Source organism: Nicotiana sylvestris, chromosome 6, assembly GCF_000393655.2.
Source record: "Nicotiana sylvestris chromosome 6, ASM39365v2, whole genome shotgun sequence".
In the NCBI taxonomy this organism is placed as follows: domain Eukaryota; kingdom Viridiplantae; phylum Streptophyta; class Magnoliopsida; order Solanales; family Solanaceae; genus Nicotiana; species Nicotiana sylvestris.
In genome coordinates this window covers 23,258,668-23,402,846 of record NC_091062.1, presented here as the reverse complement: position 1 = coordinate 23,402,846, position 144,179 = coordinate 23,258,668, and the positions used below count along the sequence as shown (strand labels likewise).

Genomic DNA, 144,179 nt, shown 5'->3' with positions numbered 1-144,179 from the left:
CTTGAGAAATAAGCTATCGAGTTTAACTTTTATAAACTGACTGAGTAAATAATATACATAATCAGGTCGTTGAGAAGGTGATTCCAGATAGTGTAAATAAAATTGTAACCTGTAATGCAGAGGAAAACTCCACCAAGGGAAAGCCATCCTTGTGTACCGTTTCTTTTGAAGTAGTCGATAATGTATTTGGGATTAAGGGCACGTAAGACGCTCACGTAAGACCGATGCTCCTTATGAATAAAAATCAAACGCTTATGGCTGGAGCAAATGTATATCCCACTTTATCTGTACCAAAACGTTGAACACAAAAGAGGGCTACCAGTATTGCGATTGAAACACCCACAATAGCCTCTGCAACAAATCTTTATCCATGAGTTGTCTTAATCAGTAAAATCGAAACAAAACAATTGGAGAGAGAAAAGTAGTACTCCCTCCGGTTTCATTTTAGATCAGGTACCAAATTTAAGAATGCTAAAATACTTTTGAATAGTCTTAAATGAAAGGTGTATATAACATACAAATAATTCCCTTTTGAAACTTGTGGTATAAGAGTAGTAATTATTTACCAAATATATAAATATGGTATTCCTTTTGAAACGGATAAATAAAAAAGATGTACATAAATTGCAAGAGTTTTTAGCGTCCTGTTACACTACAATTTTTTTGTGTATTTGTGACAGACAAATTAATACGTCATGAAATCTACTTTACAACAGGCTGTCACAAAAACGGGCGTAGCAAATATTTTTAACTGATTATCACCTTGGCCTAGAGGCTTTATTCCACTTGCGGCAGAGAGAACTGCATGAGAAAGCACCACATTAAACAAAAATAGTGTCGATCATATAACTTGAAATGTAACAAATTAATCAATCAGTACGGAGTATATATGTAATTAATATTTAATTAGAGATCTGAGATGCAAGGAGTGAGAACTCCATCCCCCAATGACCATAGAAGTTCCAAGGATGGCGACGAAGACAAGAAATATTTTTGCAAATTTACTCTTTTCCAAATTATGCCTGATCTTCTGAGCTCGTCTAAATTGATTAGATGGTATCTCTAGATTGTAATGTGAAAGCTCACTACCCTCTGGCTCCTGATTCGAGAAAAGACTCACTTTTGCATATCGACATATTAAGGAATACAACGCAAATACTCCGCCTGCATTCAGTATCCGGTCAAATAGTGTCAAATAAATTGAGTCGAACAAGAGTACGTAGTAAATGTATAGTAGCGATGGACATATTATAACTTACCATCGCCATTGTCGTTGGCCCATAAGGCAATGAAGACATACTTAGTCATAGGTACGAGGATTATGGTATATATGATGAGGGACAACACCCCGACAACGTCATCCTTGTGTCCGATTTTATCGGTAAAAGTACTTGCAAAAACGTAGAGAGGGGAAGTCCCTATGTCTCCGTAGATAACTCCTACTGACTGAACTGCTAAACTCAGTATTGTCTTCCAATCAGCCTGTGCAGTTGCAAATATGCATTGTAAATTAAATTAGGTGGACAACTTATTACAACAAGTTAAATTACACAAATAGTGTAAAACTTCATTATGTCTGTTAGTATATATAAGTTAAATTCATACTTTAGAGGCAGTGGTGGATCCAGAATTTTAAAGTGATGGGTGCTCGCCGATAAAAAATCCGAAAGAACAAGAAAAAAAAGTTTAGTTATGAGTGCTCACTCTATATTTATCTAACTATTTTTATAATTGCTTATGCAAATTTACTAAATCCGGTTAAAAGTAATGAGTGCTCAAGCACCCATAAGTATCTATGTACATCCGCCACTGCTTAGAGGAATGTCTTGATGGAGCGAAAGAAACTTTTCCAGCTTCCAAGTTCAGAGAGTCTACACGGTATAACTTTTTGTTTTCCATTCACTAGGCCAACTCCTCTTTTTTTGCTTTTCCAATCCCCTCCTTTGCTCTTTATAGAGTCCCTCAAAACTCACTATTATAACTTTTATTAGTGGTCATTTGCTAGAGTGTATAAGAATAATACTGAATAGGGTATATTAATAATGTTGGAATTAGTTATTCTGTGATCGGGGGGGGGGGGGAGTATAAATTACGGATTCGGGCGAACCCAGTAGCTTTTGCTTAGACCCTATATTTGTATTAGGAAATCTATTAAATATGTCTAAATATTCAATTGTGAACCCAGTTGTTGGGAATAAACCCCCTGCCAAAATAATATTCACGGTAATAAAAGCGGAATAATAATGTAGCACCGAGATACGGTAATTAACAAGAATAAAAGAGTAACAATGACACCAAGATTTTTACGTGGAAAACCCTTCTGAATAAGGGAAAAACCACGACCCCGAGAGGAGCAACTGATATCACTATAGTAAGGAATTTACACTTTGTAGGCCCGAGTAAAAATACTACAAAGACCACTACAATACTCAAAAGAAATAACCCTCTTTTGATATTTCACCTCACTACAATATCGCTCACACTCTCTATTTTCTTCACAGACTATTTTTTTATACCCTGTCTGTGAAACCTCACTCTTTCTTTCTAGCTCTCAGATATATTTTCCTCTGAGATTGTGATGAAAGAATGAGAGCCGAAGCTCTCATTTTATAGGCAAAATATGCCTACCAACCTTGACCTTTCAACTTCTGCAGCCTGTCATTTTTGACAGAAAAATGAGAAACGTGGGCTGCCTGCTTCTGCCAACTTTGAAAATGAAGAAGAAAGGAAGAAAACAACTTCCTTAAAATGTGGGCTGGACCCCACAGATCTCCCCCTCCAGTCCCATTCACCCGAAGGAGGTAACTTCGCAGTTTCTAGTTTGAGTGTATGCGGACAAGTTCTTTGCATAGCTCAAACTTATCTCTTGGTACAACTTTGGTCAGCATATCGGAAGGATTCTCACTTGTATGAATATTTTTGACCTGTAAAGATTCGTTCTCCACCTGCTCACGAATCCAATGATATCTCACATCTATGTGTTTGGTCCTTGCATGGTACATAGAGTTCTTGCTAAGGTCTATTGCACTTTGACTGTCACAATAGACGACATACTCCTTCTGATGCAATCCAAGCTCTTGAAGGAATCGCTTGAGCCATATCATCTCCTTGCCAGTTTCTGTAGCGGCAATGTACTCTGCTTCAGTTGTTGAAAGTGCAACGCACTTCTGCAACTTAGACTGCCATGATATAGCTCCCCCTGAAAATGTAAATAAATATCCAGTAGTAGATTTTCTGTTGTCAATGTCACCTGCCATATCAGCATCTGTATAGCCCTTCAAGATTGGATCAGATCCTCCAAAGCACAAACAATCTCCCGTGGTACCTCTCAGGTACCTGAGTATCCACTTGACTGCTTCCCAATGTTCCTTTCCAGGATTTTCAAGAAACCTGCTGACAACACCAACTGCGTGAGCAATATCAGGTCTAGTACATACCATTGCATACATCAAGCTTCCGACTGCTGAAGAATAAGGAACTTTAGCCATGTTCCCTTTCTCCTCCACTGTTGTAGGACACATCTTCTTACTCAACTTTAGATGACCAGCAAGAGGTGTGCTGACTGGCTTAGCATTCTTCATGTTGAAGCGTTCTAGTACACGTTCAATGTACTTCTCCTGAGATAGCCACAACTTTCTACTTGTTCTCTCTCGAACTATCTTCATCCCTAGAATTTGTTGTGCTGGGCCCAAGTCCTTCATATCAAATGACTTGGACAGATCTCCTTTCAACTTTGCTATCAACCCCTTGTCTTTTCCTACAATTAACATGTCATCCACATACAACAACAATATAATAAAGTTATTCTCAGAAAATCTTTTGAAGTATACACATGGATCAGAATAGGTCTTTAGGTATGTTTGACTTTTCATGAATGAGTCAAACTTCATGTACCACTGCCTTGGTGCCTGCTTCAATCCATAAAGACTCTTATTCAATTTGCACACCATGTGTTTCTTTCCAGCTACTTCAAATCCTTCTGGCTGCTCCATATAAATCTCCTCTTCCAAATCTCCATGAAGAAATGCAGTTTTCACATCCAACTGCTCCACTTCAAGATCTAGGCTAGCTGCTAAGCTCAAAATTGTTCGAATAGAAGTCATTTTGACAACAGGTGAGAAAATTTCGTCAAAATCAATACCTTTCTTTTGTTCGAAGCCTTTAACCACCAATCGAGCTTTGTATCTGACCAGCTTGCCATTTCCATCTTTCTTGAGTTTAAAGACCCATTTGCATTTGAGTGGTCTTTTACCCTTTGGAAGTTCAACCAGCTTGTATGTGCCATTTTTCTGTAGAGATTCCATCTCTTCTTGCATAGCTTTCATCCACTGGTTCTTTTCTGGATGGGACAACACCTCCTTAAGACTTTCTGGCTCCCCCTCATCACTGATGAGGACATACTCTGTGGAAGGGTACCTGCATGACTCTACCCTTGGCCTCTCTGATCTCCTCAGAGGTTGAGGTTGTTCTTCTCCCTGAGTGGGGTGCTCCACTTCCTCGACACCTTCATCAAGTTGCTCCCCCTGCTCAATAACCTCACCAGGTTGCTCCCCCTGCTCGGCAACCTCGTCGGTCGTACTTTCTGCACTTGTGGGATTGTTAGAAGTAGAAGGAATAGTAACAAAGTTAGGAATTATACCATTCTTCGCCTTTTCTGACATATCAGCAGCAGTTCCAACTTCACTTTCTCGGAAGACTACATCTCTGCTTCTGATGACCTTCTTCTTTACAGGATCCCACAGTCTGTACCCGAACTCTTCATCTCCATATCCGATAAATATGCAGGGAACAGATTTATCATCCAGCTTTGTTCTCTGCTCTTTTGGTACATGTGCAAAAGCTCTGCAACCGAACACCTTCAGATGCGAGTAGGACACCTCCTTGTTGGTCCAAACTCTCTCTGGGATTTCAAACGCCAACGGAACTGATGGACTCCTATTGATCAGGTAACAGGCTGTCTGAACTGCTTCACCCCAGAATGACTTAGGCAGTTTAGCCATTCTGAGCATGCTTCTCACCTTCTCCACAATGGTGCGGTTCATCCTCTCGGCTACGCCATTGTGCTGTGGGGTTCCAGGAACTGTCTTTTCATGTCTGATCCCATGACTTGAACAATACTCTTCAAATTCCCTTGAAGTGTACTCACCTCCATTGTCACTTCGGAGACGCTTTAGCTTTCGACCCGTCTCCCTTTCTACTAGAGCATGAAACTTCTGGAAAACTTGAAACACCTGATCTTTGGTTTTCAAAATATAAACCCATAATTTTCGTGAAGCATCATCAATAAAAGTAACAAAATATTTGTTACCGCCCATTGATTCAATTTCCATTGGGCCGCAAACATCAGAATATACTAAATCAAGTATATTCAATTTTCTTTCAGACGATGTCTGAAATGAGACTCTATGCTGCTTACCAAATAAACAGTAGTCACAAGGTTTTACCGTTGTACCTTTGGCATAAGAAATGAGTGATTTCTTGGCAAGAATCTGCAATCCCTTCTCGCTCATATGACCCATTCTTTTGTGCCACAAATCTACAGAAATCTCATCTTGTGCCGCGTTCAATTCACCTTGGCATATTTCTGCATTTGTCCTGTACAACGTGCCACGAGCAACTCCCTTTGCAATCACCAATGATCCCTTAGTGAGTCTCCACTTTTGATTTGCAAAATAACTCTCGTATCCATCTCGGTCTAAAGCAATTCCCGAGATCAAGTTCATCCGCAAATCAGGTACATGCCGCACATCCTTTAGAACCAATGTGCATCCGACATTTGTCTTGATACAAATGTCACCAATCCCCGCAATCTTTGAGTAACTTGTGTTACCCATTTTCACTGTGCCGAAATCACCTGCTACATATCTGCAAAAAAGATCTCTTACCGGTGTGGCATGGTGAGATGCCGCTGTGTCAACCACCCATTCCGACTCTGGACCTGACAGGTGCATGCATTCCTCTTCCTCATTTATAAAGAGGACAACATTATCATTATTTTGCACCATGGCGGCTGTGTTGTCGTCATTCTTCTGGCCACTGGTTTCACCTTTGCCCTTCCTTGGATTTGGGCAATCTCTTTTGAAGTGACCTGGTTGATTACAGTTGTAGCAATTTCTGACTCTTGATTTGGATCGGTTCTTTGACTTCCCACGAGCTCCGGATCTACCATAGTTGTTCGAACTCCTTTGATAACTCCTGCCTCTACCTTCTGTGATGAGAGCCTGTCCTTGATTTTCAGGCTTCTTTCTCATCTTCTCATTGAGTAGAAGAGCCGATGTGACATCTTTCAACTCAATAGTAGTCTTACCGTGCAGGATGGTTGTTGCCAAATTATCGTACGAAGATGGCAACGAGTTCAATAGCAAGATGGCTTTATCTTCTTCCTCGATTTTCACTCCGAGGTTGGCAAGCTGTGTGATTAGTCCGTTAAACACATTTAAATGTGACAAAAAATTCGTACCTTCACTCATGTGTAGGGCGTATAACTGCTTCTTCAGGTACAATTTATTTGTCAGCGTTTTGGACATGTATAGGCTTTCCAACCTTGTCCAAATTCCACGTGCAGTGTCTTCATCAATGATGTTATTTACCACATCATCTGATAAGTGCAACCTGATTGCACTAGCAGCTCTTTCATCCAAGTCAGCCCAATCCTCAGCTTTCATGGTATCAGGCTTTTTGGAATCAACATCTAGAACCTTGTGTAATCCTTGTTGGATGAGCAGATCTCTCATCCTTCTTTGCCATGTTGAGAAACCGTTATCTCCGTTGAATTTTGCTACCTCGTACTTTACTCCAGATATTTTTTTTTTTCACCAAGTATAGTACTACCGACAGTAAATAGTATTTCAGTGAACGAGCAGAACTTGTGCTCTGATACCAGATGTTGGGAATAAACCCTCTGCCAAAATAATATTCACGGTAATAAAAGCGGAATAATAATGTAGCACCGAAATACGGTAATTAACAAGAATACAAGAGTAACAATGACACCAAGATTTTTACGTGGAAAACCCTTCTGAATAAGGGAAAAACCACGACCCCGAGAGGAGCAACTGATATCACTATAGTAAGGAATTTACACTTTGTAGGCCCGAGTAAAAATACTACAAAGACCACTACAATACTCAAAAGAAATAACCCTCTTTTGATATTTCACCTCACTACAATATCGCTCACACTCTCTATTTTCTTCACAGACTATTTTTTTATACCCTGTCTGTGAAACCTCACTCTTTCTTTCTAGCTCTCAGATATATTTTCCTCTGAGATTGTGATGAAAGAATGAGAGACGAAGCTCTCATTTTATAGGCAAAATATGCCTACCAACCTTGACCTTTCAACTTCTGCAGCCTGTCATTTTTGACAGAAAAATGAGAAACGTGGGCTACCTGCTTCTGCCAACTTTGAAAATGAAGAAGAAAGGAAGAAAATAACTTCCTTAAAATGTGGGCTGGACCCCACACCAGTAACTATAACAAGCTATGGGTTCGACGACATGTTTAGAATACATAAACTTCAAATAGCTCCGCTTCTAGCTGTGATTATTTCTCATCGACTAGTTGTTTTGGTATATTAAAAATAATATGAATTGCATAATCTTTTTAAAATTATTTGTTTACAAAGTACCCTCCAAAGATGTTGTAAAGGATTTGGGAAAAGATTTTATCTTTATACATACTTATCCATTTACTAAAGATCATGGTATTGCTAATGCCATATGGTTTGTTATGTATAGGACGAGATAGAGTGTATAACCAATACACATATTAACTATACATAGGGTGAAAAACTACTACCAAACAAGGGATTAATAATATCAAAGCTAATATATGTATTATTTTTTCTAATATATCCTATCAAACGACTCCTTAATTATAAATGCAGCTATTAAAATGCTCTATGCGTATTATTTTCTATCATGATTGTAGAAGCAATTTTTTTCTTAACTTTTGGAATTACAGTATACTTATGTGGTGATAAAAGAAGAAAAAATAGATTCAAAATCAGAAAAAAAATCTTCCATAAAACATTAAATAGTAAAATAGTAAATTATCCAGAAATTTCCTCCACTCGCAACAAAGCAAGATTTGGTGTGTGATTTTTTACAACGTTAAATAGTAAAATTTCTAGCATTAGGACAAGGCAAATATATAATTACGTACTAATAATCCTCCAATAAAGGTGCCGGTTGTTAATCTACGACCCAAATAATTGATCAAAATGAGAATGTTTGGCTTGATTTAGCAATAGGTACATGCCTCTTTGTCTTTTCATACAGAGTTAGTTGACAAAAATCTATATATATATATATATAATTGAGAGGTCTAGGGCCAGTTACGTGGCATGTCTTGACGCGCGGGGATTGTCTTTTTCTTTTCTCTCAATTTTTTAGTACTTCCTACTATTTTTCCATTATTAGTCTCTCTAAACGTCAGCGGTAAAATTATTTAGAAAACCCAAAACGTTTCCACTTATAATCATTTCCAACAGTTTCTAAAATACCCTTTTCCTGATTCGACTGTCTCTTCTCTTCCACGGGAAAAAACCAACCACTGGAAATCTATCAAACTAATGAAAAAATTGTATCGCATGTCGTGATCTGAATGGAAATCCAATAGTTGTCATTCAAGTTGGTAGCTTAAGCGACAAAAAGGGCCGGTAAATCTTTTTCCTTTTTTAAAAAATATCAAAAACTGAAAGTGGATATTTCAGATTTTACGGATCTAAAATTTTTGCTTTAAATTTGATGTTCTTCATTTTTTGCTCTCTTGATTTTCTGTTTATTGGGAAAATAATTTTTGATTGTGATTTCAGTATATGTTAGTCACAAATAAATCAAGTTTTTCATCACTTGCATTCACTTTGTTGGTGCTGCAATCACAAAAGAGAAAAGAAACTTTTTTTTTTCAAAGTAAAAGATCAACCACTATTATCATTACTTGGTAATGCCTTCCTTCTCCTCTTTTCCTTCTAAGTTAATTTTTGTATCAACATCTACTTTTATTTAATTATTGTGTCTACTAACCGAATTTGTATCACTTATACACTAACATAAACTTGCGACTAATAGTAGCTATCTTAATAATACATATTTTATCGTTCACACCCCATGTTTATATCAACTTAGGGAATATCTAATATGTTTCTTTACGTAATTTGTTAGCGCTTAATTATATTCGATCAATATGAATTTTTAGATTGAAAGTAGACAAACACATATTAATTTTGCTGATTCTTTTGCCGATCTTATTTTATTTGATTTTGTTATAAATGACCAATCGTGTTGGTTTTCGCCAAAGTTTAACATCAGAAGCAACAAGGTAGACTGGTGGTACTGATGGTGGCTCTACCCCTACTTCTTCCATTGAGGTTTGTCCTTTGAGTAATTTCATAAAAGTTGATGTTTCTGTATTTTTTACTTTTTCTTGAATTTATTGGTTGATACTTTTTGGTTGGATTGTATAAGGGTCATGTTTCATATAGGATACCCATAAGAAATAAGCCTTTTGGGGTGTTTTATCTTTTTCGCGCACCTAATTTTGATAATGATGATTGAGAAGCTTGAAACTTTACTGTAAGTGTAGTAAATTTGATAAATTATTTCTTACAGTTGATATGTCATTTGTATATACAAATTTTAGACCCAAACGGAGATACATAATGTGCTACTCCAATGAGATATAATCTCTATTTATTTTTCATCTTTTAAAGTCTTTCCAGGATCTATTTAACTTTATTCTTAAATTTTTGACTGTGTTCTACTTTTTGGATATATTGATTTATTATTTAAAAAGAAAAAACTAATTTGATATGTCTCTTCTAAGTAGTTTTCCAATTTAAATAAGTAGCCTATAGCCATGTTCCTTTCCCCATTTAAACTCACTACTTCATAACTTAATTACTTTCATATTCATCCGTTTGATTGCCTATTATTTTGATTAGCTTTTAATGTGTTCCATTGTTGTTCAAGTCTACTGCTTGACTTTCATAGGTTTTATGTTAGTTTCCTCGAACATACTTTTAGACATTTTTGTTGTTTATATAGCTCTTTGCTCTGTTCGTAGCCCGTGAGAAAAGTTATTACTATCTCCACTTCATGTATAAGTTCAAGGGATCATTTGATTGATGACCGGTCTAATGAGTTGGAGTTCAGACTTATATTGCTTCCATGTAATGAGTGTTGAACCCAAAAGTTTAAAGGATTTCAAGGGGAAAAAACCTCGAGTATGATACCTTATAGCTTCATGAATTCCTTGCTCTTTTATTTTTGTTCAATATCTTACCGTACTTGATAATTAATGTAATCAAGTACAATAGGTAAACCTTTAATATTTTGACTAGGTTTTCCTTAAATTAGATTTGTTGATCGAGAACTCCTTCCTCTTACCTTCTCCATGTCTTATTAATCTTGGAGTTTAATGTTCTATGCTCAGTTTAAAGTATAGAAAATCTCTTGATTTTTGCTTGATATTTCGTAACATGGAGCATAATTATATTGTAGCCTTACAAGGGTGATATTACTGCAACTTAGTAACGAAATAAGTATTATTTTTATGCAGGGCTATAACTGAACAAAAATAATATCCCTCCAAAGCAATAAACTATGAGACATTGGCAAATTGGGAAACAATCATGCAGTAACAATTGCGGAGACCATAAACAGTTTACAAAATGTCTGATAAGAAACGTCGGAGTCTTGTAACTTTTGTTGAAAGAAAATGCATATATTACCATTGAAACAAACTCTAAGTTTTCAAGTTAGTATTAAAGTGAGGAAGGTATCGCAAGAATAGTTATAATCATCTCATAATCCAAGCAAATATGTATCATTCTTTTTTTATCGGTGACTGTATATTATTCTTCAGTTAACATTCCCAGAAAGAATATATAATTTTCATGATTTCCATTTACACTAAACATTAAACTCATATGGCAAAAGATGAATTTTTGCTGCTCTTATGTTCATTTTAAATGTATTTCTCCTCCAATTGTCACTTTTATTACAAAGATATTGAAAGATCAAACCATTTAGCAGACCGTCTAAAGCACTAAGATATCATTTACGCTACACTTGATTCTTCAGTGTGTACTTCCTAATATGATATAATAGTGACTCCGTTAATTCTTAATGTCAAAATATTAGTTGTCGTTTCAAATGGATGTTCAATTGGTTCAACGAAGATGCCTTTATCATTCTGCTAAAGACTTTATGTCTTCCATCTCCCCTGTTAAAACTAAATGATATATTTTGTTAATTTAAAAAGGTTTATTATAATTGCGCGAAGCGCGAGCAAATTATCTAGTATATACATAATAGAGGGCCCTAACCCCAGTGAGGTGGCACTCCCAATAACCAGCAATTCAATTTTCTAGCCTCGGGTTTTTTACCGGGAGTTTCACACAAAAAAAAATACTTCGCATATTCTTTCGTCTCCGCTTCTTCACATCAAACAAACCACATCTAAACTTTCAACTGCGCTTCCACTTTCCCTTCCTCCAGCGCCGCTTCTTTAAATTCCCAATTACGTTGCCCCTACTCCAATTTACCCAACCTTCTTTGCATTTACAATTCCCTTTCCCCTATTCAAATACCCCCACGCCTCTTAATTACTGACATTCAAAAACATATGCTTTACTCAACTACATCTCCCTTCATTGCGTTACTTCTGATTTGCAAACGTTATATCTATTCCGCTAAAAAAATTGCTTCACTCTCCGCCAATGAAGACATCTAAAGAACACCGTCCCCCCCCCCCCCCCCCACACACACACACAGTTTCAGAGAAAAGTCGTATTCGCTCCATAATTCCCGGTCTGTAATCCTTTTATACATATTTTGCTCTTACTAACTTCTATGGAACCTAATCTAATTTTATAGGCCTGGGCAAACATAACACAAACAAACGATTCAGGTACACTCAGAAACTTCTTCGCACTTATGTTTTGTGACGACCCAAAAGGTCATCACTTATTTTAAAATAAAATTCTACTTTCTGAGGCCTTAAAAACCTCTCTTACATCACCTCGATTTACGTGCGCAGTCCGGACGAGTAGCCGGAAAGCTTAAATGTGAAAATCTGTGAAAAATGATAAGTTTTGACTATAAATGAATTAACTTGACTTCAGTCAACGTTTTGGGTAAACAGACCCGGACCCGCAAGTAGGAAAATATGGGACTTGGGCGTATGCCCGGAATCGAATTCCGAGGTCCCAAGCCCGAGAAATGAATTTTTAAAGAAAATTATTTTCTGAAATTTGTTTAAAGGAATTTGAAATGAATTTGATTAGAACATATTGGTATCGGGATCGTATTTTAGTTATGGTGCCCGGTACATGTCTTATATATGATTTAAGATGATCTTGTGAAATTTGGTGAGAAACGGAGTCCGTTTGACGTGATTCGGACCTTAAATGGAAAAAAAAAGGATGTGTAAGAGTTTTGAGATGTTTCATTGATTTTGAGGTTTAATTCGATGTTCTTGATGATATTTTGGTGATTTTATTACACGAATAAGTTCGTAGGATGTTTTTGAGGTTGTGTGTATATTTGGTTTGGAGCCCCGAGGGCTCGGATGAATTTTGGATAGGCCACGGAGTGCATTTGGAACTTGGAAAATTGCAGAAAATTTTGCTGGTATGCCCAGGCCTGGCTCGCAAATGCGAAGGCTAGATCGCAAATGCGAAACCATCCCAGGCCAGCTCCCTCTCGCAAATGCAAGATCCTCTTCGCAATTGTGAAGTTTCCCTTTGGGCCAATGGTCGCAAATGCGACATGCCTTTCGCAAATGCGAAGATCCCATTTTCCTGAAGGGTTCGCAAATGTGAACCCTGTTTCGTATTTCCCAAGCCAGCAGAGGTCGGGGTTCGCAATTCCCATATCAGAGTCCTGCAACTTTTATACTTACAACAACAACAACAACAACCCAGTATAATCCCACTTAGTGGGGTCTGGGGAGGGTAGTATGTACGCAGACCTTACCCCTACCCTAGGGTAGAGAGACTGTTTCCAAATAGACCCCCGGCATCCTTCCCTCCAAGAACTTCCCACCTTGCTCTTGGGGAGACTCGAACTTTTATACTTAGACGATTTTAAACCCATTTTTCATATTCTCTCAAAACATAAACACACTTAGGCGATTTTTCAAGGATTTCTTCTTCTCCAAATCAATTGTAAGTCATTTTTAACTAACTTCCTTCAATTCTTAACATCTTTTAACATGATTTCAACTTCAAATCAATGATTTTCATGGGGGACATTGGGTGTTTTGGGTAGAACCTAGGTTTTTCGAAAAATTGGGAATTGAACCTCGATTTGAGGTCCGATTTCAAAACAAATTATATATTTGGGTTCGTGGGGGAATGGGTAATCGGGTTTTGGTTCGAACTTTGGGTTTTGACCATGTGGGCTTGGGGGTAATTTTTGACTTTTTGGGTAAAACTTTGGAAAACTCATTTTCATGCATTGGGGTTGATTCATTTAGCGTTTATTGATGTAATTAAGTAATTTGTGACTAGATACGAGCGAATTGATGGTGTAATCAAGGGGTAAAGCTAAATTGAATCGTGGATTGTGTTCGTGGCATCGAGGTACGTGTTTGGTCTAACCTTAGCTTGAGGATTAGGAGTTGTGTCCTATTTGCTATTTGCTTCTTGTTGAGTACGACGTATAGGCATGGTGACGAGTATCTATACATTGGTGTCAAGCATGACCGTGAGTCTAATATTGTGATTTTCATGACTTTGTTGTATTATTCATGCCTTGGTGAAGATTTCTATTTGTTGTGTAAAGTTGTGGAAAGAATTGTGACCTATGAACATTGAGGAGCGTTGGCTCCAGTTGTATAACGAATTATGAAAGTATAAGTGATAATTGAACCTCTAGAGCGTTGGCTCGAGTTGTGTAGTGAATTGTGAAGTAAAAGTGAGAAAGAGGAAAGATCATTATGTCGCCCCCTTGCCAGGCTATTGTTTAGTTGTGGTTCCCTGGCATTGTGTTCTTAGTGGATATTACGGATGCTTAGGTTGATGATTCTTTGTGTCGGGTAAGGATTAAGGTTATTCTCGTGGAACAAGTTTGATGATAGCTGAGGTAGTTAGATGTTGGAACTAGTTGAGTTATAGTTGAGGTAGTTAGATATTGGAACTAGTTGAGTTATAGTTGAGGTAGTTAGATGTTGGAACAAGTTTGGTTATAGCTGAGGTAGTTAGATGTTGTAATAAGTTTGATCATAGCTGAGGTAGTTAGATGTTGTAACAAGTTTAGTTATAGTTGTTTCTCCGTTGTCGGGACGTATTTACTTATGCAGTCGAATCCATTGCCGGGATAGTGTAGACCTTATTGATTCCTTGTTGAGACCCTTGTTATAATTGTAAATATTATATATGGATCGGGTTGCACACCGCAACAATATTATATATGGATCGGGTTGGACGTCGCAGCAATATTATATATGGATTGGGTTGCACGCCGAAACAATATTATATATGGATCGGGTTGCACGTCGCAACAATATTATATATGGATCGGGTTGCACGCCACAACAATATTGTATGTGGATCGAGTTGCAAGCCGCAACAATATTATATGTGGATCGGGTTGCACGTCGCAACAAAGATATGATAAAATGGGAGCGGGTGGTACGCCTACCACGAGATATGATGAAATGGGAGCGGGTGGTACGCCTACCACGAGATATAATGAAATGGAAGCGGGTGATATGCCTACCACGAGATACAGGAAATGGGATCGGGTTGCACGCCTACAACAAGATGTGAAAAGAAAGTGAAATTTGCCTTTGTTTTCCTTAATCTTGTTAGAGGTTGGATTTTGATTCCTTTATAGTTATCTTGATATTCTATTTTTACCTGTTATTTCCCGAAGCATGTTTCCCCCTCCCATCTTTACTTGTTTATTCCTACTTTACTTTCCGCTGTATATTATATAACTGCGCAAGTTTATTTGGTGGTCTGGTCCTAGCCTCGTCACTACTTCGTCGAGGTTAGGCTAGACACTTACCAGCACATGGGGTCGGTTGTGCTGATACTATACTCTGCACTCTTTTGTGCAGACCCCAGTGTTGTGGACTTCGGACCGCAGTGAGATTGCTGATTTTTGTTCATCAGGCGACCCGAGGAAGCCCTGCAGGCGTCCATAGGCCTTGGCGTCTCCTTCCATCTACTTTCCTGTTCCTTACATGTATTTCCAGAGACAATGTTGTATTTAATTCTTTCAGACCTTTATTTGTAGTATTCTTAGATCGTCTGTGAAACTGTGACACTCGTTCTAGGTAGTCGAGACTCAAACAGTTGTATTAGATATTCATGTTCAGGTAACTTATTGTTTTTCTTCCCCTAATGTTAAATTTCGCTGCTTAAATGTTATTACTTCGCAATTGTTAATGAATATAAAACGGGTGAAAAGGTAAATTGTGCAATTAATTGGCTTGCCTAGCTCGTATTAGTAGGCGCCATCACGACTCCCGAAGGTGGAAAATCCGGGTCGTGACATATTTTCACTCCAAATAAGAACTTATAACGTCATTATTCTTTCATACTACAATGTTTTCCCAAAAAACAATGATTGGTTATGATGGAGTTCTTCTACTTATGTTTGGACTTCGTACTGGCAGTGTGACTATATTTGTAGGGCAGCCATGGTTTATAGAGTTCGAACTTTATAATTTAATGAGGGCGTAAGATTGAGTTTGATTATTAATGAGGTTACTTGACTATGGTCGCAAATCTTTCTAATTCTGTTAATCTGAAAAACAAATAATAGTGGTTAAGATATCATTGTCGTTTAACAAATTCACAGTGCTTGCACTTTGTAATGTACTTTTTAATATATACAATTTTCTCTTTGACAAAAAAAATACACACTACTTGCTCATGTTTAGTTTAAAGTACATTATTTTTCCAACTTAAAATGTAATAACCAATCTCCAAACATGTATACAAAAAAAAAAGTTATCTCTACTCTGTCAGTTTCTCAAAATTTTCAATTTGCTATATATCTTAGCTCTCAAAGTCGCAAAAGTTATATCTGATGTATTTCTACCTTCCTTTTTCGATGCAAGCAATAACGAACACCCAACACTTAACACAACTTTTGCTATCTTAGTGGTTGCTGCGAGGATCTACTTGCTCTCCATGTGTCATGCAACTGACTTAATTTGGAGATAAGTCGTTTAAGGAACCAAGCAAATCACCGCATATTACTAAACCAAACAAACATTGGAGTTGACTGCTAGGACTCCTACTGCTGTCGCCTTCAAATAGCAATTCTTTCTCATTCACTTATTCGTTTCTATACAATATTAATACATATATTTAGTAAAATTTTCTTCTAGTAAGCTTGCATCCGCCCCTACTGATTCATGCATAAAATAATATGGAACCTGCAATTATTTCACGCTCATCAACCAGAAGAATTCTTATATCTATGGACAAAATCTATATCTAAAAATGTTGTTTATATATAATTTAGTGTTATTAATTTTAAACTCTATTAGATTCTTATTATAGCCTTGGATTTTTGTATTGCATATTAGTTCAACTTCCTGTTACTTCTCTTCCTTCAAAACTCACTCATTCGAAAACAATATCTATAAAATTTGTTTATAAAAAAGTTTGGTGATATGATGTTTAGACTATATTAGATGTTTACCTTCACCATATAAATTACTATTGGATAGTCTTTCAACTTCCTCCTCACTTAGTAATTTCTACTCTCCACTTTTAAAACTTCCCACGTAACTACCCGAGTTGTTGGAACATTGTAAGTTCAAACTACATTCTGCTCATTTTGGATCTACATTTGAGTGTTTATTGCTGATCATGTTGTTAATTACTTGACTTAATTACCTTATGCCTAAAGAGGCTATCTTTCTCCATAATACGTCGATGGTGGACATTTAACTGAAAATCAGGTGTTTAGACCTTTGGATTCTTATTGCTAGAAATAGCCTACACAAACCATAATCTGCAATTTTTGGTGTAAAATTCTGATCAACAAGTATATTGTTGCCATTAGTATCTCTGCGTGCAATGTGGGGATTCACTTTTTCATGTAGATATGAAAGTTCCTTTGCTATTCTTTTTGAAATTTCTCTCCTAAATGCCCATGTAAATTTATAGTATCATCTTACTATGTAGATGACATCCCTGCCTTTTCTATTTCATTTAATCTTCTATGTTACTGTAACCTTGGACTGAGGAGAGGATGATATGAAACTCTAAAATTCTATCCAGTTCCCATTAATTTAAATTTCTTTTGAATGTGATACTCCAAGAATTACCTTTCCCGTTGCATGCAACTGTCACATAAATATCCTTTCCAACTTAATAAAGCCTACTGGAAAGTTATTCCCTGAGAGGTTAATGCCCCAGCCCCAGCCAATTGTCCTACCAGAAAGAGACCTTTCTAAAATTTTATTTTGTACAGGCCTCTTTATTGTCTCACAACTTTGTCATCCCAGAATTTTGTGGACCCAAATATGCAAGATATATATGAGATAAAAAGAGGTCTCACACAATTAATGATAGTTGTGCAAAGAAAAAAATTGTAGAATCGAGAATGAAGTTTTCATTCTGTACATGCCAGATCATGATTTCAACGCCAAGGTTCATTTTTTAATGAGCCCTAAGTCTCGCATGAAGAATTCTTGTTGCGGCTTTTTCATCTTTAAGATCGACATCTGCATTCCATTAGAGGTGTCAGGTATCCTCTGTTTTTGCTAGGCCATTTGATTTACAAATTTTTGCGTCAAATGGAAGAAGGCATAATACATAAACCACACAAACTGAAGGAGTCCTTTTATTCTTGCTTCATCACCTTTCCAAATCCAAAGACCAAAATGATCCAAAACAATGCTATTATTACATAATAAAAATGGAGAGAGCTAATTACCTACCTCGTGTTGAACACGTTTTGCTGTAAAAAGAAATTTCTATTCGTATACCTTTTTCCCCTTACTCAAGGAATTAAAACTGAATATCTATTGCAAACTCACATGAGGTGCATAGAAATACCTGTAACTTCAAAGAAATAGAAGGAGAATTCTTTCTGGAAAGATACCGAAGGAATAAAATATTAGAGAAAATGACAATTTGACTTAAGGAATTATTGCATGATCCATTTTATTAATTTCTTATCTTTCTTTCTCTTTTTCTTTCTTTTTTGTATTGCATTTGTTCGAAGCTTCTTTTTTCTCTTGCATTTGTTCATTGTTGTAATATTCCTATAACGTAGGGATCATGTCTTTTCAAAGTGTCGCCCGTTACTTTTATTTAGTGTTGCAACAGCTAGACTATTTTTGGAAGGAATAGATGTTACTATTAATAATAAGACATCACAACAATTGTACCTGAATATAAGGTGCAGTTTACATTTTATTACAGAAAGAAAAAAAAAAGGCCCGACAAAAAGATATTTGTACAGCAATGTTGGTACAGCATTACTCTTATATCCAATCATAAGAAGGAAACTAATTAATCCTAATAATCTTAAACTAAAAAACGAAAAGGAGTACTCATTTTATGTTTCTATTGCATGCAGTTGGGATTTCTGTGGATATTCTGTATATTTCATGTGCCCAACTAACGTATCAAGGATTTAGGGGTATTCATGGTACGATATAGTTTTGAAGTTTCGGTTCAGTGATTTTTTTAAAATATTGTATCAATTACTTAATTTGATATTTTTAATTTCGGCTCGATTTCTGCTCTATCGGTAATTACGATTTATTTGACTCCAACTTAGATACAATGGAGATTTTTGATTTCGACAATAGTGGGGACTCTTTCAAAGTCTTCATACTGTTAAACGAACTGAGAAGGTCACATACAAATTAATTAGCTCCGAAGTTCAATGGTTGTTTAAAAAGACAAACATATCCCAAAGGTACGATAATGAGTAATATGTAATTGAATTAATTCAAAATTTTATTTTAGTGGAGTAAAGAAGTTTTAGTTTAAAGAATTTTAGGATTTTAAACCTTTAAGTATTTGTTTAGACACACCTAACATTTCGCTTGCAGTTTTTTGTTTTTGTTTTTGGGGCAGCTTTTTACTGCAACCTGATATTAATGTAGCACTATTCAAATCTATAGAAGTTTAAACACTCGCTAAATATAGAATTAATATTTTTTTCCTTATATTATATTGCTAGTACGAATTTAAACTCTTGTGATTAATTTTGAGTTACTTCTCTATTTATAAATAATTGGATATACAATTAGGAAAATATTAATAATTTTAATATTATTAATTATTAAAAGTAGGTATAATTAAATACTAGTTAAAAAAACAAAAAAAAACAAAAAAGAAGGGATCGGAGCACGTGCCTTAGCCCATAAAGGGTTGTGGAATGCAAGACTTCGGCACGCAGCAATCGCAAGGCATGCAGGAACGGAAATTTTTTAGGTGAGTTGATATAACCCTTTTCTAAAGTGGTTTAACTCACAAAAGCACACGTACAAGGTGTTTGATGAATTACTTAAAAGAGTTTATATTTACTTAATTGGAGCGAGTGAGTACCTATTAACTTAGAATTGTTCTAGCAAAAGTTTAGATGATTTATTATGATATATGTGCATAAATTTTCAGATTTTTGTGTTATTCTTATATGTTATTTTCATGTTGAAATTTATGAAGAAGCAAGAATCTTTAGAAACACTTTTTACATGTTTATTTCATTCTTATGTCATGCTTTACATTTAAGGATGCCAGCATGAGCATGTACATGATGTTCTATAAAGAAAAGATTTAGACTTGAAAAGTCAAAAGAAGAAGTTTTAGAAAGAAAAGATTTTTGGGAGTATCCTTTATTCTGAGAAGGGGTCATCGTCCAGGACGAGGGTCATGACCAAGGCGTTGACTTCCTGAAATTACTTGTGCTAAAGTAGGGAGCGCACAAGCCGAGGGTCTCGTTACTGAGAATTTACTTAGTCATGCTAAGGTATGATACATGAGCGCTGAGAACATGAAGCGAGTGGCACCTCGTGGATTGGGCCTATTCGATCAGGTTGGGATCGAACCCGTGCCGATCACACGGTGACTGAGACAGAATTAAGTCAGGATAGTTGGAACTCTTAAAGTATAAAGTGAAGTATTTTTTTTAAGAAAGAAAAAGAAAAGAATTTCTTTTAGAATATTCATAAACTGCTATTATGCAATTATTTTAGAATTATTCTTATAGGCTTTATATTTTACATGCATTTAGAACCTTTGCTCGTAATGTATATATTATTAAAGTTTCGCCCCCTGTTGTTGAGACTCAATGAGTACAATGGATGGTATTGATGTTCTCTTTTGGGAACCTACGTTGGTCTGCGGTACAACGTAGGAACCGATTTTGCAGGCAAGCAAGCTACGTGTTAGGACTTCCTTCTCTTCCAGTACTATTGGTGAGCTCTGCTTTTGTTCGTGGAGTATTCCTTAGAGTCATCTTTATTTAGTTATTTCTTTGTTTACTTAGATAATTGGCCAGGAAATCTCATCTCTTGAGCAATGCGTCAGTTTATCAGTAGAGGCTTTAGTTGGGTTAAGATTAAGATGTTTTAGATAATAACTTAGCAGTAATTCAATAGTTACTACAAATAAAGTTTTGGAGTTGATTTATTTAAATATTTAAATTAATCAAAAGTATTTGATTAGAGTATTGCCTTGTTGCATATAAAGTTTGGAGTTATAATAGATTTGATAAGAAGAAATGGTTCGCTCGGTCATGTTTAGTGATCGAGTGCCGGTCCCGGCTTGTTCAGAAAATGGGTCGTGACAAACTTGGTATCAGAGCCTCAGGTTTGTGGAGTCCTAGGGGTCTATGAAGCCGTGTTAGTAGAGTCTTGTTTATGGGTATGAATCACGCCATACTTATAAACAGGAGGCTACAAGCATTTAGGAAAAGTCTTATTTTTTTCATACTTTAGATCGTGCAGTAGAGCCTACCTCTAAGAAATTATCTAATGTATTCTTTTCTCCAAAACTCGCAGAAATGGCTCGTACTCGCAACTCTGACACCGACACTCAGGATACTGCTCAAGAAACTATTGTTACTATTGTGGCTAAAGGCGAAACTAAAAAGGCTCCAACTCAGACAAGCAGAGGGACAAGCACGAGGAATGCTCATTCTATGGAACATCAACTATGTAAACGTCCACAACTTCACAAGAAGAGATCAAGCCATACATGTAATGATTGAGGTAATCCCAACTCGAAAAACTTGGTTGTTTAGTTCCATTTATGCTAGTACATGCACTACTAATAGAAATATTCTCTGGAAAAATCTAAAAAATATTCATACTAATTATAAAGGGTCATGGATGGTGGGAGGGGATTTCAATGATATGCTAATGGAACAAGATAAATTTGGTGGCATACCTGTTAATCCTAAAAGATTGTCCCTCCTATGAAAATATATTAGTGATTGTAAACTCATTGATATTTATGGGATGTAAGTTCACATGGTCAAACTATAGAAAGACATCTAAGGGTCTGATCATGGAACGCCTAGATCGTGTGTTCGTCAATGAAAATTGGCTTGATATCTTTCCAAATGCTTTTGTTACTCACCTACCAAAAACGTACTCCGACCATAATCCTCTACTACTTACCCTATCTATTAATAATATCAATTTAGGTCCTAAGCCTTTTCGGCTAGAATCATTTTGGTGCAATCATCCTGAGTTTGTTAACATAGTTTATTCTAGTTGGAAAAATAATAATATCATCACTGCAACTAGTCAATTTCAAGATCAAGTTATAAAATGGAAAGATATCACATTTGGGACATTTTTAGGAAGAAAAAAAAAATCCTATGCTAGATTAAGTGGCCTACAAGTTTCTAATCATTATCACACTAGCCACTTCCTTAAAAATCTTGAAGACGACCTTCAAAAAGAATATAATGATATATTAAAAATGGAAGAAGATTATTGAAAAATTAGATCTAAAATTGTTTGGATTAACAACGAAGATGCAAACACAAAACTTTTTCATATAAGTGCCTCCAATCGCAAAAGAAAAAAATTAAATTGTCTTATTTAAAGATGATAAAGGTAATTATTTTGACAACCACAAAGACATTATAGATCATACTGCCAACTTTTTAAAAAATCTTTTCACAACCTCTGAGACTTCTATAAATTGGAAGCTTATCAAGAATAACCCTACGAGCTACTCTACTCTTAATCTCTCATCATTAGACAAGCCTTTATCAAATGTAGAGATCACAAATGCCCTCTATTTCTTTAAATCCTTTAAGGCCCCTGGCCCGGATGGCCTACATCATTTCTCCTTCCAGAAATATTGGCATATAGTAGGCACCTGAGTCACCTCTTTTTACCACAAAGTTTTCAAGGAGTGCTCTATTTCCTCTCCCACAAACAACACCTATATCTGTCTTATTCCAAAAATTCCTAATGCCAATAATCTTAAGAATTTTAGACCAATAAGTCTTTGCAACACCATTTACAAAAGCATCATGAAAATTATCGCCAATAGAATTAAACCTTTCCTAGCAACCATCATTAGTCCTTATCAAGCCAGTTTTACAAAACAATTGTAGGGCCAACGATAATGCTATTATCATTCAGGAACTTATCACTTCTATTAATAGGAAAAAAGCAAAATTGGCAATATGCTTATTAAAATTGATTTTGAAAAAGCCTTTGATAGACTTGAATGGTCATTCATATACCAAACACTTCATCACCTCAAATTTCCTCCAAAAATTACAAAATTAATCATATCATGCATCACCACTAGCCAAATATCCATCCTAGTAAATGGCCACAAAACTAGTTATTTCAGGCTTAGTAAGGGTATTCGTCAAGGAGATCCCATCTCCCCCTATATTTGTATCCTTTGCATGGAGATGTTATCCCGTTATGTAAACCATTTAGTGGATATTAATCTCCGGGATCCTATAAAAGTAACTCCAAATCAATTCTCATATCTTTTTTTTGCGGATAACCTAACTCTAATGGGCAAGGTTACCAAGAAGAACTGCCAATACTATCCTTAGTTGTATAAATACCTTCTGTGAGCTATCCGGCCAACAATTTAACCACTTGAAATCTAGAATTTACTTTGTAATGACCCGACTGGTCGTTTTGCCTTTTAGAACCCCCTACCTTTAAATAAAACTTCTCACGCTTGCTTTAACTAATTTATGACTTGCGGGGATGGTTGGTTCGAAATTTGGAAGAGTTTGGAGTGAAATATGCTCATTTGATTCCTTAGGATTTTCTTAAAAGGCTAAGTTTGACTTTGGTCAATATTTTGAGCAAACAGAACCGGATTCATGATTTGACGGTCCCGGAGGGTCCGTAGGAAAATATTGAACCTGGGCGTATTCCCTAAATCAAATTCTGAGGTCTCTAGCCCGGGTAATGAATTTTTATTAGAAATTGTTAATTTGAAGTTTTAAGGATTTAAAGAAACTAATTAATGATTGATCCCATGGGTATCGGGCTCGTATGTTGGTTCCGGAGCCCGGTACAGGTCTGATATAATATTTAAGACTTGCCCACAAAATTTGGTGTCAATCTGAGTAGTTTAAGTGGGTTTCGGCTCGTTAGATGAAAATTAAGAACTTGAAGTTCATAAGTTTGATTCATTTGGTTTTCGGGGGTGATTCTTAGATTTAGCATTATTTCGGGCGTTCCGAAGGTTCGAGTAGGTCCGTCTCGTGGTTTCAGACTTGTCGATATGTTCGAGCGGGGCCTGGGAGCCCCGAGCGTCAAACAGACGAGGCATAAGTGAAGTTGGAAATGTTGAGAAGTACTGAAGCATCTGCTTCTGTCATAACCGCACCTGCGGTTGGTCGACCGCAGGTGCGAGACCACAGGAGTGGTCCGCCTATCGCAGATGCGGCCATGGTAGGAGAGGTCCAAACCCGCATAAGCGGCTCCACAGAAGCGGTCACAGCCTGCTTGGCTGGTTCCGCAGATGCGCTCAATTGCTCGCAGAAGCAGGACCGCAGATGCGGAAATCGCTGAAGTAGTGAGCTTCATTTAATACGGGCTCTAAGTCATTTTTGACACTTTTCACTCCTCCATTGGCGATTTTGGGAGCTTTTGAGAGAAGACTTCTACCTAGCATCTTGAGGTAAGCTTATCCCACATGTTCCTAGTTTAATACTTGTGTCTTAGGTAGATTAAACACTAGGATTAAGGTAAAATCATAGTGTTAGAGCAAAACCTAGGGTTTTGACAAAAATTAGATTTAACCACGAAATTTGTTACGGAATAAATTAGAAATCATATATTATTGATCCTTAGGTTATAGAGAACAACTTCCTTCGAAAAATTTCGGAATCCGGGCATGTGGGCCCGGGGTTGGATTTTAGAAAACTTGTGGTAAGGGTTAGGAAATTGCTTAAATAGCTGGAATACGATCTTGTGAGCTTATATTGATTAGTTCCTACCCCATTTAACTAGTTTTTGATCGCTCGGCTCTCAATGAGGGTTTGGACTCGTTCTTGGTATTGGAAGTGCACTTTGGAGCGAGGTGAGTCTCTTATCTAACCTCGTAAGAGGGAATTGTCCCCTAGGTGTAATAATTGAATAATTTGCCACTAAATGCGGGGGATACGTACGCATTTGGTGATGAGAGTCCATGCGTAGCTACTATTATGCTTAAGTCCGGGTAGTTTAGGACCCTAAAGCATGTTTTATGTGATGTTCTTGTGACCCTATGATAAATCTGAGATTTGCCTAAATCATGTTGAATATGATAAACGGATTTAATAAGTGGAACACTACTTTCTTGCCCTTTTTAAAGAGAAGTTAATAAATTGTGAGTACTTGCTCTTCTGATGTCTATTATTGTCTACCTGTTGTTGTGATTAAATACAATTGACCGCGTCGCATATATGATTTGTGAGCGGGGTAATAGATGCATCTATTGTTCGCGTCGTTCGACCCTCCGGCAGTGCACACTTTATTTTTATGTTGGATCGGGCCGTACGACCTCGGCACTACTTGCGCATGCTTATTGATTGGTATTTTGCTTTGGACGGAACTTGATTATATGCCTTGAAATGTAAATGGCTAACTGTGATATCACCTAGGAAAGAACTTGTTGCTTCATGCTATATATTGTTAAATATAGTGCCATCCATGCGTAGTATATCACTTACCATGTTATTTGACCCTAGTAACTGTCATGTCGACCTCTCGTCTCTACTTCTTCGAGATTAGACAGGATACTTACTGGGTACATATTGTTTATGTACCCATACTACACTTCTGTACTTAATTGTACAGGATCTGAGGTAGGTACATCTGGCTATCAGACTGGTGTGTGCCCCTGATTCATAGATCGAGACTTCCACGGTAAGCTGCTCCCTTCCTGTGCCATTCAGTAGTTTGATGGAGTCTTCCTTTACTTTTGTTGTCTATTCTATCTCGGACAGTAGGATAGTTTTATTCTTTTGTACATTTTACTAGTTGTCCACTACTTGTGACACCAGGTCTTGGCACACACATTAGTAGACTATTATTTTGGGGTTGTATAATTATTTTTGGCACATTACTGATCATTTCTGGTTTTAACTTTAACTTAAGGAAATGCTACACTTATTTTTTTTGGTGAAAGTAAAAATGAGAACTTAATTATGTTTCCGAACTGGCTTGCCTGGCAATGGTGTTGGGCGCCATCACGATCTATTATGGAAATGGGTCGTGACAATATAGTATCAGAGCACTAGGTTCACGTAGGTCTCATAAGTCATGGGCAAACCTAATAGAGTCTTGCGGATCGGTACGGAGATGTCTGTATTTATTTTTGAGAGGCTATAGGGTGTTAGGAAAACTACTCTTTATTCATTTCCTATCGTGCAGTGGTTGGTATACTAAATTTCCCTTTTTTATCCTCTAACAAATGGTGAGGACACGCACGGCTGATGTTCCAGACCCGGGAGGAGCTGCTCCCCCTGTTGCTAGAGGCCGAGGCAGAGGCTAGGGGAAGGCACTGGCCCGAGGTAGAGGACGAAGGCATCCCAGAGTTATCCCAGTAGTACCACCAGCAGATCCCGTGGGAGATCATATCATCAAGGAGCAGGGCGAGGTGCCCGCAGTTGAGCCTACCCCAGCGGACTTTATGATAGCACCGGGATTCCAGGAGGTCATGGGTCGTATGCTACGATTCATGGATACCATGACTCAGGCTGGTTTATTTCCAGCAGATCCAGCTACATCACAGGAAGGAGGGGGAGTATAGACCCCTACTGCTCTGGCTCATGGTCATACAGCTGCAGTGTATCAGACTCCGAGTGCACTACCCGCGGAAGGGGCTCATCCAGTTGCTGTAGTGATACCCGAGCCCAGACCAGCTGCAGATGGTGACTCGTAGAAGTTGTTAGATAAATGGACTAGACTTCACCCTCATGTCTTCGGGGGTGAGCATCATGAGGATGCTCAAGACTTCATTGATAGGTGCAAGGACAGACTGCACAACATGAGGACATTGGAGTTGCATGGGGTTGACTTCACTACTTTTCAGCTATAGGGTAGGGCCCACAGATGGTGGCAGTTTTATGTTCTGGGTAGACCCGCAGGTTCTCCTCCTATCACTTAGAGTCAGTTCACGCAGTTGTTTCTGGATAGGTATATTCCACCCAATAAGAAGGAAGATCTGCGGTATCAGTTTGAGCAGCTTGAGCAGGGTTAGATGTCTATGACCGATTATGAGGCGAGGTTTTCTCAGCTATCCCGCCATTCATTGATGATAATTCCTACTTACGCAAAGTGGGTACGGAGGTTTGCTGCAGGGTTGCATTCAGGCATTAGGGCCAATATGGCTCGAGAAGTGGACATGGGGACTTCTTATGAGCTAGTGGTGGAGATTGCTTGGAGGATTAAGGGCTACCATCTGCGAGGTAGAGAGCAGGCGCAGCAGGACAAGAGGGCCTGATTCTTCAGAGAGTTCAGAGGCACCCCGGCTAGGGGTAGAGGCCAGTTTGGTAGGGGTCAGCCTAGCAGGCCCCCACATCCAGCACCACTACCTGCTTAGGGTGCTCCAGTGCGCCCCTATTTTGGTGCCATACCAAAGAGTTCTTATCGCCCGCCAGCTATTCAGGGTTCCTCCAGTGGGCATTCAGGTCCCCAGGGTTCTTATGATTCCTATTTCAGTGTTATGCTAGAGAGTTCATACCGTCCTCTAGCCAGGCTTCCGGACAGCAGGCTATGGTGCCCAGAGTTTTCTATGAGTGTGGAGACCTAAGCCACCTGAAGAGGACTTTCCCCAGGCTTCGGGGTAAGGCGATACAACAGGGTCAGCAGCCTATGATTTCAGCACCGATTACCAGCCACCCAGGGGCGCGGGGCAGAGTGGTAGAGGTCGTCCTAGAGGTAGAGGCCAAATAGGGAGAGGTCAGTCAGCTACTGCTCAGTCAGGTGGAGGCCAGCCAGCCGGTGCTCCAGCCATATTCTATGCCCTTCCAGCTAGGCAATGTATTGGCCTCAGATGTCGTCATCACAAGTATTATTTTCATTTGCGGTAGAGATGCTTCAGTGTTATTTGATCCAGGGTCTACCTATTCGTATGTGTCATCTCTATTTTCTTATTTTCTGGTTATTTCTCCTGAGCCCTTGGGAACTCCTGTTCATGTGTCCACTCCTATAGGCAATTCTGTGGTTGTGGATCGGATCTACCGATCCTGTGTAGTCACATTCTGTGGTTTCAAGACTAGAGCAGATCTTCTATTGCTTGATATGATCGATTTTGAGGTTATCCTGGGCATGGATTAGTTATCTCCATATCACGCCATCCTAGATTGCCATGCCAAGACTGTTACTTTAGTGATGCCAGGGTTGGAGTGGAAGGGCTTCGCAGTTGATACATCTAGTCGGGTTATCTCATACCTGAAGTCTTAGGAAATGGTCGAGAAGGGGTGTTTTGGCTTATCTAGCTTATGTTCAGGACACCACCGTAGAGTCTCTGATGATTGATTCTGTTACGCCCCGCAATATTATGTCGATATTATGTTCAGCAATATTATATTACGACAATGTTATGCTCTGCAGTAATATATTACGATGATGTTACCCTCTGCAGTAATATATTACGATGATGTTGCGTCTTGCAGTATTAGGTTTCGATAGTGTTGTACCCAACAGTATTACATTACGGTGATGTTACGCTTCGCAGTAATAAGTTACAACGATATTGCACCCAGCAATAATGTACGTTGAATTTGCCATAAGGTAATTGACATCAGTCCAAGGAAAAGATTATTTGGGGATTATAAGGATTATAAGTGATAAGTAAATTCGTGAAGGTAAGAGGGTAAGTAATATCGAAGAAAATGAATTTTGTCGAAGTTTGGCATGTTAGGGTAAAATACGGCCCGAGCTAAAATACCCGGTATTTATGGACTAGTGTCATACAAGGTACTACATGGCCATGATAGTAAGGTGTATAAGGTATGTGAAAAGTGAGTAATATTTTAAGTAATTTGTGGTAATTTTTAAAGTATACGGGTAATAGATTAATTACCGGATAACGAAATATTACCCGGTTAACTAATAAGTGGATAAGATTAAATCCCTCTCCAACAAAACATGGCAGAAGGCCACTATTTGAGAAATTGACTCATATTGATTTATGAGTAGGTGGCATTATTATCCTTCTCACTTATCAGAAAAGCCAATGTCTTGGCACATATTCCTGAATATCAAGTGATGCTCTCATTAAGGTCTTCTGTTTATACTGAATTCAATATGCTATTTTGTTTGAAAATTGTAAAATGAAAGCACGTTTCTCTTCAAGATGAAGATAATAGCTGATTTTTCTAACTGTGGAAGTGAAATTTTACTATAGAAATTGTGGACAGGAAGGGCATAGGAGTAATTACTGTTCCGAAATTCGTGACAACACTTCATACTGTATTAGCAACGTAAGTTCTTTGTTTAGTAGAGGAGTTCGTACAAAATTATACTGTATAATAACAATGGAATTTTGTGGTTCTAAATGAGTACGATGCAATATTTTCCAAGAATATTATACGGAGTTTTCCCTACTCCAGGTATGTTAAGGCTATCCCTTCTTTCTTTTGGCATGATCCTCACGATACGAACGAAACATGCAAATGCACAAATTCCATGAATGACTTTATTCATAGAAGTATTAGAGACATCTATGTTCTGGAATTTCCACGTGTCATAATATTTTATCATCTATTCATGGGTCTCAGAAAAAAATATGAAAGTTGAAAAGAGTTTACTTTATGATATTACTCAAAGGCAAAATGATCTTATAAAGCTCCAAAAGATTTTATTAACGTACTTTTCATGCATTGCATTTATGTGCATTGACTCATGACCAGATGGCGTTATATACGCGTATATATGTAAATATATGTATATGGGATATGGAAAAAGGTTACGGCGTTATATATGCACCACCACCTGATCAGTTGGTATATGATGATGATGTTGTCTATGGTGACTAAAATATAATTCAAATGGCGTTATATACGCGTATATATGTATGTATTCAAACGGTGTTATATACGCGTATATATGTATGTATATATATGTATATGGGATATGGAAAAGGTTATGGCGTTATATACGCACCACTACCTGATCAGCTGGTATACGATGATGATTTTGCCCACAGTGGCCGATATGACATGATGGGATGCCCTCAGAGGCTGATGATGTTATGAAGCATGTACCTATGCACGGCATGACATTCATATGCATATGCATGATGCTAAAAGTAATTTATGATTTACAAGGTTATTCAGACTTACAGGTTGAGTCATGTACTCTATATTTCTTCCATGTCTCTTATGGATTTATTTATGTGCCTTACATACTCGGTACATTATTCGTACTGACGTCCCTTTTACCTGGGGACACTGCATTTCATGCCCGCGGGTCCTGATAGACAGGTCGAGAGCCCTCCAAGTAGGCTATCAGCTCAGTGGAAGATGTTGGTGCGCTCCATTTGCTTCGGAGTTGCTCGTTTGCTTAGTATGATTAAGACGTGTATTGTTTGGTATAGGGGGACTTTATCCCGACCTTTATGATATTTATGTACTCTTAGAGGCTTGTAGACATAAGTCGTGTACTTGAAAGATTGTACGGCCTTGTCGGCCTATGTTCTGGGTTTATAAATGATTATATTGGCCTATTAGGCCCGTATATCATGTGTATATGATGATGTAACAAGAAAGATACGTTATGTTGGTACTCAGTTGAGTAAGGTACCGGGTGCCCGTCACGGCCCATCGGTTTGGGTCGTGACAAAAGTGGTATCAGAGCAGTTCTGTCCGAGGAAGTCTACAAGTCGTGTCTAGTAGAGTCTTGTTTATGGGTGTGTCATGCACCACACTTATAAGCAGGAGGCTACATGGCATTTAAGACTGTCACTCTTTTTTCTTACTCTAGATCGTGTGGTAGAGCTCACTTATAAGAATTCATGTCCCAAACTTCTATTTTTATTCATAATAAGACAATGCCTACGTTCAGAAAGATTATCGATAAGAGATATAGCTGTGGAAGTGTTGAATTAGAGGAACTCGATTTTGTATCATGCTTATGATAAGTAAATATGAGATCTTCAGCAGATCATGTGCGTACTGAAAGGTGTAAGCATCTTGATAAGAAGCCTTAAGGCAAGAATGCCTATCCACCTTTATGATGAAAGAAAATGAGATATTAAGAAGATAAATACAAGTTTCAACGAGCAAAAGAAGCAAGATAAAGAATAGTACGAGGCGTCCAGTTAACAAAGGATAACAGTGTTTATAATTCAGGTAGAGGCACATAAGCTTTTTGAGTTATATTCAATAGTAACAGAGGTATATACAATTGGTCGCACCCATTACAGATATGCCCTATGGGGGCTAATACAAGTAGTATAAGAAGATATGATGGATGAATTGTTTGTGACAGTTGACATTTCCAAATGATATTGCAAATGTTCCAATAGATCTCCTTGTGAGACACCCAGATGGTACACTTTAAAATAGTGCAGCCATAAATAAGTACTACAAAGACATGCACTATAAGCCTTGAAGGGATACATATTACCTTAGTGTATCTCGCGTCTCTAGTAAAGCGAGAACGTTAAGCAACTTGAAGAGCCATTGGAGGGAGCAAAGGGAAGCTAAAAGTAAAAGAATGTTTTGTTCGAGTTTTCAAAATAAAGTGATCGGCATAAATGTTAGCGAGAAATAAGAAAAGAGTTAATGAATCATTATGAGTAAGATGTGGTACATGGATGACAACGGTAGATCAAAAGATGACAATGTTACAAAATCTATAGTTAAGTGAAGGAAGAGACGAGGGGTGACAAGTCATAGGACAACAAAAGAGTATAGGCCATACAGTCATGTCCTCATTTCGAGAAATAAGTCCACAACTCTAGCGCGATTACCAAGAGGAAAAGTTAGATCCCAGAGTAACAAGAAATCAGTATGGGCTAGTGAATAAGATAAACTAAATATGAAATAGGGACTGAGAGATTTGGTAATAGTCAGCATCATGAGAATTTCAGATCACATTCCGGCAATAATAGGACGGACAACAGAAGAAGGTTCATGAGAAATTCAGAGAATGGTCATTCAGGAAGAAGCTTCCCTAAAGCAAGCAATGTTAACAAAGTTAAGCTTAAGGGACCGTATGTACCAGTTACATTAAGTGTCACCCTCGCGAGTAAGAGGATTTGTCATCCTTGGTAAAGAAGGATTGCCGCAAGGCGAGTAAGTATCATTAATATTGAGAAACGACGCCAAAGATGATTAGGTAAAATAACTATAGGTAGATCCTCGTGGCTTCAGCTCTTAGTACACCCCTAAGGGGGGGAATATTGAGTGACATGGCATTAAGTCAAAATTAAGTGGTTCTAGTTACTATGGAATGATAAAGGAAGAATGCGATAAATGAAAGAGGAATGAGACGACACTTATCCAAATCTTACAGATACGCTATGATTCAAGAATATTGTGCAAGCACAACGTCAAGGAGAGGAAGTAAAGGTCCCAGCCCGAGCTGTTATTAATAAATAAGGAGCCAATGCGAGACGTAAGTTAAAACAAAGTAAATAACCCAAGAAATATTATGAGGAATATTGATATGAGAATTGGCCAACGAGTAGTTAGTAATTAGTTAGGAAGATCTCAATTATGGCTAAACAGGGGGTTACAGACGAGTCATCAGATCGTGTAAGATAAACATAGTATAATACTTGAGGTATATTCAAATAAGAGTCGGGGTAGTTAAAGGTACCGCATGAGTGTAGGGATAAAAGAAAGTGCCACTGGGAAGGCAGTCAAAATATCAGTTCAAAAGCAACCATACAAGTACAAGGGCATGGAAGTAAGCAACTACAGATGATTATAGGCAAGTAAGGACATCAAAAAGGTCCGTAATAAGCTCACAACTTTACGAGAGTCAAGGGTTCTCCCTAATTACTACAACGAAGGACTAGCTGAGGAAATAAGAAAGAAGGCTTCAACATAAGCACAACGACCTAAAGAGGAAATGGCCATGTAAGAACAATCTCGCAACAATATTGTAAGCATTCCAAAGGAGAGTAGCACCTACCGTGACTAATGAACGGGAAGTAAGAATTAAAAGTAATATTCGAGATCATATGAGTTGTATGAAAATTCTGGCAAGTGTGGGCACTAAGATAAGCTAAGTATGGACGCAACGAGGAGGGAGAAAGACCAGGAAAAGTAATAGCTTACGTTGTGTCACACCTCCTTTTTCCTACACCCCCGTAAGGGGTATTAAGGGAGTTTTTTCCAATTTAAGTGATAATTGAAATGGGATTATTTATTTATTAAAAATTCAGAGTCGCCACTTGGGATAATTTATGGTGTCCTAAGTCACCGGTTCAAATCCCGAATCGAGGAAAAGATTGACTATATATTACAGTCCGCGAACACAGAAATCCGGGTAAGGAATTCTATTAACCCGGGAGAAGGTGTTAGGCATTCCCGAGTTTCGTGGTTCTAGCACGGTCGCTCTGTTATTATTGGCTTAATTATCTGATTTTAAAACACTTTTAAACCTATGTGCATTTTTTAACTTTAAAACCGCTTTTAATTATTTTAAGGAAGATTTCAACGTCATCTAAAACACGTCTTTGGACCACGCCACATGAAATGCACCTGCAGTTCGAGACACATTTTATTTAACGTTGTTAAGATTTGGATTTAGGTCACATGAAATGCACACCCGAGTTTAGGAAAGTAAATTATTAAAATGACACGCCTAAAGCAGCTATGTGTTTGCAACTTCGCGAGGGCCATGGAAATTGGCTAAACGGCATACCTCGATTTCTAAGGATTTTAAAGAATATTAATTAAAAGAGGGACATGCAATTGTCATTTTTATTTGGCACGACGCACCTCAAGTTCATTTTAGAGAGTCTAATTAATTATGGAAGAGAAGCAACCCTAGGAGTTCAGAATATCCACTATGCTAAAAGCCCGAACTAAATTTGCTATCAACAAACAAGCAAGCAAGGAAACTGGGCCAACGAAATCAAGCAGGCCCAAATGATGCCAAATAAGCAATTTTGATTCTGGGCAAGTCTTTTCAGATTCAGGCCCAATATGAGCCCAAAAACTCGTGAGCATGAGAATGACGAGCAAAGACTCGACCTCGAATCCCTGAAGCACCCAAATTGCGTCCGAAAAGCCATGAAGGAAACAAATTTTAACAAGGGCAAACTGCTGAGTCATGAAATTCTTTAAACACAAAATTGATGTTCAACTTTGACAACTAAACGATATGCAACTTCAAATCTCAAAACCTCACGTTAACTCTAAGTACTGACATGGGTGTAAACCTCAGCAAATCCTGTGAAATTGCCACGAAACAGCCATATGATTCCAACTTGTTAAAAGAAATATGTGAAGAACTGTACTAGGCTGAGACATTCTCAGAACAAAAAAAACAGATTTGACTTTCATTTGAAACCCCTCATTGAAAACAAATCATCACATGAACAAAAGGGAAAGGTTGAACAACAAGCTTCTGAAGTTACTAAACTATGCTTCAAACCATAAGAAAGCAGGTTTTAAAGACCAAATGGAAGGCAAAACATGGATCAATTGTGTTGTACCCAAAAATCTGAATTAATACATTTGAACCATGACCATGAAAGGCACATCCACAGACAAACAGTTTCAACCAATCAGCTAAGAGCTACAGTCCTCAATCAATACACATTAAAAGGTCTAAACAGTTTTGAATCACTACATTCGAGCAAGCTCAAATCCAAACCTTAAAATGAAATAGAACATTAATGACATGGATGACTATATATGGTGAACTAAACTGAAGAACACATGAAAAAATTGTAATGAACTCTAGCATCATTTGACAAAGAAAAACGTAGCAATTATCATTTCTCTTCAAGCTTGGCTACATGACTTTCATCTTTGCATTTCACATGCTACTCAGGGGGTCAGTACATACCTGAATATAGCAAAAATAGAATCAGAAACTAAAGTGGAGATCCAGAAGTAAACAATAGCAGCAATAAACAGCAAGAGCAATAACTCAGCAGGAGAAATAGCAGCAGAAACCAGCTCAGCCCAGCAATAAAACAATGTTTTCCAAATAGTAAACCCAAACCAGCTTTAAAATATCCAGAATTCAACCCATTTTTAGCCCAGAATGCAAAACTATCAAAGGTTAAGTGATTTCAACTGACTATTAGGATTAGAATAACCAAAACCCAAGCAAAAGTTTCAGTAGTTTCTCATAAAATCCTAGAATTATAAGTTATTTCATAATTTCTTCAAGGCAACAGTCGTTTTTTATTTTTCTGGATTTTTTGTCTCTTCAAATCTCTTCAAAATCTTACTTGAATAGCAAGTCTTGGTGCCTTTATAGGCAAGGCATTAGGGCAGCCTCAAAGAATTCAAATTTTGCAATTAAACCCTTTTTACATTTTCATTTTTACTCAGAAATCCCTAGCCTAACTGTCAGATTTCATGTAAGTCCCCACCCCAGCTTCCAAGAAGCTTCCTAATTCAGTTATTCAAAGATTCCCCTAATCAATTACCCAGAATACTGTGAGCACGTGATTTTTGCTTCACGGAAATTACTCCAAAAGAAATCGAGAAATAAAGCAAGTTGCCTTCGGGTACAATTTTGAGAATTTGCGTGACATTTTGGTAATTATTTTGTCCGTAAATGTTTACCTTGTTGTAGTTAATTGAAAAATACAAAAATACATGTTGCATGCATATTAAGAATTTAATTATGCATTTAGGAATTAATTAAACCATCATTTGGCTCTAAAAGGAAAATCACAAAAATATGTATTTTATTCTATTTGTTGACATTGTGTGATTTTATTTTAAGGTTTTAATTTGTGTGTTAATTGTTGTAAGTGTTAATTAATATTTGTGTAGTTTTATTTTTGATTTTACAATTTAATTAGGAATTGTGTTTAAATTAGAAATTAAAGAAGGAAAAGAAAAAGAGTTCAAAAAATGAAGGAATTCAGATGTGGGCTTAAAATTGAGACCAAAAACCAGGCCCAAATCAACTCATTTGACCCAGTCCGGTTAACTGGTCTCTCAGACGAAGGAAACGACGACGTATTGGCACTTTCCATCTGGACCGTTGATCAAACAGATCTAACGGTCCAGTTCAGTTCTTTCATTAAACCAAACGACGCCGTATGGTTGTATTTGATCGGGACCGTTCATTGCTTTTGATCTAACGGCTCCCAGGCTTTCCCTCATGACCCGAACCACTCCCGTTTGAGACCGACTCAATCCCCACTCAATCAAAACGGCACCGTTCCCTTAAGTGAAGAGTTCCTGGCCATCAATCTCACCTGATCCAAAGGCCAGGATCCATCCCTCCCCTTCGTATATAAGACCCCATCTCTCACCCCACGCTCCCATAGCCAAACGCCCCCCCCCTTCCTCACTTCATCTCTCTCGTTTCAGAGACGGAACCTAGGTCAAACCCTAGCTGCCATAGCTCCCCTTCGCCTGAAACCCAGCGGCAACTACGCTGCCGGCCACCTCCTTAACACCATAGATCCACCTTAACACCCTGGTTACGAATCCACTACTCCCTTGGCTCGAATCAATCTCCATCTTCTCGAATCTTCATTTGAAGATTCGAGCCAAAACCCCATCTATGCCAAACCACCCCAAATTCATACCAGTTACTCCCCTGACCTCACTCGTAACCAAACCAAGCTTGGTTTGGTTCGAATCTAACCAGAAACCTTCAAGCCCCAAATCGACTGTATGAACCCTAGAAATCCAGAACCTTGGGGTCTGTCCAATTAAACGAAGGGTTGGGGTCTAATAGACCTTAATCAAGGTGTTCTCAGTTGAGAACACTTTGATTAAAGTCCGTTTGACCTCAAAGAGGTCGAGTCCGGTTCGAGACTGGGTCATTTTTGTTCTTAAGATTCAGAGGTATTTTTCATTTCCTTCCTTATGTTCATGTGTTCTATTTGTATCTCTTTGCATATTTTAGTAGTTTGTGTGATTTTTCTACTTTTCTTTTAATTAATTCTGTTCATCTTCAGTAGACCTTTTATTTGGTCCAATTCTATCATTGCTTCTGTTTGCTGTAATTGTTATATGTTATAATTTGTGTAATCGATTGAATAAGTGACGTCGATTAGTCCGGTAGGCCTGAATATTAATATAACATGATAGTAGTGTAATGTTGGTTTTGATTTCATGGTTCATGCTAGTCTGTTTCCCCTCCTACTTCGTTTCTGTCCTAAATGTTGTGTTGAAACGAGCCTGTTGGTATAGTTGAACTTAGTACTGAGCCTGTGGGTATATTCAGTTCGTCACATTGTTTTTGCTTGATCATTTGAAATGTTCTGAATTGCTTGGTCAATCGACCTGCTTCATCACAGCTGCTATTTTGGTTGTCACCTAAACCTGCTATGTCATGCCCTGTCAATCGATAGCCTTAGCCTTTATTTTGTTGTTGTTTGATTCAAGTTTAAGCAATTGATGAATCGAATCCTACTGTCTAGGGTCTGAAATGAATCTGACAACTGATTTGAATTTAGTATTGGGGATAATGTCAACTAGATAGTAGTGAGTCATAAGGCTGCATTCAGACCTTAGGAGCATTGGCTATAGCTGCAATTTCAGGGATTTTAGGAGGGTAATTTGGGAATTGAAAACAGGGAAGATGGGTGGTTTGAGTGTTCTGTCCACTAAGTATTAAAATACCATTAAACTAATGAATAAATTAATATGGTAATGGGGAACAAAAGGGAATGGGGGCTGAAAATAAGGAAAAGTTTTCCTTAGTGGGATTTTAAAGTGGAAATTTTTTAGATTATTAGTGGAAGAATGGGGGTAAGGCAGTAAGTTGGAAAGGGAGGGCAGGCCTGTATAAGAGGGCAGAATCAGGTCTGTAGAAAAAAACATTCAGAGAGAGAGGAGAGGATTCTGAAAAGAAAAAAACATTGGAAAAGGCTAGGTCATTCTAAGGGAACATTCTGAGAGGGAGAGAGATAGAAAAGATATAGAGATAGAGTTCAAGAGAGTTAAAAAGAGGATTCGGAAAAAAAAAGAAGGGAAAAACATTCAGGAAAATATTGGAAAGGATACAAAATATTACTGTTCCATTAAAATTTCTGAAATTCTTAAGGCTTTTCATTTCTGAAATAATTCCTGAATAATCAGATGTTAAAAATGATTTGAATTTGTTGATTTTCAAGTGTTTGGTTCAAGTGTTGGCTGCATTTTGATGAACTGATCATCATTTGATCTTTCTACTGGTTTGAATTTGGCTCAAAAATTGGTTTTCCTTGATGTATTTCTGCTGATGGGTCTTGCTGTTGCTACTGCTGAATCTTACCCCTTTTTACTCTCATTTTCAGGTATCTTTCTGGCCTTTGAATTGAACTTGTATCCAAATGAAGTGTTGTTGAAATGAAAATATATTTGAAGCTGATTTCCATGTCTCTTTTATTGTTTTAATACCTAATAGCTATATTTTGAATCATGTGTTAATTAGGTTAAGCCCACCATGTGTGTGTTTTAATTCCCTGTGAGAGAACAATTTGTGATGATTGTGAAAAGGTTTTGTAACAGAGGTTAAGTTAATGCTTGGAGTCATAGATCTGGTTCAGTGTTGTTAAAAACTATATACAGATTTTCTTTTCAGTTTTGATGGCTGTTTTGATTCACTAAAATGTTATGTATGGACTTGTAGGTATTTTCTTAGCTTTGTTTGTAAGCATGTCTATTTCTTATTTGAAACTAGTTGGGATTGATGGCAAACGCAAGGGTTAGACGACTATTCAATTTGGTAATTAAGAATTTCATGTTGGTCTGACTATTGATTAATAATGGTTCATATGGGAAATGGAATGGGAAGGAGCATTAATTGAGCATGAGATTTGAATAATCATGTGTTAACTTCAATGGTGATTATCTGATGGCTGTTGTAATTCAAGCAGGCGTTGTGTTGATTGTAGTATTTGAAATTTGAGAATTGAGTGGAAAAAAAAAAGTTTTGTTCCGGTTGTTGTTGTGCGAGGTCGAACCAAGGATCCCATCCTTGGTTGAAGCCGGCCGGTGGTGAATTTGGGCTCCCTCATGGGCCAATTTAGATTAACATTAATTGGAGCCCATAACAATTCCCATCCACGTACCCTCAATCCTTGTGCTGGGCCCAAGTATGATTTCATATTGTTAGCCTTTCGCCTTTTATAAGAATGTAATTTCCTAGTCTGGGCCACAGAGGAGCCCCTTTTCATATTTGAATGTTTACAATTCTAGATGCCTTTTTATTGATTCATCATTCCTTTAACATTAAAGATACCGTAATGCCCAATTCCATAAAGCATGGCCCCGTAATAATTTCATAATATAGTTATAAAATGACGATTCTCGTAACAAGCCTTTAGGGCCGTTTAAAATACGATTGTGGTTGTGTATACGTTCGCGTAACATGACTATGATTTAAAAACAAAACCGGAGTATGCGTTCGCGCAACTTCATCCAAACACTCTTAATAATAATAAAGCGTTATTAATTGTGGACACGTTCGCGTGAAACGATTTTTGACGCGCCAAACAAATGGATATACGTACGCGTAACCTGTTGCAAGATAACTTCCTTAATTAAAAGCGGTGAAAAAGGCAAAAGCACATAGGTTCTAAAATCAGTAAATAATTTAATAATCCAAGTAGGATCAAAGCGACCGTGCTAGAACCACGGAATTCGGGAGTGCCTAACACCTTCTCCCCGGATTCGGGGTGGAATAACAGTTATTTCATGAAACAAATGGTATGCATATCAGCTAATTTTCTCCCAACTTTACACGTAAACCACTTTGCAATGTTTTAAAACACATACACTTGGTCCCAAGCATAGGAAGAGAACCAACAACTTGTGAATATGGTGATCAAGCTCTAGGCACATAATTGAATCACGGATACTGTTTTCGCGGTGAGGTTGTAATTTTTAATTTCAAATTAGTTTTAATTATCTCCTTAATTCTTCTATTTGAATAGTTTTGAGGCGTGCCATTCACACATTTAAATCATATAACCTATGGCCAACACCTAATAAATCTTGATTCTCTGGAAATCGAGGCGCACCATTCAGTAAATTCCCACGGCTCTCATATTAATATAGATATACAAATAATAAACATTCTTAGAGAAACCTTTAGGGCCGTTTAAAATATTATTGTGATTGAGGACATGTCCGTGTGACACGGTTATGATTTCTTGAAAGGAAAAAATCAGAGTATACGTTCGCGTAACATCGGGCGATGCAATCTTAATCTTAATAAAATATCAGTGTAGTTGTGGACACGTTCGCGTGACATGATTACAATTCTAAAGACAATTCGGGGTATGCGTTCGCGCAACTTCGAGCAAATCTTCTTAATAAAAATGGGTTTTCGGAGGTTATTAAATTAAATTAGTTCATATAGTCCGAGGTGCGCCGCCTACCGTTTAATCATACCAAAATGATAAATGTTCGTCGTTTGTTTTAAGCACGCACAACTTCGGCCAAATTCATTGTTATAATAAAAAAAATATGTTATTAATTTAATTATGTACACATACGCGTGACATGATTCCTTACATATAAAAAAATGAATATACGTACACGTGATTCGTTTCAAGACATTTCTATAATTACAAATAATCAAGTTAAAAGTGGTAATAAAAGTTAAAAATACGTAATAAGTTTGAAATGTGTAATAGGTCAGATAATTAGGCCAAGTATAAATTGTTAAGAGACCGTGCTAGAACTACGGAATTCGGGAGTGCCTAACACCTTCTCCTGAGTTAACAGAATTCCTTACTCGGATTTCTGGTTCGCGGACTGTTAAACAGAGTCATATTTTCCTCGATCCGAGATTAAAACCGGTGACTTGGGACACCATAAATCTCCCCAGTGGCAACTCTGAAATAAGTAAATAAATCCCGTTTCGATTGTCCTTTGATTGAAAAAACTCCCTTTATTTATACCCTTTACGGGGTGTAAGTAAAAAAGGAGGTGTGACAAATACCCCCTTAAATCCATGCTTTTTACTTTCAAGTATCCAAACGTGTCAAATCCCCATTTACTTCAACCTCAAGATGAATGGGCTGTTCTTTTGAACATGGGTCAAAATTGAACCCAGGGCCCAAACAACAATTGATCCAGCTAAATTTTGATTTTACCAAGAGCAGAAAATAAATACTTATTTGAAAACTAGACTTGAACTACACGACTGACTAAATGCAAAAACAAGCAAAGAGTGAATTAGATTATTAAAGTAAGACGACCAAACTATATTAACTTGTGAGACTAAATCAAAATCAAAATCAAAGGTTCAAGCACGTTGTTAACAAAAAATCAGCAAATGGACCTTTGAACCTTGAAAAGAAAACTGAGCGACAAAACGAACATAAAATTAACGCCATTCGGAACCCTGTTCGAATCAGTCTACTTCAAGAAAGATGAGGGAAAAGAAAAAGAAGAGGAGTAGGACATGAATCAGAAGCGGACAAAAGGAAAGGACAAGGAATGCTTACCGACTACAATTCGACCCCAACGCTGGACTCCCTAATTTAACACAATCAGTGTTAGTCGCTTGTTTTTTATTAAGAACAAACGACCGACACTGCTTATGCTAAATTAGACTCGAAAATCTTGAGACTTCGGACGCCTGTGGTCATGCAAGCCACAAAATCAAAGGCAGAGCGATTTGGCTTTTAGGGCTTCGAACTTTGATTCGAGATTCGAAGGGATTGAGAGGGATTCGAGGGATATGGGTTAGGGATTTGGAAAGAGGGGGTCATGGGGGTTTCAGGGTGTTAGTTTGGAGCGGTTTGGGGTGGCGTCGCCACCGGAGAACATCATGGCGGCGCTAGGATTTCTAAAATTTGAGGCTTTCTGATGGGATTTAAGAGGAGTGGAGTGTGAATTTGGGATGAGGAGGTGGAGGAGAAGCAATAGTGTAAAAATGGGGGTGATTGGCTACTGACCGCCACTGTGGGCGATTTCCGGCGTGCGACGGATGCTGGTTCAAGGTGGCGTTTGGTTGGGGTCTCTGAGGGTATGAGACGATGATATGGGAGGGGGGTCTGAGGGGGGGGTATTGTTCGGACATATATATGGGTAGGGTGAGGAGTTTCGGTCCGTTGGATGAAAGGAGATCAACGGTTCAGATCTGTCAACCCCAAACGACGTCGTTTGGTTTTAAAAAGGGTGGACCGGACCGGGTTGGGGCGGATCTGGGCTGGCTTTTGGAAGGGTTTTGGACGGGTTTAAGGGAGGGGATTTGGTTTGGTCTTGGAAAATTTGAAGACTTGGCCCAAAAATCTGGTTCTTTCAATTCTTTGCCCTTTTTCTTTTTAATTTTCTTTATTCCAACTTCTTTTTTATTTCTCAAAATTGAAAGTAAAATCCTAAATTAAGCCATAAAATCAAATTAATCCTTCCCTATTGAATTAATCACCTCTAACTAATAATTACCTAAGCTAATAAAAAAAGACCAATTTAAAGGAAAAACTACCCAAATTCGAAATTTAAAATTAAAAGAGCAAAATAAACTATTTTTTTGTGATTTTCCGATTCTTATAAAATAAATAATTTACTACTTAATTCAAAAATGCAAAGTTAAATCCTAAATGAAAATGCACACATTTCTGTACTTTTCATTAATTAAATAAAATAAACATGCGTACACAAATGCAAGTAATTGACAAAAAATGTCACAAGAATCCACAGATTTGCAAACAATAAAAACAAATGGTTTTGTTTTGAAATTGTGGGAGTAATTCATATAAGGCAAAAATCACGTGCTCACACGTTGAAAGAAAGCTAAGATGGAACGAAAGAATTATTTGATCAATGATCCAGAGTTAGTACGTTATGGATACACTCAAGATTTTGGAGCATTATCCAGGCAGCATATTTGTTGATAATCATATAGCCATAGAAGACTCCGGTATAAGTTAAAAGAAATAATTAAGCCCAAGGCATAGACAAATGATTGAATTGTTAGAAGATTGTATCATGAATATTCCATAACGCCCATGAAAGGCTAAGGTAATAACTGATACCATAAGCCACGGATCGGAAGATAGCTTAAACTTACATAATGGCTAATCAGAAGGAAGAGGAAACTAAAGAATTACATCACCTAAGTAAATCAAGAGTCTGATTATTGGACCTAGAAAAATTATAGAAGTTGTGCTGGAGAACATGACAGAATCACTCTTAATATCAGATGTTCAAGAGAAATAACACAACAACCATAATCTATAATGACTCTTCAAGGAAGCCAGTTAGAAGAAGTAATAGCCTCATACGAAGTCAGTACGAAGATCCCACCAGATTGTGTATGTACCAGAGGTGCGAGTATTATAATAGAAATTCAAGTTATGGACAAGAATTATACCTAGGTGGAAGGGAGGTCACGAAAGAGATAGAAGATACGATATGAGATTTTAAGGTAAGTAAGATAAAGGTGAACAACGTACGAGATACCTAAAGGCAGAAGATCGTGACTAGTCTATGTAAGCACGTGATTTTTGCCCTATGTGAGAAATAATCCCAAAAATTCAAAATAAAATAATTTTTCTTTGTGTGCAATTTTGAGAATTTTCGTGGCATTTTTGGATAATTATTTGTATTTGTACGTGCATGTTTATTTGTTAAATTAATAAAAAATACAAAAATATGTCGCATTTGCATTTAGGATTTAATTCTACAATTAGGAGCAATTAAGTTTGTTTTATAATTAGGAGACATTGGTCGTCTATTGATGCAGGGCTTTACCTTCTAGTTGTACTATACCAACCATCTATTTCGTATTTCGTATTTCGTATTTCGTATTTCGTATTTCGTATTCTGTATTTCATATTTTATATCTCTTATATATTGTTGTTATTTTTAATACGCATTTTTATGGTACTAATATATCATCTCCTATGGCTTTTTGAGCCGAGGGTCTCCTGGAAACAACCTCTCTACCCTTCGGGGTAGGGATAAGGTTTGCGTACATATTACCCTGCCCAGTCCCCACTTGTGGGATTATACTGAGTCGTTGTTGTTGTTGTTGTTGTAAGTTTGTTTTATAAGAACAAAAAATCATAAAAATAATTACGTTGTATTTTTAGCATTTAATGTCCAAATTGTGTGATTTTATCGTAATTGCTATTTAATTGTGTGTTAATTGTTATTGAGAGTTAATTTGCACTTTTATAAATTAATTTAGTTCTATAGGATAATTTAGGATTTTTAGAATTTAGTTTTAGTTTAAGAAAAAATAAAAGAAGAAAAAAGAAGCATTGGAAATAAGAAGAAAATCGGATTGGGCCACCTTTTAATTTAAATCAACCAGGCCCAAACCAAATAACCCCCACCGGGTCGACCCGACCCAGTCCGCCCCATAACCCAAACGAATCTCAACCCCCCATTTTCATTTTATCATTTTTCCCAACCCCAAAACCCTAAAAAAAAAGTTGCCCCCCCTCTCCTCTCCTTCTCCAAACGACCCCTCCACCATCACCATCCATGGTTGCCCTCCCCGTCGTCCCTGCTCCTCCCCATTCCTCGACGTGAGCTGCTGCTTCGTGCAGCTTCACAGGCTGCTCTATCGACCACCCTTTCTGTTTCACCTTCTTCGTCTTCAACTCCATCCATGGACGAACCACCATGAACGACCGTTGAGCTCCAGCTCAAAACCACCCTCTTATGGCTGCCTTTTTCTTCTGCTTCGCCTTCTTCTTCGTCGGAGCAACCAGCTCCCTCACGTCCAACAGCCCACGACCATGTCCCTCTCGAAACCAACCAGCTCCCTCACGTCCTCCAGTCCGTCATTCCAGAAACAAACCAGTGTCCATCGTCCCCAGCCCCGTCGTCGTCACGTCCAAACGACCATCGTTGCCTCCATCGCCCCCAAACCAGTAGCAACTTCCACGACCAGGCACCAACAGCCAACTGTTGTTTCCCCGTCATCTCTGAGCTTTACCATCATCGTCGCTTCTTCTGCCGCTTCCCATTCACAACAGTGTAGCCATGAAACCACTTTTGAGGTTCCCATTCGGTGTTGTTCGTCGAGGTTCCGTTCGAACTCGGACTTCAAACTAGTAGGTTTTCGTTCTCTTTTCTTTTAGTTTTCGTTCAGTGAATTCATCTTCCGCTCCTTTTCTTCTTTCTATGATTATGTTCGTGTTCCGATAGGTTGGTTTGAATTCGAACCCAGGTCTTTGTTTGTATTAGAGATAATTCGTGTTCATTTTTTTATTTGAAGTTCGTTAGTTTTTCATCAAGTGATTTAATGTCGAGTGTTTATGTGCTGGTCTTTAGTTTTTGATTTAGTTTGAATCATTCATATTTGTTATGATGTTGTTTGATTTAGTTTGAGTTCAACTGATGTTGAGTTTAGTGATTTAAATCTACTTGTTTGTCCCGTTTAAGTTCGGATATGAATCTGACTCTGTTGTTAATTCATGAACGTTGTCGATTAGGAGTTTGTTTGGGTGAGTTTGTTATTCAGAGTTTGTTTGTTAATTGGATCGTTGATTAGGTGAATTGGTTATAGCTGATATGGTTTTGGTACAGATTGAAAGGGATGGGGGTAGAATGGTAAATTACAGTATTTTCAGGGGCATTTTCGGGATTTTAAGTTTTAAAAAATAATTAATTTAAGTGCTTCAAGTTTGGATATAAATAAGAGGAGGTTGACACAAGTTAAGGGGGTGAGAATTTAAGGGTAAAACATTAACTGGTCTTTCAATCTAAAAAAGGTGAGTAATTTAAGAACTAAAAACTGAAAGAGTGAGGTCTTGCTTTGTTTCTGCCTGTTGATTGTTGTTGGTGTTTCTGGGCTTTCATTTGGTTTGTTCATTGAATTTGGTTAGTTATTTGTTATTGTTTCATTGGGGTGTTGCTGGAATTCTGATGGTTTTATTAAACACTGTTACTGGGTTGTTCTGTTTCCGTTACTGTTGTTGTTGTTGTGTTGTTGCTACTGCTCCTGCTGACCCTTTTCTTCATTTTCCTTGTGGTCCCTTTCCAGGTACACATTTCTGAGATTAGTTTTGAGGTGACTTCAAACTGCAAAAAATGCTGAATTAAAAGGCTTAACAGATTGCCTATTAAAGTGTGTTCAATTAATGTATTAGAATATACATTAGGAAATATTGTATATGTTTATGCTCATCTTAGACATGTATTTACATTGTACAACTACACTGAAAATTGGACTGTACTTAGAACTATTCTAAGTAGTTTGAATTGTTTTCTATATGCCTATGGGTACATGAATTGATAGATAGTCATTACTGGAGATTATTTTGATTTAGTTTAATTAGTGAAGTATAACTCTGAATTCATGCAAACCGGAATAGAAATGAGTCAAAGCTTGTGAATTTTTAATCATGTTAGTAATGGAGATCTATAAATATTAGGCAGAATAAAAAATGGCCAGTAATTTCGTAGAATCAGTAGGCCCACTATATTTTAAGTTAGGATCGTAGTAGTAATTGCTAAGATCATTAATCCAATAGGCATGAGTTGAGTTCAAACAAGACGAGTTAACGATTAAGTTTAACAAACTTTCGAATAAGCATTAGTGATTAAGGTTAATTCCAGTTTCAAATAGTTGTAAACAATTAATTCCAACGGTTCAATTCATCTAACAATGTGGGTCTAAATTAGTTAGAGGATAATTAGTTTATTTTGGTAATATTATTTGTAAATTCCGTATTCTATTTATAATTTCAATTTTAGTAATATTCAATTATAGAATAAGGCATGAAACAATCTCCCTTTGTCTCGATTGCAATTTTCAGTTTGCATTTGTCTTAATCCGATAAAGAAGTAGCGGCCTTTTCAAGCATGTAATTAATTAGAATTTTTTCTCTTTTTTTAGAGACGAACTTAAATAGAAAAAATGTAGTCACTTTAGGATTATCCTTTTAAAATAAATGAGATGAGCCTCGCCAAATAAAACGCATAAGTTGCGGGGCCCTCAATAATTGGTTAATAATTGTATAGACTTCGGGATCGGCCGTTTAGCAAATTTCACGGCCTTACCCAAAATAATGATACGCTAGTCGCTTTAGGTGCGCCTTTAACAATTTACTTTCTTAAACTCGGGTGCACATTTATGTGACCCAAATCCAAATCTCAACAGAGTCGAAATGTGTCGATAACCACGGGTACATTGATGTGACGTGGTTCGAGATACGTTTTTCACAATGTTGTAATTCTCTGTTAAAATAATAATAATAATAATAATAATAAAAGCGGTAAAGAGTTTAAACTTTGCACATAAGTTCATAATTGTATAAAATCAGATAATTAAGCTAAATACGACAGTTGAGCGACAGTGCTAGAACCACGAAACTCGGGAATGCCTAACACCTTCTCCCGGGTTAATAGAATTCCATATCCGGATTTCTAATTTGCGGACTGTAATACAGAGTCATTCTTTTCCTCGATTCGGGATTAAAACCAGTGACTTGGGACACTATAAATCTCCCAAGTGGCGATTCTGAAATAAATAAATAAATCCTGTTTCGATTGTCCTTTAATTGGAAAAAACTCTTTTCCGCGTCCCTTTGCGGTGGCGCGGGCGAAAAAGGAGGTGTGACAGTCCATACTTCGGATAGAAGGCTATAAGCACAGGAATCCAATAACCAAGAATGATAGCGACATCGTCAGCGGCATGTCTTCCAGCCTATGGTTTCTAAGTACTGAGAGATCTAGTTAAGAGAATAGAGAAAACTTGGAGACGATGTGATGTCTCGCTTGAAATTCCAGAATAACATAAGGAAATCTAGGGTGCAAGCAAGTTGAAGGAAAGTTTATATATGAATATGTATAGGTCAAAAGCTAAAGTATGGTGGAAAGACAAAGTTTTAAGGAAACATGAGTAAGGATGAGGAAAGGCAAGTGAAAAGGTGACGAAAATGGATAAGTCCTCAGGATTAAGTCTATGAAAACAAGAGAGATAATAGTTTTTCTAAGTTATTGAAAGTTCAGTATAGCCTTAATGAACTCAAAGGAGTCTAAGATTAATAGCATTTAGAAAAAATGAAATGTTGACCTAGTAATAAAATGAGGGTATAATTGTGACAGATAAAGGATGACGTTTGGGCCTTCGTTTGAATAATGATTTGAAAAAAAAAATAGAAGAAGAGAAGGAGAAAAGATTTTGCTGGCGGCACGAAATTAGGATAGCCCCATAAGGTGAATCACATTGAGACACTATGAAATACGATTATGGGAATTACTTAGAATATTCCTCAATACAACGTAAGCCCTAGCGGTAGTGTATTACATATGAAGTTTCAAGTCTTAAAGTAAAGTATTATAGATCAACATTGAGGCGAATCAACAATGGTTAGATATAAGTTACAAAGTATGACATGAGATTAGGCCATGATTCTTAAGACGAACGGTAATGAAGGGGCATTGAAGGACTGAGATTTATACCTAAAGGGTAGGCAACAAAAGTAACTGGGAATTTGGTAAGCATACTGCAGTAAAGGTAGATTGAAGCAAATATTATGGTATACTATAACCCATGGAAATGCAGTAAAGTCATATGAATGGATAACCAGATCTATGAAATAAGATATGGCCATATTCGCAAGTTCTACAAAGTATCGAGCAAAGGACTTCAGTATACCTATAGAGGCCCAGAGAGGTATCCTATTAAGCCTTGTATATACAAAGTAAGGCCTAGAGACTGACTAAAAGATAAAAGGAAAAAGGAAAGATGAATCGCATAAGTGCACCTATAAAGCCAGGGTCATATAGGCTGCATGACAGGAGGTAACAGAAGTTGCAAGATTAGGAAGATTTCGATATGTGCAAAAAGACTAAAGGGGGGAATACCCTAGACTTTGGATTTATTCATAGAAGCAACTGCTTATTTGACAATAAGAGTATTAAGATATTCACAAGAGTTATAAGTTACGAAAATGATAAGAACATCAGTTAACATTCGAGGAAGAATGTTCCAAAGGGGGGAATGATGTTACACCCCACAATATTACGTCGATATTACGTTCAGCAGTATTATATTACGACAATGTTATGCTCTGCAGTAATATATTACGATGATGTTACCCTCTGCAGTAATATATTACGATGATGTTGCGTCTTGCAGTATTAGGTTACGACAGTGTTGTACCCAACAGTATTACATTACGGTGATGTTACGCTTCGCAGTAATAAGTTACAACGATATTGCACCCTGCAGTAATGTACGTTGAATTTGCCATAACGTAATTGACATCAGTCCAAGGAAAAGATTATTTGGGGATTATAAGGATTATAAGTGATAAGTAAATTCGTGAAGGTAAGAAGGTAAGTAATATCGAAGAAAATGAATTTTGTCGAAGTTTGGCATGTTAGAGTAAAATACGGCCCGAGTTAAAATACCCGATATTTATGGACTAGTGCCATACAAGATACTACATGGCCATGATAGTAAAGTGTATAAGGTATGTAGAAAGTGAGTAATATTTTAAGTAATTTGTGGTAATTTTTAAAGTATACGGGTAATAGATTAATTACCGGATAACGAAACATTACCCGGTTAACTAATAAGTGGATAAGATTAAATCCCTCTGCAACAAAACATGGCAGAAGGCCACTATTTGAGTAGGTGGCATTATTATCCTTTTCACTTATCAGAAAAGCCAATGTCTTGGCACATATTCCTGAATATCAAGTGATACTCTCATTAAGGTCTTCTGTTTATACTGAATTCAATATGCTATTTTGTTTGAAAATTGTAAAATGAAAGCACGTTTCTCTTCAAGATGAAGATAATAGCTGATTTTTCTAACTGTAGAAGTGAAATTTTACTATAGAAATTGTGGACAGGAAGGGCATAGGAGTAAATATTGTTCCGAAATTCGTGACAACACTTCATACTGTATTAGCAACGTAAGTTCTTTATATAGCAGATGAGTTCGTACAAAATTATACTGTATAATAACAACGGAATTTTGTGGTTCTAAATGAGTACGGTGCAATATTTTCCAAGAATATTATACGGAGTTTTCCCTACTCCAGGTATGTTAAGGCTATCTCTTATTTCTTTTGGCATGATCCTCACGATACGAACGAAACGTACAAATGCACAAATGTCATAAATGACTCTATTCATAGAAGTATTAGAGACATCTATGTTCTGGAATTTTCACGTGTCATAATATTTTATCATCTATTCATGGGTCTCAGAAAAAAATATGAAAGTTGAAAAGAGTTTACTTTATGATATTACTCAAAGGCAAAATGATCTTATAAAGCTCTAAAAGATTTTATTAACGTACTTTTCATGTATTGCATTTATGTGCATTGACCCATGACCAGATGGTGTTATATACGCATATATATGTAAATATATGTATATGGGATATGGAAAAAGGTTATGGCGTTATATACGCACCACCACCTGATCAGCTGGTATATGATGATGATGTTGCCTATGGTGACTAAAATATAATTCAAATGGCGTTATATACGCGTATATATGTATGTATTCAAACGGTGTTATATACGCGTATATATGTATGTATATATATGTATATGGGATATGGAAAAGGTTATGGCGTTATATACGCACCACCACCTGATCAGCTGGTATACGATGATGATTTTGCCCATAGTGACCGATATGACATGATAGGATGCCCTCAGAGGCTGATGATGTTATGAAGCATGTACCTATGCATGACATGACATTCATATGCATATGCATGATGCTAAAAGTAATTTATGATTTACAAGATTATTCAGACTTACAGGTTGAGTCATGTACTCTATATTTCTTCCATGTCTCTTATGGATTTATTTATGTGCCTTACATACTCGGTACATTATTCGTACTGATGTCCCTTTTGCCTGGGGACGTTGCGTTTCATACCCGCAGGTCCTGATAGACAGGTCGAGAGCCCTCCAAGTAGGCTATCAGCTCAGCGGAAGATGTTGGTGCGCTCCATTTGCTTCGGAGTTGCTCGTTTGCTTAGTATGATTTAGATGTGTATTGTTTGGTATGGGGGGACTCTGTCCCGACCTTTATGACATTTATGTACTCTTAGAGGTTTGTAGACATATGTCATGTACGTGAAAGATTGTACGGCTTTGTCGGCCTATGTTCTGGGTTTATAAATGATCATGTTGGCCTATTAGGCTCGTATGTCACGTGTATATGATAATGTAATAAGAAAGATACGTTATGTTGGTACTCGGTTGAGTAAGGTACCGGTTGCCCGTTACGGCCCATCGATTTGGGTCGTGACAGATTCAGTTCCAGTGGTTCGAGAGTTCGCCGATGTGTTTCCTTCTGATCTTCCTAGCATGCCACTGGATCGTGATATTGATTTCTGTATTGATTTTGCTCCAGGCACCTAGCCTATATCGATTCCACCGTACCGTGTGGCTCCTAAAGAGTTGAAGGAGTTGAAGAGCAGCTTGAGAAGTTGTTGGCGAAAGGGTTTGTTAGGCACAGTGGATCACCTTGGGGTGCACCAGTGTTATTTGTGAAGAAGAAGGATGGGACTATGCAGATGTGCATTGATTACCGCTAATTGAACAAAGTTACCATCAAGAACAAGTATTTGTTGCCTCATATCGATGATTTGTTTGAATGGTTGCAGGGGGCTATGGTGTTCTCTAAGATCGACTTAAGGTCGGGTTACCATTAGTTGAAGATTTGGGACTCGGATGTTCTGAAGACTGCATTCCGGACTAGATATGACTATTATGAGTTTTTGGTGATGTCATTTGGCTTGACTAATGCCCTAGCAACATTTATGGACTTGATTAACAGGGTATTCGGGCCTTATATTGATTCATTTGTCATCGTCTTCATTGATGACATCTTGATATACTCCCGTAGCCTGGGGGAGCACGACAACATTTGAGAGTAGTGCTTCAGACCTTGCGAGAGCAGAAACTATATGCTAAGTTCTCTAAGTGTGAGTTTTGGCTGGAGTCAGTGGCATTCTTGGGCATGTTGTCTCAGGAGAGGGTATTAAGGTGGATCCTAAGAAGATTGAGGCAGTTCAGAGTTGGCCACGCCCTACCTCAGTGACCGAGATCAAGAGTTTCCTGGGGTTAGCAGGTTATTACAGACGATTCGTGTAGGGCTTTTCATCTATTGCATCACCACTGACTAGATTGACCCAGAAGGGTGCTCCTTTCTATTGGTTTGATAATTGTGAGGCGAGCTTTCAGAAGCTCAAGACAGCCTTGACTACAACACCAGTTCTTGTGTTTCCTTCCGGTTCAGGGATGTATACGGTATATTGCGATGCTTCGCACGTTGGATTGGGGTGTGTATTGATGCAGAAGGGGCTAGTTATTGCCTATGCTTCGCGCCAGCTGAAGATTCATGGGAAAAATTATCCTGTGCACGATTTAGAGTTGGTCGCGATTTTTTATGCTCTCAAAATATGGAGACATTATCTGTATGGGGTGTCATGTGAGGTTTATACTGATCATCACAACCTACAACATTTTTTCAAATAGAGGGATCTTAATTTGAGGCAGCGTAGGTGTCTTGATTTACTAAAGGATTATGATATCACCATTCTTTACCATCCGGGCAAGACAAATGTGGTCGCGGACGCCTTAAGTAGAAAGGCAGCGAGCATGGGTGGCTTGGCATTCATTCCAGCAGAGGAGAGGCCACTAGCTTTGGTCATTCAGTCCTTGGCTAACAGACTTGTGAGGTTGGACATTTCAGAGCCCAACCGAGTTCTTGCGTGTGTGGTTGCTCAGTTTTCATTATTGGGGCAGATCAAGGCACGTCAGTTTGATGATCCACATTTGGCAGTTCTTAGAGAGAGAGAGTGTTGCAGGGTAGTGCCAATGAGGTTTCTATTGGCGAGGATGTTGTTCTACGACTCCAGGGTCGCTTATGTGTTCCTAATGTTAATGGTCTGAGGGAGAGGATCCTAGAGGAGGCTCACAGTTTGCGGTATTCCATTCATCTGGGTGCTACGAAGATGTATCGTGATTTGAGGCAGCATTACTGGTGGCAGAGGATGAAGAAAGACATAGTGGAGTATGTGGCTAGGTGTTTGAATTGTCAGCAGGTCAAATACGAGCACTAGAGGCCGGGTGGCCTACTTCAGTAGATGCCTATACCAGAGTGGAAGTGGGAGCGCATTACCATGGATTTCGTAGTTGGGTTGCCAAGGACTTTGCGAAAGTTTGATTCAATATGGGTCATTGTTGATAGGTTGACCAAGTTGGCCCACTTTATTTCAGTAGCGACTACTTATACAGCAGAGAGGTATGCTCAGATCTACATTCGGGAGATAGTCCGATTGCACGGTGTGCCTATTTCCATTATATCAGACAGAGGTCGTCAGTTCACTTCCCATTTCTGGAGAGCTGTTCAGAGTGAGTTGGGGACCCGTGTAGAGCTTAGCACAACATTTCATCCTCAGACCGACGAGCAGTCTGAGCGGACAATTCAGATTTTGGAGAATATGCTCAGCATGTGTGATTGACTTTGGAGGGCAGTGGGATCGGTTCTTTCCCTTGGTGGAGTTTGCATACAACAGCTATCAGTCCAGCATAGAGATGGCTCCATACGAGGCTTTATATGGTCGACGTTGTCGTTCTCCTATCGGATGGTTTGAGCCTGGTGAGGCTAAGTTATACGGTACAAATTTGGTACAGGATGCCTTGGACAAGGTAAAGTTGATCCAGGAGAGGCTTCGCACAGCTCAGTCCAGACAGAAGAGTTACACGGATCAAAAGGCGCGTGATGTATCATTTATGGTTGGCGAGAATGTCCACTTGAAAGTCTTGCCAATGAAGGGTGTTATAAGATTCGGGAAGAAAGGCAAGCTGAGCCCGAGGTTTATTGGTCCATTTGAGGTGTTGAGGCGAGTTGGGGAGGTTGCTTACGAGCTTGCTTTACCCCCCAGCTTATCGGGAGTTCATTCAGTTTTTTCATGTATCGATGCTTCGGAAGTATCATGCCGACTTGTCCCATGTGTTAGACTTTAGTACTATTCAGCTGGATGAGAGTTTGGGTTATGAGGAGGAGTCGGTTGCCATTATTGATAGACAGGATCGCCAGTTGAGGTCCAAGAGAATTTCTGCGGTGAGGGTCCAGTGGCGGGGCCAACCAGTCGAGGAGGCGACTTGGGAGTCCGAGGAGGACATGCGAAGCAGATATCCACATTTATTCAGCAGCTCGGGTACTTTCCTATGTCTGTTCGAGGATGAATGTTTGTTTAAGAGGTGGAGAATGTAACGACCTGACTGGTCGTTTTACATTTTAGAACCCCGTATATGTTGACATCCAATTTTGTCCCTACTTTCTTCTAATTAATTTTCTTGAGCTTCTAAGTTACTTATAAGCTGAATACCCTATTTTACTACTATTATTTTATTACAATTGTTACTACTAATATTATTAGTATTAATATTAGTATTAGTGTTAGTATTGATATTATTATTATTCTTATAATTACTATTTTTACTATTATCACTATTATTGTTGTTATTATTATTATTATCCCAACTAATATTGTCATTACTTTAATTTTTATTAATATCTACTTAATATTATTTTTATCATACATATATAGTATATAAATTTAATATTTGATACAAAGAAGTTCAAAAAAATTAATTTGAAGATTGGAAAAGACCAAGAAATCCGGCCAAAATAAGGTCCATGTATTCGTTCTTTTTCACTACGATATAGCCCATCAAATGCCCATTTGATGCCCAATTGTGACCATAGCAGGCAGCCCAAACGTCCAACTAATCCCCTAGCCCAATAACAAGTCCATTACATTGATCACTTTTTAGAATTAGGGTTTGGAAACCAAGCGTCTTTTTCTTCTCCTTCCTCTTTGGTGAAAGGTCACCTACCTCCATCATCCATGGCAGAAACTTTCCCCTCCAATTTTAGTAAGTTCCTCCACACCACGTGAACCTGCCGAATCCATCCAAAAAAAAAAAGCATTCAACGTTCAGTTTCAAACGTTCTCTTTGACCAAGATTCAAAATCAAAAAATTGAATTCGTTCCTGAAATCCCGCCCAAAACCATCTCTCAGAGAGCCCTAACTTTCCTCTATAAATACCCTCTTTTGTTTTCAGACGAGGGGAGAAAAAAGCGAACAAGAAGCACCACTTTTCATTGTCAAAATACTAAGTCTACGAAGTAATCCACCTCTGTTCGCACACTATCACTTGTACTACCACAGTTGTTAAATTTTCTTTTTGTCTCTGTGAACTTTGGCCGTGAAAACGATATTCGAACTCATTCGGCTCGGAGTTCGGATCTGTTTGTGATAAGAGAGTAGATTCGAAGATTCGACGCCCCGTTCACTGCCCCACAAACGGTCCGTTACTCCCAAACTCAAGTCCTTTCTTTCTTTACTAGTAGTATGTGACGTGCAATGGTTCACTCTGTTAATTAGAAGCCAAAAGTTAAAATTTTCCGTGTAGAAATATGCCATTAGGATTTAATTATCTGGTCGTATATTAAACTTCTTGATTGATGAATGTTTGACAAAATGTTTATATGAATACATAAGGTTTCATTTTTTGTAATGTCTATTCGTGAAGCTGGATATCATGTTTAGGTTCCTTGTGATTGTCGGCATTACCGTTTGTCCACTATTTGATTGAGAACATGTATGAAGATGTCCTGATTCTTGACTGTCAACTTGGAGTTTTGTTTAGAATTCTCTTTAAGTTCACACCCCATATCATTAAGTTAAAGTTGTGTTCTTTCTTGGTCTCTTTCTGTGGCATCATATAAATGTTACATATCTTCTATTAGAAATTGTATTCGGAGATAATTGGGAGTTAGCCATTTCATACTTGAGTTGCCTTGTTGAGGTATTGTTGTGCTTTCAAACAGTAGAAAAGACTATTTTAAGAATGGCTAGATACCATGTTCTATTAGGATTCAATAACTAGGAGTTCGGAACCAAAATGTGGTTTTTTTACTCACTTACACAAATAGGTGGTAAAAAAAAGTTACATTTTTATATATAGCGCCACAATACCTGGCGTTATACATTAACAGTAACGGAACCGTTAATGTATAGCGCCAGGTATTGTGGCGCTATACTGCAAAAGCTGACATGGCCAGGTATAACGCCACAATACCTGGCGCTATACATTAACGGTTCCGTTACTGTTAATGTATAGCGCCAGGTATTGTGGCGCTATAATAGATTTTCTTGGCCCCACCAATAATTTCGGACTTCAATAATTCAAAAGAGTATAATGCCAACGTTTTTGGCGCTATACATATAAAAAAAATTCGGCTAGCCATTTCCTATATAAAGAGGTTAGGATTGTATAGAAATTCATCCAAAAAAATTTGTTAACTCTTGTTAAAACGTTTATTGTTCTTAAATTCTCCAACAATTTTTCATTATGTCTGAAGAGCGTAGAATAAGAATTTCATTATATTGGGGGGTGAGGTTGTGATAGAGAATAATTCTGTGGGCTACAGTTTACCTGTTCAGTGTCATGTTAAATTGCCACTTACAATAGAGTACGATAAATTGATATCGTTATTATGCAAAAAACTGAGTGTGAGGAAACGTTCAGTTATAGTTAAAGTAACCGGAAGATATTCGTATTCCGTCACTTCGCAAGGGGTTGTTTTTTACTCGGAGTTTAACATCGACGATGATGAAACTTTGAGTGATATTTTGAGGACTCCGGACGAATGTCGGGAATTTCTTGTAATCACAATGTTGGAGATGTACGTGAAGGTCGAAGACGTTCCCAAAAACGAGATTGTGCGTAGCAGAGATAACCCTCAGTCATCGAGTGGTTATTCTGGAGCAGTTTTTGCCGGACAGGTTCCGGATGAAAGAGTTTGCATTGATTTAAACTTATCACTGGCGGCGAATGAGCAACGAGAAAATAATTTATACCCTGCTTTCCATAATTCACAAGACGAGTGGTAAGCTTTAATTTTTATTTGTGTTAATTATGTATATTTTTGGCGTACTTGAATTTGTATTAACGCTCATATATTTAATAGGGGGTACCGGCCGAATATGAATTTTACAAGTGGCCCATCCGGTACTCATCACCTAATTGAAAACGTCCATAATGGAATTTCATCACATTACGACTTGTAAGTGAAATGATATAAAACCATATGGATATCATTTATTAATTCAGTAGCTTATATTTTTGTTGGTTGTGCAGTGAAAACGAGCAAGTTGGACCACCTGTACTCACTCAGTTGACGAAAAATGACGTATTACATCGGGATCTGGCAGATGCACAGAGTGAGAAACAGAACAGTGATTACGATAACAATGTCGATGAATCCGGAGACGAGACACCCTTATTTCGTGAGGATGGTGATGAACAGGATGAGGAGGAAGGACCTGATTTGAAGAGAGACCCACCTAGACGAAGAGTGTACGAGTCCGAAGTGTCATTTCATTCAAGGAGATTCCTTACATTGATAACTTGCCAACCGTGCCGGATGTGGAAGCTCTCACAAGGGATTTTGATGAAATCCGGACAGCAATGTGGGATGAGTCTAGACCAACGGTGCTTGCAAAGGGAATGCTTTTTTTGATAAAGTACGCTTAAGCAGGGCTTGTAAAATGCACAACATAAAAGAGTCGTGAGATGCATGTATGAGAGTCAAGTCTGATGGTATACAAGGTTGTTTGCCGCATGTGGTTTTGGCCATGTAATTGGATGTTGCGTGCGACCAAGAAGAAGACAGGTATGTGGAAAGTGGGTAAATATATTCCCACCCACACATGCGAAATGGACACATTCAACGGTAATCACTTCAACTTGGATATTGACTTGATATCTCTTGTACTTATTCCGTACCTCGAAGCATCCATAAGGTATACAATCAAAGAGTGCATTACATCAGTCCACCAGGAATATGGCCATACCATTACGAAAAGAAAGGCATTTCTCGGGCGCAAACAAGCATTTGAAATTATCTATGGTAATTGGGATAAGTCATTTGCATTTCTGCCAAAGTGCATGGCCGCATTGTAGCACTTTAACCCCGGGACAGTTGTTGAATGGAAGCTTGAGCAGAGTCCGAGAACACCAGAATACATATTCAATTATGTGTTCTGGGCGTTTAAGTTAGTAATTGATGGTTTTTTGCATTGCCGGCCCGTAATATCCATAGACGGAACTCATGTCTATGGAAAGTACGATATCAAGCTATTGATAGCCGTGACAGTGAATGCTAATGGACAGATATTTCCTCTAGCTTTTGCTGTTTGTGCCAATGAAAGCACAGAGATGTGGACGATGTTTTTGAACCACCTGAAAGAGCACGTTGTCAAACAACGTTCAAGTATTTGTCTAATATCTGATCGGCACGGTGGTATATTAAGTTCTGTGGAGAACTTGCCTGCATGGCAAGAACCTTATGCATACCACCGTTACTGTGTGAGGCACTTTAAGGCCAATTTCCAGAAGACACATCCCAACAAGGATCTACATGATTTGATGTGGATGGTAGCAACAGACCACTAACAGCATAAATTCCGAAGGCATATGGATTCTATCAGGCAAGAAGACGAGGCAGCCTATCGTTGGTTAATGCGACATGACCCTGAAAAGTGGATGTTGCATGCGGATGGTGGCAGACGATGGAGAATTCTTACTACAAACGTGTCAGAGTCCTTCAACAGGTTATTAAAGTCAGCAAGAGGATTGCCCGTCACAGCCATGGTGCGGATGAAGGAGAAACTGAAAGAGGTAGAAGAAGAAAAAGAACAACTGCAAGAACGATTTAAGTGGTTGGAGCGAAAAATAAATGGCAACAGGGGCTAAACAGGCCATGTATGTGTTTAGTGTATTTTTCATATTTCATGTATTTTGATTGTGTTGGCCTGCTATATTTGTGTTTGTGCTGTAGTAATGTTTTCCTTGTTTGTTGTACTAAATTTTATTTTAATTGAAGTAGAAGTTAAGTTTAACTGTTTGTGTTGTTCTATATTTTATTTTATGAAACTATCAAACGAATGGAGAACTAAAAAAAGTAATGAGCATATTCGATTAAATATTGTTGTTAATTTATACAAAAATATTGTCTGGGCAATGTCAATGTGTCTCGCATCCAGTGTGTCTCAATGCAGCCGTTGGCCTGAGGCGCATCCCCTCTCGCCCGGGTACGCTATCAGGATCATCATCATCAAGTCGTCTCCTTATAGCTGGATGCTGCGCAGGATGACATGTATCCGTGGTGTTGTCAGCTCCAGTAGAAGGCTACATAATAATATGAAACTTAGTATAGGAAAATACATAACAATTCACAACATTTTATATTGTCTTACCATCATCATGTCTGGATCCTGAATATAGTCATTTGTCGCAGCATCGCATGAACCCTTAAAAAAGAAATTAATAAAGTTAAAGAAAATAAATAAGTTACAGTTAAAATAAATTCAAATTCAATACTAATAAATTCATACCTGCACATGTGATGTGGAGCCATAACTCAGTCGGCGCCCACTATAAAAATCTCGGGTCGGTCGATCCTCAACAGTGGTGGACGGGCCTGGGAAGGATATCCACTCCTTGAATATCCGAGCCCGTGATCAATAATTGACCCAATGGGGTCACCTGCGATGGCATTGGAGTGGTAAATTCCAAGGCCGTAAGACGACATGTCCGTCTCATGCATGCCACCTGCCATATCAGCAGCAACATCAGCAGGAGCCTCAACGCCCCCTTGCTGGGGACCACCTCCTCTCCGCCCACGACCACGTCGTCCGGCACCACCTGCACGTCGGGCACCACCAGCTCGTGGGATACCACGACCTCGATGGTACTGCGTTGGGTCCATATAATCAGCCTCGTGTGCCAAACGCTGATCCGATTGGGTTCGCTGCAGTGTCTGGGCAGCCACATCCATGAATCGACGACTATACTCCTGCATGGCCACAGGATCGTGGACATAACTCTGCATCTGCTGCCCCATATGATAGACAGTATGCAATCCAATCGCCTGCACAAAGTAAAAAATATAAACTACATATTTGACACTAAATTACAGGTATATAATTAATAATAACAGAAAACATACCAGGGCCTCGTGTCTCCCGGCGTATGGGACGTACCGACCGTGTGCCTGATGAACTGGGTTCCCGATAAAAAGTCGGGAAATAGTGCGGTACCATGCCATATAACGTTGAATAGGAAAGTGCTGCGGAGGTGGGATCAAGTCCTCTCACCTGTCCCAAGTACCCAGCTGCTCGTTAAGCCATGCCATAAATGTGTCGTCCGCCCTGGACCGATCATCCCTCTCATAATGTAAAGCATGCCATGCAGGCAGAGTCGGTATAGGCTGCGACAGGCCAAACTGGCGAAATACCCGCTCGGAGGCATGATGCTCGACAATATCGAGGCATATGAGCGTGACAGGAGCCCTCCAAATATGTCGGTCGAACGTGCAATACGCTGGCAGGGTACCTATCACCTCATCGCTATACGGCGTCCAGATGAACTATCAAATAAGAACACAAAAAGTTAGTATGCGCAGCACTAAGTTAATCTATAACAGGTAAGTTTAGTTAGATATTCACCTGTGCGTCATCCAGCAGATCCAACACATCCCTGCAGAGGGGGAGATTATGATGGGCATCACAAGAGTACGACGCATAACCCACCTACAGGCTAGAGGAGTTGCGGAATTTCTACATTAGCCGGTAGCTGTGGTAGAGGTGGCTGAAACTGCAGAAATCGCTCCCAGGCCCAAACCTAACATACAAAGTTACGTAAATTATAAGATTAACTATAACTAAGTAGAATTGTAACTAATGGACATATTATTTAAATATATTGTCACCTGTAGAAGCGGCAGAAAGCCACAAACGTCTCTCTGTGTGCCGATGCAAGCCCGACACATCTGCCTGTACAGGTATGAGATGACAACACCACCCCAGCTGTAGATGGCTGTATCCTCGAACCGGGTAATATGATGCAAAAAACGGAGGCTCACTAGGTTCCCCGAAGTGTTCGGGAACAAGACCCCCCCAAATAGAAAGAGCAACAGCAGCCTCGTATATCGCTGTACATCCACCTCCGCTGACTCGTCGGTGATAGTATGGTGGATCTGCACCAGGTGGTCTCTAATGGGGACCAACTGTATACGACTGGACCCAGACGCTACCTCCTCGTCCTCCGGCATGAAACCCGTGAGCATGTGCAGCATATCCCAATATGCCTGCCGCGAATAATATCTCATGGTCGCAGACAGTAAAACTGGCAAGCCATCAGCGGACAGGCCATATAAAATCTCAGCGTCCTGTAGTGTGATGGTGGCCTCGCCGATTGGCAAATGGAAAGTGTGCGTCTCCGGTCGCCAGCGCTCAATCAAGGCCGTGATCAAAGCATAGTCGAGTTGTATCCGGCCAATCCTAATAATCCTATATAATCCCATTTCCTCCAGGTAATGGACCACGCGGGGATGTAGAACGCGGGGAGGACTCAAAAACTCCCACAATAAATCCACTCTCCTAGCCCGGAAAGTCTGCGTAAGCAACTGTCCGTCCCATATATACTCGGATCTATGCTGGGGCTGTAGGGCTAATAGATCCAACGTCCGAGGGCCGGGATGTATAGTCACGTCCATGTCGTCAACTGTAAACTATCATTAATAATTATGTGTTTTTTATTATAATTTAAATTCATATTTTTTAATAACTTAATTGTACAAATTATATATATATATATATATATATATGTTTTTATTATAATTTAAATTATTATTTTTTAATAACTTAATTGTACAAATTATATATATATATATATATATATATATATATATATATATATGTGTGTGTGTGTGTGTGTGTGTGTGTGTGTGTGTGTTTATTATAATTTAAATTATTATTTTTTAATAACTTAATTGTACAAATTATATATATATATATATATATATATATATATATATATATATATATATATAATGTGTTTTTATTATAATTTAAATTCATATTTTTTAATAACTTAATTGTACAAATTACTAATTATGTATGTTGATACAATTATTAACTTAATTGTACAAAGTTTGCATTTTCAAATACCAGTATAAGATACTTAAACAAAAAGAATTCTAAGCTAAAATACTACACATTACTACGCTACAAGGCTCTAAATTTTACTACGCTATAAGGGTCTACGTTTTACTATGCTAAAAAGGTCTAGATTTTACTACGCTAAAAAATAATCTAAACTAAGCATAAACAACAAATAAATTTAATTGCAAATAAAATATAAAACGGAATAAAAAAACATATATATAAATCAGGATATTAACAGACAAATTTATTTTACTAATTTATATTTTATTAGAAAACACTAATATTAAATTCGGATAAATTTAACATGCTAGTTTCGAAAAAAAACACAAACCGAAATAAAACACATACAAATCAAATAATATACATTATTATAAATGTTTCAACTTAAAATAAATCGAAATACCTCGATTTAGAATTTTGGCAAAGCAAAAAGATTGAAATTTTGACTCCGGAATTGTGAATCAACAATAGCACGAAGTATTGTGACGCTATACCTGACCATGTTAGCTTATACAGTATAGCGCCACAATACCTGGCGCTATACATTAACGGTTCCGTTACTGTTGCTGTATAGCGCTAGGTATTGTGACGCTATATATAAAAATGTAACTTTTTTTTACCACCTATTTGTGTAGTTTGAATAAAAAAAAGCCACATTTTGGTTCCGGACTCAATAACTAGGAGAGGTAAATAAATCCTCTTTGTTCCTGTTACTTTAAAAGGGTCTTCCACAACATGATTGATAGTCAGTTAAGTATATTATATGGAACTCAACCTACTCGGGCAACAATTTTAAAAAGAAAGAACTTTGAAAAAGTAATAAGTTTTGTTATGATTATACTGTGTTGCGTTAATAGTGTAGTAAAGTTGTATAACTTCAATTTCAGTATGTCAAATGTTGTTTCTTTTCAAGTATAAAAATGGATACATGCTCAAGTCTTTTCTATTATGGATGGTACATTGTATGGAAGGTTCTTTACTTTATAAATGGTTCAAAATTGAATGTTACATTGCTTTCTTTATCCTACTTACTTACTGTCTATATCCACAATGTCAAGAATGGAATTCTCCTTGCTAATTTCCTTTATTTCTTTTCTGTTTTGCATAAACATATGGGAGCCGCTCTTGAGTCTCGCGTTGAGACTTGGTGCTGCCGCTAGACCCGGAAACCTGCATTTCACTCTTTCATCCAAATTTCTCCTCCTCCCTTCAAGGACCATTTGGGCAGAAGCTAAGAGAGAGGCGAGGGGGAAGTAGTAGCAGAATACCCTGCTATAGTTTTCTTTTAATTAATTCTTATGACATATGTTTGCTTTGATTTTATTTGAAGTATTTAATTCTTGGTTCTCACATATAGATGAAACTTACTCTTTATAATTAGAGTCATAGTAGATCTTACCTCCAGTTACCAATTAACCTTAAAATACATTACTTATAGGTACTTAAATTAGTCATTTTTTATCTTCGTCAGTAAGGTCTTAGAGGTAATATTTTTTTTGAAAGCCTAATTTGGTAGAATCTACCTTGTTGCGGCATAACACGTTAAAATCCAAAATGTTTTGAAGCAACTATAAGACGTCGTTTATATTGCGATTAATAATCTTTTGTTTCCAACTATGTTAAACCTGGACATGAAGTGACTAACTTTCATCAGCCAACTTTTACTTTTAGTCCACGACAAAAGAATATATTTTAACATTCATTAGCTTTTCAAGTTAAGTATGCATTTGCCAAGTATTCTTATACGCATTCACTTACACTTAGCCTTAATTAAAATTAAGTCCGGTCGGTTAATCATTTAATATGGATTTTAAAGGGTGCCTTAAAAACCTTCCCTTTAGATTTATTGAGCCTTTATGTAGAATCTTTAGGTTAAGTAGACCATAAACAGAGTTTAACTTTAATCAACATTAGGTGTCCTAATTCACCACAATTAATTAGGTGGCGATTCATTAACTTTAATCAAATTCTGAATTACCTATATGTTGTATTTTATTTTAACCAGTTTTAAATGGGGTATAACACCGTACCCTTAAATAAAACTTCTCGCGCTTGCTTTAAATAATTTACGACTTGCGGGGATAGTTGGTTCAGGATTTGGAAGAGTTTGGACTGAAGTATGCTCATTTGATTCCTTAAGATTTTCTTAAAAGGCTAAGTTTGACTTTGGTCAATATTTTGAACAAACGGACTCGGATTCATGATTTGAAAATATGAGACCTGGGCATATGCTTGGAATCGAATTCCGAGGTCCCTAGACCGGGTAATCAATTTTTATTAGAAATTGTTAATCTGAAGTTTTAAGGATTTAAAGAAACTAATTAATGATTGATTCCATGGGTATCGGGCTCGTATGTTGGTTCTGGAGCTCGGTACATGTTCGATATAACATTTAACACTTGCCCGCAAAATTTGATGTCAATCCGAGTAGTTTAAGTGGGTTTCGGCTCGTTAGAGGAAAATTAAGACCTTGAAGTTCATAAGTTTGATTCATTTGGTTTTAGGAGGTGATTCTTAGATTTAGCGTTGTTTCAGGCATTCCGAAGGTTCGAGTAGGTCCATCTCGTGGTTTCAGACTTGTCAGAATGTTCGGGCAGGCCCCCGAGCCCCGAGCGTCAATCGGACGAGGGTCAAGTGAAGTTGGAAATGTTGAGAAGTGCTGAATCATCTGCTTCTGTCATAACCACACCTGCAGTTGGTCGACCGCATGAGCAGTCCGCCTATCGCAGATGTGGCCATGGTAGGAGAGGTCCACACCCGCAGAAGCGGTTTCCAGACTGCAGAAGCGGTCGCAACCCGCTTGGCTGGTTCCGCAGATGCGCTCAATTTCTCGCAGAAGCGGGACCGCATATGCGGAAATCGCTGAAGCAGTGAGCTTCATTTAATACGGGCTCTAAGTCATTTTTGACACTTTTCACTCCTCCATTGGCGATTTTGGGAGCTTTTGAGAGAAGACTTCTACCTAGCATCTTGAGGTAAGCTTATCCCACCTGTTCCTAGTTTAATACTTGCGTCTAAGGTAGATTAAATACTAGGATTAAGGTAAAATCATGGGGTTAGAGTAAAACTGAGGGTTTTGACAAAAATTAGATTTAACCACGAAATTTGTTACAGAATGAATTAGAAATCATATATTATTGATCCTTAGGTTATAGAGAACAACTTCCTTCGAAAAATTTCGGAATCCGGACACGTGAGCCCAGGGTCGGATTTTAGGAAACTTGTGGTAAAGGTTGGGAAATTGCTTAAATAGCTAGATACGATCTTGTGAGCTTATATTGATTAGTTCCTACCTCATTTAACTAGTTTTGGATCGCTCGACTCCGAATTGAGGGTTTGAGCTTGTTCTTGGTATTGGAAGTGCACTTTGGAGCGAGGTGAGTCTCCTATCTAACCTCATAAGAGGGAATTGTCCCCCTAGGTGTAATAATTAAATAATTTGCCACTAAATACGGGGGCTACGTACGCATTTGGTAACGAGAGTCTGTGCGTAGCTACTATTATGCTTAAGTACGAGTAGTTTAGGACCCTAAAACATGTTTTATGTGATGTTCTTGTGACTCTATGATAAATCTAAGATTTGCCTAAATCATGTTGAATATGATAAGCAGATCTAATAAGTGGAACACTACTTTCTTGCCCTTTTTAAAGAGAAGTTGATAAATTATGAGTACTTACTCTCCTGATGTCTATTCTTGTCTACCTGTTGTTGTGATTAAATACAATTGACCGCGTCGCATGTATGATTCGCGAGCGGGGTAATAAATGCATCTATGGTTTGCGTCGTTTGACCCTCCAGCAGTGCACACTTTATTTTTATGTTGGATCGGGCCGTACGACCTCGACACTACTTGCGCATGATTATTGATTAGTATTTTGCTGTGGACGGAACTTGATTATATGCCTTGAAATGTAAATGGCTAACTGTGATATCACCTATGAAAGAACTTGTTGCTTCATGCTATAGATTGTTAATTATAGTGTCATCCATGCGTAGTATATCACTTACCATGTTATTTGACCCTAGTAAGTGTCATGTCGACCTCTCGTCTCTACTTTTTCGAGATTAGACAGGATACTTACTGGGTACATATTGTTTATGTACTCATACTACACTTTTGTACTTAATTGTACAGAATCTGAGGCAAGTATATCTGGCTATCAGACTGGTGCGTGCCCCTGATTCATAGACCGAGACTTTCACGGTGAGCTGCTCCCTTCCTGTACCGTTCAGCAGCTTGATGGAGTCTTCCTTTACTTTTGCTGTCTATTCTATCTCGGACAGTAGGATAGTTTTATTCTTTTGTATATTCTACTAGTTGCCCACTACTTGTGACACTAGATCTTGGCACACACATTAGTAGACAATTATTTTGGGGTTGTACAATTACTTTTGGCACATTACTAATCATTTCTGGTTTTAACTTTAACTTAAGGAAATGCTACACTTAATTTTTTTGGTGAAAGTAAAAATGAGAACTTAATTATGTTTTCGCGTTGACTTGCCTGACAATGGTGTTGAGCGCCATCACGATCTATTATGGAAATGGGTCGTGATATACTTCTCCTCCAATTGCTCCAAAAATGATATTTCTTATGTATCAAATCAATTAGCTATCAAAAGCACTAGCACCTTTGGTAAATATTTGGGATTCCCTATACACAATCACTGCCCTAAAACAAAGGATTTCTACTACATCTTGGATAATTTGCGTTACAAGCTAAACAACTGGAAAACCAATTGTTTAAACATTACTGGATGTACCACACTTGCTATATCCACCCTAGCCAACATCCCTAATTATATAATGCAAATTACGCTTTTACTTAGCAAAATTCTTCAAACTATTGATAGAATTATTAAGAACTTTATTTGGGAAATCACAGATAGCAAAAACAATTGTGTCTCATCAATTGGGACACTGTGACAAAGGACAAATCCAATGGAGGGTTATGAGTCAATAAAGCCTGTTCCAAAAATAAAATATTACTAGCAAGTCTTGCTTTGAGATTATTAAACTACCCCCATTCCCCCTGGGCCAACCTCCTTATAACTAAGTACATAAACAACTCTCCTAAGAACACTTCTTTTAGCTGGAAAAGTTTTAAGATTGGTTAGGAGTTGCTCTAAAGGTACGACTTGGATAATTGGTCACAACTCCTTTCTTGATATATGGAACTCTAGATGGATTCCAAATGGTCAAGCACTCCGCCAACTTCTAGTAGGTCCTCTTGTCACACCTAAAGATCTCCATCACAATAACAATTAGATCTTTAATAAAATTTCTTTTGAATTACCAGCAACAATATCTGACAGAATTTATTCTATTATTATTCCTTCTAGTGGCCTCGTAGATAGAATTTACTGGGGAGAAACCGCTAGTGGCCTCTTCACTACAAAGTCTTGCTATAAACTCATCACTAATTGTAGTGATCATAAGATAGAAAAAAACTTTGATTGAATTTGGTCCCTTAATTGTCCTAATAAAATAAAATTCTTTTATGGCTTTGCTACCATGAGAGAATTCCGTCTAGAAAATATTTACAATACATTGACATCAATATAGACCCAACTTGCACATGTTGTCGCAAAGAAGAAGAAAATATCGAACACATTTTTCTTCATTGTACTTTGGCAAATTTTTTTTGGCACTCACTACTAACTCAACCACCTCTTTTATCCCTACATAACCTTAATGAGGACTGGTTAATCTACATAAAAAACATGAATCCCCTTATATTTAATCTACCTACAATGCCCAACACTCTAAACTGGGAAGACTTCTTTATCATTTGGAACCTTTGGCTAATTAGAAATAGTAATAACATCAATACTACCACTCATCCTTTATCACCTTCAATAACAGTAAAACATGCACTAGAATAAAGCTCTTCACTCAAAAGGAACACCACACTTTGAGAAAAATTCCCCTACATATTACATGACATGCACCCCAATAGGATGGTTCAAACTCAATGTTGATGGTGCCTTTAGAAGTGCTACTCCAATCTCAGGGATATGCAGACTCATTAGAGATGCTGATTCAAATTGGACTTTTGGATTCATAAAATCAGTCCATGCAAATTGTCCCATTTATGTAGAGCTTCAAGCAATCCACCAAGGATTAATCCTTGCAGAACAAAACAACCTCACTCCACTAGAAATGGAGACAAACTCACCAGATGTTATACGTTACCTCAAAAAAGAATTTATGATTTAATTATATTATTTTTGACTGCAGATGGCTAATGGTCAAAATGGGGCAAGTGGTTCTCAGGCATAGTTGCAGGGAAGGAAATGCAACGGCCCATCAAATAGCAAAGGAAGGATCAAGACAATCTACTTTAAATAAACTTTTGTGTTTTAATAAACCAATATTGATCCATCAATGGCATCTGTGGTAGCGCCATCAGGGTTTGTAATAGTACTGTACTACCTTAGTTCTCTTTAAATTAAAATATTCTTATTCTCAAAAAAAAAAAAACATTTTGCCATATACATGCCACGTCATAAAATTTTAATAAGAAAATCCACCAGATCATATTCCACATTTAAAACATAAACAATTAAACAATATTTAAATTAACAAAATAAATTTTAAAAAATAAACGATTCCAACCCAAATTGACAACCACTTAGCCTTTGTTCATATTTCCTCTCGATCGACTGCTACTTTGCCTATGCTGATCAGTGATGGAAAGGAGCTAGACTTTGCTTCTTCCTTCCTTTCGCAACGTCGTTCTACCGGTAAGTTTCTGTATTTGCTCGTTAGAGATTATTTACTTTTAGGGTTTTCCTATTTAATGTAATCATGAAATGTAAAAGGTAATTAAGGAACTATGTGTTGATTGTCCTTATAATAAGTTGTCTTTCTCCATATGTAAACAAAGAAATAAATAAATCAATTGGAGTATATTTTGGAATGCTTAATGAAGTGCTTCTTTTGGAGTTAATTTTGACTTGCTAATCCTCTCTTGTATGATTTCTTTTTCTGTTCAGATCTCTCTCGTTTGGTAAATCATGGACTCATTGTCAGTGGCAAAACATATGCCCTAAAAGGTTTTATATTTGACAGCTTAAAAATCCAGGTATTACCTTGTTACTGATGTTCTTCTACTTTTCTATGGTTCAGAAAATATTTTTTTTTGAAAATAAAATGCTTTAATGTAGTATATGAGATGTAAATGGTTCATATAGAAAGGTCATACCGAAGTACCAGAATGGACTTCTTCTAAAATTAGAGCTATTTGAGGAGTGTTTGAAAAAGTTTTTATAGTAGAAAGTCATCAATGATAATAGTGGCAAACTAAGTTAGAACATGGGATAGAGAGGATAGAGGGAGTAAACGTATCCATACAGGTTTTAATAGTACATTAACTCAAATTGAAAGCTTGCACACAGTATTAAAGGATAAAAATAAAGTTACACGAAAAATGCAGAGATCTTTCACTCTGTTTGTTTTTTATGCGAAGTATTTGGTAGTAAGTTTAATACTGTCTGATATGTCAAAATTATAATTCATAAGTCATGCCGACCCTTAGCAGCCTAGTCCTAGGAATGGCCATAACTTTCTCCCCTTGCCTGAAGTTCTTGCGCAAGAAATTATAGGCATAGTTGACAACAAATTTCTTCAAGAATGAAGAATCTTGTTTAGTGACCACCTCTGCTTCTCCCAGGAGATAGAACACTCCTCGCTCCTTTGCTTTTTCCACAAACTGCATCACTTCTACTTCTTCCAAACTTGGTGAGACCATTTGTATTCTATTTGATGAATGATTTGACTGAGCTGCTGAAGTGTTCATTGATCGAATCGAACCAGCTGATGAAACTCTAGAATCTACTTGTTGCTCCAGTTCTTCCTCCGTGTAGACCCGAGGTGAATTTCCAGCCACTAGTTGGCCAGATACTGCAGGTTCAATTTCTCTATCTGCAACTTGATCAGCATGTGCTGCAAGAATATAGTATTCATCTCGAATGAACTCTTTCAAATGTTCCACCAATTGGTTTTCAAATTCCTCTGGTTTCCCAAGTTGATCATTGTACCCTAACCTAACTACACATCGGAACACCTTGTATTCTCTAGGCTGAACATGTCTGAACAAGAACTGTTCCTCCAGTGCTACTTTGTTTATAGGAATGGATTTAATTGACACCAGAACTATAATAGAATGGACCGACGGAATATTGGAGACAAAGTGGGGAAATATTGGTGGAATCCCCTGTACTAATTCAGAGTAGAGTAGTCCTATTCCAGGTACTCTTTTGATGTCTGGATTTTTGGCTAAGTCCCTAATGTAGTTGTCACACCTCCTTTTTGCACGCCCGCCCCGGAGGGTAAAATGTGTGAGGGAGTTTTTTCAATTTAAGTGACAATATTCGAAATGAGATTATTTATTTGATTCAGAGTCGCCACTTGGGAAAGGTTTGACTTTTGGTGTCCCAAGTCACCGGTTTATCTTGAATCCCAAATCGAGGAAATTTTCGACTTTTCCAAATGAAGTCTGCGAACTAGAAATTCTAAGTAAGGAATTCTGTTAACCCGAGGGAAGGTGTTAGGCACCCTCGAATCCCGTGGTTCTAGCACGGTCGCTTAAATTGTTATAATGGCTAAATATCTGATTTAAATACATGTTGTGACTTATGTGCTTTTATTAAGTTTAAACCGCTTTTATTATTATCATTTATTTTTATAGAATTGCAACGTCGTGAAAATGCATCTCGAACCACGTCACAATCAATGCACCCGTAGTTGTTAACACATTTCGACTCCGTTGAGATTTGAATTTGGGTCACATAAATGTGCACCCGAATTTAAGAATGTAATTTAATTGAGCCGCGCCTAAAGAGTCTAAATTCGTTATTATTTTTGGGGAAGGCCATGAAATTCAGTAAACGACCTGTCCTGAATTCTAAATATTTATTATGGTTAGTTATTGAGGGCCCCGCAATTTGCATTTTTATTTGGCGAGGCTCGTCTCGATTTTATTTAAGAGGATAAACCTATAGCGACTACATTTCTATTGTGTTCGTCTCTAATAAAATGAAAGAAAGAGGATTACGTGCTAATTACATGCTTGACCAGCTTCGGATCCTTATTTGATTATCTGATTTTATGAGGCGTGAATTGTTTTGTGCCTTATTTCATGGATGAACATGTTGTTAAGTTGTCAGGGGAAATTAATATACAAGATTAATAGAACTGCTAAAAGTTTATGATAAATGTTCTTCAGATTCGAGTTCGAAACTCGCCTATTTAAACCAGGTCAGTGGAATTAACTTATCGGAAACTATTACTAATAGAGTTTGAACAGGATCATGTGAACTACCTACAACGATTCAATAAAACTACATCATATCTGGCAAGATTAAGGCATTCTGTTCTATGCATGCAGAATATTAGTTGAAAGGTTGCCTAATTATCTGTGTGCCAAAACACTCATACATTCCTTATCAGACAACCCATTAAGCAAACGAAATCACAATTTAGGACGAACTAAGCTGCGATTAAGTACAAGGCTACCTAATGTGTTTCTTTATTGGATTACAAACTAAATGAATTACACAAATCTAATTCGTAAAAACTGTAACTGCAGCAAACGAATGATTAAACTCCTGCATATCTTTGATTTCATGTTTTCATTGTTACATCAGATGCAAAGTCTTAGTATGTACCTGGATGTTTGGATACAACAGAAGAAGCAAGGGGTCAGTAGAGCAATAGAAGCAATACCAAACGCAGTAGTAACAGCAGGTACAAATAGGACAGCTCCCAGTGCAAGATACAGTAAGAGCCGATGAAAAAATGGCAGAAAGACAACAGCAAACAATGCAGTAGGAACAAAACTCCAAGGCAGACCAAATCCAGGAGAAACAAACAATGTGAATCAACCAATGAACTCAGCTGATACTTGAAAGAAAACAAAGTTGATTGAACAGGCTGAACAAACTGAGAATCACACAAACAAGGAAGAAACAGTTGCTGATTTTCTGTATATTTTCCTCTCGAATGTGTATCTGTATAAGCCCCTCTATTTTCTCTCACTATCTCTTTTCTCTTCAAAATCCAGTGCCAATTTTCAGTTTTGAAATTTTACTTGAGTTGTCAAGAAGAATTCTTTCCAGTTTTCTGTTTTTCAGAACTCAGCTCTCAAATATTCCGTATGAGTTTTCTATCTGTATCTTTTTTATTATTAATATCCTTTTTTTTGTTTTTTTTACTGAAGTTTTTTCTCCCTTTTATACACCTAAAATCAGCCCTTTAACAGCCTGTTAGACAATCAGAACACCCCTCCCATGTGCTATCCTCTTTTCAGTTTCCACTCAAACATTTAAGTATAAAAACCTTCCCATCATATTCCAGACAGTACCCTTTAATATTTAAACTAAACAGGCCATGGGCAGCAAGAATATAATCTGACAGCATGTGCTGTCAAACTATTTTAATCAAAAAGGGGCCTTTATGCACATGTTGTGCCCCAATGCCCATGCCCTCCAATTCAGACCTTAACTAACAATCCAACCCTTTTATTTCTGATTCAAATTAACAATTATAAGCAGTTGAACTCAGTTTTTAATAGATTCAGGCCATGCTTAACAGAAGCAGGTCAATTTGTTATTGATCAGACAACTGAAACTAATTGACGACACATGTCGACTCGACTATATTAATCATAACATGTACAATCGTAGCCAAAAATCAGAAATCCAAGAGTATCACACAAGGGGTTCAGATTGCAATGTTAATACAGAAACGACCTTGGGAGCTAATTGAATGACCAATTACGAATTCAATTGAATATACAGTTTACACACACACATTATGAAGAAAGACTTGACCGAATACAGAGGTCCGGGCAAGGTGGACAATAGCAGTTCAAAAACACAAACTAAAACAAGGCGTTTGGCCAACGGACAAACCTTTAACAACACACAAACACAGAACTGAAATAAAGAAAAGAGAATTAACTTACCTTAAAGCTTTGAAAGAAAAAATCAGAAAAATCCACTTGTGTTTTGAACAGATCCTCCTCAAGGTTGAACGGACTTTAATCGAAGTGTTTCTCAAATGAGAAACACTTCGATTAAGGTTCATTAGACCCTAATCTCTTGGCTTGAACAGACACGGACCAGGCTTGGGGTTTCTTGGGTTCGTAGATGGTAGATTTGGGACTTGGGTTTCCTTGGTTAGATTCGGACCAAACCAGGCATGGTTTGGTCACGAGGGAGGTCCGGGGACTATCTGGTATGAAACTGGGGTGCATCGGTGTGGATCGAGTTTTGCTCGAATCTTCAAATGAAGATTCGAGAACCTAAGGGATGATTCGAACTAAATGGTCAACAGATCCATGTTCAGAGGGGTGAGGCGGTCCTATGGTGTTAAGGTGGAGGTCACCGGCGTTTATGCCGCCGGGATTAATGGCGAGGAATAAGGGGGCGGCTAGGGTTTCGTGGGGAAGGGGATGAGGACGAAGGCGGGGTCTTGGATAGGGGGGCAGGGTATGGTAGGAGGCTTAAATATGGAATGGGTGGGCTGATCTCGGCCGTTGGATGAGGCACGATGAAGTGCTAGGATCCTTCAACTAACTGGAAACGGTGTCGTTTTAGACCTAAGGGGGTTGGGTCGGTCCGGGCGGAATGGATCGGGTTTGTTCATGGGTTAATGGGGAAGTGATCTTGGCCGTTGATCAATCTGAGATCAACGGCCTAGATCAGACTAGGTCACTACGACGTCGTTTGGACGCTCTGGGTGTCAGCTGTTGTGGACCGGGTTACACAGGGGTTTTGGGTTTGAGTTTGGGCCTCGAATTAAAATGAAATAGGCCCAAACTGATTTCAGCCCAATTTGCACTCTCTTTTTATTTTATTTTTTATTTTTAAAAACAAAACCTAAGTAAATCAAATTAAAATTACATAAACACTTAATACAATTATTTGCACACATATATTAAAATATTTAAAGCAGGTAAAATCAACAAAACAAAAATCACGGACAAAGATGCCTATTTATGATTTTTCTATTTAATAACCGGATTACGGTTCAAACTACGCATGACACATACATTTTTTGTATTTTGTTTTAATAAAAATAAAAAATGGGCAAAAAATCATAAATAATTAACAAAGTGCCACGTAAAATCCAAAAATTGTACAACAGGACCATTTGTTATTATTTTTTATTTCTTTTGGAGCGATTGTCGCGTAAGACAAAAATCACGTGCTCACAGCTGCCCCTCTTTGTTCGGAAACACGAAGAGTTTTCGTGCAAAGATAAAGTGAGCGGATATGAGCGATTTTTTTGCCTATGGACTACTCCGTGTGAAGCATGTTTTTGAAAGATTTGACCGAATCTTTGCTTCAAAGATTTCCTACATATCCTGGGCTAAACAGGAATCAGGTCAATGTAGTTCGGGAAGTTTTGGTAGCTGGGACTACCATGGTATTGCAATGCTTGCTGTTACTGCTGTTGCTGTTGTCACCGTTGCTTTACTGACCGCCTTATTACAACCAAAGGAAAATTGAAACTGAACTAAATACTTATATGCATGTCAACTGCTAGTTACAAGATCCCTATCTATGATTCTTTTGCGACTTGATCTTGGGTCTTAGCTGATTGTGCTTGGAGACTTCGATCCGAATCTTGATGCTTGCGAGTTGTGGCGACTTGTTTAATCTCCGGGATACTCAGTGAGACGCGACTGGCAGAGTTCTGGACCTTAATCAAATCCTGGAGCGATCCGCCTTCCATTTTCTCCGGTATCTCGGGACATCTTCTTTTGCCTTTTTCTTCTTAGATTCTGAGTTGAGACTCATCTCATGGGTCGTTTCGATCCGTGTGGCTCGAGGTTAGACCTGCGGGAAAAACAAACGAACGAAATTTTCTGCCCCAGTTTCACTAGGAAATTTCATGAATTATTCGCCAGGAAGTTCATAAAATTGATGAAAGAAGATATGAATGCTCAGTTCAGGGTTGGGGCCCTAATACCGACTAGTTGGGGAGAAGTTCCGTTTTAGAGTTGAAACTCTAATACTGACCATCTGGGGAAAACTTCAGTTTAGGATTTAAAACCCTAATGCTGACTGAATGGAAAGAGTTCAGTTTAGGGTTTAAAACCCTAATGCTGACTAAAGGAAAAAGTTCAGTTTAGGGTTTAGGGTTTAAAACCCTAATGCTGACTGAAGGAAAAAAGTTCAGTTTAGGGTTTAAAACCCTAATGCTGACTCAATGGAAAAGTTCGGTTTAGGGTTTAAAACCCTAATGCTGACTGAAAGGAAAAAGTTCAGTTCAGGGTTTAAAACCCTAATGCTAACTGAAGGAAAAGTTCAGTTTAGGGTTTAAAACCCTAATGCTGACTGAAAGGAAAAGTTCAGTTTAGGGTTTAAAACCCTAATGCTGACTAAAGGAAAAAGTTCAGTTTAGGGTTTAAGACCCTAATGCTGACTGAATGGAAAAGTTCAGTTTAGGGTTTAAAACCCTAATGCTGACTGACTGGAAAAGTTCAGTTTAGGTTTAAAACCCTAATGCTGACTGACTGGAAAAAGTTCAGTTTAGGGTTTAAAACCCTAATGCTGACTAAAAGGAAAAGTTCAGTTTAGGGTTTAAAACCCTAATGCTGACGGAAAGGAAAAGTTCAGTTTAGGGTTTAAAACCCTAATGCTGACCGAAAGGAAAAGTTCAGTTTAGGGTTTAAAACCCTAATGCTGACTGAATGGAAAAGTTCAGTTTAGGGTTTAAAACCCTAATGCTGACTAAAAGGAAAAGTTCAGTTTAGGGTTTAAAACCCTAATGCTGACTGACTGGAAAAAGTTCAGTTTAGGGTTTAAAACCCTAATGCTGACTGAAAGGAAAAGTTCAGTTTAAGGTTTAAAACCCTAATGCTGACTAAAAGGAAAAATTCAGTTTAGGGTTTAAAACCCTAATGCTGACCGAAAGAAAAAGTTCAGTTTAGGGTTTAAAACCCTAATGCTGACTGAATGGAAAAGTTCAGTTTAAGGTTTAAAACCCTAATGCTGACGGAAAGGAAAAGTTCAGTTTAGGGTTTAAAACCCTAATGCTGACTGAAAGGAAAAGTTCAGTTTAGGGTTTAAAACCCTAATGCTGACCGAAAGGAAAAGTTCAGTTTAGGGTTTAAAACCCTAATGCTGACTGAATGGAAAAGTTCAGTTTAGGGTTTAAAACCCTAATGCTGACTGACTGGAAAAAGTTCAGTTTAGGGTTTAAAACCCTAATGCTGACCGAAAGGAAAAGTTCAGTTTAGGGTTTAAAACCCTAATGCTGACCGAAAGGAAAAGTTCAGTTTAGGGTTTAAAACCCTAATGCTGACCGAAAGGAAAAGTTCAGTTTAGGGTTTAAAACCCTAATGCTGACTGACTAGAAAAAGTTCAGTTTAGGGTTTAAAACCTTAATGCTGACTGAAAGGAAAAGTTCAGTTTAGGGTTTAAAACCCTAATGCTGACTGAAAGGAAAAGTTCAGTTTAGGGTTTAAAACCCTAATGCTGACCGAAAGGAAAAGTTCAGTTTAGGGTTTAAAACCCTAATGCTGACTGAATGGAAAAGTTCAGTTTAGGGTTTAAAACCCTAATGCTGACTGAAAGGAAAAGTTTCTGACCGAAAGGAAAAGTTCAGTTTAGGGTTTAAAACCCTAATGCTGACCGAAAGGAAAAGTTCAGTTTAGGGTTTAAAACCCTAATGCTGACCGAAAGGAAAAGTTCAGTTTAGGGTTTTAAACCCTAATGCTGACTGAATGGAAAAGTTCAGTTTAGGGTTTAAAACTCTAATGCTGACTGAAAGGAAAAGTTCAGTTTAGGGTTTAAAACCCTAATGCTGACTGACTGGAAAAGTTCAGTTTAGGGTTTAAAACCCTAATACTGACTGAAAAGAAAGAGTTCAGTTTAAGGTTTTAAAACCCTAATGCTGACTAAATGGAAAAATTCATTTTATGGTTTAAAACCCTAATGCTGACTGACTGGGGACAAAGTTCGAGAATACTAACTGACCTCTTTTTTGAGTTTTCTTGTTGTAGTAGAAGATAAAAGGGAGTCTCGTGGAAACTTACCTTTCGAGTGAATTCCTTATTGCCAAAATATTTCTTGTACCCATGTACCTTCTTCTTTGGGCGACACCTGCTTCTTGCACGGTTGTCTTGGATTATACCTGTTTCAACTTTTCAGACAAAGAACAATTGTTAGTTCGGAAATGACGGTCGGTTCGGTGACCTTGATCGTTCCCAGTTGCTTTGTTGCGTCTTTATTTCTGTTGCGAAGTCCCGCCATTGATTTGATTCAAATGGCAAAACCCTTTAGACTGCTCATGCTTGTATTTCCAGATTCTGTGATGATTTGCCTCGTAAGGCTCTTTTTTCTTCTTCTTTTTTCTTTTTTTTTTGTTGTCCCGTTTTGCTTGGAGATTCTCAACGGGGATTTTATTGGAGGTATTCTGTGGGGATTTGTACAAAAGGAAGCTCTGTGGGGGAATATTTACAAAGTGGATTCTTTGTGTGGATTTTTGTACAATGGGGCATGCTGGGGATTTGTTTCAAACCGGGCTTTCTAGGATTTGTTGGGGTAAGCTTGTTGGGGAATCTTTACAAAGGGACTCGCTAGGGATGTGATGGAGATTTGTGTCCTATTTTTTATTAACAAAGGGAAGACCCTATGGGGATCTGTACAAGAGAAAATCTGTGTGGATTTCGTTGGAGCAGACCTTTTGGGGAATATTTACAAAGTGGATTCTTTGTGCGGATCTGTACAAAAGGAAACCTTGTGGGGATTTGTGCGAGGCGGACTTGCTGGGGAAATTTCTCTCTTTCCTCTTTACTTCGAACGCCATCAAACATCATGATTCTTCAGGTTTAGACAGACGTACCAACGAAACGAGGTGTTTTCCTTCATGAAACGGAATTCCATGCAACCAAACCTGCCACCTGTCCTTTCCGGTATATCTAGAACTTGGGGTTAAACATGAAAGAGATTTGAAGAAAAACAAAGAAAAGAGAAAACGAATTTTAGAAAAGGAGTATCGCCTTCGGGACGAGAAAGACTTATCTGAGGAAAACAATGCTGGCTTTAAATGAACATGACATGCTTTTTGGACTGGACGCCTGATCTTCAATGAACTTGTGTTTCCTGCCGAACCAAAACGGATCTATGATTCCAAACCGGTGGAACTTTGCCGAGATCTCCTTGGGGTGGAGTCATTCTTTTCGGCCAACAGCGCCCTTTTGCGGGTTTTCGCTGGCTGACCTCTCTCATTTCTCTTCCTGTCATCGCTTGATAGCACTCTTTGCGAGTTTTTACTAAACAAGCTCTCTCATTTTGGTTTCTCTACTCCCGTCGCCTCGTGGTGCCCGAAGGTTTTCACCAACGAGACTCTCTCATTTTTATCTCTCAATTTAGAGTGTGTCGGTCTCCATTCGTGACGCTTATTGGCTTCCCACTATCTTTGGTAATTTGATCTAAAAGCTTGTGCTTGGCAAAGAGAGGCAGATGATACTAACTTCTAGGCCGCTTGACGTGCCCCAGTTTCAATTTCAGGGTGAATGAGATTTTATTGTTGGTGTGACTGAACCTCAGGGAGAGGCTGCCTACGTATCCTTTCGGAATCAAGTCAAACGTAGTTCAAGACTCAATCAATGTTTTTTTTTTGTAAGCGGATCAAAGGCTTGTAGAGAGAGTTGGTAGTGGGAATAAAAACCTTCAGCATTTCAAATGTGTCAGGATCGTCGTGGCGTCACTCAGACGTAGTATCTCTTGACTGCATCTGCATTTACTGCTGTTTCGGGGTCATTTCCTTCGATATCACCTAGATACAATGCTCATCTCGGCAGTATTTTCCTGATGATGTATGAGCCTTTCCAATTTGGAGCAAACTTCCCTTTTGCCTCCTGGTGATGTGGCAGAATACGCCTCAGTACCAGCTGACCTACTTCGAAATTCCTGGGTCGGACTTTCTTGTTGTAAGCACGGGCCATTCTTCGTTGGTACAACTGTCCGTGACAAACCGCGGCCATTCGCTTTTCATCAATCAAAGTCAATTGCTCTAACCGAGTCTTGACCCACTCGCTGTCTTCGATTTCCGCTTCGACAATGGTTCGAAGCGAAGGAATTTCTACCTCTGCCGGTATTACAGCCTTGGTCCCGTAAACCAAAAGATAAGGAGTCGCTCCTACTGACGTGCGTACCGTAGTGCGATACCCCAACAATGCAAATGGTAACTGCTCGTGCCACTGTCGGGAACTTTGGATCGTTTTCCTCAAAATCTTCTTGATGTTTTTATTCGCCGCTTCTACAGCACCATTGGCATTTGGCCGATAAGGAGTAGAATTCCTATGCGTTATTTTGAATTGCTCGCATACATCTCCCATCAAGTGACTGTTCAAGTTTGCTGCGTTATCTGTAATGATAGTCGCAGGAATACCGAAACGACAGATAAGATTTGAGTGTACAAAATCCACTACAGCTTTTTTAGTGACCGACTTGAGAGTGACAGCCTCTACCCATTTTGTGAAGTAGTCGATGGCAACCAGTATAAATCTGTGTCCATTTGAAGCCTTTGGCTCGATTGGTCCAATGACGTCCATGCCCCAGGCGACAAATGGCCAAGGTGCAGACATGGGATGCAGTTCCGTGGGAGGTGCATGAATCAAATCACCGTGCACCTGACACTGATGACACTTCCGAACGAAGCTAAAGCAGTCCTTTTCCATGGTCATCCAGTAATAACCTGCTCGAAGGATTTTCTTCGCTAAGACATACCCGTTCATGTGAGGTCCGCACACACCTGCGTGTACTTCGTGCATAATCTTTCTCGCCTCCTCGACGTCGACACATCTTAGGAGGTTGAGGTCCGGGGTCCTCTTGTACAACAATTCACCGCTCAGAAAGAAACCACTTGCATGTCGCCTAATGGTTCTCTTTTGATCTCCAGTAGCATGCTCGGGGTATTCTTGCGTCTTCAAGAACCTCTTGATGTCATGGTACCAAGGCTGCATATTTGGTCCCGCCTCGATTACATTGCAGTAACCGTGTCTTTCCTTGATTTGGATTTCCAAAGGATCGACGTGGGCGTTGCCCGGGTAGGGTAGCATTGAAGCCAGAGTAGCAAGTGCGTCCGCCAGTTCATTGTGACACCTCGGGATATACCTGAACTCTATTGATGTAAAGCGCTTGCCGAGGTCCTCCACATGCTGTCGGTAAGGGATAAGTTTGACATCCCGAGTTTCCCATTCGCCTTGAGCTTGCCGGATAATCAGGTTGGAATCTCCCATAATCAGTAAATCTTCGACATCCTGATCGATTGCCATATGCATGCCCATGATGCAGGCTTCATACTCAGCTGTATTGTTTGTGCAAAAGAAACGCAGTCTAGCTGTGGCGGGATAATGCTGACCAGAAGGCGAGATCAAAATTGCCCCAATCCCTACACCTTTGGCATTCACGACTCCATCAAAGAACATCTTCCAAGCATGAGCGTCCTCTGAGACCACTTCTACGGTGTTTACTTCTTCATCGGGAAAGTAAGTACTCAATGGCTGGTATTCCTCATCGACCGGATTTTCGGCCAAGTGATCTGCTAATGCCTGGGCTTTCATTGCCGTGCGAGTGACATAGACTATGTCGAATTCAGTAAGCAAGATTTGCCACTTAGCCAGTCTCCCAGTAGGCATTGGTTTCTGAAATATATACTTCAAAGGATCCAACCTGCTTATGAGGAACGTAGTGTGGGCTTGGAGATAATGTCGCAACTTTTGAGCAACCCACGTTAGAGCGCAACATGTCCTTTCCAGCAGAGTGTATTTGGCCTCGTAGCCGGTGAATTTCTTGCTCAAGTAGTAGATTGCTTGCTCCTTCTTTCCGGTTATGTCATGTTGCCCGAGGACGCAACCGAAAGAGTTCTCCAAGACTGTCAGATACAAGAACAGTGGTCTTCCTGGCTCTGGCGGGACCAAAACTGGGGGATTCGAAAGATATTCTTTGACTTTATCAAAGGCTTCTTGACACTCAGCCGTCTATTTGATCGCCGCGTCTTTCCTCAACAGCTTGAATATGGGCTCACACGTGCTTGTCAGCTGGGCAATAAATCGACTGATGTAGTTCAACCTGCCCAACAAACTCATCACGTCTTTCTTCGTTCTCGGGGGAGGTAGATCTCTGATAGATTTTATCTTAGTTGGATCTAGTTCGATACCTCTCCTGCTTACGATGAAGCCCAAAAGTTTGCCCGACGGAACTCCGAAAGCACATTTGGCTGGGTTCAGCTTCAAGTCATACTTCCTTAGTCTCTCGAAGAACTTCCTCAAATCTTGGATGTGATTATCCTGCGTCCTGGACTTGACTATCACGTCGTCCACGTACACCTCTATTTCCTGATGCATCATGTCATGAAAAATGGCAGTCATGGCTCTCATGTAAGTAGCCCCGGCATTCTTCAGACCAAACGGCATGACCCGATAACAGTAGGTGCCCCAAGGCGTGGTGAAGGCAGTTTTCTCGGCGTCCTCTTCATCCATCAATACCTGATGATACCCAGCGTAACAATCTACGAAAGACTGTATTTCGTGTTTGGCGCAATTATCAACGAGGATGTGGATGTTGGGCAGTGGGAAATTATCTTTAGGACTTGCTCTGTTCAGATCTCGGTAATCTACACATACCCGAGTTTTCCCGTCCTTTTTTGGTACTGGAACCACATTCGCCAACCATGTTGTATATTGGACTACCCGAATCACTCCCGTTTTCAGTTGTTTGGTGATCTCCTCTTTAATCTTGTCACTGACCTCAGTTTTGAACTTTCGTTGCTTTTGTTGAACTGGAGGACAATCAGGATGAATCGGCAATTTATGAACCACTAGATCAACACCTAGTCCCGGCATGTCATCATATGACCAAGCAAACACGTCTTTAAATTCAAAAAGAAGTTGAATTATCGCCTCTCGCGTTTTCTTGTCCGTGTGAATGCTTATCTTGGTCTCCCGGATTTCTTCCGGGGTTCCTAAATTTACCGGTTCAGTGTCATTCAGATTTGGCTTAGGTTTATTCTCGAAATATTCCAACTCTCGGTTTATCTCCCTAAAAGCCTCTTCCGCATCATATTCTGGTTCTGGGTTCATTAATTCGCAGTTAAATAGCTCGTTGTGATCTGGGCGTGAAGTCCGCAAGCATGCCATATTTAAAGCCGCATTATTATAACTGAAAGGAAAGATAAAAGGAAAAATAACAAAAATCTGAACAAAAGAAAGAATGGGAAAGCAATGATGATTTTTTTTTTCTATTTTCTTTGGAAAGTTAGAAGACAACAATGTTTACAACTTAGGAATTCAAAACAACAATTGAAAGGAAGAAAACGTTCAAGTTATGTCCTGGAGACAACTTGTGACACAGGAAAGGTGGCAGGACAGGTCTACCCGGACTTCCGTCTAGTCGGGAATGGCGTGGCCTCCCAGTTTCGAAGTTTGGCGTTCGGCCCCACGTACAGCATCTCAGCAGTGCTTGTGCATTCATCTGTTTGAACCATATGAGTCTCGTAGAGCATTTCTCTCATCGTCCCACATATCTCCTCAATTTCCTCAGCTGTGAAGACCTCATCGTCTTCTTCTTCGGCGTACGTTGGCCTGATGAAAGTTGCATATAAATCCGACAATGGTCGAGGTAACTTCCAACCCTCATTTTTCCTTTTCTTTACCTACTATTCGTCTGCTGGAGTAGGTTTGAAACCTAGTCCAAAAGGTTTCTTGGTGACTGGCAAGGTGATGGGTTCTGTTATTCCCTGAAGGGTTCGTCCAAGCCCTTTCCCTGGCCTAAATCCGTGCCGGATCATCTCTTTGGCCACCATAACCGAGGCGTTAGACAAGAAAGGCTGGGGGCAGGGTATTCCCTCTTCGTGCTGCTCTGCCAGTACAATCTCAAAAGCTTGATAGACCGTATGTTCGCTCCCTTCTCTCGGTTCCAGATATGGGGTGGATGGGTCCCGATAAATAGCATGCTCATCTTCCCCATGGACCACGATCTCTCGGCCTTCGTACTTGAACTTCACCATCTGGTGAAGAGTGGAAGGCACGGCTCCTGCCGCATGGATCCAAGGTCTGCCGAGGAGGAAATTGTAGGATGTATCCATGTCGAGCACCTGGAAAGTTACTTCAAACTCGACTGGTCCTATGACCAACAACAGGTCTATTTCCCCCATGGTATCTCTCTTGATGCCGTCGAAAGCCCTTACGCAGACATTGTTGGGTCGGATTCTTCCGGTCCCAATTTCCATTCTTTGTAGCGTGGAGAGCGGGCAAATGTCAACACCTGATCCCCCATCCAACATTACCCGCTTGACATAGTAGTCCTCGCATTTAACTGTTAGATGCAAGGCCTTGTTGTGTGCCGCTCCTTCCGGGGGTAAATCGTTCTTGCTGAAAGAGATTTGGTTGACGGCGAAGAATCTTTCTGTCATCCGCTCTAGTTGTTCAACCGAGGTTTCAACTGGCACATATGCTTCATTCAGGGTCTTCAGTAAGATCTTTTGATGCTCGGCCGACCTCATCAATAATGATAGCATGGACACTTGCTCGGGGTACTTGCGCAGTTGATCTATCACTTCGTAATCCGGCATTTTCATTTGTTGGAAGAACACTTCCGCTTCTTCAACACTTACGGGCTTCTTTGGCGGGAAGCGCCTTTGTGTGGCGTTGTTCAGTTCTTGGGTATTTGAATACCTTCCAATGAAAGTATTTTCTGGAAGTTCTCCCATGACCTCTTTACCTTTGTACATTACCAAAGTCTTTTGATAATTCCACGGCACTGTGGACGGGTTGGTCATTGGCTTTTGTGGCACGCGTCCGATAACCACTGGCTCATTCAGCCGAAGTGGTTGAATCGTCCCCCGGACCACATAGGCCCCTTTTGGCACGTACATAGGTTTTGCCTTTTTGATCCCGAAGTTCTGCGTCTTCTCAGCTCGACCTCGTGGTATGTAGAGAACTCCATCCTTTACTGGTACCACTTTCTTCTCCACCTTCTTTTCAGGCTCGCTCTTTATAGCCTTGGCCTCCTCCCCCTTTTCTGGTTTCTGGTCTGTCTCAGGCCTTTTCCCCGTGTCGACAATGGCGATTATAGCTTTCAGAGCAGGGTCGAATTCTTTGTCTTCGCAAATCATTCCGATCAGCGGCCCATTATTGTGAGCAGGTAATGGATTGTTAGTCACATTTGGGATCTCCTCGTCCCTTAGCACTATTTTCCCTTGCTCTATCAAATTCTCGACCACTCTTTTCAACGACCAGTAGTCATTTGTATCGTGCCCCTCGGCCCCTGAATGATAGGCGCATCTGACTCCAGCTTTGTAAGAAGGTGACGTTGGGTTTTGCCTCGTTTGAGGGATTGGTTGCAAGAAACCCAACTGGACTAGCTTCGGGAACAAAGTAGAGTATGGTTCACCGATGGGCGTGAAAGTCCGCCTTCTAGGTGGTTCCTGAGGGCGGAAGTTATTCTGCGGAGGTTGTGGGTTATAGTGGTTGCGGTAAGGAGGCTGATTTCTGGGAGGTGGAGCTTGGCCTCGGTTGGCTTGTTGCGGTGGATGGGCATAAGGTTGGGCATTCATGACCATATAGGGTGGATGAGCATATGCCAGATTTGAGTGGGGATAGTAGTGTTGTGGGGTTCTTTCCGGAAAACGGGGTCTAGGATTACGATATTCCCTTGCTTCCGAGGCTGCCATGGTCGTTTCTTCCTTCTTCTTCTTCCCTCTTGCCATTCCCCCGGACCCGCTTGGACGGCTTGGGAGGTTGCCCTTATGGCTGCTTGACTCAGAATCCTACCTGTTTTCAGACCATTTTCCACCATCTCTCCAATCTTAATTACTTCTGCAAACGGTTTTCCCATGGCTGACATCATGTTTTGGAAATAGTCAGACTCTTGAGCCTGGAGAAAAGTAGTGACCATTTCTACCTCATCCATGGGAGGCTTCACCCTCGACGCCTGCTCACGCCACTTAATAGCGTATTCTCTGAAGCTTTCTGAAGGTTTCTTCTTCAAATTCGATAGAGAATTTCGGTCTGGTGCAATGTCGATGTTATACTGGAATTGTTTCACAAAATCTCTGGCGAGATCATCCCATATATGCCATCGGGACATTTCCTGGTCCATATACCATTCCGAGGCTATCCCTACTAGACTTTCCCCAAAATATGCCATTAGCAGTTCTTCTTTTCCGCCGGCTCCCCGCAATTGGTTGCAATATTTCTTAAGATGTGCAATGGGGTCACCGTGCCCATCGTATTTCTCAAACTTTGGGGTCTTGAAACCCACTGGCAGGTGTACGTGAGGGAACATACATAGGTCGGCGTAAGAGACACTCTTCTGTCCGCTCAAACCTTGCATATTCTTCAAACTTTGTTCAAGGCTTCTCATTCTTTTGGCCATCTCATTTTGTTCTGCAATTCTGGGGTTCTGATCTTGCCCGAGTGCAAGCTCGCACTGAGGCGGTGGAGGATTAGTGCTGGTAGCGAACCTAGTTGGTTCCATTGAGAACGAGGGTGCCTGGAATGTAAAAGACAATGAATCAAAGCTTGGCTTGTACGTAGCGGGCTGTGCCGTAATCGGGCAGGGCGGTGCAGTAAAGATGTTCATGCTTGCATCGGTGGTTGACATTCGGGGATGAGGCTCAGAAGGCGATCCAGCAGAGAAGGCTGAAGTGGCTGGGTACCCGAATGGGGTAGCGGGATAATTTATGGGGACATTAGAAGTACCGCTTGACCTGGAGAATAACTCAGGGAATCCGGGGACGACACTTGGCGGTTCTTTTCCGTTATTCCAGTCGTCCAGCATTTCCAACATACGGAGCCGTAGGATTCTATTTTCTTCCGCAGTTGCGGATTTCAGGTGTGAGGACGGACGAGATCGAGCTCTCCTCGGAAACAGGGACTGTTTGCAACGAAATTTCTGAAGACATTTCCACACTTCCTTTTGACCTGGTGAAGTAAGTGTGAGTACTGCTTCCGGTCTTATCAACAGGTAGTTGAACACTTCTCTTTGACCTCGTGAAGTATGAGTGCGAGGCCAAACTTTCACCAAACCAACCGTCTTTTCCAAAAACCTGGAGAACTCAACGACACACGAGTGGTTAAATCGAAATAAATAACAGATAAGCAACCTCACGTTGAGCATGATGCACCTATACAGTTAAGTGAATTCTACATGTTTACGACGAAAGCATGCGTCATTCCGGCATTCTTTTTAGGCTTCCCTTTTCTTATCATTTTTTTTTCTCTTTTTTTTTCTTTTATGTTTTTATTTTGCGGAAAAATGCGACCGGATCCGATGAGGATTGCCTAGTATCACGACGCCACGTGAATCAGATCATTACGTAGTTCAAAACACAAATGAAAGAAACACACCTTTTATTGTTGAAACGGTCTATTACAAACTACATTTTGCACAAGAAAGAGCAAACTTTAAAAATAAACCTAGACTCAACCTAGACTAAACAAACTGATGGGAAAAACAGGCAGAAGATGCTAAGATACAGACTTGACTTATGAGTACATTATGGTTTTGAAAATTGGTGTCCGCGGGGCATCGTTCGGCCTTGCCGCGGTCCTAGGTGCGATATCCCTCTCAAGTTTCTCCAGCTCATGCATAGTCTGCTTGACATAACCCATCACTGCCGAGAGGACGGTAACGCTGGTCATGTTCTCACATCGTAGACATCGTCTGGTGATGGCATGGGCAATGGCCTTGATCCTATCTCTGGTTTGCTTCTTCTCTACGAGTAGGCATTTTATCTGATCGCTACATATCTTGAATACCTGAGCATCCTGCATATGCTGATGCTTCAGTTGCCGTACTTCTAACTTTATCTGGGCCAACAAGTCGTACCAGTATCTGCTCTCAATTTGGAAATCCTTGGCCTGATTAGCTGCTTTGATCTCAAGTGTAGCCATCTCTCTCTTCATTTTAGCAACAGTTTTCTCGTGGTCGCCTTCCAATTGATTCAAGTATCGGCGATGCTTATCTGCTCTTGTATCCCCCTGTGCCTTGAGCTCTGCTATGACGTTTTTAGATTTCTCTAAATCCTCTTGCCATTCCCTGACTTTGCCTTTTAGCCTTTTTATCAATTGCTCATCTGATCGACGCCTTGGCTGTTTATCCGCATCCATCCTTATCTGTTTGATCTGGGCTCTGAGCATTTCGTTTTCCTGAATCAACCTGTTCCGTTCTCCCAGGTTGGTAGCAACTTGCACGTTGTGATCATATTTTAGGCTTTCCACTTGTTGCTTTAACCTGCTGATTTCGGCGCAATAGCCTCTTTCTTTTGCTAGCCAATCCCACTGCTTTTGCGACGATTCGGCGAAATTCAGGATGTGGGGTCTCTTAGCCGGCCTTTCATGCTCAAGTTCCCTTCTATACCATGCAAGATAACCCGGCGCCGTCTCACCTTTGGCTCGATCCCGCACGCAAGTATCTGATTTCAAATATTGACACTCACTCCAGATTTGGCGAATCTTCGCTTCTAGAAACTGTCCGTTAGGACTTATCTCAACTGCTTGAGTGCTAAGATCTTCCTCATGAGGTACTGTCTGGCATCTTCCGAGCTGTCTCAAAACTCGGCAGGGCGCGTAAGGTTGAATGCTCTTAAGCCCCATCAGTAAGAAATGAGTTTTAGCTGCCGGCATATATATGACCTCATCAACAGGCAACCATCCCAGCGTCCATTGTATTTGGCTGGCAGTAAGAGCTTGAAAGAACGAGGTCCATGCCAGGACTCCTTTGGGCAAACTGATCTCTTTGGTTCTCGTGTAAAATTCTTCTATGCAAGTCTTTTCCGGGGAACCATGGCTCAAAATCTCGGAACGATGGCAGAGGTGCTCGGTCATCCACATTTGTAGGAGCAAGTTACAACCTTCGAAGAAATTTCCCCCAGCTTTACAAGCTGTGAGAGCTCGGAAGATGTCAGATACCACCATAGGCACGAGAGTACTGTCACTTTGCGTGAGTAGGGTGCTGACGACCCCGGATATCTTCAAATCAATGTTTCCGTCTTTCCTTGGAAATACCAGAAGGCCCAGGAACATCATCATGAAGGCTACCCGTCTGTGTTTGTCCCACTTCTGACGAATACCTTTGCTGCACAGTTTGTTGATTGGATTATTGAATCCCTCTTCATGACCGTACCTATCATATATGAAGCATGGAGTACAAAAACCGGCAGCCAGATCCGGGTTGTGGACCGTTCTAGGTATCTTCAGCGAATCTAGGAACCGATGCACCGTGACAGCTCTTGGGGCGACCAAGTATTTTTGCTTTAACGGAAGTTCAGCAATTCCGATGTACCCAGCCATTTCTTCCAAAGTCGGGGTGAGTTCAAAATCAGAGAAATGGAAAACATTGTGCGCCGGGTCCCAGTAGGTAACCAAAGCTCTTATGATATCTCCCCGAGGCTGGATTTCCAACAAACCCACGAGACCTTTCAGATATTTCTTGACCTCATTTTGTCCTTCAGCACCTAGATCATTCCACCATAGCCGTAACTTGACAGGGATTTTGGTCATTATTGAAAAATGTTCATTTTGCATTGTGCTCATCCTGCACATTTATTAAGGTGTTCTTTAACAAAACTAACTTGACTCAAAATATTTTACAAGGAGGATCAAGTTTTCGAACACGACCTTTCAGCACTTCGGGGACGAAGATTTTGAGGCTGTGTGGGTCAATTGGATGAAAATCCTAAAAAAATGACCCAAAGGTGGTTATTTATGCAAAGTCAGCCTTCCGGCGTCCCTTTCGGGAACATTCGCCTATTTATGACAAAACAACATCACCTGATTTATTCGTGACAGAATTAAAATTTTGACACATTTTTACTATTATTATTATTACTATTTGTTCGTTTTTTTAGTAAAAGGTGGGGTTGAACCCGATGGGGGTTGCCTACGTATCTCACATCCGGTGAGAATCAAACCGGCGTAGTTCGGTACATCATGAATAGAGAAAATCAATCAAACCCAGAAAGCAAGAATATATTTTTTATTATTATTTTTTTTGAAAAGAGGTAAAGACTAAAGAAAATATTTATTATATATATATATTTTTTTAAGAAAATATTTGGACTATTAGTCTGAATTTAGAAAGGAGGTACTACGAAAGAAACAACATTTTTTTTTGAATTATGAATTTCTCGTTTTTTTTTATCTTTTGCTTTTAAATAAATATCCTTTTTTATTTTGAAAGTGATAAAAAAAGAAATTTTTTTTATATGTTTTTTTTTAAATAAATCAAACTAGAAGAATTTTTTTTTAGGAAAATTCCGGTGAGGTTTTGACACTACTTTGACATTGGTTTTATTTTTCCAAAATAAGTAATTATCTCCCTACACTGCTATTTTCCCTTTTTTTTTTTAGAAACCGGTCAGCATGCGGAACCGAAGCAAATAGATGCGCAAAACAAATAGGATGCAGCAGAGTGGTCTTTTCACTTCAGGTTGCCTGTCCTAGACGGACCCAACTCCTGTGTTGAGCCCCCTAAGTCAAATGCAACGTGATGCAAATAAACGTTCCTACTAGGGATCCGGCATGAAGTTTCGTTATACTAGGTTTATACCCTGGGTATTTGTTCTAGACTGTGTACCCGAGCGGACAACTCGAGTCGAGGAGGGGGCTACGTACCGGGGACCCGCGAGATCGTCCGGCTTTGTAACTTGTCCGACCTCTTTCTTATTTCAGGTATTGACACTAACAGAATAGGGAGTCTCGACCAGCGAGCTTCTCCCCGGAGGTAAGAAGAGAAAGGTTTCGGCACAGTTTATATACAGTTCAGATAATATCAAAGCGGTAAAAGACAACATTTAGCACGTTATGCAAAAACATGTAATAAAGATCAGATAATAAAGCCAAATATAACAATTATTCTAAGCTCGAATTCTTGAACCCTGAACCAGTGGTTCTGGGTCAAGTTTCCCCAGCAGAGTCGCCAGAGCTGTCACACCTCCTTTTTGCACGCCCGCCCCGGAGGGTAAAATGCGTGAGGGAGTTTTTCCAATTTAAGTGACAATATTCGAAATGGGATTATTTATTTAATTCAGAGTCGCCACTTGGGAAAGGTTTGGCTTTTGGTGTCCCAAGTCACCGGTTTATCTTGAATCCCAAATCGAGGAAATTTTCGACTTTTCCAAATGAAGTCTGCGAACCAGAAATTCTAAGTAAGGAATTCTGTTGACCCGAGGGAAGGTGTTAGGCACCCTCGAATCCCGTGGTTCTAGCACGGTCGCTTAAATTGTTATAATGGCTAAATATCTGATTTAAATACATGTTGTGACTTATGTGCTTTTATTAAGTTTAAACTGCTTTTATTATTATCTATTTTTATAGAATTGCAACGTCGTGAAAATGTATCTCGAGCCACGTCGCAATCAATGCACCCGTAGTTGTTAACACATTTCGACTCCGTTGAGATTTGGATTCGGGTCACATCAATGTGCACCCGAGTTTAAGAATGTAATTTAATTGAGCCGCGCCTAAAGAGTCTAAACGCGTTATTATTTTTGGGGAAGGCCATGAAATTCACTAAACGGCCTGTCCTGAATTCTAAATATTTATTATGGTTAGTGATTGAGGGCCCCGCAATTTGCATTTTTATTTGGCGAGGCTCGTCTCGATTTTATTTAAGAGGATAAACCTATAGCGACTACATTTCTATTGTGTTCGTCTCTAATAAAATGAAAGAAAGAGGATTACGTGCTAATTACATGCTTGACCAGCTTCAGATCCTTATTTGATTATCTGATTTTATGAGGCGTGAATTGTTTTGTGCCTTATTTCATGGATGAACATGTTGTTAAATTGTCAGGGGAAATTAATATACAAGATTAATAGAACTGCTAAAAGTGTATGATAAATGTTCTTCAGACGAGTTCGAAACTCGCCTATTTAAACCAGGTCAGTGGAATTAACTTATCGGAAACTATTACTAATAGAGTTTGAACAGGATCATGTGAACTACCTACAACGATTCAATAAAACTACATCATATCTGGCAAGATTAAGGCATTCTGTTCTATGCATGCAGAATATTAGTTGAAAGATTGCCTAATTATCTGTGTGCCAAAACACTCATACATTCCTTATCAGACAACCCATTAAGCAAACGAAATCACAATTTAGGACGAACTAAGTTGCGATTAAGTACAAGGCTACCTAATGTGTTTCTTTATTGGATTACAAACTAAATGAATTACACAAATCTAATAACATTCGTAAAAACTGTAACTGCAGCAAACGAATGATTAAACTCCTGCATATCTTTGATTTCATGTTTTCATTGTTACATCATATGCAAAGTCTTAGTATGTACCTGGATGTTTGGATACAACAGAAGAAGCAAGGGGTCAGTAGAGCAATAGAAGCAATACCAAACAGCAACAGTAACAGCAGGTACAAATAGGACAGCTCCCAGTGCAAGATACAGTAAGAGCCGATGAAAAAATGGCAGAAAGACAACAGCAAACAATACAGTAGGAACAAAACTCCAAGGCAGACCAAATCCAGGAGAAACAAACAATGTGAATCAACCAATGAACTCAGCTGATACTTGAAAGAAAACAGAGTTGATTGAACAGGCTGAACAAACTGAGAGTCACACAAACAAGGAAGAAACAGTTGCTAATTTTCTGTATATTTTCCTCTCGAATGTGTATCTGTATAAGCCCCTCTATTTTCTCTCACTATCTCTTTTCTCTTCAAAATCCAGTGCCAATTTTCAGTTTTGAAATTTTACTTGAGTTGTCAAGAAGAATTCTCTCCAGTTTTCTGTTTTTCAGAACTCAACTCTCAAATATTCCTTATGAGTTTTCTATCTGTATCTTTTTTATTATCAATGTCCTCTTTTTTTTTGTTTTTTTTTACTGAAGTTTTTTCTCCCTTTTATACACCTAAAATCAGCCCTTTAACAACCTGTTGGACAATCAGAACACCCCTCCCATGTGCTAACCTCTTTTCAGTTTCCACTCAAACATTTAAGTATAAAAACCTTCCCATCATATTCCTGACAGTACCCTTTAATATTTAAACTAAACAGGCCATGGGCAGCAAGAATATAATCTGATAGCATGTGCTGTCAAACTATTTTAATCAAAAAGGGGTCTTTATGCACATGTTGTGCCCCAATGCCCATGCCCTCCAATTCAGACCTTAACTAACAATCCAACCCTTTTATTTCTGATTCAAATTAACAATTATAAGCAGCTGAACTCAGTTTTTAATAGATTCAGGCCATGCTTAACAGAAGCAGGTCAATTTGTTATTGATCAGACAACTGAAACTAATTGACGACACATGTCGACTCGACTATATTAATCATAACATGTACAATCGTAGCCAAAAATCAGAAATCCAAGAGTATCACACAAGGGGTTCAGATTGCAATGTTAATACAGAAACGACCTTGGGAGCTAATTGAATGACCAATTACGAATTCAATTGAATATACAGTTTACACACACACATTATGAAGAAAGACTTGACCTAATACAAAGGTCCGGACAAGGTGGACAATAGCAGTTCAAAAACACAAACTAAAACAAGGCGTTTGGCCATACGGACAGACCTTTAACAACACACAAACACACGAACTGAAATAAAGAAAAGAGAATTAACTTACCTTAAAGCTTTGAAAGAAAAAATCAGAAAAATCCACTTGTGTTTTGAACAGATCCTCCTCAAGGTTGAACGGACTTTAATCGAAGTGTTTCTCAAATGAGAAACACTTCGATTAAGGTTCATTAGACCCTAATCTCTTGGCTTGAACAGACACGGACCAGGCTTGGGGTTTCTAGGGTTCGTAGATGGTAGATTTGGGACTTGGGTTTCCTTGGTTAGATTCGGACCAAACCAGGCATGGTTTGGTCACGAGGGAGGTCCGGGGACTATCTGGTATGAAACTGGGGTGCATCGGTGTGGATCGAGTTTTGCTCGAATCTTCAAATGAAGATTCGAGAACCTAAGGGATGATTCGAACTAAATGGTCAACAGATCCATGTTCAGGGGGGTGAGGCGGTCCTATGGTGTTAAGGTGGAGGTCACCGGCGTTTATGCCGCCGGGATTAATGGCGAGGAATAAGGGGGCGGCTAGGGTTTCGTGGGGAAAGGGATGAGGACGAAGGCGGGGTCTTGGATAGGGGGCAGGGTATGGTAGGAGGCTTATATATGGAATGGGTGGGCTGATCTCGGCCGTTGGATGAGGCACGATGAAGGGCTAGGATCCTTCAACTAACTGGAAACGGTGTCGTTTTAGACATAAGGGGGTTGGGTCGGTCCGGGCGGAATGGATCGGGTTTGTTCATGGGTTAATGGGGAAGTGATCTTGGCCGTTGATCAATCTGAGATCAACGGCCTAGATCAGACTAGGTCACTATGACGTCGTTTGGACGCTCTGGGTGTCAGCTGTTGTGGACCGGGTTACACAGGGGTTTTGGGTTTGAGTTTGGGCCTCGAATTAAAATGAAATAGGCCCAAACTGATTTCAGCCCAATTTGCACTCTCTTTTTATTTTATTTTTTATTTTTAAAAACAAAACCTAAGTAAATCAAATTAAAATTACATAAACACTTAATACAATTATTTGCACACATATATTAAAATATTTAAAGCAGGTAAAATCAACAAAACAAAAATCACGGACAAAGATGCCTATTTATGATTTTTCTATTTAATAACCGGATTACGGTTCAAACTACGCATGACACATACATTTTTTGTATTTTGTTTTAATAAAAATAAAAAATGGGCAAAAAATCATAAATAATTAACAAAGTGCCACGTAAAATCCAAAAATTGTACAGCAGGACCATTTGTTATTATTTTTTATTTCTTTTGGAGCGATTGTCGCGTAAGACAAAAATCACGTGCTCACAGTAGTCACTTGAAACCTTGTTCTTAAGCTCGAATTCATATCTATGTTTTTGAACATAGTGCCAATTCCCCATAATGATCACGAGCACAAATGAGAAAGCCAAAGGTAGAAAACCACCTTGCACGAACTTTGTCAGCTGAGTGGATAGATATGTAGATTCTATGGTAACGTACACCACGTAGAATAGGATAATCCGCCATATGCTAATTTTCCATATAAGAAGCATTACTAATGTCATCATATTTGTGGTTGTAAGCTCAGCACTAACCACACAAATTCCATAAGCATTCCCCAAATTTCTTGTGGTTTTGAAGCTGAGAGTAACTACAACACATGCAACCATGAGGAAGTAATTCAACTCGGGGATGTAAACTTGACCCTCGTGCTTTGCAGATGTGTGAATTACCTTCACCCTTGGGAAACAACCTAGACTTTGGGCCTGAGCCACAATAGAAAAAGCTCCAGATATCATTGCTTGACTTGCAATAATGGCCGCAACAACAGCCACTACAAATGTTGGCCAGTAAATTGGATCTGTAAGCAGCACCAACAAAATCAATATTATGCATGGTATTGATAAAGTAAATAATTTTATGATTAGTTTATCTTTCACGACCCAGGCTCAACTGCCACAATATTGTCCGCTTTGGTCCGATCTTTGGTGCCTCGCAGTATTTTCCTATTGGGCTTTAACCCAAAAGGCCTCAATATATATAAGGAATATGAAAAAGTTAACAAATTTGTCACATATACATAGGAGACTTGCCCAGAACAGAGGCATAGAAAGCATTCCCCACATTTTCTGGGAATTTTGTAAGGTAAGCAGCTTGCCCAATATAAGCAGAGAGGATAGATGGAAATACTACGCAACTGAAGCTTATCTGCAACATATATACATGGTGAGTTCACTCAGATTGACCAAAAACTGGAAACAAATATCAAATATAATAAAGGGCAATTTAAAACGAAAAGTGCGCCACATACAAAGGGACAGAGGAAGTACATCTTTGCGATTACTTAGGGCAAAGAAGAAAATAAAAAATGCAGAAGACTTACTTGAACAGACCGCACACTAAAGTGACCCAAATCAACAAACATAGCTTCAGATCCTGTAATAGTTTCATAAAATAGTCTTTCACCAGATAAGAACACAGACAGGAAGTAGGGCAAGAGAGATGAGTAGAGAAACTCCACTGGAGATAATGCAGGAGTAATAAGCTACTGAGATTAACTTTTATAAATGGGCTGTCTAAATAATATACACAATCAGGTCGTTGATCAAGTGATTAAAGGTACTGTTTGTATCAAGTGTAGATTTATGATTTGAAAATATGATAACTTATAACATGCATGGTATAACCGTTTAATTATACGGATACTGTAAATAAAATTCTAACCTGTAATGCAGAGGATAACTCCACCAAGAGAAAGCCATCCTTTTTTACCATTTCCTTTGAAGTAGTCAAAAATGTATATGGGATTAAAGGCACGTAAGACGCTCACATCATGCTTGAACAAGTTGTACATACCGGTACCACTTATTAAACAAAACCAAATGCATATGGCTGGAGCAAATGAGTATCCCACTTTATCCGTACCAAAACGTTGAAAACAGAAGAGGGCTACCAGTATTGCAACGGAAACACCCACAATCGCTTCTGCAAGAACCATTATCCATTTTTTTCCAGTTGTTTGATCATTGAAAAGGAATAAGCGAAAAAGAAGAATTCATTAGCATCCTTTTAATTTCTGTACCTTGGCCTAGAGGCTTGATCCCACTTACGGCAGAGAGAACTGCACATGAAACACACCAGATTAAATAATGATTTATCTTATATAAATTATTATTTGTGTTATTTATTCTGTTGTAGCAGATTGTCTGTCTTGTTTATTTGTTTATTATTGACTATTACTTGTAGTTTTCTTTTGGGTGATTTGATAGTATAAAATTCTCTTATTGTTAGAGTATATGGAACTGAGGGAGTATGACTATATCTTGCATATCTAATTAAAAAAAATTTAGATGTATTTTGATAAGTGATATTATGGCTCAATTTGGGTTACATATTTATACCTCAAGACCAGCCCAACCTTTAGATGCGCTGACTTGGGATGTGCCCAAATTGACTCGCCATTAAAATATACTCAGCAGGTTGGACAGTTTATATCTTTATGAGTTAATTTAGGCAGTCCTAGTCTGATATGATGATCAAGGGATGAGATAGAGAGTATATATTGATATTTAGAGACCCGAGATGGAAGGAGTGATAATTCCGTCGCCAATGACCATCGATGTTCCAAGGATCGCAAGGAAGACAAGAAAAAATCTTGCAAATTTAGTGTTTTCCAACTTATGTCTGATCTTCTGAGCCCTTCTGAATTGATTTGATGGTATGTCCAGACCGTAGCGGGAAAGCTCTCTATCCTCTGGCTCCTGGTTTGGGATGAGACTCACGTTTGCATGTCGACATATTAAGGAATACAACACAAATGCTCCCCCTGTGTGCAAAAGAAGCAAATAATTAAACACGTTGGGTGTTAACAATCAAAGCACTTAATATTTTGTGTGAACTCGGGCATAAATTCCTCAAATTTTTTGAAATAAAATTTACATGTTTGAAACTAGTTGAAAAGTGCTAGACGTAAGACAACATAACTGTTGCGGAAGCCAAATGTATATAGCGTGAATAAGTCACAACTACTATACCAAAAATTATGACAGCCACCAAATAATAAATAAGACAATAAAGCAACAATAAAGGGAACACCAGAATTTACGAGGTTCGGCTAATTTTGCCTACTCCTCGGACACAACCAATATTTTATTTCACTCCAAAAATACAAGTGAAATAATACTAAAGAGAGAAGATACAAATGTCTTAAACAGATGAGAAGGCAAATGAGAGGTGTGTTTAAATCCTAAACATTAGGCCTTCTTTTATAGGGGGAAAATCCCCCCAAAATTCAAGAGCCCACCGATGTGGGACAAATTTGCCAAACTTCAACAAATCTCCACCTTGGCAAAATTCCACATCTTCAATTTTCTCTCAATAACAAATTTTGATTGTGTCTTCATCTTTAATCTTCAGTTTTCAACAATGTTGATCAAATCCAAACAATGTTGAAACTTGACCGCAGTCACCACCTTTGTCAGCATATCAGCAGGATTCTCTGTAGTATGAATTTTCTTCACCGTGACTCCACCTTCTTCTATGATTTCTCGTACGAAATGATACCGAACATCAATGTGCTTCGTCCTTGCATGATACACTTGGTTCTTCGCTAATTGAATAGCACTTTGACTATCACAAAAAATTGTGATACCTTTTTGTTCAACACCAAGCTCCTTTAGCAATCCTTGAAGCCAAATTGCCTCTTTCACAGCCTCTGTAATAGCCATGTACTCTGCCTCTGTTGTAGACAAAGCAACTGTTGACTGCAAAGTAGACTTCCAACTAACTGGTGCCTTTGCAAAAGTAAACACATAACCAGTAGTTGATCTTCGTTTGTCCAGATCACCCGCAAAATCTGAGTCACAATATCCAACTACAGACTGATTGTCTTCCTGCTCAAAAACTAACCCGACATCTACAGTATTATGAATATACCGTAGAATCCACTTCACAGCTTGCCAATGCTCCTTCCCTGGATTGTGCATATATCTGCTAATAACTCCAACAGCTTGTGAAATGTCAGGCCTTGTGCAAACCATTGCATACATCAAGCTACCAACAACATTTGCGTATGGTACCTTTGACATATACTTTCGTTCAGCTTCATCCATTGGCGACATAGTAGTACTTAGCTTAAAATGGGAAGCAAGTGGAGTACTAACTGGCTTAGTCTTGTCATCTATGCCAAAACGTTGAAGTACTCTCTTCAAATATTCCTTTTGAGATAAACAGAGTTTCTTTGAACGTCTATCTCTAATTATCTCCATGCCAAGAATTTTCTTTGCCTCACCCAAATCCTTCATCTCGAACTCCTTCTTCAGTTGAATCTTCAACTTATCAATTTCTTCCGAATTCTTGGAAGCTATCAACATATCATCAACATATAGGAGAAGATATACAAAGGAACCATCTTTAAGCTTGTGCAAATACACACAATGATCGTATTTGCTTCTCTTGTACCCTTGCCGCAACATAAACTCGTCAAATCGCTTGTACCATTGTCTAGAAGATTGTTTCAATCCGTACAACGATTTTTCAAGTTTGCACACCATATTTTCTTTTCCAGCAACTTTGAATCCTTCTGGCTGAGTCATGTAGATTTCCTCCTCCAAGTTTCCATGTAAAAACACAGTTTTTACATCCATCTGAACTAGTTCCAAATCCAATTGTGCTACCAAAGCCAACATAATTCTAATGGAGGAATGTTTTACAACTGGAGAAAACACTTCATTGTAATCAATTCCCTCCTTTTGAGCATATCCTTTGGCCACCAATCTTGCTTTGTAGCGAACATTTACTTGGTTAGGAAATCCTTCTTTCTTTGCAAATACCCATTTGCACCCAATTGCTTTCTTTCCCTTCGGGAGATTGGCCAATCTCCATGTATGATTCTGATGAAGGGACTGTATTTCATCATTCATGGCAATCCTCCACTTATCTTCTTCTGAACTTTGGACAGCATCTTTATAAGTGGTAGGAACATCATCAGCTACAATTGAGGTTGCACAAGCAACTGTCTCTATGAGACGAACAGGTTTCGTTATTGTTCTTTTTGGCCTGCTGGTTGCTATTGATTCAAGTTGTTGTTGAGGTTCCTGAGTTGGAATCTCCTCTACTGGCTCTCCTTCCAGAGGGTAATCTTCATTTGTTTCCTCCTCTGCTTCTTGTGTAGGAAAAATAAATTTTCCCTCAAACTCCACCTGCTTAGAAGCACCTTTATTTTGTTTGGTATCTTCTGTTACCTTATTTACCATAGCAGATTCATCAAAGGTAACATCCCTGCTGAATATTACTTTCTTTGTCATAGGACACCATAAGCGATATCCTTTGACTCCAGAAGTAATTCCCATAAAAATAGCCTTCTTTGCCCTTGGATCCAATTTTGACTCCGTCACATGATAATATGCAGTTGAGCCAAACACGTGCAAAGAGTTATAATCTACAACAGGTTTTCCATACCATTTTTCAAATGGTGTCTTGCCATCAATAGCAGCAGATGGTAGACGATTAATGAGGTGGCATGCATATGTAATTGCCTCAGCCCAAAATTCTTTGCCCAAGCCAGCATTGGACAACATACACCGTACCTTCTCCAGCAAGGTCCGGTTCATACGTTCTGCCACTCCATTTTGTTGTGGTGTATGTCTAACAGTGAAGTGTCGGACGATGCCATCATTTTCACAGACCTTATTGAAATGATCATTTTTGTATTCACCTCCATTGTCTGTGCGAATACACTTGATCCTCTTGCCTGTTTGATTCTCCACCATCGTCTTCCATTTGAGAAAAATTCCCAACACTTCATCTTTGCTCTTCATTGTATACACCCATACTCTTCGGGAAAAATCATCAACAAAGGTTACAAAATAGTGCTTCCCACCCAATGAAGGTGTTTTGGAAGGACCCCAAACATCTGAGTGTACATAATCCAAAATGCCTTTAGTATTATGGATCGCTGTACCAAATTTAACCTTTGTCTGTTTCCCTTTAACACAATGCTCACAAAACTCCAAGTTGCAAGCCTTTACTCCTTTTAACAATCCTTGATCTGATAGAGTTTTCAAGGATTTTCCTCCAGCATGTCCCAAGCGCATGTGCCATAGCTTGGTTGCTTCTGCCTCTTTGTCGTCACTGGATGTCACTGTCGCTGTCCCAATAACTGTACTGCCACGATAGCGGTACATATTATTATTCTTCCGATTAGCCTTCATTACCACTAGTGCACCGGAGCATACTCTCATCACTCCATTTTCTGCAATGATTTTGAACCCTTTTGATTCTAGGGCTCCCACAGAGATGAGATTCTTCTTCAAATCCGGTACATATCGAACATCTATCAATGTTCTGATCATTCCATCATGGTTCCTTAATCGTATTGAACCAATGCCATATGAGGTAAGAGGGCTGTTATCCGCTGTGTGGACGACTCCATATTCTCCTTCTTGAAATTCCACGAACCAGTCCCTGTTGGGACACATATGATAGCTACAAGCCGAGTCCATCAACCATATGTCTGATGATGTTGATGACTCTGTTGTAACTAATGAGAAGTCTGAATCATCACAATCAGCTACATTTGAATCCATAATAGCCTTTCCATTGTTATGTTTGGCCTTATTCTTCAACTTCGGACAGTCTTTCTTCCAGTGCCCTTTTTCTCGACAAAAGGCACATTCATCTTTGCTGGGTCTGGATCTTGACTTGGATCTTCCCTTCTTTGTCCTCGTTTGATTTTGAGGACGACCCCTCACAAACAGTGCTTCTCCTTCTCCGCCCTTCTGTTTTTCTCGCTTTCTTTGTTCATAGCTGTACAAAGCCGAACAAACTTCTCTGAGAGAAATTTCGTCATTTCCATGGAGTAGAGTAGTTTCAAGGTGCTCGTACTCATCAGGAAGTGACGCCAACAACATTAAGGCCAAGTCACCATCATCATAAGTTGTATCCATATTTTGCAAATCTGTGACCAACTTATTGAAACTGGTGATATGTTCATTCATCGTGGTACCAGGAACATAGGTGAAGTGAAACAGTCTCTTCTTCATGTACAATTTATTTTGACTGTTTTTCTTCAAAAATTTATCCTCCAGTGCTTTCCATAATTTACTTGCAGAAGTTTCCTTTGTGTATGGATATTTCTGCTCTCTAGCAAGGTAGGATCGAATGGTACCGCAAGCAACACGGTTGATAATTCTCCAATCTTCTTCTCCAATAACATCTGGTTTCTTTTCTTCAATGGCCAGATCTAGCCCTTGTTGAAAAAGGACATCTAGAACCTCGCCTTGCCACATCCCAAAATGTCCGGACCCGTCAAATATTTCGACCGCAAATTTCGCATTTGACACAATTCTTGTCATAAGCGAAGATGCCAATGATGACGTATTGTTGACACTTGATGTAGATTCTTCTTGTTTATTGTCTCCCATCTTTGACACAAATATTATTTAATAGCTGACGACACAAATCAAGATTATTTCCTTTCTGGTGTGGAAGATCAGACTAAGCTGCAACCACAGAGCATACTCAGACAGAACCTTGACTCAGTTACCAAGATAAATCTTTTCTGATGTGGAAGATCAGACTATGCTGCAACCACAGAGCATACTTAGACAGTACCTTGGCTCTGATACCAATTGTTGCGGAAGCCAAATGTATATAGTGTGAATAAGTCACAACTACTATACCAAAAATTATGACAGCCACCAAATAATAAATAAGACAATAAAGCAACAATAAAGGGAACACCAGAATTTACGAGGTTCGGCTAATTTTGCCTACTCCTCGGACACAACCAATATTTTATTTCACTCCAAAAATACAAGTGAAATAATACTAAAGAGAGAAGATACAAATGCCTTAAACAGATGAGAAGGCAAATGAGAGGTGTGTTTAAATCCTAAACATTAAGCCTTCTTTTATAGGGGGAAAATCCCCCCAACTTTTGTTTTCCCACCGATGTGGGACAAACATTTTGTCAAACTTCAACAATAACTACTAATTCAAAATGTTAAAGAGAGTTTGACAATTTTAATCAAAGACAAATTGTTTAACTCTCCATATAATGATAGCGTTACATAAAATGGGATAGAAAAATTAAACTACTATTGAGATAGCAGTGAGGGACATCTTATAACTCACCATTGCCATTGTCGTTTGCCCATAAGACAGTGAAGACATACTTAGTCATAGGTACGAGGAATATGGTATATATGATGAGGGACAACACGCCCAGAATGTCATTCTTATCTCCAATTTTTTCAGTAAATGTACTTTGAATAGTATAGAGAGGGGAAGTCCCTAAGTCTCCGTAGATAACTCCTACGGACTGAAATGCTAAACTCAGTATCGTCTTCCTATCATCCTGCAGCCATGCCACAATATCACATGTATAATCATCAATGACCATCGATTATCTATATACTTAGCTAATGACAAGAGGGGTTGCTCTGATGGTAAACAACCTCCACTTCCAACTAAGAGGTTGTGAGTTCGAGTCTTCCCAAGAGCAAGGTGAGAAGTTCTTGGAGGGAAGGATGCCGAGGGTCTATTTGGAAACAGCCTCTCTACCCCAGGGTAGGGGTAAGGTCTGCGTACACACTACCCTCCCCAGACCCCACTAAGTGGGATTATACTGGGTTGTTGTTGTTAGCTAATAGCTATAGTTCAAAACATTGATTTATACATTTGACAATATATATTATCTTTATAATATCAGTACAAATTTACAAAGTTATTACTTACCATATTTTTCAGACTACTGAACAAGAACAACAACAAACAAAGTGTATTCCCATAAATGGGGTCTTGAGACCCCTACCTTATAGAAATAGAGAGGTTGTTTCCGATGGACCCTCGGCTCATTTTTTCAGACTACTAATTCATAGTATTTAATATAGACAGTTACTTATAATCACATTTCTAATGACCTAATTGTATTAATCTTGAATTGACCTAGTCAGTACTATATAAAACTTGAGTATATGCCTTGGTAGTTTAATTTTTGTGCGTGAGTTTCTAATTTTTTTAGAGGTTAAGATGTATGATTCTCTATAATATCCCTGAATTAATAATACAGAAGATAAAGTAAATGACATGTTATAAAGAGTTAAGATGCACTAATCAGAGACAAAACTATATTAAAATGAAGGGGTTCAAGTGAATGCTCTTCATCACAAAATTTTAATGTCTAAATAGTGTAAACAATTTTTTAATATATAAATAAAAATTTTAAATCCCCTTAATAAAAAGAAAACTTATAACACTATAAGATAACATGAATTAGCGACGGACACATTCTATCGCTAAACATTAAAAATCCATTGCTAATCTGTCGTCTCTAATCTTATTTAGTGACGGATCAGTGATGCAAAAATCCTGTTAACTAAGGTTATTTAACAATAGTTACCAATGAATTTTTTAGCTGATTTTTTTCTTTGTAGTGCACTGAAGTGGCAAAGGTGACTCAAAAACTGCTTTAGGTCACAAGTTTGAATTTCTTTTGTGAAATTCTTGTATTTTCTTGAATTCCCTTATTAAAATTCCAAGTTCTGTCACTGCCACCAATTACAAATCCATACCTTAGAGGCATGTCCAGCCAGAGAATTTGAGACTTTTCCAGCTTCCAAGTTGAGGGAGTCCACACGGTATAACTTCGCCCATGAGACTTTGTGGCCTTTTAGCTGCCCGATGTTGCTCTTGTTTTCTGCAACCTCTTCTGTATGAAGATCTCTATCTGAGCTCGCCATTTCGATTCACAAAAGGGCTTCTTTTCTCTTTGTTTTTGCTTTGCCAGTCACCAGTTTTGCTCTTTATAAGCCTTCACAAAACTCAGACTCCAGAATTCCCTTCATCCCTAATACTTTGTACTTGCAGAAATTATAATCTAATCTCTAATCTATGTAATCTGAATCTAATATATATGTAAATCAAAGGTCAGGATTTAATTAGTTTTCCCTCTTTTAATTAACTTGGAATATGTAAAGACATGGAAAAGGAAAAGACTAAAATGTGCAGATCATTGAACTTACTTAGATAAAATAGTACTTAAATACTTTTCCCTCATTACTTTGCTTTTTCTCCTAATTTGATGTCTAGAAAATCTGCACAAATTAAATACATCCTATTTATGGCATTCCTCATTAGGAGTATCATTATTTCTTTTCCTGAATTCTCTCCCCTTTACTCCTTTGTCTACGTTTTCTTCAACTACATTTATCTATTTTCTCATTTTGTTGCTTTTTTTCCCCTTATTTGATTTCTACAAAATCTGCAACAAAATTAATTATATCCTATTTATGTCATTCAGCATTATTATCATTTATTTCTTTTCTTGAATCTCTTTCCTTTCCTGTCTACCATTTTCTTCCACTACACTTATGTATTTTCTCAATTTTTGCTTTTTTTTTTTACTTATTTGATTTGATGTCTAGAATACATCCTGTTTATTGTTTTCTTCTACTACTTTGGACATGAACATGTGCAGCCTAATTAATTTGATATATTAACTTTATATGATGCTGAAAAGATGATTCGTGTGAATTCATCTCCTGATTTAGTTTCCTCCTTCAACGTTTGAACAATCCTTTGATGATTCAGCTTTACAGGGTAATATTCCCTCCAATTTTTTTGTTAGCATATTTTTGGTGGTTAAACTTATATTTATATCGTCAGTACTCTGAACACCATTTCTTTACAAGCAGTGCGAGCACGATAAGTTCTTGGCTTAGGTTCCATTGTTAGACAAAATTTGGAAGAGAAAAAGAGCTCCTGAATTTATTATTCGTGGGAAGGACTGGTTACTCTTAGTCTCTTTATATAGAGTTCTAAGTGTACATGTCTTTTTTATAACACTGATGAAAATTTGCTTCCAGCAGTGTTTAATTACACTGTTAACAATTTGCTATTGATGCTATTGAAGTTATTGAAGGAGTTTTGAGTGACTTAAGTCATTCTTTCTGCTATTGAAAAAGTTATAATAGTAGAAAACTGTTTGATCTCGTCAAATAAATTGTAGTATCAAACAAGTTGGAACTTGGATAGATGGAAGAGGAGTATGTAATACATTTCCGAACAAGTTTGAAACGATACAGTTAAATTACTCAGACTCAAACTGAAAGCTTGCACACATTAAAGGATAAAAAAGTAAAGATATACAAACTGCAGAAAATCATGTAAATCACTCTGTTTGTTATGCGACTATTTGCTACCACACTTTCACTGCACACTTTCACTGTATGATTTTGGAGTAGCTCACAATTATAGTTCATAAGTCATGCCGACCCTTAGCAGCCTAGTCTGAGGAATAGCCATAGCTTTGTCCCCTTGCCTGAAGTTCTTGCGCAAGAAATTATAGCCATAGTTGACAAATGCTTTCTTCAAAAACGAAGCATCTTGTCTAGCCACCACCTCTGCTTCTCCCAGGAGATAGAACACTCCTTGTCCCTTTGCCTTTTTCACAAATTGCATCTCTTCTTCTTCCAAATTTGGGGACACCGTTTGTATTCTACTTGATGAACGATTTGACTGAGCTGCTGGAGTGTTCATTGATCGAATTGAACCAGTTGACGAAACTCTAGAATCCACGTGTCGCTGCAAGTCTTCCTCCATGTGGACCCTGGATGATTTTCCAGCTACTAATTGTCCAGATACTGGTGGTACAGTCTCTCCCTCTGTTATAACTTGTTGATCTGCTGCAAGAATATAATGTTCATGTCTAATGAACTCATTCAATTGTTCCACCAATTGGTTTTCAAAGTCCTCTGTATCCCCAAGTTGATCTTTGTACCCCAATCTCACTACACAGCGGAACACATTGTATTCCCTAGGCTCAACGTGTCGGAACAAGAAACGTTCCTGTACTGCTACTTTACTGATGGGAATGGATTTTATCGACACCAGGACTATGACTGAATGGACTGACGGAATATTGGAGACAAAATGAGGAAATATAGGTGGAATCCCCTGCACTAGTTCAGAGTAGAGTAATCCTATTCCAGGTACTCTTTTGATGTCAGGATTATTAGCCAAGTCCCTGACGTACTCACTTGACACCTTGTTATTGAGCTCGAATTGGTATCGAAGTTTTTGAGCATAGTGCCAAGTTCCCATAATGATCACGAGCACGGCTGAAAAGGCTAAGGGTAGATAACCACCTTGCGTAAATTTTGTCAGCTGGGCGGAAAAATATGTAGATTCTATGGAAAAGAACACCACGTAGAATAGGGTAATCCACCATATGCTGATTTTCCATATAACAAGCATTACTAGTGTCACCATATTTGTGGTTATAATCTCAGCAACAACCACAGCAATACCATAAGCATGCCCCAATTTCTCTGTGGTTTTGAAGCTTAGAGTAACTAGAACACATGCAATCATGAGGAAGTAGTTTAACTCTGGGATGTAAACTTGACCCTCATATTTGGCAGATGTGTGAATTACCTTCACCCTTGGGAAACAGCCTAGACCTTGGGCCTGAGCCACAATAGAAAAGGTTCCAGATATCATTGCTTGACTTGCAATAATGGCTGCAGCAACAGCCACTACAAATGTTGGCCAGTACAATGGATCTGTAAGTAACATTAACAAACCAAATTATGAATGGTGTTACATTATCCGTGGCTTGCTCTATCGCTTAAGAACATAATCTCTATGAATTTAGGTTTTCTGCACTGATAGTGCATACTACGTTTTTTATACTATCAGTAATGGGTGTCAAATGGGCGGGTTGGGCCGATTTTGGGCGGGTCAAAACGGGTTGAATCGATAATTCGGTGGGACAAATGATCCGCCCGAAAGTTACTTGGGCTAAGATGGGTTGAGTCAAGATGGACTAAAATTTGGGTCATAGCCCAACCCGGCCAACCCGTATCAATCTTTAGTAATATATGTTATTTTCTTATGAATTGTATAATTACTATATAAGAGTTTTTTTCTTTTTTTATGGTCATATATAACTTATCAAACAAAATAAATAAATTATTTGTAAGATATTTTGGCAAAGTTACTCGTGGATCAATTTGGATTAAAAATCAGCTCAACTCTAAATGGGTTGAGATGAGTCGAGTCAAGATGTGCTGGGTTCAACAAATGGGCGGGTCATTTGGGCTTGATCCAAATTTGATAGCCCTACTATCAGGTTAAATTGACTTGCAATAACAAGTATTGTCAATCCCTTTGTTTCAATTTATGTGACATAATTTGACTGGATATAGAGTTTAAGAAAGAAAAGAAGGCTTCTGAAACTTGTGATCTTAATTAAACATACTATAAATTGTGTGGGTATGAAAGCCTTTCATTAATGGTAGAATAAAAAAGTCAAAGTTAAATGTTTCCAAATATAGAATTGTATCATTCTATTTAAAGAAATAGTGTCACATATATTGGAATAGAGGAAGGAAATGCTTTCCAATTTGGAAAAAGAGTAAATAACTTGTGATATAAAGTGTTATATATACATAGTTAGTATTGGGATGGCATATAATCGTATACTGTTCCTCTGTTCTCAAGATTTCCTTGTCGTTGACTATATTAAAGTTGAAAGGGTTAATAAATTTCTACTTGCCTGGAATGGAGGCATAGAAAGTATTCTCAACATCTTCAGGGAATTTTGAGAGGTAAGCAGCTTGTCCACTGTAAGCTGAGAGCAACGCTGGAAATACGAGGCAACTGAAGCTTATCTGCATTACATATATAGACATGGTGAGTTCACTTCGATTGACAACAAAATATAAAAAAGAAAAACAAAATAAAGATCAATTAAATTTCTTCAGTTATGTAGGTTTCACTTGTCCAACTTTGGGTTACTGTCCGTATACAAATCTTATTTGTCCATGTTTTCCATTAGGTAATTTCTTAATCAACTAGTGTTACATAGACTGTTTTTAAGTACACGAGAGTAATCATAGTACTTTTGTAGACATTATTTTAGAATACAAAGTACAGCCTTAAAACTCGACAGGTATCAAAATTTGTGTACAAGTTGAATTATGACAAAAGATTGTTCAAATACTAAGTATGTTACTGTCAGGAAGCTAGAGTTGGAAAGGAAAAAAAAAAAAAAGAAATTGAAGAAGACTTACTTGAATAGAACGCACACTGAAGTGACCCAAATCAGCAAACATAGCTTCAGATCCTGCGGAGTTTCAAAAAAGTCATTAAACAGATGAAAATAAGTGCAGACAGATTTGCAATCTCAGATATGACAAGTACATTCAATAATTGGCTAAATTAAATTGTACTGATAGTGTAAATAGAATTGTAACCTGTAATGCAGAGGAAAACTCCACCAAGAGACATCCATCCTTTTGTACCGTTTCTTTTGAAGTAGTCAATAATGTATTTGGGATTAAAGGCACGTAAGACGCTCACGTCATACTTGAACAAATTGTAGAGACCAATGCCACTTATAAACAAAAACCAAATGCATATGGCTGGAGCAAATGTGTATCCCACCTTGTCTGTACCCAAACGTTGCGCACAGAAAAGGGCTACCAGTATTGCGATGGAAATACCCACAACAGCCTCTGCAAAAACTCTTTATCCATTAGTTGTTCAATCATCAATCAAAACCAAAAAAAGGGGAGGAACGAAGAGAGAACGTTACTCCTTTGGTTTCAGTTTGTGTGGTGGAGTTTGACTAGATACGAAGTTTAAAAAAGATTTGAAACATATGATTTTAAATATGTCATGAGATTCCTTATGTTATAATGTCATAAAGGATAAAGTGAGTTCAAATTTAGCTAGCGTTTGGCCATAGATTTCCAAATTTGTTTGAAAAATTTGATTTTGGTGAAGTTTGGTTTGAAGATAAAAATGTGTTTAGACATACGTTTTCAAAACATATTTTCCAACTTTATTTTAGAAAAACATGTATATAATTCTCAAGTTTTGGGATTTTGGCCTAAAATCAGCAATTGGGTGATTTTGGGATTTGGAGTTTGGGATTTTGCCAAAATATGGGTAAAATTTATGGCCAAACATGAGTTGCCATAAATCCCAAATTTATTTTGGCAAAACTCATGGCCAACGGGTCTTTAAATTATTTTCAAATATATAATGATAGTCTGATATGTGTTATTTTGTAAATGAATTAATAAGAAAATAATATCACATTAAATGAAACGAAGGGAATAATTCTTTAGCATACTATTACATAAATTTTTTTTCTATATTTGTGATGGACAATTCCATTCTGTCACAAATCCATCCGAAAATCCAGTTTGCAAAAAATATGTAGTAGTAAGAGATAGGCGGTCGCCACAAAAAAAACGGGCGTTGCAAAATGTTGTACTAACAGATTACTAATTACCTTGGCCGAGGGGCTTTATTCCACTTACGGCAGAGAGAACTGCATGAGAAAGCACCACATTAAACAAAACTGTCGATCATATTGCTTGAAATGATAATAAATCTATGAGTATATATGATGAAGCATATGTTCAATTAATAAGTATTTAATTAGAGACCTGAGATGCAAGGAGTGAGAACTCCATCACCAATGACCATAGAAGTTCCGAGGATGGCGACGAAGACGAGAAATACTTTTGCAAATTTACTCTTTTCTAAATTATGTCTGATCTTCTGAGCTCGTCTAAATTGATTAGATGGTAGCTCTAGATTGTAATGTGAAAGCTCTCTGTCCTCTGGCTCTTGGTTTGGGATGAGACTCACTTTTGCATATCGACATACTAAAGAATACAACGCAAATGCTCCACCTGCATGCAAAAGAAGGAAATAAAACATGTAAAGGGGAGATACTTAAAAAAGAAATTAATTAATCCCTCCATTTTATTTTTTATGATGATCTTGACTGTGGACACGAAGTTTAGGCAGAAAGGAAAACATTTGGTACATCCATGGTAGGAGCTAGCTTACTAACTACAGTCCGGCATAATCCAGTAGATTTTGGCCAGAAGTTGTATCTATGTTAAAAGATTCACTTAATATTTATTAATAATTTATCCAGAAGTAAGCTATATTTTCTAGAATTCAAAACCCATAAACTAAAAATCTTGGTTCGGCCTTTGGGTCTGGGTACATCCCAAAGTACCTTTGAAGGTTGTCGTATTAAACATGTCATATCTTTATAATTATAAGAGCATGTCATAAGGGTAAAACAAAGATTTTAAAAACAAAATATTTAAAATATAAATTTATATCGTTCTTTTTAATTTGTAACATACTAAAAAGAAAACTGTATCGCATAAAAATGAATGAGAAATAATCAATTGCAGAGAGGGACATACTGTAACTTACCATCGCCATTGTCGTTGGCCCATAAGACGATGAAGACATACTTAGTCATAGGTACGAGGATTATGGTATATATGATGAGGGACAATACCCCGAGAATGTCATCCTTGTGTCCAATTTTATCAGTAAAAGTACTTGCATAAACGTAGAGAGGTGAAGTCCCTATGTCTCCGTAGATAACTCCTACTGACTGAAATGCTAGACTCAATATCGTCCTCCAGTCAGCCTGCAGTTGCAAATGTTCTTCGTAATCATGTTAAAATAAGTGGAGTATCTACTGTCAGTAATTGCGGATTCATGATTTAAACTTGATGGATTCGACCTTCAAAATTCTTAGTACCAATAACTTTAGTGGACGTTCAGAATATAATATTTATTAAACTTTTAGTGATTTCAACATATGTCCATGTTCCGATGAGATACTGGTTCAGTTGAACAGATAGATAATAAGTTGCATCTACCACTGACTATCAATGTAAATTACAAGGTTATTTATCAGTTGTACTTTTCAATGATATGAAGGGGAGTCTTGGAGCAACGGTAATGTTGTCTCCATGTGACATATAGGTCAGGGGTTCGAGACGTGAAAACATCTAGTAATGCTTGCATTAGGGTAGAGTATCTATATCACCGCTTGGGGTGCGACCCTTCCCCAAATCCTGCATGAATGTGGGATACTTTGTGCACTGGGCTATCCTTTTACTTTTTGGTGATCTAATTTTGTCGATGTTGTTTTTTACAATGTCAGTACATAAATGTGAAATATATACCTTAGAGCCGTGTCGTGCAGCAGAGTTTGAAACTTTTCCAGCTTCCAAATTGAGGGAATCAACACGATGTAACTTTGCCCATGAGAATTTGCGATCTTTGAGCTGTTTATCGCTCTTGTTTTCTGCAGCCTCTTCTGTGTGACGTTCACTATCTGAGCTCGCCATTTCTATTCTCTCAACGGCTTCTCTTTTTCTTTCATTCGCCACTGGCCACTTAGCTCTTTATATGGGCACTCAAAGTTGAATACCACCCCAGATTAATTCCCCTTTTCCCTAATATTTTGTACTTGCAGCAATTATTATACTCCCTCCGTTTCAATTTAAATGAGGTAGTTTGAAGAAGATTTTGAAACTTGTGGTCTTAAAAGCTTTGTAGGGCCATGACATTTGCGTGGTTATAAAAGCTTCTCATTAAGGCGTAAAATGGGTAAAATGAAGAGTTTAAAGTTGAATTATTTTCAAATTTAGAAATGTATCATTTATTTTGATGTAGACTAAAAAGGAAAGTACCTAATCTAATTTAAAACGGAGGGAGTAACCTTTATTATAGCTCATACTCCCACGGTGTTTAACTGAACACGAAATTTAAGAAAAAAAAATATTTTTGAAATTTGTTGGTCTAAAACCAGTGATAGTTATTTATGTGACTATAAATCATCTCACTAAGAGTAAAACGAGAAACTTAAAGTTAAGTTATGACATTCTTTTTTAGATAAAGTAAAACCAAGTATATGTAAGGAAGTGTTGTTTTTTAATTATATACTCCCTCATAATTGAGTAATTATATACTTAGGTTGTTATCACCATCAGAGCCTTTGTGAAGGCATCTCGAATAATTCCTATATATTTATATGAATGCCGTATATACACCCATGTGTACTAGGTTGTACTAGGTTTTAGCCTATAGACATGTCAACCCTCCCCCGACCCCCATCCACTCATTTCCAGAGGCATATGGTGGGCTGGGTTCAAACGAACTCTCTATTTTTCACACGATAGAGATATATAAGCCACGATAATTAATAATTTAAATATTTAAAAGACATATAAAAAATTACAATAAAAAAATTCGTTTCATTCTTAAAATTCGAGTATAACCACATAAATTGGAACAAAAATATATATTTTAAAATATATAATTTTAGTTTAAAGTACTTCAGTACAATTTAATTATTGTGGCTTATAATATTTTTTACGTAGTTTTAAATATTTAAATTTTATTGTAAAAAACTTAAAAATTTATTTCCCACTTCATTGGTCAAAATTAAAAAGACACATAGATTGGCACAAAGAAAATATTGAAATTTGAAATTATTATTTTTATCATACAATAAGTTCACTGTTAAAAAATAAAAATCTTGAATTAAATCTATAAAATTTTAATAATCCATCGTGCTCCCTTCAACCTTTCCTTTCTTTACACGCATCTTTCTTAATCATTTCGTGTAATTTAAAAAAATAATGGAGTAGCATTATTATGTTTTTTTCTATAAGTCTGACCTTTGAATTCTTCAAGAAATTAAGGTTGTCATATCATGGTTGCACTGAAGTCAATCTTTTTTTTCCTGCCTAATAAATATAATTAAGTAAAAAAAGTATATTTTTTTAATTTAAACTTTTAAATAAGATAGTTATAAGTTCATAAAAAGAATCAGGATTACATGTGAAGGAGCATGTTCAGACATAACTAAGTAAATAAAAGTATGTTTGTTTACCTCGAAAATACGTGTAACAATTAAATTTGATTAGTTGCTTTAAATATATGCGATTTAGTTCAATACCAATTAATAATCAAGAAATATGAAGTAAAAATGAAAGATAAAAGTGAATCAAGCTAATGTTACTTAGCAGCAGTGACCTCGAGCTTAATGACCTCGAGGTGGCTTAGGGCAGTAAGAACAATAAGTGGGAAAAACAAAGTAAGAACAATAAAGCTAAAGGACAATTCTGATGAACAGTAGGCAAAAAGTAGAGAGTATATTCTTTGCCCAATAATAAGATGATCTTACAAATGATTAGGGTCCCCTTTATATAATAGGGAAACCCTAAATAAGGAATATTTTTATTTACAGTAAGAAATATTATTGGTACAACTGTCTGACCGCATAGTACGGAATTGTACAACCCTATCCCGGGATTAGCGCCATGACTTTGGGGACATGACAGGAATCTAGCTCATTCTGGTACAAATTCATAACGGTACTATTTTAGGGTCGAGCGTGCTTGGCCTTGATATTCCTCGAACTCCTATCTCAGAGCATTGCGCTCTGGCTTCGAGCTCGAGTATGATCCATTGGTCTCAAACTCGACCTCGCCCAGACTCGGGCCTAGAACGGACCGTCGAGCATGTAAATCGGAGTCATGTGATTTTGATCGTATGCAGATAGTCCCCGCGTTTCTTAGAATAAGATGATAAGAAACGACTTGAACCTCGATCCCCCAGAGTCCATAACGATGACGTCACTCTCGTGACGTAGGCGCTCGAAGTGACTGAAACATCCCATCGATTCGCTACCCCAAAACATTAAATGCATACCAATGTTGGTCGGCCACTAGCGTTATTGAACCGTCGCCGCCCATCTATAAATATAAGGTCCTACCTTTGAGAAAGCTTTACTTCAATTTTCAAACATCTCTGAACCTCCTCCATACCTCTCTCTTAATCTGTTTTCTACTACCGTTTTCTTAATACCGAAAACAACCAGACCTCGCCATCTTTTGTAACCCTAAATCATGGCAAAAATTTCTAAAACAGTCCCTCAAAAGGAAAAGGTATCGTCTTCTTCTATTTCCCAATCGGCCGGCAATAAAGCGATGTCCCTCCATGAGATTATTCCGACCACCTGTGTTTTAAAGAAGGATTTCGATGTCGAAAACCCACCTACAGTACCTGGCCGATGTGAACATGCATCGAGGTACATCTGTACAATAAATGAGAAGCATCTCGAGGTTCTGAGGAAGGAGTGTGGTTGGGGGGACGAGGTTACTAAACAGATCCCGGCTCCGAATGAGAGCATCACATGTGGAGGGTTTTTTAAGTGTTTACACTTACCCCTTGTCACACCTCCTTTTTGCCTACACCCCGTAGAAGGGAGTGTAAATGGGAGTTTTTTCCAACTTAAAGTGTCAATCGAAACGGGATTATTTATTTATTAAATTCAGAGTCGCCACTTGGGATAATTTTATGTTGTCCCAAGTCACCGGTTCAAATCCCGAATCGAGGAAAAGATTGACTCTGTATTACAGTCCGCGAACATAGAAATCCGGGTAAGGAATTCTGTTAACCCGGGAGAAGGTGTTAGGCATTCCCGGATTCCGTGGTTCTAGCACGGTCGCTCAACTGTTATAATTGGCTTATTATCTGATTTTAGTACACTTTTAAACCTATGCATATTTTTAACTTTAATACCGCTTTTGGTAATTATTGAAGAAAATTACAACGTTATTTAAAATGTGTCTTGAACCACTTCACATAAATGCACCCACAGTCCGCAATACATTTTATCTAACGTTGTTGAGATTGGTATTTGGGTCCCATAAATGCGTATCCGAGTTTAAGAAAGTAACATTTTAATAGCGCGTCTAAAACAATTACGCACTTTCAACTATGTGAGGGCCATGAAAAATTCACTGAATGGCACACCTCGATTTCTAAGGATTCAAATTTAATCAAGTGAGGGTCATAGCTTCTGGGATTTTATTTGGCATGGCACACATCAATTTATTTCAAAAGAATGTATTCAACTAAAGTAAACCACATATGTTTATAAGTAATAAGTGATATGAACTCATAAATAAGCATATTTTCTACATGGTACTAATCTGGGATGAACTTGCATTAATAGCAACAACTGCCCACCACTTTGCAAACTCCATGGAGTGTGAACTAGCTTAGACCAGACTGTGCAAGCCACTTGAATAATATGAATGTTTTGGCACTATAACAATATTTAACAAGTAGAAGACCTCACAACTATGTTTAAGAGATTATTTAACCTATATTGTGCTTATATAAAGTGACAATGTAAAAGAAATTTAACTTTATTATCGTCTGTATGCCCACGTCAATTGCAATTTGCCAAGTTATACCCAAAAATGGTCACTTGTACAACTTTGTTCCTTGATATACAACAACGCACATATTCAATCAAATGTTGCTAATTCAAATTCTAGTCTCCAGAATAGAGCACAACAATCCACTAGAGAACTAAATTAGTACTTCAGTGCAAAGTATTGACAGAGAATCGATACTTCACTTTACGAATCAGAACAAACAATGAAAACAAAAATTTCATTCAATGCAGAAACGCAGATCCAGTTTATAACAAATATACACAGCCTTTTTATTGCTATTTCAATATGATAACAATCGAATTAGAGGTCTACGGACAGAACGAAAATAGATCAACACATAAAAGTGAACTTGAAGATTCAACAAACTTGAAGAATTTTAATTGAAGATCAAAGGAATTAAGGTTTTTCACCTGATGAAGAAGCAGAACAAGTTATCGACGGAACCTTGAACCGGCAAACTCGACTCAAATGAAACTCCACCGGTTGCAAATTGAAAACTTGTCGATGATGAAATCCAACCGAGTCAACCAAATGAACGTACGAGTAGGAAAAAAAACCTTAGAGGCAGTCAAAGCTACCAGATCTCGTCATTTCCGGCAATGTAACAGTGAAAAGATAGAGAAAATACGAGAAACGAGAATGGCATGATAGCAGTTCGTCGGATTCAATGGAGGGTCATCGGATTTAACCAAACATTCGACCAGATCTGAAACTCGTCGCACATGGAGGAGAGGAGAGGACGGAAGCCATGAAACTTCGTTGATCGTAGACAAGTTGACAACGGCGATGGTTCCCCGCAGAAGAAGAAGTAGCCTAGCTTTTTCTAGGTTCTTTAGAGGAAGAGGAAGCTTCGGTTGTTTTGTGAGGGTGAAGCTTCGTTTATGGCTATTGCGTGGTTAAGGTAGGTCCAACGATGAAGTTTTGGTGGTGAGGGTGCGGCTAGCATGGAGATTAGGTTGCTGAAAATGGAGGTCCAGTAGCTAGGGTGGTCTGGCGGCGGAGATGTTGGTGGTGTTAGAGAGGTTAGGGGTCATTTGGTCATTAAGCTGATGAAGAAGATGGGCTGCTCGATGGATGGGAACTATGTTTTCCGGCGGATTGGCGGCGTGGTTGGCGGGGCTGGTTCGTCGGTTTGGGGTGGTTATGGCAGGCTGAGGGCGGCTGGGGTCTCTAAGGGTGCTATGGTTCAGCTAGGTTTTTGGGTGGTGTCTTCTTGAAGAAGAAAGCTGCCATGGATCCCTCCTCCCTTATATCTAGGGTTATGTTGTAGTAGATGATGAAGAAGATTGGGGTGTTGATGGGGTATTGGGTTAAGTCTTGTTGGGCTATATGTTGTAGTAGATGATGAAGAAGATTGGGGTGTTGATGGGGTATTGGGTTAAGTCTTGTTGGGCTTGAAATTGGGCCAAAAGATCAAGAATGGACATCTCTTACTAAAAATGTGATAAACTAAGCCAAAAACTCACTCTTCCTTCTGAAAATGATATAAAATTTACAAAATAAAAATATAAAACTAATCCTAATCAATTAAAACAAATAATATTATACTATGAAACTATTTTGGTATTTTTCAAGATTATGTAAAAATAAAATAGGTTCAAAGTAACATATCTTCCTAATAATATCTAATGCGTGAATTAAATAGAGAAATATGGAACTATTTTTGTATTTTTCAATTTTGTGATAAAAATAACGTAAAAGAGTCAAACTTAGTTGAAATAACTATATTAAGCCTAAATTAAATATTTTACGCTAAAATGGGTGAAATTTCAGAGAGGGTCAAAAATTATATGTCTACAGCTGCCCCACTTTGACTGGAAATACGAAGTATTTTCAGACAAAGAATGACTAGACAAGTTTTTGACCCGACCCTTATTTGGAGAGACCAAAAGCTAAGGGAAAGGGGAATTTGACCGAGCCCTAGTATCTGAGCTGCCTATATATCCTTGGTTATAAAGGAATCAGGCCACGTGTAGTTCAGAGATGAGTGAGATGATGGAGTATGCCGAGGTGGAGAGCCAATCGAGGTACCGTTACGCCGAGGTCCGGGTCCATGGTTCCGTTATTATATCAAAATCATCATAAAAAAAACTAACTAAGCCTGTCAACTACAAGTTACAAGATTCTTATCTATATCTTCAAACTTGATCTTGTGATTCTTGTTGCCTTATTGACTTGTATTCTCCCGGTGAAATCCCTTTGTTGCCGACTTGAATTGTAATCTGAGATGTTTTTCCTTTCTCCAAGTGGATGCCTGACTGCTGAAACTTGAATGTATTCCCTTGTTCTCCAGGTGGGCGCCTGACTGCTGAAACTTGAATGTATTCCCCTATTCTCCAGGTGGGTGCCTGATTGCTGAACTTGAAAATGTATTCCCTTGTTCTCCAAGTGGGCGCCTGATTGCTGAAACTTAAAAATGTATTCCCTTGTTCTCCAGGTGGGTGCCTGACTGCTGAAACTTGAATGTATTCCCTTGTTCTCCAGGTGGGCGCCTGATTACTGAACTTGAAAATGTATTCCCTTGTTCTCCAGGTGGGCGCCTGATTGCTGAACTTGAAAATGTATTCCCTTGTTCTCCAGGTGGGCGCCTGATTGCCGAAACTTAAAAATGTATTCCCTTGTTCTCCAGGTGGGCGCCTGTTTTCTGAAACTTGCATGTATTCCCTTGATCTCCAGGTGGGCGCTTGATTACTGAACTTGAAAATGTATTCCCTTGTTCTCCAGGTGGGCGCCTGATTGCTGAAACTTAAAAATGTATTCCCTTGTTCTCCAGGTGGGTGCCTGACTGCTAAAACTTGAATGTATTCCCTTGTTCTCCAGGTGGGCGCCTGATTACTGAACTTGAAAATGTATTCCCTTGTTCTCCAGGTGGACGCCTGATTGCTAAACTTAAAAATGTATTCCCTTGTTCTACAGGTGGCGCCTGATTGCTGAACTTGAAAATGTATTCCCTTGTTCTCCAAGTGGGCGCCTGATTGCTAAAACTTAAAAATGTATTCCCTTGTTCTCCAGGTGGGTGCCTGACTACTAAAACTTGAATGTATTCCCTTGTTCTCCAGGTGGGCACCTGATTGCTGAACTTGAAAATGTATTTCCTTGTTCTCCAGGTGGGCGCCTGATTGCCGAACTTGAAATGTATTCCCTTGTTCTCTAGGTGGGCGTCTGATTGCTGAAACTTGCATGTATTCCCTTGTTCTCAAGGTGGGCGCCTGATTACTAAACTTGTAAATGTATTCCCTTGTTCTCCAGGTGGGAGCCTGATTGCTGAAACTTAAAAATGTATTTCCTTATTCTCTAGGTGGGCGCCTAATTGCCGAACTTGAAATGTATTCCCTTGTTCTCCAGGTGGGCGCCTGATTGCTGAAACTTAAAAATGAATTTCCTTGCTCTCCAGGTGGGCGCCTGATTGCCGAACTTGAAATGTATTCCCTTGTTCTCCAGGTGGGCGCATGACTGCTGAAACTTGAAATGTATTCCCTTGTTCTCTAGGTGGGCGCTTGATTGCTGAAACTTGCATGTATTCCCTTGTTCTCCAGGTGGGCGCCTGATTACTGAACTTGAAAATGTATTCCCTTGTTCTCCAGGTGGGCGCCTGATTGCTGAAACTTAAAAATGAATTTCCTTGTTCTCCAGGTGGGTGCCTGATTGCCGAACTTGAAATGTATTCCCTTGTTCTCTAGGTGGGCGCCTGATTTCCACAAAACAGACAAAAAACAAAGAAAACTTTTGCCCCAGTTTGGTGCTGGGTGCATCTATGAGTGTTAATTGAATGAATTTGAAAGCTAAATCCCATGAATCAGGAGGGTCCTGAAAATCAAACATCAAGTCCTATCTTAAGAGTGACAACTTTTACGGCTGAATTATACTACCTTACAGCAGAACTTATGCTAAATGTTGTTATCTAATTGAAATCTTAAAACTAAGTCCCATTATTCAGGAGGGCCCTGAAAACTCCTAATTGAATCCTATCTCAATAATGCAAACTTTGAAACCATCTTACATTCCTTGGGTTACATTTATGCTAGATTTTACTACTTATGATTGTTTGAATTTTAAACTAGGTCACATTTTTTAGGAGGGTTTTGAGAACTCCAAAATAAATCTCACCTTAAGAGTGACAACTTCAAAGCTAAATCCTATTTCCTAAAGGTAAAACTTACGCTAAATCTTATTTTCTATGAAGGCCTTCGAACTAAATCCCATTGTCCAAGAGGGTCCTGAACACTTAAAACTAAATCCCATTATCCAGGAGGGTCCTGAAAAGCCGAGAATGAACTTACTTGAGCCATGCTTTCTTTTTGGAGGATCTCTGCAGAACGAACAAAATTCCTTGCCTCTGAACCATGCTTTTCCTCATGGAGCGTTCCTACAGATCGAACAAATTTTCCTTTCCCCTTCTCAAACCGCCTTTGTGCTGATAAAATTTGGGCATGACATTGCAACAAAATTCAAACTTTGATTTGGACACAATTTTTATCCATGTTCAAACAAAGAAAACTTGTGAGTTTATAAATATGGTGGTTGGTTTGTGGCATTGACTTTCAGGGCGATTGCTCCTTCACTTCCCATGATAACTTTGGTTTCAACTTGAAAGACCTTGCCTGTTTATTGACTGACCACTTTCTCTGTCACCCTTATCATAAAAAATACCTCTTCTGCGTTCAGACCCAATACCCTCTATCTATTGCATTGCTCATGAACTGGCATTCACCAAACCTTTGTGTCTCACATGAATCCCAAAGTACGTCAATTACCACCTACTCAGTGCATATGTTGTTCTTCCTTGACTTAAACCACTGGCCTTGGCCTTGAGGTCTATTGCTCCTTTACTTGCCATGATAACTTTGATTTCTGCTTGGAAGACCTTGCTTGTCACTGGTTAACCACTTTCTTTGTTAATCTTATCACAGAAAATACCTTTGATCCGTTCACCCTACACCCTCCATCTATTGCATTGTTCATGAATTGATATATACCAAACCTTTGTGTTTCACCGAAAATACCTTTGATTCGTTCACCTAACACCCTCCATCTTGTTGCATTGTTCATGAATTGATATGTACCAAACCTTTGTATTTCACAAGGATCCCAAAGCATGTTGATTATTACCAGCTCAATGCGCTAGTTGTTCTTTTCTGACTTATGACATTTTGATGTGTTAGCCAGACCCCGTTTTGTGCAATTGGACAGCTGGTGGCAAATTTTGAAGTCATTTCTCACTTGTTCTAACCGCACAAACTCAGGAAGAGGAAATGAACAAGACAAAAAGAACAGAGTAAAGGACAATGGAAAAAAAATGATTCCTAACGAGAAAACTACAAAGTAGAAACTTATCAGTTGTGGATACCAACTCTAATGACCATGACATGCACCTATGGCCTATTCTGTCAAGTAAGCCTGATGTTCAACTCTTGTTGTACCTTTAAACCGTGAAACTGAGCTTCAATGCTCCGATTATCCAATCGGATTCACAATCCTTATTCGACTTGTAGTGCCCGGAGAGTTTTCACCATCAAGCCTCTCTCATTTGTTCTTTCTCTCAACTTACCGCCGCCTCAAGGTGCCCGTGAAAGTTTTCACCAATAAGACTCTCTCATTTTTTATTTCTCTCAGCTTTCATCACCTTACGATGCCCGTGAGGGTTTTCACCAATAAGACTCTCTCATTTTTCATTTTTCCTTGCTTGGACCGGAGTGTTGCCCCTGGTATGATTCACCTCTACTCGCTTGACTTGGCATCTCTCGAAGACTGATCGGAAGGTTTTTCTTTGGACCGTAATGTGGGATTTCAGATAGGGTTAGAAAGAAAGAGTATCAAAGGCTCGAAACAATTCAAATGGGTTCAAAATTACAACATTCGGAATCAGATTTTCTACAACAACCACAACTTCTGCCCCAGTTTCTTTGCTTGGGGACTTTTGGACTTTTATTTTGATGGGACCGAACCGTGAGGCTGCCTACGTATCCTTAAAAGGAATCAGGTCGAACGTAGTTCATGTCATAGGAATTACTTTGTTTGTTGTGATTTTTCTTTTCTTTTTCTTTCTCTTTTTTTCTTCTTTTTGTTGTTTTCCCCCCTCTTTTTCTTCTTCTTTTTCTTCTTTTTCTTTTCATTCTTTTCTTTCTCTCTTCATTCTTTTCTTTCTCTTTTCATTCTTTTCTCTCTCTTTTTCTCTTTGTCCTTTACTTATATTTTGCACTTGCGTTTCTGAACTTTACTACTGATTCCAAAAGATGGGTGTGAAAAAGAAATAAATAAGGCTTAAAAAGGGTAACAAAGGATAAAGTCTTTAGATAGCAGAACAAAATGCCTTCGTCATTCCAATATTCAAAACATGCCAAGTACAAACAAACACAACTTAACCAAAGAAATCATACATAATATCTTTTGACCGCATCAGAATTGATAGCCATTTCTACACATTTGCCTTCTACCTCGATTAAATACAAAGCACCATTGGACAACACTCGCACTCTCATTACCCCGAATGACCCCCTGCAAATTTGGGGCGAACTCGCCTTCAGCTTCGACCCGATGCGGCATGATGCATTTCAATAGGGTTTCTTTATGTCCTATCTGCCCCAGTTTCACACAATTCAGGCTTGAAGTGATCTCAAAATTCCGCTGCTTATTTCCTCTCGCATGTCCCTACATCTTCAAAATTGCTTCATGACTAAATTGAATTTTAAAATCAGGATGAGAATTACGCATGCATGTCATGTCACTAGAGTTAACAGGAAAAGAACTATAAAAAGAAAAGAAAACTAAACGAAAATGACTAGAAATCACAGAAAATTGAAAATTGCATTAGACAGATGGTGAAAGGGTTTGGACAACAAAACAAACAAACTAAACTGGGGTTACAAACCTAGAACAAACCTAGACAACAATAAATGGGCTATTATGACTAAACAAACTAAGCAAAATAAAAGGATAGAAGGGTTTGAGTCACAAGACAATATCCAAATTACAACCCTGAAATAACCGGGATAGCAGAAATGACAACAAAATAAACCACCAAAACTCCTCCCTAGCTAACCAAGAAAAGAGCGTCTTTCCAATCATCAAACTCAACATCTTAGCCACTGAATTCTGCGTCAACAATACTAGGACCTTCACAAGTCTCCATCATATTGTTCTTAACAGATTGCCTTTGGGTTCCCTTTGCCTGCTCGTTCTTAGGATCAACCTCTGATAGCACTGAAAGCTTCGTAGCACGTGGACTTCCTAGGATCCCAGAAAAATTCTCACATTCCTTTTCAAAATAAAATCATACCCACCATATGCGTCTCATTATGCACATGTGACGAACTTTGGCTACTGTCTGCTGCGTCTGGATTTTGCACAACAATGTCGCCTGCATCAATAAGCTTCTGAATCACATTCTTCATATTCCAACACTTCTCTATATCATGCCCCGGGGCATCTGAGCAATATGCGCACCTTTGAGAAAAACCAAACTTCTTTGGAAGAGGGTTTGACATTTTTATCTGGATCAGCTTCAACATGTCCAATTTCCGTAGCCTCTGGAACAGACTGGCATATGACTCTCCCAATGGAGTGAAGGTTTTCTTTTTCCATAACCTCTCATTCTTAAATGCTTTATTGGGCTGGAAACCTGATCCAGGGGGGTTTCGGTAGACTCGTGGCGGTAGATAGGCATTTTGTGGAACTGGGTCATGGGAGAGTGATGTACGACTTTGGGAGTTTTGTGGAGAAATTCAAACGAAATTCACTAAAATACGCCATCATCAAGTCATCTTTCTCTCCAACACCTCTCATTTCACTGCAATAAACTTTCAGGTGGGCTACCGTATCCCCACACCCATCATACAAGTTAAATTTTGGCACTTTAAACCCCACAGGCAGGCGAATGTCAGGGGACACAGACAGTTCTTTGTAAGCCATGCTTCCCTGGTCTCCCATTCCTTTCTTGTTCTTTAAGGACTGTTCTATGCCTTTCAGCCTCCTGGGTGCCCCATCTTTCCCTTTTCTTCCTGTGAACCTTTCATTTTCAACATGAGGCTCATCCCTGGGGCCCTGTTTGTATGAGTAGGGAACCTTGTGGGCAACCTCTAAGGGGTAATATTGGGCATCATAAGCTTGGAGATAAGCGGGTGGATCTGGAGAGTATGGAGGATCATCTGACATTATGTTCGGAGTTTAGGTAAGGGCAGCATCTAGGAAGCTAGGTGGTGGCGGGGGTGGCGCCTTTCCAGTCATCCAAATCTGATGCATGTCAGCCATGTGTTGTTTTAACATCTTTACCTCTTCAACCAACCCATTGTCCTGTTCAACCAGCTGCTTTCGAGCGCCAGTATCAACCAACTCAGTTCTGTTGTTGTCTGCCATTGCCTTTTGACTTTATGTTGTAGAGAAGAGTTACCACTTTAAAACCACAAACCAACCACCCTTCTGCTATGAATATAACAAAATGAAGTCATCGCATTAACGTTAGGGCATTTAACATAAGATAATCTCACTTTATGTGCAATGCACCTAGCCACAATTATCGGTTCTAAAATGACTTCGAGGGTACGGAGGTCAGTTGGCATCATCCCAATTTGTTCATTTCAATCCTCTCTTTTCTTTGCTTTTCTAGCACTTGCTTGATCATTTTCCTTCCACTTTTTCTAATTTCACTCTTTTCTTTCCTCTCATCCCACAATTTCATCTCTTTTTTTTCCTTTTTCCTTTTTTTTCTTTTCTTTTAACAGTAAAAAAAATGATTCAATCGAACCCTATGTAGATTGCCTACGTATCATGACGCCGCATGAATCAAATCTTTGCGTAGTTCTGGAAGAACGGGAATAAAGTAAACAAACTAACGTTCTTTTCTCTTTTCTTTTTTTTTACCTTAAGGACTATTCTTATAAGAAAAGAGGAATAAAAGAAACAAATCTCTTTTTTTTTTTTTGAATTTTCTAGACTTAATGTTCTATAACCTATTGCAAACTCAAGCTTAACGAGCATATATTTTTTGCTTTTTTTTTCTTTCTTGAAACAAACACTCTATGGGAAAAATCCTTTTGGATTTTTGAGATTAATGCCTTAAAGAAAACTTTTAAAAGGTACTAAAAGGAATTATTTTTTGAATTTTGGTCCTAATATAGTAAAGAAAATATAAAAACAATTTTTATTTAAGTCCTAGATAATAATTGCCTAAAGGAAAAACCACCTCCAAAATACTTTTTTTTTCATTCCTACAATTAGTATTCTAATGCAAAATAGAAAGTACAATAATAATAATAAAACTCGACATTACTATACAAAACTAAAAGATAAAAGACGACATAAAATAAAATAACAGACTCAAAACATAAAAAGAAAAGAAAATCTTCTTTTAATCCACTCCTGATTGAGCGATCCTGACTAGATGTCCCGGGGCTCTGTCCTGCTCAAACTCCGATAAGTAAATCCACGCATGTATGAGAAAATTAAAACCACATAAGTTAAAGACCTAGAGCGCTATGTGAGACAATAACCCTTCCTGTTGGAAACATGCAAGACATGATTTAGGCTATTTTTGCAAAATGATTTATTTGGCCAAAAGATGGTTAGAAGTGCAAAATTTGGCTAAGACCCCGCAAAGACAAGAACCTAAGATTTACTAGGAAGACCGGACCCTATGTGGGTTGCTTATGTATCCCGCCCCGAAAGACGAGAATCAGGTATGCGTAGTTCGGGCAGATTGGACACGAGCGAGAATTGAAAAAACAACTAATTTAGAGAAAACATATTTTTTTTGTCTTTTTTTAAAAATAATGACGAGACATGTAACTTCTTTTTGGATTTTTTTATTTTTATTTTGATTTTTGATTTTTTGATTTACGGAAAATGATGAAAAAATGCAAAATATCTTTTTTTTCGAATTTTCAAGCTCTCTTTTGTTTTTAACAAGAATGTGACAGAAAACATAATCGGGCCCCACTCGCTTTATCTTCACACTTCAACCTTTTTTCTTTTTTTTTTCTTTTTCATTTGCCCTCAACTATCATTGGTCCACCAAATGACCCTTTTACCCTTGAAGAAATGCAACATGTAGCACATAGGATGCATCGTGATGGTCTGTTATTTTGGGTACACCTGTCCTAGACGGACCCAACCCCTGTGTTGAGTCCCCAAAGTCAGATGCACGTGATGCAAACAAGCGTTCCTACTAGGTATCCGGCATGAGGCTAAGTTATTCTAGGTTCAAAACCTGGGTATGTGTTCTAGACTGTGTACCCGAGCGGACAACTCGAGCCGAGGAGGGGGCTACATACCGGGAACCAAAAGGCCATCCAACTTAGTAACTTGTCCAAGCCTCTTCTTATTTCAAGGTATGACACTAACAGAATAGTGAGTCACGGCCAGCGTGCACATCCCCGAAGTTGAGAAGAGAAGGGTTTCGTAGCAGTTTATATACAGTTCAGATAATATCAAAGCGGTAAAAATAACATTTAGCACATTAGGCCCAAACATGTAATAAAATCAGATAACTGACAAAACCAAATATAACAATTCATCTAAGCTCGAATTCTGAACCCTGAACCAGAGATTCTGGGTTCGATCCCCAGCAGAGTCGCCAGAGCTGTCACACCTCCTTTTTGCCTACACCCCCGAGAAGGGAGTGTAAATGGGAGTTTTTTCCAACTTAAAGTGACAATCAAAACAGGATTATTTATTTATTAAGTTCAGAGTCACCACTTGGGATAATTTTATGGTGTCCCAAGTCACCGGTTCAAATCCTGAATCGAGGAAAAGATTGACTCTGTATACAGTCCGCGAACACAAAAATCCGGGTAAGGAATTCTGTTAACCCGGAAGAAGGTGTTAGGCATTCCCGAATTCGGTGGTTCTAGCACGGTCGCTCAACTGTTATAATTGGCTTATTATCTGATTTTAGTACACTTTTAAACCTATGCACATTTTTAACTTTAAAACCGCTTTTGGTAATTATTGAAGAAAATTGCAACGTTATTTAAAATGTGTCTTGAACCACGTCACATAAATGCACCCGCAGTCCGTAACACATTTTATCTAATGTTGTTGAGATTGGGATTTTGGTCACATAAATGCGCACCCAAGTTTAAGAAAGTAACATTTTAATAGCGCGTCTAAAACAACTACGCACTTTCAACTATGCGAGGGCCATGGAAAATTCACTGAATGACACGCCTCGATTTCTAAGGATTCAAAATTAATCAAGGGAGGGTCATAGGTTCTGGAATTTTATTTGGCATGGCACACATTAATTTATTTCAAAAGAATGTATTCAACTAAAGCAAACCACATATGTTTATAAGTAATAAGTGACATGAACTCATAAATAAGCATATTTGCTACATGGTACTAATCTGGGATGAACTTGCATTAATAGCAACAACTGGCCACCACTTTGCAAACTCCATGGAGTGTGAACTAGCTTAGACCAGACTGTGCAAGCCACTTGAAAAATATGAATGTTTTGGCATTATAACAACATTTAATATGTAGAAGACCTCACAACTATGTTTAAGAGATTATTTAACCTATATTGTGCTTATAGAAAGTGACAATGTAAAAGAAATTTTACTTTGTTATCGTCTTTATGCCCACGTCAATTGCAATTTGCCAAGTTATACCCAAAAATGGTCACTTGTACAGCTTTGTTCCTTTATATACAACAACGCACATATCAATTAGATGTTGCTAATTCAAATCCTAGTCTCCAGAATAGAGCACAACAATCCACTAGAGAACTAAATTAGTACTTTAGTGCAAAGTATTGACAGAGAATCGATACTTCACTTCACGAATCAGAACAAACAATGACAACAAAAGTTTCATTCAATGCAGAAACGCAGATCCAGTTTATAACAAATATACACGCCCTTTTTATTGCTATTTCAATATGATAACAATCGAATTAGAGGTCTACGGACAGAACGAAAATAGATCAACACACAAAAGTGAACTTGAAGATTCAACAAACTTGAAGAATTTTAATTGAAGATCAAAGGAATTAAGTTTTTTCACCTGATGAAGAAGCATAACAAGTTATCGACGGAACCTCGAACCGGCGAACTCGACTCAAATGAAACTCCACCGGTTGCAAATTGAAAACTTGTCGATGACGAAATCCAGTAGAGTCAACCAAATGAATGTACGAGCAGGAAAACATTAGAGGCAGTCAAAGCTACTGGATCTCGTCATTTCCGACAATTTAACAGTGAAAAGAGAGAGAGAAAAGACGAGAAACGAGAATGGCGTGATAGCAATTCGCCGAATTCAATGGAGGGTCACCGGATTTAACCAAACACTCGACCAGATCTGAAACTCGTCGCACATGGAGGAGAGGAGAGGACTAAAGCCACGAAGCTTCATTGATCGTCGAAAAGTTGACAGCGGCGATGGTTCCCGGTAGAAGAAGAAGCAGCCTAGCTTTTTCTAGGTTCTTTGGAGGAAGAGGAAGCTTCGGTGGTTTTGTGAGGGTGAAGCTTCGTTTATGGCTGTTGCGTGGTGAAGGGAGGTCCGACGATGAAGTTTTGTTGGTGAGGGTGTGGCTAGCATAGAGATTAGGTTGCTGAAGATGGAGGTCCAGTAGCTAGGGTGGTCTGGCGGCGGAGATATTGGTGGTGTTGGAGAGGTCAGGGGTCGTTTGGTCGTTCAGCTGAGGAAGAAGATGGGCTGCTCGATGGATGGGAACTGTGTTTTCTGGTGGACTGGCGGCATGGCTGGCGGGGCTGGTTCGTCGGTTTGGGGTAGTTATGGCAAGTTGAGGGCGGCTGGGGTCTCTAAGGGTGCTAGGGTTCAGCTAGGTTTTTGGGTGGTGTCTTAAGAAAGCTGCCATGGATCCCTCCTCCCTTATATCTAGGGTTTATGTTGTAGTAGATGATGAAGAAGATTGGGGTGTTGATGGGGTATTGGGTTAAGTCTTGTTGGTCTTGAAATTGGGCCAAAAGATCAAGAATGGACCTCTCTTACTAAAAATGTGATAAACTAAGCCAAAAACTCACTCTTCCTTCTGAAAATGATATAAAATTTACAAAATAAAAATACAAAACTAATCCTAATCAATTAAAACAAATAATATTATACTATGAAACTATTTTGGTATTTTTCAAGATTATGTAAAAATAAAATAGGTTCAAAGTAACATATCTTCCTAATAATATCTAATGCGTGAATTAAATAGAGAAATATGAAACTATTTTTGTAATTTTTAATTTTGTGATAAAAATAACGTAAAAGAGTCAAACTTAGTTGAAATAACTATATTAAGCCTAAATTAAATATTTTACGCTAAAATGGATGAAATTTCGGGGAGGGTCAAAAATTACATGTCTACACCCCTTCACACTGGGTCCCCTCGATCTAGTGGTGATTGATTTCTGTAAGAGGTACGAGTTCACCCTAAGGCAGAACCACCCTTTCTTCTGGCGCATCGTCATTATGCTGCGCTATATTTCTAGCAAGGCCGAGGGACTGGAGTTTACCCTCCATCACCTCATCAGATTGTATCGGCCTCAGCTTTTCCATGGACTGATCAAGCTCCAATGTCGATCCAAAAAAATTTCTTTGCAGTAATGACGAGACCAAAGACCGAGACTGGATGAGTCAATTCATCCAAGTGAAGACCTCAGACATCATCCCCGAGGAAAAAATGTTGTTTCCTGAGAGATGGAACTTCCGACGTAAGTAAAAAATTTATTTTCCGGTGTTCCCTTGTGTTTTATTCTCGCATTGAGTGATGCCTTCACCTTTCATGCAATTGATGCTTGGATGCCACATGCAATTCCTAACCTCGAGGACTTGGTCAGAAAGTTGGCCGCTACCTCCTCGTATGACGAGTGTAAATGGCGTGACTTGTCGAAGGGTAAATGGGAGGCAAAACATCATGGTAAGTTCTCCTTCTAGATTTCGATATATTTTCTCCTATTAGTGATGCCGTCTAACTCGGGCTTATTTGCATGCATAGGAGATGTCTCTGAAATGAGGCCAGCCACGTCGACCGAGTCCCCGATCCCGAAAGTAGGGACAAACAATAAAAGGAAGAGGGTTTTGAAGCTCGAAGACCCTCAAGATAAGAAAGCCCCAACTCGAACGCTGCGGAAGAGATTTGCTCATGTGGACGCCGATCTGGCCCATGATTCCCTGGACGACGAAGAGAATGATGGTGAAGAGGCGGATCTGGTGCATCGAACCAGGAAACCAATTGAGATCGCCAAGCTCTCAAAACTAGAGACCTCATCCCGAGGTGAGGGAAGCCTAAAGAAAGACTCGGGCAAGGCCCCCGTACTCCCGGAGGTTGAGATTGTTCCTCCTCCTTCAACAATTATACTAGAGAGGGTAAATACGGAGACCCCCAAAGCTAATGAGAACGCCCCGAGTAAAGAGTTCAGGGCCATGACAACATGTCACTCTTTTTCTTTGCCAAATTATTTTGAGGAGGCAATCGAAGAGGTTAGCGCTCTACGTATGCCCGATCCGAGCAAGGTCCTCGAAGAAGATCCCTTTCAAAGTTGCTTCGCTGGGGTCGACGATAACACTAACCTCGATGATGCATCCACCATTTTTTAAGAGGCTCAACGTCTCCTCTCTCGGGTAAATACTAACTTTTACTGTTGTAATTTTTCTTTCTTTCTTTTCCTTTGTCTGACCTATCTTTGTTTCATGCATAGGCCATCATCAAGTTTAGAGCCGAGCTGAGCCAATGTGAGGCCGAGCTTAGGAAGGTTTCAGGCGAAGAGAAGTCCCTGAGGCTCCTCTGTGACCAAAAGGAGAAAGAGCTTAAGGATTTTCGGGCTGAATTGGCCAAAGCTCGGGAAAACGAGACCGAGCTAGATCAGCAGGTAACTGTGATTTTAATAGAGTATGGCCTTCTTGGCTTTACTTCGGAGGCTAATACTTTGATATATCAGCTGTAACAGAAGTTAGAGATGATTGGGTAGCTTCAAGGCGAGGTTGATCAAGTTAGGGCTGCCTTCCTTCAGTGGAAAAAGAATATGGACCAGCTTGCTGCTGATAAGGAAGCTATCACAACCAAACTGACCTCGGTTGAGAGCCAACTCCGGGTCCTTGAAGCGAAAGGCCTGGCTCAGGCCAGGAAAATTGAGGAGTTTGAGGCAGAGCTTGCTAGAGCTCGGGCCGAAGCTGAGAAGACGAAGGTTGCGGCTGATAAATCCATCGCCATATACTTAAGGGATGTTGCGGCCGCTCAAGCTGAGCTGAGGGAGGCCTACGACCGAGAAAAATGGAGCAATGATCTGGCCAAGTTCTAGGCCCGGAGCGAGACTCTCAAAGAAATCCATGCCCGAGAGTTCAACCTTACTGAGGAGATAGCCGAAGCAAAGGCGCTGGAAACCGATGGCAGGTTTCTCGTCTCCTCCGATGATGAGGACGCTGTGAGTGCTTCTGGGGATGGGGAAGGCGAAGAGGGCGCCTCCGAGGAAGAGGGATTTCCTGAAGATAAGGCTGGCGAAGGTGCAGTTTCTGAGGACGTCGCTCGCGGGGATGTGGCTCCGAAAATAGATTAGGTTCTTTTTTCTTTTTTTATGCAAGGGCCCCTTATGAGAATTGTAAATATGTTTTGTAAAACTTCCCTTATGAATATAAAGTATCTTTTTGTTCTAACTTGTGTTGAATTTTATTTTGTTTTCATTTGTGGAAGATTTCAATAATTCAAATAATCAGCTCGCGTACCGGTTCGGACTCAGAACGTAGTAAACCCTTAAGTTTTTATTTGGTCAATATATACCCCTTAGGGTTTTGTTAATCCTCGAGCTAAATTTAAATTGATTTGACGTGAGCTCAGGACGTCGGAGTTCTCGAGTTTGAATTGAGTGAGAACGGAATCTCGACCTCTATATGTTTTGGCCCTTAGGCCTTTTTAAGTTGGCCCTTAGGCTCTTATATATCAGCCCTTAGTCTCTTTAAGTTGGGTCGTTTCGACCTTTAAAATGGCTATAATTTTTCCCTCTTTCCGGATAAAAGACTTAGTAAAACTTTTTGTATGCCTTAACATGTATTTTTTGTACCGTTCGGGTTTTTTGAAGGTTCGACATATCGGGACCTTATTAGTAATTTGTTTTTGTAAACATAATCGAATACCTTTTGAGGTTTTTTTGAAGGCTGATGTTATCGAAGCCCTTAGATTTTTCGAGGGCTGAATTTATCAAAGCCCTTTATAATTTGCTTTTGCCGAGGGTAGCCTGATTTAACCGATTTTTCAATATTCAAAGGCCTTTAATTTATGGCGGAAGTCGGACGTCTCCGAGCCGCATTATTTTGGTCGTAGCCTTTATATGACCGTAGTCTTTAATATGGCCGTAGCCTTCGAGTATGTCACTTGGACTTGTTCCCGGATAATTTTTTCGAACTTGTCCGAAAAGTTAGTCCCCGAGTATATTGGCCTTGGACTTTGTTTCGAGGGGGTGCCTCTTTGAGGTCTTGTGAGTCAGAGTTTTCGATAACTCAGATTTACTGTCTATCGATGACAGTCCCCGAGTATTTCGGGGTGTTTTGGCCCTTGAGCCGCTTCCCGTAAGATTGTAAGTGTAGATCTCGTATGATAGTAAATTTCTTTGAGATACAATGTGTTTTTGATATAACTAGAATGCTTCTTCAAATAATTGTAACATGCGTACATGCCTTGCCACCGGATGAGTCTGAGTTTTCGATGACTTGGATGTATTGTCTGTCGATGACAGTCCCTGAGTATTCGGGGTGTTTTGGCCCTTGAGCCGCTTCCCGTAGGATTGTAAGTGTAGAGATCGTATGATAGTAAATATTTTTGAGATACAAAGTGTTTTTGATATAACCAGAATGCTTCTTCAAATAATTGATACATGCGTACATGCCTTGCCACCAGGGCTCGATTATTCTACATGGACACGGTTCATTTGACCGTTTGGCCCATTACAAAGTTCTCCTATCGAGGCCCTCTGAGGCGTGAAGTATTTTTCTCAAAAATATAACCCCCAAGGGTGATGCCCCCAATATTTGAGGTTGATTGAAAGAAGCGTTGGATACTATTGAGTTCTCCTTAGGTAGCACATAGTTGTTGCCTCGTTAAAAACCTTGCCGCTAAAATCCATTTGGGACAAAACCTGATCTAAAGGAAAAAGAGTGCAACTCATGCTTTAAAACCTAAAGGCCTTCGTGTAAAAACGATGCTTTCGAGATCGTATGCCTTCGATAGCTTCGCTCAAAAATCTGTAGTGAGTTAGTTTTAAACTCAAATGGACTAAAAGGATAAAGTCATACCTTAGCAGTAGTATCATTTGAGCAACAACATGTTCCAATTGTTCGGCAGTTGTTGACCTTCCATTGAGCTAAGTTTGTAAGATTCTTTACCGACAACTCCAAGGACTCAGTACGACCCTTCCCAATTCAGGCCTAATTTTCCTTCATTTGGGTCTCGAGTATTGAGGGTGACTTTTCGTAGGACTAAGTCCCAGATTCCAAAATGTCGAAGGTTGGTTCTTCTATTGTAGTATATTTCGATCCTTTGCTTTTGCGCGGCCATCCGAACAAGCGCTGCTTCTTGCTTTTCATCTAACAACTCGAGGTTAGTATTCATAGCCTCGTGATTTGACTCCTCCGATGCATGTCAAAACTTGGCGCTGGGCTCCCCGACCTCGACAGGGATGAGGGCCTCAGAACCATATACTAGAGAAAATGGGTAGCTCCCGTGCTAGACTTAGATGTTGTCCGACATGCCCAAAAGACCTCGAGTAAAACTTCTCTCCATTTTCCCTTTGCATCGTCTAACCTTTTCTTCAGGTTTTGGATGATAGTTTTGTTTGTTGACTCGGCCTGTCCATTTCCAGTCGGACGGTACGGTGTTGATAAAATCCTCTTATTTTATGTGCTTCGAAGAACTCCTTACCTTGCTGCCGATGAATCGCTTTCCATTGTCACATACAATCTCGACAGTGTTTTGAACCTTTATGTTCGGTATTGTCCCTATTAGTGGGAATCATGGCTGGATAGCTACGTGAGGAGTATGATAGTACTGCGAGATGTATCTATATGACTTGGAAGTGACGAGGAAGGTCTACTGGATGATAGATGAACTATTGAGTGTATGATTTCCATTGTGATAGGATGTGTAGTCCCAAGTTATGGGTGCGTGAAGAATCTTTTTATGTCTCCTATTTGGAGTGAAGTAAATTTCATGTTACAGTATGAGTTTAGACTCAGGAAGATTAAGTGATTGTGTAATGTGTATGGCAGTGGAAGGTATACAAAAAATATTAACTAAAGGTAAAGCTAGTGGGTAATTGGCTTATGAGGGGAATCTATTTGTCATACTAGTTAGATAAGTCTGGGAGCTGAGATCGCTTCTGTAAATGTATTATGACGAAATCGTTGAGTCAAGGAGACCACCTTGAGGGTCGAAAACATTAAAGAAAGAATATGTTCTTACTCGGTTGAATAGCCCAATAATGGAGGATTGAAAGGTATTTTCTATGTGTTATGATTCAAATAGGTGCAACGCATGTCCATGTATCAATTTTGATAATATAATACATGTAATATTGAGATTAATGTTGTTGATATACATTGTGATGCTTTGTCAAGTTGTGGACGTGTTGTTAGGATGGTTTTGGTGATTCTCTGGCAGGTGGATAGGCCCAATTACTAAGGAAACTCTGCCTAAATTTTTGAAAAATTTGGGACTTAGTAAAAAAATTTGTCGACTAAAGAGTGGGCTTAATTGTTGTGTGAGTGAATGCAAAAATTGCAGAAGAGTTAAAATTTTCGATGATTCGTGTTTCCACAAGCTTATGAAGGAGTGAGTTTAATCTCACCATGGTATTACGACAACAATAGAGTATATGTGTTGTGATCTATGGCTTCGAGCCAAGTTGGGGAGCTTGCTATTGGTTAGCGGATTGTACGGTTATGTACTATGTTAGTTCCGATTTGATGCATGCTGGTGAATCAGTTCTGGTTGTGGAAATTAGGCCGAGAATGGCACGAGTGAAGGAAATTTTTTGACAAGATGTCATGAGCTCGAATGAGCAGGAGATAAGTTTTGATGTTTACGGTAAGTTGGAATTGTCTTCAGCGTCACCTAAGATCGGTGTTTTGTAAAAAGGGTTTTGCGTCCCGGTTAATGACTCTTGATCGCTCTTCAGCGTTAGTGATGGTTTGGAGGTACGCTCCAGATATTGTTGTGGTAGGTTGTGGGAGTGTGTCCCACGGGAATATTATATAAGTGTGGCATGTGATCACTTGATTGATTAAAGATGTAAACCAAGTATGAGGTTTGTGATGGTGTCGTTAAATTAAAGATTCATACCTGGAGGGCACTTGGCATATTGGGTTGTGAACTGGGGAGGATTACCCCGATTGTGATGGTTGTTCTTGTGTGTTATGAGAAAAATGGGAGTTATTATGGACCTTTGAAAGGTTATCAGACTAGTTCAGTGTGATCAGAATCGGCTTGAAGTCGATGGATAGATATAATGTGAATAATGGCTCTATATCAGGCCAGATGTGTGCATTTTAGTAATGCGGTCCTCATGGAGGAGTAGTTAGGTTGATGTTTCATTATTAGATATTTTGCGTAGTGATACATTGCGCCATGTGAGTTGTGAGGCGACTTGAGAAATTGCTATGTGTTGAGAATCTGTGTAGGAATGACGTTATATGAGCATCTTGGCTCTTGAAATTCAGATTGTATATCGCACCTCAGTTGTGCTTGAGTTTTGTAGCTTATAATGCTATATGTCCCTCAGATATATTATTATGCACTTAGAATGCTTACAACCGATACTCGGTATTTTGTTGTAATGAGCAAATTTGGCTCGATGTGCATCTCCTTATGTGAGATCTATGTGTGGATCTGGTGGCACGCCGCCATAGGTATGTTATGTGGATCAGGTTGCACGCCGCAACAGTGTGATGTTGAGTATAGTTTTCTATATGCTATTTTGTATGCATTTCTTCCTGTTTTCTAAGGAAAGTCTATATTAGTGTGTGAGATTGGTAATTCCTTCCAGAGTTTGTTTTCCTTTTGTACCGCGTTCGAATTGGTAGCTTATTGGCATATTGAGGCATCATATGCGACTTTTGATTATGTCTGGGGTGGCTTATTGCCTGAGCAGTTCGTACTGGGTGAGACGAGATCATTGAATTTGAGATTAGTGCAATCTGAGTATATGAAGTAAATTAAGGAGCTAAGACCATGATTTTGCTCAAAATGAGGTGATAGTTCTTGCCAGGAGTATAGAACCAACGAATCGTTGTCTCGACAGTGGTCATGAATTTATGCATACCTCATCCGTCATGTCAATATTGTAAGAGTTAGAACAATACCTATGTACATCATGCAGAACATGAGATGTGTAGCGATTTTCTTCTAGGTGATTAGAGAAAAAAAGCTTCAGATAATTAGGGCGAATGATCTTCGGATGATTGGGGAAATAGTATTGCTAATTGAAAGTGACTGGACGAGAGTATATGTCTCATAAAAAGGTAATGTTATTAAACTAATGATATTTCGGTAGTATTGCGGCATGTTCTTGTTGGGTCCGCTGATGGTACTGATGAGCTTAAGGTACGGCTCTTTCGTTTGAGTCATTTTTCATGACTTGAGTATGTTCAGGCCGTTTCTTATTGGTGCGCGTATTATGAAAGTTGTGGCTTAGGCCTGTATTGAGGTGTCATATCACCAGAGTGGTGTGTTGGATTCGAGGTGATCATTGGGGTCATTGATGAATACGAATGGATTTGATTTCAGCATGTTTGATGGGTAAATATCGAGGTTCAGTTTTAAAAAAAAAATTGTTACTATAATTGTTAAAGGAGAAATGGCCTCATGAATGGTTGATCTGAGCAATGGTTATGATTTATTGCGTGTTTCAATTATCATTGGCAGTATATGAGAGTGTTGGAATGAGACATTGGCTAATAAGAGATTTCTATCGGTATTTGGTTGTTGTGGGCAGCTGCTGTGAATGGAAGTTATTGCTGCATTTGTTTGAGTTATTGGTATATCATACAATTGCACCTAAGGTTGCAGGCATGGTCTATTACAGCTGGTTCAAACTTATTCTGAATGTAGGTGTGAGGTTCTGATCTTGTGTATGATTCCGAAAAGGTGAAATGTGGCTCTATGATTTATGGGCTAGACTAGATTGTGTGATCTTAGTTACAACGTGTTATCAGACCCATATGAGATAGGGTGACGTGGGATCATCCCCAGGTTTATGCTTGATAAGGTCATTCAACTTTTGGTTGGCTTCTAGGACAACTCTGGGTACGCTCGAGGACGAGCGTTTGTTTAAGTTGGGGAGAATGTGACGACCCGACCCGTCGTCTCATGAGTTACTGTCTCGTTCGTCCCATTTTCTGCTTCCTCATGTTCATTATCGGTATTGGGTGCATTAGAATTTATTATTTGGAGCGATTTTGATAAGAAATGAGACATTTAGTCTCTTTTAAGAAGGTTTAAGTTGAAAAAGTCAACCGGACATTGACTTATAAGTTAGAGGGCTCGGATGTGAATTTCGACGGTTCGGTTTGTTCCGGGAGGTGATTTGTGACTTAGGAGAAGGACCGGAAGTAATTTTGGAGCTCCGGTGTTGAATTAGGCTTGAATTGGCGAAGTTAGTATTTTGGCGAATTTCGGTTGATAGGTGAGATTTTGATCCGGGTATCGAAATGAAATTCCGAGAGTTGATATAGCTTCATTGTGTCATTTGGGATATGTTCGCAAAATTTTAAGTCATTCGGACATCGTTTGGTCAGGTTTTTGATCGAATGTGTGTTTTAGAAGTTTTAAAAGAACTTAGGCTTGAATTCGATATAATTTGATGATTTTGGCGTTAGTTGAGGTGTTTTGACGATTGGAGTAAGTTTGGATAATGTTTTAAGACATGTTAGTGCTTTTAGTTGAGGTCTCGGGGGCCCCGGGTGTATTTCGGAAGGTTAACGGATCGATTTAGGCACGAAAAAAATAAAGCTGTTGCATTTTTTTACAGCGCTGTGAACAGTAGTTATGAACAGTACCCATGAACAGTACCCCGTAACAGTATCCGTGACTAGTGTCGTGAACAGTACCCCCAGCAGTATTCGTGAATAGTTCCGTGAACAGTACCCCGTAATAGTATCCGTGCATGAACAATACCCCGTGAACAGTAACATAGGTGAACAGTAACACGAGGTGAACAGTAATTCCGAAAAATTCTGGGCAGAATGTTTACGTTTCATTCGCGAAAAACATCCCATTTCTCCACAATTTTTAGTTATTTTGAGAGCTTTTGGACGGGGATTGAAGGGAGTTTCAACTAAGATCGATTGGAGGTAAGTTTTATGAGTTAAATACATGATTTTATTGAAGAATCATCCTAGAAATCCATGAAAACATAGCCAAATTATAAGAAATTAGGGCTTGAGATTGAAATTCTAAATTTGGGATTTGAGGGGTCAAATGGACTCCGATTCTTATGAATTTGGTATGTATAGACTCGTGGCAAGATAATGAACATTTTGATGTAAAAATTTCTGGATTTCAAGACGTGGGCCCGGGGCTTGGGTTTTGCAAATTTCGTAATTTTTGATATTTTTCGAGACTTTTCGATTGGGTTATATTCCCTTAGCCTATTATGATGTATTCGGTTTGGTTTTGGCCAGATTCGACGCGCGAGGAGGTCGATACGAAAGGAAAGGGCATCGCGGAGTAGTATTTGGCCGGCTAGAGGTGAGTAATAGATGTAAATGATGTCCCGAGGGTTTGAAACCCCGGAATTTCACATCGTAACGCTATATTGAGGTGACTTGCACGCCGGATAACGAGCGTGGGGTAGAGTACCGTTGGGGATTGTGACTTGGTCCGTCCCGAGAGATATTTTACTACATTTTTGGTTGAGATGTATACTTTATTATTGTGAATTGGGCTTGTTGCCATGCTTGGGGCCTTGTGCCGACCTGTAGAACCCTTAGGGGATTTTTGACTGATTTTCCTCACTTATTTTGTTAAAGAATTTATATCCTCAGTCATGTTTCCAATTGTAGGCTTCTTGCCAATTATTTGAATCTTTCAGGGATTGATATCACTGCTTTCGCATATTTTGTATATCATTTGACCTCAGTCCAAGGTTTTAAATACTGTTTTGCAAACTCAGCCATCTTTCTAAGATTTGAAAACTTAAATGATATTTCGGGCTGAGAACTACTGTTTTACAAATGCCCAAGGGGCTTATGATGATTTCTGGACTGAGCATGGATCGGGCTGCGCGCCGCAGCAGTGTTATATTGATATTGAGGCCGAGAGTCTGGTTGATTACATTGATATTGAGGCCGAGAGCCTGGTTGATTACATTGATATTGAGGCTGAGAGCTTGGTGATTATACTGAGATTGATATGAGGCCGATGGCCTAGATTTGATACCACAAAATGGCTTGATATTGTGCTTGGGCTGTAGGAGCCCCTCCGGAGTCTATACACACCCCCAGTGAGCGTCGTCGACGATAAATAAATATGGATGGCTCGGGCTGCACGCCGCAGTGGGTACCAGAGGGTACCGTCATATGCATTGCATTGCACTCATGCATTTATTCTTTATCTGCATTATCTTCCATAATAATTATATGCTCTTATTTCATTGACTAGTTGCTTTATACTGTTCTAAGCCTGAGGGGCTGATACTATTCTGAGATACTGAGCCCGAGGGGAAGATTTCTACTTATTATTTTGATACTGAGCCCGAGGGGCAGATTTCTAATTATTATTTTGATACTGAGCCCGAGGGGCAGATTTCTACTTATTATTTTGATACCGAGCCCGAGGGGCAGATTTCTAATTATTATTTTGATACTGAGCCCGAGGGGCATATTTCTACTTATTATTTTGATACTGAGCTCGAGGGGAAGATTTCTAGTTATTATTTTGATACTGAGCCCGATGGGCAGATTTCTACTTGTTGTTTTGATATTGAGCCCGAGGGGCAGATTTCTACTCGTCATTTTACTGCCAAATTACTTGGTTCACTGGTTTAAAATAAATTTCACATGATATTTCACTGAATTGTTATTTTAAATGATTTCACTGCTTCTGTATAGGATGTTGTGTGCCTTAACGTGTTTTCTTACCTTCAGTCATTATTTATATTTATTACTCACTGGGTCGGAGTACTCACATTTCTCCCTGCACCATGTGTGCAGGTACATGTATTCTTGAGGCATAGAGCGAGTTTTATGCTGTTCAGTTTTCATCGGAGTTATCGAGGTAGCTGCATGGCGTTCGCAGACCCGTTTTCCCCCTTATCTTCTGTTATTTATGATATCTTCAGACTTTGTTCCTAATTCCATACTTTGTAGAATTTTAGTAAACTATGTAGTATCTCATGACTTGTGACACCTCGGTTAGAGCTGAGTTGGGTTGGATTTCCGTATTTTATCTATACTTTCCGCTATTGAATATTATTAGACCATGTTTATACTATAATTGTGTTAATTAATTGTCTTAAAAGGATGAATTGGGTTGAATGGCTGGCCTTGTCTTCATGAGAGGCGCCATCACGACCAGGTTCGGGAATTGGGTCGTGACATTAACGAGCATCAATGGCTCTGATACCATGCTAAAATCTGTGTGATCTGCTATTGTTGAACGAGCAACAAGCTCAATTCTCTTTCTGCGAAATACAAAGCATGTGAACGAGAGAATGAAGAAGAGGAGAAAATATCTGAAATATTAACTTCTTTCTCTATTCATTTACGGTGTAATGTATATATACAAGTTGACTCTACTAATAACCTTGAGCTGGAATCATTAATTTACAGCTGTCATACAAGCTAACTAACAGTACAACACTCAACTAACTAACTAACTGTAACGACCTTAACTAACTAACTAACGGAAATGGCCTAACTGCTTCTTAACAGTAACACTTCGTAATACCAATCATTTATAACATAATTTCATATTTTATGTTGACTATCGCTTCTTTAAGTTAAAATTATTTTTCAATTACCTTAAAATGTTGATTATATTTCAAAAAGCAGCTCTTAAAATTGATATTTGAAAAATCATCCAAGAAAATTCCAAGGGGTTGCTCTTGGAGTTTTGGGTTTAAATGATTTTTAAAAAAAAGGCAGCTAAAAATATCCGGCATTTACGTAGGGTCCAAGGAGAGATCACACAATCAGGGAATACAATGTAAGCGGCCTACCCTGATACAAATATCATTGACAGATTCTATGACTTAAAGCCGCAACTTATAGGCCATACAAAGATAACTTAAAAGATATTGCTTAGCTTGATGGTTTCTGTTACTTAAAATAATAATAACGAAGAAGACCAGGAATCTGATCATATGTTAAAGATTCTCTAGCACATACTACCTTCCACGTCTATCCCTTTAAATAATTTACTAAGCCTTCATCAATGTCAGAGGGAGATTGAATGAAAGTGACAAAGACAAAGATTCTTAACATGACAAACGTACTAATGTCAACTTTCTACGGCATACTTTTATCATAATATAATTTATTCAATAGAAACTACTATATTATATACTTTGTTTCAATTTATTTAAATCGTTTTGGTGTACGATGATCAAATTGACTAAATATAGGTATGAAATCGGACATAGATTCCTTAGTTTATAAAATAAGAATTTATATACTTAGAAATTACATTAAAAAAATGTTATACGTTACAATAGTTAGCAATTCAAAATATTTAAAAACTATTGCAAAAGATATGGTCAAAGAAAATTTATTCGACTCACTACTAAAAATTACCTGTTTACCGACGCGAGTTACCGACGGATGTCCGTCGATAACAAGGCTTTACCAACGGAAGTCCATCGGTAAGTGGTTGGTAGGTAAATCCTTCCTTGGTAAAATAGACCGACGGAATCCGTCGGTAAGTACCGAAGGACCCATCGAAAAGCCATCGGTACATTTTTGAGAAAATAATTTTACTTACCGACGGATATCTGTCGGTATATTATAAAATAATATAATAATAATAATATCAATACCGACGGATATCCGTCGATAAATTAAAAATAATAAATTATTAATACCGACGGACACCATCGGTATGTTTAGAATTTTAATTTAGTAATATAAAAATTTAAAATATGAATAAATTCATTTTTTGATGGCTATCCATCGGTATTTGCAACAAAATCTGAAAATTTGGTTGAAGAATACCGACGGACTCCCTCGCTAATTAAAAATTCTGGATTGAAAATGAATAATATTTCCGACGGACTCTATCGGTAAGTCTCTCGGTAAATCTGATACATTTTTGGCAGGCAATGCCTATTTTTTGTTGCACCACCTGCCAGCAGAATATTACAATACAAACTAGAATGGAACTACAATAAAACTCAACTTAACAATAAAAAAAACTTTATAAACTATATCTAAACATCCAAATTATCCCATCAAACATCCAAATATCCAAATTATCCCATCAATCATCAAAACTATCCAACCAAACATCAAAACGTAACATTCAAAGTTAACATCCAACTAAACAACAATCCAACCAAACATAAAATCACTCATCTTTGGGTTCCCCCTCATCTTCTTCAACATTTGCATTATTTCCATCACTTTCATCCTCTTCATAAATGTGGCTTTTTGGCGGAGAGCGGGGCAAGCCGATAAAGTGATTCACTTGAGCCCTGAGGGATTCGATATCATTCCTAAGTGAATCTCTAATCTTCTCTTCATGCTTTCTTTTTCCTCGTTCATCCGCACAATTCCTAGAAAGCTGTTGAATTATTCTCCGCATCTCCTCAAGGTCCTCATTTTGCACGGTGGCAGATGTTCCAATACCTTGTTATCCACAAAGGATAAGTGGAAAAAACACACGAAGAGTTAGAATTGAATAATTCAACACCTAACTTCCTAAACTTCAACTAGGTAAATATAAACTTCAAAAGGCAACAACAAAAGAAGATGTTTACAGCTTTGAAGTTGTTTTACTAGAGCTTCTAACTGGGAGAAAGCCAACAGATGAATCATTTTTGGAGGAAGGAACCAAGCTTGTAACCTGGGTAAACTTTTGGTTCACTTTTTTTTTGCCTTTTACATGCTAGCTGGCTTTACTCCTTTTACATAGGAATATTTCAAAGTATTTACACTCTTAGAATTGTAATGTACAATGTGCTTATCAGTGAGGTGCAAATAGCTAAAGTGGACATAAGCCTATGGACTTAATAGGGAAACCAAAATTCCCAAGTCAAACCTCAATTTTTCTCAAAAATTCTTATGTCACTTGACTCACTTGACAAGGCACCAGTTGTACAAAAAAAACTTACAGATTAAGTTTTCTAACTTTTTATTCTTATGGTGATTAATGATTAGTGAGACATTAATAGAAGAACCATATGCAAAGGAGCATGTCAAGCCCGACTAGAAGCCTTTTACCAAGAGATAATTTGTGATGATATTCAAATTGGACCTAATGCTCCACTAAAGCATGTTACCATTCAAGAGGGTGACCACGAAGAAATTTTTCTAGCATTACATCTTATAGAGAACAAACAGAATGTTTCGTTTTTTGAGAATGACAAACAAAATGTTTCTTTCCTTTGCTTCTATTTTTCTTTGACTTTTGAGGGGTTACTACTTGAAAGTGGCAATACATATCTACCTGCCATGAAACCAGATAAGAAGCACAACATAATACATATGTCTTGTGCCAAAATAAGATCACTGAATGAGAGGACCAGAGAAATAGGGAAGAGAAACCATGCAATAGCCTCAACCTCCCATTTGAACAAGACTAGTAACTAGTCTTAGCAAAAATGAAACCTTGTTGAATTTACACCTTAATGTGGACCTTGGACTTGGAACGCGATGTTATTATGTCTTTGAGGATAAAGAAAGAATGTAGGGAACTTACAAGAACCAGCCAAGACCAATACCACAAAAGATATAATAATCAAAATGTCATGTTGTTTTTCTTTTTATCTAATCACCAAAAGTTTATGTTGTCATCCTCTGCTTAAAAATTTCAATAATTCAAATAGGAGGTTAAGGATATCTATTTGAATATCTCTAAGGTTTCTCATAGAAGACTTAAAACATTTAGCTGGAAAGGATAGCCTATGAAGTAGTATTTGCAAACCTAAGAGTTTCTTAACAAAAAAAAATCTTATTAACCCTAAAAGTATATAACTTGTAGTCCACACGTGAGGCGATGAAAATTATACTCAGAGGAAAGGCCGTATGCTCTACCCTTATACACGCCTCCAACCACGTTCAACCATAATGGGAGAGTTTCTTCCTCCGATGGCATGATTGGCTGGTCTTGCTCATCGGTCGGCTGACTCCTAACGAGCTCTTCCACTGCTTCTTTATACAGAACATAGAACATCAGGTGGCCTTTTAATTTCATAGTGCCATCTCATGTGTGGAGCGGAACTCATCGATGCATACAATCTTTTTAGCCTTGGTATAAGAGGTAAATAATGCATAAACTTAACCGCAACCTTATTCCCGCTGGCAAGCTGTTTAAACGAGACATTCCACAAAATTTACAGTTCTCTAAGTTTGCATCATCTTTATAATACAACATGCAACCCTTTTCACAACAATCAATTCTCTCTGAAGAAAGCACTAACTTGGAAGCCAATATTTTTGCCTTATAGTAATTATCGGGTATGTTTAGGTTCGGATTAAGTTCTTTCATAAGCTCAATCATTGAGTTCATGCCCGCTTTAGACACACTGGCATCTGATTTAATACGTAGTAGTCTAGTTGGTACAGACAACTTAGAGTGTGACATGTCGTTGCAAAGTGGACGACTAGCAGACTCTAACTGTGCATAAAAATGATTTGCCTCTTCATTGGGAGCTTGATCAATATATTGTTGGTTGTCACCCTCATTGTACATTCCAAAAGCATTCATAACCATTTCATGTAATCTAGGATCTTGACTACTTTCACCAATATCAAAATTATGGTTATAAATATTACCATCACTACCCTTAGTCTCTCCATGACTAGTCCACACATAGTAATTATCCATAAAGCCCTTACTATATAGATCAGTCTTAACATCCTCTAGTTTCAACCATTTTCTGCACTTGCATTTCGCATAAGGGCACCTAATCATCTCCTTATTTTGGCTAAATGACTTAGCATGATTAATAAACTCATCAACACCTTGTACAAATTCATTTCTTAAACCTCGCCGATTAAAAAGATTCATATCATACATCCACATACGATGTTCCATCTACATATACAAACAACATATTTATTATTCTTACTCATTTATTTTTATAACAATTATAACATAAGAAACATAGTTACTCTAAACTAAATCGAAGACTATTGATTGGACTTATCATGTAATGGTTGTAAAGTAAAGGGAAAAAGGATATGAGGATCTTGGAGAATAATCCGTTGTTCTTTCTAAAAAGTAGTATTGATACATATATACTGTTAAAAGTTCACAGAGAGCAACCATCCCTTATTGTCTGACCTATTTAAACCAAAACATTGAGTACCTTACTATTTACCTGTCATTTGAAAGACTTATGCATTCCCATGGAAAATGCATGTTAACAGGTATAGTAAGTTAAGCTACTTCTCCTCAAAATTGTTATGAATTGCTTAACTATAATAGACTAGCCAATAGTCACTAACAAAATAATCTCCTGCTTACAAGAATCTTTCTATATACAATGTCAAATTAGATATTAAACTACAACACAGAACTATTTAGAGAAAGAATCCAATAGCGACAAGATTACGTGAAGTCATAAACACGCGGCAAGAAGATGAACACTGCCCTAATTTTGAGATTTAGGGCAGAAATAATTCGAAAATAGAGAGAAAAAACTCACCGAGATAAAGTTGCCTGAAGGTCACTGATGGCCGCTTAGAACATCGGCGAGAGCGCTGAGTAGAGAGTTAGCCGCGTAAAATCTAGAGGGAGTTAGCGCTTCCTCGAGAGTTCGCCGTGTGGGAAAGGAAAAGCGTAAACAGGGAGAAAGGTGTTAGTAGGGTTTTGTTCTTTTTCCCAATTCCTTTTC

At 38.6% G+C, this 144,179-nt stretch overlaps 5 protein-coding genes and 1 pseudogene across 5 annotated transcripts; 3 read left to right on the top strand and 3 right to left on the bottom strand.

Moving 5' to 3' along the window:
* The window catches only part of LOC104221302 (potassium transporter 5-like), a 3,869-nt pseudogene extending 1,970 nt beyond the window's left edge, over window positions 1-1,899 (bottom strand).
* A 52,405-nt stretch (window positions 1,900-54,304) lies between these two features.
* Window positions 54,305-58,443, top strand: LOC138870167 (uncharacterized). Its single transcript, XM_070147930.1, has 3 exons — window positions 54,305-56,424; window positions 56,506-56,601; window positions 56,676-58,443. The coding sequence occupies exons 1-3, from the start codon at window positions 56,210-56,212 to the stop codon at window positions 57,055-57,057; spliced, it is 693 nt and encodes a 230-aa protein (XP_070004031.1). The 5' UTR covers window positions 54,305-56,209; the 3' UTR covers window positions 57,058-58,443.
* Window positions 58,444-68,171: 9,728 nt separating this feature from the next.
* LOC138872182 (uncharacterized) lies at window positions 68,172-71,686 on the top strand. The gene is made up of 3 exons (XM_070150309.1): window positions 68,172-68,294; window positions 68,547-68,635; window positions 71,199-71,686. Exons 1-3 carry the CDS (start codon window positions 68,228-68,230, stop codon window positions 71,343-71,345), a joined length of 303 nt encoding a protein of 100 aa, XP_070006410.1. The 5' UTR covers window positions 68,172-68,227; the 3' UTR covers window positions 71,346-71,686.
* LOC104234243 (potassium transporter 5-like) lies at window positions 69,059-102,935 on the bottom strand. The gene is made up of 9 exons (XM_070150308.1): window positions 102,676-102,935; window positions 101,237-101,459; window positions 95,679-95,927; window positions 95,184-95,222; window positions 94,826-95,086; window positions 94,485-94,537; window positions 94,195-94,309; window positions 93,425-93,962; window positions 69,059-69,836 (listed from the first exon to the last, which is right to left on the bottom strand). The coding sequence occupies exons 1-9, from the start codon at window positions 102,841-102,843 to the stop codon at window positions 69,059-69,061; spliced, it is 2,424 nt and encodes an 807-aa protein (XP_070006409.1). The 5' UTR covers window positions 102,844-102,935.
* Window positions 102,936-104,283: 1,348 nt separating this feature from the next.
* Window positions 104,284-110,286, bottom strand: LOC104221300 (potassium transporter 5-like). Its single transcript, XM_009772334.2, has 8 exons — window positions 110,122-110,286; window positions 109,355-109,577; window positions 108,565-108,813; window positions 108,408-108,446; window positions 107,362-107,622; window positions 107,179-107,231; window positions 106,662-106,776; window positions 104,284-105,666 (listed from the first exon to the last, which is right to left on the bottom strand). The coding sequence occupies exons 1-8, from the start codon at window positions 110,284-110,286 to the stop codon at window positions 104,354-104,356; spliced, it is 2,418 nt and encodes an 805-aa protein (XP_009770636.1). The 3' UTR covers window positions 104,284-104,353.
* A 17,817-nt stretch (window positions 110,287-128,103) lies between these two features.
* LOC138870367 (uncharacterized) lies at window positions 128,104-129,695 on the top strand. The gene is made up of 4 exons (XM_070148164.1): window positions 128,104-128,622; window positions 128,841-129,011; window positions 129,111-129,433; window positions 129,533-129,695. The coding sequence occupies exons 1-4, from the start codon at window positions 128,104-128,106 to the stop codon at window positions 129,693-129,695; spliced, it is 1,176 nt and encodes a 391-aa protein (XP_070004265.1).
* The last annotated feature ends 14,484 nt before the right edge of the window (window positions 129,696-144,179 follow it).

What these genes read in the sequence shown, in the direction of transcription:
- LOC138870167 (XM_070147930.1), top strand. Translation starts at nt 56,210, where the DNA reads ATGTTGGAGATGTACGTGAAGGTCGAAGACGTTCCCAAAAACGAGATT. An exon ending in CATAATTCACAAGACGAGTG is followed by an intron (nt 56,425 to 56,505) that starts GTAAGCTTTAAT and finishes TATATTTAATAG; the next exon opens with GGGGTACCGGCCGAATATGA. An exon ending in ATTTCATCACATTACGACTT is followed by an intron (nt 56,602 to 56,675) that starts GTAAGTGAAATG and finishes TTGGTTGTGCAG; the next exon opens with TGAAAACGAGCAAGTTGGAC.
- LOC138872182 (XM_070150309.1), top strand. Translation starts at nt 68,228, where the DNA reads ATGCTGATCAGTGATGGAAAGGAGCTAGACTTTGCTTCTTCCTTCCTT. An exon ending in TTCGCAACGTCGTTCTACCG is followed by an intron (nt 68,295 to 68,546) that starts GTAAGTTTCTGT and finishes TTTTCTGTTCAG; the next exon opens with ATCTCTCTCGTTTGGTAAAT. An exon ending in TTGACAGCTTAAAAATCCAG is followed by an intron (nt 68,636 to 71,198) that starts GTATTACCTTGT and finishes TTGTTACATCAG; the next exon opens with ATGCAAAGTCTTAGTATGTA.
- LOC104234243 (XM_070150308.1), bottom strand. Translation starts at nt 102,843, where the DNA reads ATGGCGAGCTCAGATAGAGATCTTCATACAGAAGAGGTTGCAGAAAAC. An exon ending in TGGCTGGACATGCCTCTAAG is followed by an intron (nt 101,460 to 102,675) that starts GTATGGATTTGT and finishes GCATGGCTGCAG; the next exon opens with GATGATAGGAAGACGATACT. An exon ending in GTTTCAAGTGACTACTGTGA is followed by an intron (nt 69,837 to 93,424) that starts GCACGTGATTTT and finishes CAACTACATTAG; the next exon opens with GGACTTAGCCAAAAATCCAG.
- LOC104221300 (XM_009772334.2), bottom strand. Translation starts at nt 110,286, where the DNA reads ATGGCGAGCTCAGATAGTGAACGTCACACAGAAGAGGCTGCAGAAAAC. An exon ending in GGCCAACGACAATGGCGATG is followed by an intron (nt 108,814 to 109,354) that starts GTAAGTTACAGT and finishes TTTTGCATGCAG; the next exon opens with GTGGAGCATTTGCGTTGTAT. An exon ending in AGTTTTCCTCTGCATTACAG is followed by an intron (nt 107,232 to 107,361) that starts GTTACAATTCTA and finishes GAAACTCCGCAG; the next exon opens with GATCTGAAGCTATGTTTGCT.
- LOC138870367 (XM_070148164.1), top strand. Translation starts at nt 128,104, where the DNA reads ATGCCGTCTAACTCGGGCTTATTTGCATGCATAGGAGATGTCTCTGAA. An exon ending in TTGAGGAGGCAATCGAAGAG is followed by an intron (nt 128,623 to 128,840) that starts GTTAGCGCTCTA and finishes TTTCATGCATAG; the next exon opens with GCCATCATCAAGTTTAGAGC. An exon ending in AGACCGAGCTAGATCAGCAG is followed by an intron (nt 129,012 to 129,110) that starts GTAACTGTGATT and finishes ATGATTGGGTAG; the next exon opens with CTTCAAGGCGAGGTTGATCA.